This window comes from Lonchura striata, chromosome 4 (assembly GCF_046129695.1).
Source record: "Lonchura striata isolate bLonStr1 chromosome 4, bLonStr1.mat, whole genome shotgun sequence".
In the NCBI taxonomy this organism is placed as follows: domain Eukaryota; kingdom Metazoa; phylum Chordata; class Aves; order Passeriformes; family Estrildidae; genus Lonchura; species Lonchura striata.
The window spans coordinates 30,297,633-30,441,811 of NC_134606.1; positions in this window are offsets into that span (position 1 = coordinate 30,297,633).

Genomic DNA, 144,179 nt, shown 5'->3' on the forward strand with positions numbered 1-144,179 from the left:
TCAACAGACAAGTCTCCAGAAGCCCATTTGGAGACATGAGGCTCTGTGGAAGAGTCAAACCAATATATTCACTGTGCAGGAGTCTAGCAGTCAAGGATTGTTAGTAAAGGAAGAAAAGCCAGCCTTTACTTTCATTTTCTTGTTTTGACACATATCTTCTTCAGAAAACAGACAGAAAAAACAGGCTCGCTGCTTTCCAGTTGTGACAGTTAAAAATTCATCTCCTTATGATTCTGAAATTTCATTCAGAGAGTATAAAAACCCAACTGTGCATTTTAGGATTATGACAAGAAGATACTACAGCCATTGCTGACATGAAAGGGGCATGCATACTGATTATTAACTTCCTTTCCTCACTAGAATAGGGATTAGGGCTAGTCTGGCAATCCCTTGTGTGGTCAAGACCCCTAAATGTGAGGCTATGGGCAGATCTAGAAGTCAGACTTTTCTTCCCATGTTCACTGGATTTTGAAAATGCCACTGGAAGCTTTTTTTTCAAGGGCACATTGCTGGGAAAACAGAAGTTTCAGGACAAGCCCCAAAATGTTTGTTATCGGATTAATTTTATGCAAGGTTTTGATCATGTCTTGATTGTCTTAACCTTAAATCAGACCTTTGATTAATGCTAACTGAATATTTTTAATATCTAATGCAAGGTTGAGAGGTGGTAGCAAAGCATGTCTCCTAGTCATTCTTAGAGGAGATGTGATTTGAACTTTTCGACAATTGCCAGGCTACCTCTCCTAGATGTGGTAATTCATAGGTGTTCCCTTCTGCAACCCTGACAGAAACATTCCTGTCTGATTTGTGTGTGTCTGGGTACACTCAGATGCTACTTCTTTCTGGTATGTGATTTCCAGAGGGCATTCCTCAAGAATTCTTCTGAAAGGCTCAGAACCAGGCTGTCCTTATGTACCAAAGGATGAGTTAATGGGGAAGAAACCAGCCTGGCTGAAAAGAGAACTTTGGCTGGAACTCAGGGCAATAGGTGAGAATTTATCACCTTTTAAAAAGGGCCAGGTAACCCAGGAGGGTAACTCAAGGGTGTCATATGCTTGAGCAGAGAGAAAATAAGAAGGGCCAAAGGCCTCTTACAACCTTAATGATTCTGATTGTACTGAACATATAAAACTATTGTTATAGTTGTGCACAAAAAGGTAAACAGGATGCTTGCTGTCCTGAGGACCATAACTATGGAGAACATGCTGAGGACATCAAAGTTTCCTTTGCATTGGCACTGTAGATCCTGAACTGAGTGACAAGTATGGAGTTTTGTGTGTCAGATACAGATGGTATCACTGTGCAAGCAGCAGCTATCAGGTTTCTAGTAGAGGGTGGCAAGCTGAATGCTGCACCTGAGAGTAAATCCAGATGAATAAAATCATGATAGAGAGAACTGTCTCTGAAGAAAAATTAGGTAGAATTTGACCCCGAGTAATAAATGATTGACAAAAATATACAAATTTGAGTGGAAGATGCCATTTGAAACTGTCTCTTTAATTCACTGCAGTACTTATTATTCATATTTTCTAACATTCAAAATAGTAACTTAATTTATAGCCTAATCTGTATTAATAAAAACAGAATCTTTAAACAGTTCTTTTCTCTTCTCAGAAGAAAACCTTTATATGCCTTTATTATCAGTGATAGGAAATTTCATTTCCTGAGCTGGCCAGAAATCTCTGTTGAATTTTCTGCAGCTGATAACTTGAAACCATTCTTTTCACTGCAATAAGCTTCTTCTTCATGTCTGAGGATTTTTTTGGCCTGTGTTCACTTGTCTCCTGATTATTTTTTTGATAGAAGATCCCCTTTGTTTCCTGAACATATTTGGTACAATGCTCTTGCAGATTAGCTTTTACAAATGTGTATTTAAAAATTCATTTTCCACAGAAAATAAATCCAAAGCTTCCATATATGAAGCATATTAAAATAATCTCAATCTATGAAGTGTATTAAAATAATCTCCCTTCTCTCCTTCATCCAGAAAAATAGATTTTGTTTGAATCATTTAGTATTCAATATTTTTGCTTTTATGTTCCAGGGCCTGTGTTTTCAAAATGCAAGAAATTATTGATGATATTAAAAAAAAGTCTAATTTTATTGCCTTCCCTTTGTCAATATACTGTTATATCTCCTTATGTTTTGCATATTCATAATACTTTACAAACTGTGATGAGACAGTAATCTGAAATATATTCTTGCTATATACAAAAGCATTTAGTCATATGTCTTATGCAAACAAGAGAAGAGTTTGGGCAAAGTAGTAAGAAATTATCAGTTAGACTGATTATGAAAATTATTTATTGAAGGAAAACCAGCATACAAATATTTTCTCAGTGATAGTTCCATGCATGCTCTATGCTCTTTTCCAGGGAAACTCTATGAGCATATTCTCTTATATTTAGAGAAGATTTAGTCATCAAAGACTACAGCTTAATGACAATAAAAATCAAAATATGTTTTGAAATTGATTATTTGGTACTTAGGGCTGAAGGTATAAGACACACTGGAAATAACTAATATTATTGAAAATACTTGCATAATGAACATTTGGTGTTCTTCTTACCTATGGAAGAAGTTTCATAGAAAGGAATATTTTGATGGAGAACATGCATTTATTACTTCATATAGAGTTGAAGCCATCGATCATGAGAGTCTTTTCCAATGTAAATGACGCTATAAATCTGTTCTATGATTCTGTGTGCTTATGTCTTGGGTTTCAGACTCTCTTCATTTTAGCCTCCTCAAGGAATGAGAAAATTAGCCTGAGACCTCTGCCTTCAAATTGGAGCTGTTTAACTAGTTGTATACTAAAGAAATCATATTACAAATGATGCTTAAAAAAATCAGCTGTCACACTACAACATTAAATAACTCACACACGGATGCTAGATGCAAAAGAGGGAAGAAAAGAACCAAAAGAGAAATTTTATTTTCTGACTCCACTATATATAGAATTTCAAAAGTGACATTGGATTGGAGGGTGAAATTTCCACCCCTCCAACCACACTGGTCCAACCAACTGTCTATCAGTTCTCTCTATCTGCAAAGAAGAATGCAAGAGAATAATTGTTTATATGAACAGTGTGAGAAAGTTCCAGTAGAAATATGTAAACATCAGAAGGCACAAAAAAACTTTTAGAAGAACTTTAAATCTCTCAAAAGAACAGGGCAACAACCAGCTGCTTTAACAACAGAATTACCTATTTTTATGATATTGATGCACATCCTAGGAAATCTTGGATTTAACTCGCAGAAAGGACTATTTAACTATTGAAAAGTAACAATAGTCCAACCCATATGCTTTCCAGCACTGAAGAAAAGCAGCAAGAAAACCAGAATGAACTCTATCTTACACTAAGCAAATCTTCTAAAGATACCCTCCCATTTTGCCAAGGTGGGTGGGAGGGTGTTTGCACCAGTTGTAGATAAACTAAGGATTAGACTGTTTTGGGAGATCCTGGCCTCTCACATTAATTGAAGAGGGTGAAATAATCACTGCTTGGCAATGTACAGCTGTGGCATCAAGGCTATATGCATAAAGATGAGAAAGAATATATTTCCAAGTAAGATATTTGGATTACATTGAACATGACAAATACTTCATGTGGAGCTTTCAATTGGTTTTCTATTTTAAAGATCAGTCTTGCTTTAAAGCTTTGGACAGAAATTTTCCTTGTCCCCTTACATAAATCCTTTTACTGAACTGGAAATAAAAAGATCAATATTTAACCCTATAGCCCCTGCTTTCTTACAAACCATATTTTCAACTACAGAAAGAGAGCTGCAGCTCTATTTTAACTGGAAAAATGGCAAATTATATATAAAGGTGAGAAAAACTTTGTCATTTCTTGTTAGTATCCTAAGAGATCAGTGTGGGCAATTAGCTAAGTATCTGCTAGACATATTGTTAATCACATATAGGACATGATATTTATTTATGTCTTGTTTGTGAAATGACAGAGAAACCTGGCTTATCCAGGGCTTGAAGTGACAGTATTTTTCTTGTATCAAAAAAGAAATGCATTCTCCTCTCAGATTTTACAACCCAATTCTACAGGAAACAAAGACACATTCTCAAGTGAGCAGACTTTTAGCACAACAACAGCCTTTTACAAAGTATTACATTCTCACTTATAAAATGTGTCAAAATTTTCACTTTTTACCCAAACATTTTGTGAAAACACCTCATGAATGTGTAAAAGTTCCTTTTGGGCTAAAGAGAACTAAACAATTTCTTTTATAGTAAAGGATGCCTTTATTATAGAATACAGGGAACAGAACAGAAGGGTTTATGCAACAATAGAAGTAAAACAAAATGTATCTATTGTGCCATTAAACAAGGGCATTTGATGTCAGAACTGCTAAAAGCCTGAAATCACAATGAAACAACTAATTATTTTATGTTTCTGAGAAAGATTTCCAGAAAAAATGCAGAGCTTCATGAATAAAAATTTTCTGAGTGTTTATGTATTAGTATTTTATCCTTTATGTACTAATTTATTTTCATTCTCTTTAAATAAAATCATCTTAATAGTGATACCTCTTAAAATTTAGTTTAAAAAAATCACAATATTTCAATTGCCATTTAATTTCTCTCCCTCTTGAATAACTGAACAGAGTTCATACTAACTTTTATATAGATCTGCTATTTGATTATCTGTGCCTGAGTTTTGTGGATTACATGTGTAGTCCAGGCTGTGGTCCAGACATCCAAACTCAACCAACTGACATTTCTTTATATTTCCTGAAAATTACGGATTTCTGAAATCTCTAAAACCATTTGAGAATTATAGACCTATGTAGAAGCCCAAAAGTTATGACCTTCCCAAAACTCGTCCTATTTTCACTCTTACACAAGGAAGCTATGGAGCAATACATTGTGCAGCATCAAAAATTTGTGTCAACCTTCCTACCTTGCTACCTTCTGAGTTTGGTGCCTGGGCTTCCTGAAAAGGAAGGAAACTATCATTTAATATTGATACATTTATCAAAAATTGACCTATTTTGGTGTCCATTTCCCTTGTTCCCTTTCCTAGTATGAAGGACTTTCCTGAGAAATGATTCGTATGTGTAGACAGCTGTTACAAAGCTCATGCTTCTTTCACAGTGAAGGCATTTATATTGATCTATTTTTTTTATTATTATTAAGGATGAGGAGCAGAAAACAAATCCCTTTAAACGCCATTATTCTGCTGTGAAACATAACAAGGACCACATCCTGACTTGCACTGTGCACTAGAAACTCTCTCCACAGCGTGTGCAGCTGCCCTGCTTTGGCAGGGAGAATTGCTATTGACAGAGCTCCTGCAGCGCCGCGGCTCCTCTCCGTTACCGTGCGCTGTTATTAAGGAAGACAGCTCTGGAGAGGGTGAGCTGCACACTGAAACTGATGCAGAGCTAGGATGGAGCAGAGAGAGAGATCCCTGGCAGAACTCTAACTTCTGTATGAGCCCTAATGAGCCAGGCTGTCTGTCCTTCTGCTCACCCACAGAGACTCTTCTCACAGAAAACAAACTCAATTCTTACATCCAAGTGCTTAGGAATAATACACATACAAGTCAAACACTGACAGGCTTGTTTACTTTTTTCTTGTCTTCCACATAAAATATTGTGTTCTGAAGTTCTGCTTTTGTGGTAAATTCAATAGAACGTTTGGAGAAATGTGATTTTGGTTAAGTAACCAAAAGGGTGAAGTCATGAAGCACTTGATTGAAAGGGCTTCTTAAAGTGCCAAACTCCTTTAAAAAGTGTTAAAAGAAGAAAAGCACGCATGAGAGAAAAACAAAAAGGGTACATAGCATTGAATTGCTGAAAGGGCAGTATAAAATAATTTAAAATAATAATGTAAAATAATGACATGTGAATTAAACATTTAAATAATTTCTTTTCTGATATTATATGACTAGCAGAACATCTCACATAAATTGCCACATCTCAATGAGGATATCACTGAAAATGGCAATGGTGAAGAATACGTACAAAGATGTATGTACATATATATACACACAAATACATATATGTACATATATCTTTGTATGTGCAAAGAGATCACACACATTAATGACTTTCAAATGTTGTTACATGTTACAGTGTAACATATTTGCTCATTTTTGAACCTTTTCCACATTAACTCAGTCCTCAACTATGAATGTTAGAACAGCAATTTTATTCATCTTACATAAAACAATATGTAATTGTAGGACTGAAAAGCTTTTAAGGTTTTGCTTCTGCTGGTTCTTTTTGCAAAGATTATATTCAAAATTATAGCATTTCTTTGTAACATTCAGTAACAGTCAAAAAGTTGTTTTGTCTTTGGTTGCAAACTGTTTATCTCATTGTTCACAAATAGTTTTGGTTTTCTGAAACTGCTGAAAAATTTACATTTTTTTTTTTCCAGTTCTACTTGCAGCACATCAGAAAAGTTTATTAAGGATTATTGCAGGGGAATTTCATTAAAATTAACAAGGTCATAATAGATTTTGGCAAGTTTATATGTTAGCCCTCCATTTAATTTCATTTCATAACAAGTTAGAACATCTTTTGACTTTATTTTTTTCCTTTTTTCTTCACATATAAAAATATTTTGAACTGTATGAACACTTAATCTGTACATTTGGAATTTTTAATATTCTTTTAGTGAAGAAGTTCTTTGAGATTTGTCTCTTCTTTGCTTTCAATATAGACTTACTGTAACTCCATTTGTATGCTATCTACAACATATTGAATCAACTTTTTTTATGTTGCAATGATTTAAATTGAATATATGCAATAATAAAAATCAATAAAATGAGAACTCAGTCACTTTTTTCTTATTTAATATTTCTGCAAAAATAAAAATTTGTTTTCTTTTCCAATTTTTTTTTTTAATACTTCAAAACCACTTGCTTCTGTTCTTGCTTTTGCTCTCAGTCACTGCCATTGGTTTTTGTTCTCCTCTGGTTCCACCTTTGTTGTCTTCCTTTTCAGGTTTCTCTATGTTCCAGCCTGTGAGTGATTCACTGTATCTTTGTCCCTGGAAGAAAAATTGTAAGGAACATTGTGTAAAACAAGTCTTTTTAATGACCTATTTGCTTTCCTCTTTTCTATTGAAAGGATATAAAGGGGTGCTTTATTGAATTGAGTAACTTGGCTCAATTAGACTCTTTACTAGACAAATTAGGGTTTTTCTCATTGTCCCCTGCATTTTGCTGAGGATGTTTTTCTGAAAAACTTTTTTGAAGAACTTTCTGAAAAGTTCTGGGCTCAAGTTTGTTCTATTAAAGATTACTGCAGTCCATGCTTAAGAAGAATGTAATTACATCAGATTAGTACCTTTTCAGCTCACATTTCATTAGGACCAGTCCCAGTTTTTAAGTACATTCACCATATCTTTCCAGTTATTTAGTTTGTATTCCTTTTTAGCTTATAGTTTTTTGGGTTTTTTTTACAGGTATGAACATTGCCTAGTACATGGCTATTGCATATGTGCAAGACTGTTCAAATAATGAAGTTCTGGAGGTCTACTGATTAGCTGTATTGACTGTGCAGATAACTGCCTACATTTTGGGGGTTTTCTTTGAAAACTGAGATGTTTGGTGACCAAGAGATTTTTGATATGTTATATAAGCAAGAGGTGATTTTCTAAATAAAAGCTACAGCTGGTATTATATACTTGTAACATGGAAGAATGGGAATGCTTTATATGGTTCACTGTGATCCTCAGAGTAGTATATGACTCTATTATAATACAGAAAGCAGCTATTTTCCTCTAAAATTTGAATAGAATCATAGGAGTGAAGAATTTTCTGGTATCTTATTCTCTAACCTTTCTATAACACATTGGTTTGGATTAGAGGAAACACTCTCTGTTTTAGGTAACATTTACCAGAAGTTACTAAAACCTCATACACCTATGAAAAAAACCCCTTAGGAACAAACTAATGGAAAAGACATGTTGGTTGTAACTTTCCAGAAATGTAAGTGGCCATTTGTGCTGTTTGAGTACTCTGTTAGAAACATACTAAACAGGCCCTATCCCCAGAAAATCTGGATTTCTAGCAAACCTTAAAGCTGAACATTTGTGGGGCAGGTCACTAATGAATTGTGAAAATTGAAAACTTAGGAAACTATAACTCTATTCATTGTAGAAAAGTGCCTTTCCTTTCTTTCCTGAACACATTGATTTAGCATAAGGGTATGCAGTAAGAATATTCATATAGAAATAACATTAATATGATTATTTGAAAAGCAGGACTTGCCTTAAAAAATCTACCCAACTTGTGTCTTAGGAGTCCAACTGGAATATAGATGATATAAAATCTTAAAATGTTTGGAAAGATCTCCATCAAGTCCCCATTTATTCATATTGGGTGAAAGCCAGTACTAAAGGCAATGGAACTATTATTCCAGATTTGGCCCAGATGTCTGTCCTGTTTACACATGTGAAAACCTATTAAACTTATGGTGCTTGCAGTGATATAATTTGAGGGCAATTATTGTTCTTGTTGAGAAACTTAAATTGAACTTCATGTAAAATTTAGCCATTGTATTAATGCAGGGATAAATCCTATTTAGACAACATATAGTGTGTCAGTACATCTGAGCAGGAAATCTTATAAGTGCTTTACACTTTTATTATGTTCTGAGTTTGCAGTTGGATGGACTCATGCACAGGGCATAATGATTGGGTTAAAATCACAAACATGTCAGAGTTGTAAGATACTATTCTCTTATGTGTGAGTGTATGAGACAAGAGATAAGAAAGGATTTAGAGGAAAATGACAGGATGATGGAAAAAGATGATGCTAGCAAGACCTTTAATTTTGGCTTACTGAGGAAATCAGATTGCAAGAATGACAGTGATGTAGAATGAGTTTATGTTCATTCAGAGAGGTGAGGGTCAGAGCTTAGACAGGAAACTGGCAGTGCAGGCCATGGTGGAAATTCAGATCTTGGAGCTTGTTTGCTGAGTATTTGACATGCTGGATTATTGGTTAAAGAAGAAATCAAGTTTCTGATGTTCTGTTTTAGAAATGATAATGGAAACTGCATAATTACAATGACACATATAGGGAAAAAAATAATTTTAACCACTTCTATGTACTGGTATATACTGGTATATAACCACTTCTATGTACTGGGGGAAAATTCAATAGTTTCATTGTTCAAACTATGCTCATTGTGCAAACTTTTATTACACATAAAATAAGAATATATTATTCCTGTCTGCAGAGAATCTACCAAAGTTCTGTTTTATCTGAGCAGGTTAAACTTAAGTGCCACTTGATAAAGAAAACTTTGTGAAGCTTTCTCAGTTCAAACAAGACCAGGCAGGCTGTAAAGGTCTGAATCCACAAATAGTACAATATTTCTTTTCCTAACTTTCTGAATTTATACTTGAAAAAGATAATGGGTATCTGTGGTGAAATTTCTTTTGGTGGGAAGTGCTTCTCTGACATGATATGCTTTTGCTATAAACAGACTTCTGCAAAAAGCTTTTCATGACTTGTTGGAAATAAATCTCTGTTTTGTTCCTGGAGCTGGAACTGGCATGATATAAACAACTGTGGCACAAGTCCCTAAAAGGACACATCTTTCTGTAATGTAGACAAGACTGATGACCTCTGCTGACTTGTTGGTGGGAGCATCTGCTCTCACATCAGGGGCTCCTCATTACCTGTCCCCACACAGACCAGTAATGATTTTCAGAGGAAATGAAGCTGAGAACAAAAGTAATCTCCCAGAAATGAAACCATTAAGACTGGATAGTGGTTATAAGAGCAGATTTCAAGGAGATTAGACAGATAAAACTCATTTAAAAATGAGTTGATTTTCACTGAAAGTGGTATTAGGAGAGAAGGTACCTCAGATTGTTTTAATCTGAAACTGAAGTTTTCCCTTTCCTCTCTTTTACTCTCCTCTGCAGAAATAACCCTTTGGGCAAACAAATACTTTGGCCTGGGGAAAGTTTGGGCACTGTTGAATACTGTAAATAATCATGTTCCTGTCACTTTGGAATTGATTCTCCCAAAATGCTTTCATGCCTCCCTGCTATCCTGGTTTCCTCATCCTCTTAGTCCTGTTCTCCACTGTTACCTCACTAGGGGAACTGGCATGCAGCACAGAAACTCTTGCAGATGCAGATAATGGGAGCCATGATAAAAGAAATTTCAATTCTTTCTTCAGTACTTTTCTGCTAACATATTGCTTTCCAAAGCAATATTCAGCTAACGCATTTGTTTCATACGGTAGCTTTCTGAGCAGTGAGAGACTTGAACACATTTGTAAATGTTTGTTGAGTCAGAACAACATCTATATCTTCTAAGAGACCTATGCGAATTTTTTCCTATAATTTTAATTTTTATATATAGTATTAATTTCAGAAAAATCTTGGAAGATTGTAATTTGTGACATTTTCCTAGTTTAAAGTATTTTTGTAGATTGCTTCTCATTCTGCATATGTACAGTGAGAGTAGTGTCTTCTAACAAGATAAATCTACTGCAAGTCTTGAAATGTCAGTCCTTTGTGGAAAAAAAATTGCACCTGACAGTAGAGGTTATTTGTTCTTTGCAAAGAATTATACCTGACTCTGACTGATTAAATTATGTATGGTTCCTAATGTTTTTAATGATTTTATTGATTTTCAATAATTTAGGTGATAATCTTTAAGGTAATAAAATTACCTAAGAGGTGTTTACTTGAAAGAATGTAATGGTCTATTTTCTGAGTACAGTACCCTAGATGAAAGTATAATGTGACAAAATGAAACAGTGCTTATTTTTTCTCTGATTTTATAATTTTAATGGGATAGAAAGAACTGAAATAATGAGGTTAAATTGGTTTAAAATTTGAAGAACCTATTATTGAATTGAATAGTCATGTTTTCATATTATTAGAGAGAATCATTCTCTCCTTTCTTTAAATCAGTGCTAGTTTTTCATTAGATGTCTAAGAAATCATGTTGTATTTTGTAGTTGTCATCTATTAAACTTTCCTTCTTTTTGTAAAAAGGCCTTAAGTATATTTGAATTACTTAGAGGTTAAAAGCATGACTCATTGATGTGCATAGCAAGAAACACATTGAAATCAATAGGCCTTTTACCAGGTATACTGTACTGCTATATGAAATGAAACTTGGCTTCTGTCAAGATTTTTCAATAGAAAAAAAGTTATAAAAACATTTTATTTATTTAATCACAAAACCTGATTATTTTCTGCTCTATTCCTTAGCTTGCTACCTTTTTTCTACATTTTTTTCAATTTAATTTAAATGTTATACATTGATTTGTGGTGCAAAGGAATTTTAAAAATACAAACTGTGTGTTTGTTTTCTATTCACATTTCTTGTCTTTTTTCCTATTCTCTTTGTAGTTTTTTTTTCATTTTGTATTTTTTTCAAACCACAGCTGATGGCAAGTTAAGATATCAGGTATGGAGTATGTAAAATTTGAAATAATGTTTTAACAGTCACTTAAAAAAGACTTAAATTATGCATTCGATTTTGTTTTTTTTTTCTTCCTCTATTTTTCCATATTAAAATCACTAAGAATAAAAGAGGATAAGAAGTTTAGGTTTCATATAAACATTTTTGTACTGTGATATATCTCTCCTTGTCATAGGTATAAATGTGATTCTGGAGATCTTTTCCATGAAATGTCAGTTTGTATTAGAAAATAAATTACCTGTATGTTTTATTTTAACAAAAAAAAATCCTTCTCCCTGTTCTTATTTTATAACACAAACACTGATGTTGGGGTATTTTCATTTGAAGTTTTCGCAATGGATGGGGTGGTTTGCAACAGCCAACCCACCACCAGTGTGCATTGTTTAGAGTGGTTTCAGTTTAACAGGGGTTTCAATACTGCACTGGAGTTAGAAAGCAGATTGGCATGAGAATTACTGTGGTTTGAACACAGGTTTTAGTCTGAATGCCTGCAATTACAGAAGCTCCCTGGACTCACAATTGTCGAGGGAACACAATTCCACTGCAGACTGAATTAGTAGACATCAGGTATCAGGAACAGAATTGCAATTCCAAAATGGATTTTATTCAGAAGAACCATGAACACATTTATTTCAATTTAAGGAAAAAAAAACCCCAAAACATTCAAATAAATTTTGGTGTGTTGATAATATTTGTATGAAAAGCATAGACGTTATTGAAAAATTTTCTTTAGACAGATGCATATGTTGAGGCCTAAAAATACTAAAAAGCCCAAAATAACCAAGTGCATTGGTGTAATTTACCTCTGAGCATGTACGTGTATGTCTGTTCCTGTAAATGCATATATAGGTGTCGGGGGGTTTGGACTGGGCAATTTCCAGAGGTCCATCACACCACAACTCTTCTATCTATGTGAGTCCTTTTCTCTCACTACTATTTTTCCTAGTTTTTAGAGGAATGTTTCGCATGACAGGCCACTCTTACCAAGAATAATAGACAAAGGTATATGAAATAAATAATGTGTGCTAACAAATAATGTTATTTCCAGATTTTTCTACTTGCATATTTTCCTTAATTTTAACAAATTTAAACAATTCATCAGTCTTACATACTTCTAGGCTTGTTTCTCAATAGTAATTTGCTGTTGTCTATTGCTACATTTATTCAGTTTATATTAATATGAACATTTTCATTATTCAGTATAATGTGTATTCTAAAGCAACTTATTTAGAAAGCAACAGGGACCATAGAGAAATTCTGAAAAAATAAATATCGTGATTTGCTACCATTAAGAACAGTTCCCTTATGTTTTACAGGGTCCCGTTTTTAGAAATAAACTCTCTGCCTCTGGCATAAAAGACAACCAAATATCTCACATTTTGAATTCCTCTTTTGCTAATAGGTATAACAGAAATATAGGTATCAAAATTCTTTTGTGTTTGTTCAGTACTGTAAAAAAAGAAGAATGTAATATATCAGGGAATTATGCAAATTTTAAATGCAATATCTTTGGAAAGTTGACAATGAAATGTGTGTAACTTACAAAGGAAAAAAACCCCTATTATATAATTATTATAATTAATGAAGAAAATCATTCTAATTACACAGCCAGCTTGAAAAATCATTTTGAGAAAAATATGCAAAGTAGATTAACGTATTATGGGATATTACATATCCCAGCAACTATAGATGTAGAAAGCTATGAAGCATGACATGGTATGCTGACAAATTAAATGGCTTGTCAGTTTCAGAAAATCCATGTTGTAAAGTCTATGACTTCCAATCATTCATAAATCTTTCGGATGAAATGCTAATTGGCTGAATTTCTTCGGTAGTCCTGATAGACCTGGTAGTTAGTTCTGGAGATAGCTGTACACCATATTTCATGGACAGAGAATATGGGATTAAACAGTGGAGAGTACTAGTAATAAAAAAAACCCACTAACAACGTATAATACAGTTACAAAAATAATGCATAAAAGTAAGTAAATTTTCTTAGTATAATTTTTGGTTATTTGACATGAAAATAAAACAAAGAACTAATTTCCCTGTAAGATTAAAAGGAAATCTTTAAAGTTTTAAGTTAAATTTTTGTTATTCTGACACTCTATAGTTTTTGGGGAACTGGTGTGGATAATCCATAGATTTTCTTCTCATATTATATACTATTTTAATTAATAGTTAATCTAAAACCCACTGTAATTTATAGAAAGACAGTTGTTGTATCACTCTCTTGTGCCTGAAATTCTCATTTTCAAGTTAATTTTTGCTGCTACAGGTAGAAAAATTCAGAATTAGTTGTGGACTTCGAATTTCAGTTGTGCCACTTCTGCCCTGGACTGCTGTCTCTCCTCCTTCATGTGTCTTGTTTATTACAGGGCTAAGAGTACAGAGTGCAATGTTGTCATCCTCCATGAGGCAGGTGCAGGAAATCATTGAAAAGAACCACAATAAAGGTAGATGCCATTATTACTTACAAAGCTGGACTACACTCAGAATTTTAACTACTGCTCTACATTATTGTCCCATTAATCTGTATAAGTATTAAACAGCAGCTTGGCTCAAAAGCTGCAGTTTGCAGGAAGAAGCAGTTCTGTCTGAGGTTTCCACACTTTCAACATATGGCCCTGGCATTTTTCCTTTCATATATAGCCCAGTCCCTGGATTGAGCATCTCCCCTAATAATGTATTTCAAAGCTATTGAAAACTCTTCCTTAGCTTGTACACTTATATTCCCACTAGTCATGAGGCATGTGCTATGCATTTCAATAAAGCCAGAGGAGATCTAGCTTAATTTCTCTTGCGGTAACCCTAGTTTAAGTGTAACAGTGTAGCTGAGCAAAAAAGTAACTAAAAAGAAAGATTAGGCTTTTTTTTTTTTTTTTTTTTTAATCAAAAATTTGTATGATTCAGAGAGTGTATGTCATCCCATTCTATCTGACTGCTGGTGGAGGACACCAGTGTGTGGTAATGCATCTATGGCTGAAACATGAGCAGTACAATCAGTAGCTTTTTCAGAAGTAGTAGAATTAAGGCTTTCCTGTTAAACAGTTTGAGGTCCATTATGAGATTTAAAAATACCTTCAATTAGTTTTCAATACAAACAGTGATTCTTTTCAGCCTATTAGTTGGAATTTAACTGTGATGGTGGTTCAATCTTAAAGGCAAATCTTCTTGGGTTGAAGCTATTAGAAATGTAATAAGTTAAGGAAGGTCCATAGAACAGTGGAATATCATATAGTGGAGATTTCATGTTGATCACTTACATCAGACAAGCAAAAAATACAAATGAGAAAAGAATGAGATAGAACATTCAACATTCCTGGAGCAAATACATTTTCCTGCTGCTTGAATTATGCTTCCATGTCTTTATATTTCCCACTTCACTTGTTAGAGCTTTATTAGAACTATCTTCTTGTGATGTACTAAACACAGCAAAATACTCCAAAAGATATGAAATCTTACAGAATAGCTTTCTAATATAAGATACCAAAAGATTTGAGATTGTTATTTAAGTAGCTGGAAAATAGCTAATACTGCTTTGTCTTCCAAGAAGACTCCTCCAAAGGAATCTGTGCTTCCAAATCTGATACTATTTCTTGTGCAATTTTGGGGCAATTAGTTTCATCTGGTGGGAAAATACAAATACATTCCTGCCACTTAATTTCAAGGTATTTTTTATGTTGTGTAAGACCATGAGATCAGTTCAAAAATAAATTTGCATAAAGAAAAAAGAAAAGAAGGAAAAAGACAAAATCCATATTTGAATATATTTTTTAAAGATATTTTCAATCTGTAATTATAGTAAAATATTGACTTTTTTTTCAACAGCAAAAGTTTAGTTTACATGTGATGTGACTGCATCCTGCAGTCTGCTACTTCTTATCTTGTAGTATAACAACCACTGAAAAAAATTGTACCCTTACATGTCACAATATTGTAAAGAAGCTGAAATAAATACCATTATCATTGTTTTTGCAAGACTGCACCTCAAGTAGAAATTATCTTCTGAGTTCCAGTTGCATTACTGATATAACTAATTCTCAGTAAAACTCCCTAAACAGACTATGCAATTAAAATAGACAAACCTGATGGCTCTCAAGTTTTCTGTATTTTTAAAAAATTTATAATAGTCTCTGACAAGCAAATTAATAGCCTGCATAATCTGTCATTTATGTTTTTGTGAGCTTTATTTTCTTTTATATAACAAAACCCTAGAAAGAATATTAAATTAGCTTTTGTGGTGCCCTTAGACACTTCTTGAAGATTTTTGTTTACTTACTGAGTAGGAATAGTGATATAATATTGTAATAAAAACAAGACAAAACTTCCTCTCAAAACTGAATTGCATCAGGCTGCATAGTCTCCAAAAAAATCCTGTTCTGAACTATTTACAGCTCACAAGCCATCAAAGAAAAAATTACTTAGAGAATACCTTGCATTCCTGTTGGGCTGGACCATTGACTGTAGTGCTACCAGGAGAAACCTCTCTTACAGATTTTGGCCTTAAAAATAAACAGAGGTATAACAAGGTGTTAGAAACAATTTCCTCAACATAACTGTCATGCAGGCAATGGAATTAATGAAGGGTGCTATCTCTGTCCCCTTTTATCAGAAGATTCATTGAAAGTTCAGACTGATTTTGTTGTAGTTTTCTTTTGTACCCTCTTTGTTCTCAAACAAGACAAAAGTTCATGCTGTTACTTTCACAGCTTGGAGTGTATCTGGAAAAGGCACTCTCAAAATCTTTCTCTGAAACATCCTGCCACTCCTTTTCACTGCAGGAACCTAACTCCTGATCCCTATCTCTGTGTAAGGTTTGGCTGATACATGCCAATGGGCTCAAAAGCTGTGAGAAAGATTTCATTAAGCTCATTTCCATAGACAGCTAGGCTTGGAATGAATGCATCTTTTCACAAATCATTAGAAATGACATGCTTTCTTTGATATGCTTACAGTATACAACCAGATGGGAACAGGGAAAGAGTAAATGAAGAGAAAGCAAAACCCAAACCAGTGACAGTTACAGCTACCAAAGTTTGCCTGTATTTTGAGGTATTTTAAATATGAGGCAAGTAGATATTAGATAAATATTTCTATTTGTGAGCCACAATTTTTTCTTCAATATTGCATATTTAACCATGTTATCCTTTGCCATACTTACAGCCACATTTCATCAAGGAATCTCAGACTTTGCAATACACAGAAAATCTTTGAGAGTATCTTTATTTCAGTCACATGTATTGGTACATGGCTTTGCACAGATACCTAATAAAATGGGCAAACTAACTTCTGGAAATAAAAGCAATAAAGACATTTTGCTGTTCATTTATCTTTTTGTGGTCACACAAGATTGAAGAATTGCTTGCTGTAACATTTCTGTGCAAGCAAAATATGTCTGTAACTGACTTTGCACTTATCTTTTGCAAGACACATCAATAGTAAGAAATAGCTTTTGTATAGATTTGATGTATATAGACTCCCCCACCCTTGGCAACTGCATTTAAAAAGTGATAAATCACAATTCCTGAGTCACTATGGCATAAACCACTACTGTTAGTTGCTGTAAAAAGCAGTAGATGTAAAATGTTTTGAACAGTAACTGAATGTAATTTCACCCTGCAGTACATGTGGGTCTTTAGAGCTCTTAAATAAAATGCTTTGGGTGAGTTCATCAGAAGAAAACAGTATTGCCCATCAGGGTAATTAGGAGAAGACAGAAGGGGTTCATAAGGTTGCAAAAATGTTATTATTATCATGTTGCAAAGCAGCCCAGATGGTTTTTTCACTTGCTTTCAGTTATCTTAAAGGGCCTAGAAACAGAGAAGTCTAAGCTGTGCTGGGTTGTCCTATGTTCAGAAACAGGAAAGAATGTGACAAAAAGATCATCACATAAAACTCCTCCCCAAAAGTTTTTTTTTATTTTGAAACGTATTTCTTAGCATGTTTCTAATCAGATTTCTTTCAATGTGACCACAGTATATGGGAGAATCTGCCTCATAGTAGTTGTTTCAGTGCACTTAATATGATACTTCAGAAAAATGGCTTCAGAAAAATTACATCACTTGATAATGTCATTTATCTGCCTGCAGATACTATATGGTTTGCATGATGTAAACACTTCACGTGGCAAATTGTAATAGAAAGACTAAGATAGTGTGACTGGAAAAGGAAGAAGGTTTGAGTGTGGGAAGCAACAGAAGGGCACAGCCAGGACAACAGTCTCAGCACTCACTGCCTACCTCACATTAGCATCCAGATCCCACCCCATCCACCTGCAGTTTCACAGGACAGATGACACTGGAGACAAAGGACAATGAAAGATCCAGGGTTGGGACACAGTGGAGACACAGGTCACTCAAGAGGGTTCAAACAAGGCATACCTAAAACCTGCCATATGGCTGCCAGCCTAAGAATAGCATGAGAGGGTGAGGACTTGTCAGGTAGTTACTCTCATTCTCCAGGGCACTGCAAAAGACCTAACAGCAGGACACAAACATTGCAGAACCCTGTGACAAGTGGGGCACTTGAACACCCACCCCTGCCCTGGTGTGTGACAGATATGGGGACAGACGTGTGAACACCACACTTTTCTGGTGCTTGTGGCAGTGCAACTGTGAGAGAGCAATGAGCAAAATCCATTTTATTTAAGTTTTGTTTCAACATCCTTCCCTTCCATAAGTTCCCCTTCCCACACCGGTTCTGGCCACGCTGCTGATCTAACATTGGAGCAGGACATAGTACAAGCACACTTCCTTTACTTTTTATGAGATTATATGCAATTATGACCAGACAGGACAATTATAGTTATGTTGCACTTTGTGTAGTCTGGACCAAAGGCATTAGAAGTTACATTGTGACTATCATAGTGGGATGGGATTCAACTGGAAATGTGTCTTGTTTAGTGAAAAAAAAAAACTCATGAGAATTTATTTTGTATTTGTAGCGCTTTCTCTCAACTTGTTTATACACCAGCTTTATTTTAAGAAGGTTATTTGAGACTTACTGAATGAGATTATTTTCATAAATTGCTTGGTTTATATAAATTTATTTTATAATGGTCTTTTACATTGTTTTCTACCCGTATACAAAACAATGGCATATCTGAATTCTTTCTGGTAAAATTAAATAATTTTCTAGACTTTATTAGGCCTTGAAATTTTCAACTTTCAAGTTAATCTAAACTTATCAATCACCTACAAATTATGTCTTTATTGTTTGAAAACAAACAGTCTATTATTTGTTATTTATAATTAATATAAGCTATCATGAAAAGGCATTTTTTTAGCATTCTGGAAATTATCCCTCCAACTGGCAGTAAACCTCCATCCCTCAGTTAAAAACCCCGATTGTTATCTTTTGGCTTTGAATGAAACATTCAGGAAGTGCTTATTGTTCATGTTAATCCATGCAGTAGCTGACTTTGCTGTTTCTGTCATCAAACCCAGTTAACAAATAATGCCATTGTCTGAAAAAAATAAAGAAAAGATAAAACATCTCTTGTTATCTCATGTTGCTCTGTAATAAATGGCAATAAAATCATTGTGCCATGCAAAGCTATGAATCAGTTTAACAAGCAAGTTCTGTTGAAACTGCTGATTATGTTTGTTGTAAGGGCACTGGTCATCTGTTTTTTCTTGTAAACAAGTGTATAGCTCCAGCTACTTTGCCTGTAGACTTCCATGTTTTCACATTTTTTCCTGTCCTTTTTTTTGAAATAAAAAAGAGAAGTTTTAGTTTTGATATATGTGAAACAGAAATTTCTTTATCATTATTTTTATAAGGTAATGACATTCAGGATGATGGATAGTATGATATCGACTTTTGGTACTTTGGGATACAAAACTGGTGTGGAGGAGAATGCAAAGATGTAACAGTGAAATGGAAAAAATTTAAGTTCAGATTTTTCTATAAGCCCTCTGAGCATTCTGATTTACTCTGCTTAGATAGAACTCTAGTAAAGCCTACTGTTAAATGTTTTTGTCCTGTTTTCCTTACTGTGTCCTTCCCCTATGTTTCCTTCCCTGTGAAGTGAGCATATGGTCTTCTTCCTGTGGTTCCTTGGCAGTGCACCACATAGTGCAAGATGCGACACAGTGCTTGATTTCGTAGGGTCAAATTCCACACCCAAATTCTACATTCCACTCTCCAATTTTTGCAGTGGCTTTCCCAGATGCCTGCAGAGTTATTGTGCACACAAAGCAATATCACAGGCACTCTGCTGGTCTACATAACATCAGATTCCCCACATCACAGAGGAGTTTACTGCTCACTGCTGAGTGTTTGTCAAAGCATATGCCCATGATTTCCTTTCTCCTTTTCAATGCTAAGAATTTGGCAGTAAATAGACATGTATATTACATACAAATTTATAATTTTATGTCTAAAAATGCATTTCTGAATATTTTCTTGGTGTTGTTGAAACAGGAGTGGCTCTATATCCTTTTACACTGAAAGTCTGATAAGTTTGTAGCTCTTCCTTTTCCTGGAACATTTCAAACTGTGAGTGCTCAAGTGGTGGCAAGGAAAGAGAAGGGAAAGGAGGGCAGCAGATTGCTTCCTGAAAGCTGTGTCAGTGTACACACACTGAGGGTGCTCCATCCCAGTTACATTAACAGACGGTTCATACACTTGCTGGCCATCTCAAATAGAGGAAGTGCATGAGCTCTACCTGTGCAATGACAGTTCCAGCCTTCTGCTGACATACTGTGGGATTTATATTGTAATTCCAAGGCCTAGAATGGCTGCCAAGTTTCCAGCTCATCCATGCAAGATAGAAGTCCCTAATTAATAGCAATCCAAGCTACCAGATTTCCCAAGTTTATTCTGCATCCTGTGAAGTTATCTCTTTATACAATGGATTTTCAAGATAAAAATCATTGACTAGTACTCATGCCTGCAAAGTATTTTAAGTCCAGAGTAGAGCAATACATGAATAATAATTAAATTTTTCTCTTCTTAGTGCTTACAAAATGTACATTGGGAAATTAAGGAGAATAAAATTGGGATGGAAACTTCTGAAAATTATAACAAGGGAGCATTTTAGCATAAGATAATGTAATTCCAGAGTGGATGCGTAACAAATGCTGGGTTTTATGGGATTCACAGCAGAAGTAGTTCTTAAAGACAGATTTGAAGAAAGGTGAGCAAAAAATGATTTAAAGATTCTGTTGTAAACCCAGGCTTTAGAAAAATTGCATGTGGGAGAAATAGATACATAGAAATCCATGGTTATTACAGCTAAAATTCTTAGAGTACTCTAAGCATATTTGTGTGAAGGGTAACAGCTTAGTCACAGTGTAAGAGAATTGTATTGCTGTCTTATAGAAACAGTCCAAATCAAAGTATTTTGTTATTGGTTTATAAATCTACTCCAGTTAATAAAATCAGATTTGACATGTTTTATTTCTTGAAAACATGGCACTGCAAAAAGAAAGGCCAGTTTTGACACTCTTGTGTCCCCATCAGGGAGTCTACTTAAAGGAAATATTGTCATCATTCTAATGAGGCAAAAAATTTTAAGATACTGAAAAGTACTGAGATTTTAATGAATCAAAACAGATATTCTCTGATTTTGGAATATGATTTTTGTTTTCATCAATTAACAGGTTCTGCTGACTATAAAATTGAATCAAAATTATAAAGAATCTATGCTAGTATGTGAATATATTTATGTATATCTTATTCCTTCTCAGATCCATGAGGAATTTTCTAGTAATTGCGCCTCTAACTAGACAGGGTGACATAGAGCTGGCTAGAAGTACTTGATCCAATTCTAGCTGTGTAACCCACACATCTGTGATATGACAGCTGTGTTTGCAGAAGCTAAAAGGAACTGCTACTCAGCAAGGCTAATGAGGGTCATCCACCTGCCCTATTACCATGACTGCAATATTTTTTGGTGGTAGAGGTAGCTTGTACAGGTAATGCTATACATCGCTGCCCTGGGTCATGCAGACATAGCTCTTGAAAGTGCGACAGCCTCAATGACACTAAAGACTTGCACAGAGAAAAAGTCTGAATGACATGCTGTCTGGTCTCCTCTCATAGCCCCAGGGAGCAGCAGAATGTTTTTTTTTAACCTGCTTCCTCTTACTGGTTCACCTTTATTCATTTAACTGTCTTGGTCAGGCACGATAGATGTAATGGTGCTGCAAGATGGAGTAATGCAGGCTGGCTGCTTACAAATCTGCAGGAGATGGAGCAGAGCTCTGCAAGGACCAGCTGAGTCCTTGCCTTAGCACGTTGGCTGACGAGGCTGCAGAGCCAAGCACAGCTGCTAGAAAAGAGCTGTGCTGAGCAGTGTGGGCTTGTCCTGGGCTGGCAGAGCCCTTCCCAGAGCCTTTGTGCTGTGCCCTGCCAGCTGATCCAGGCATTGCCTCTGTGCCTCGTGCAACAACACAGCTCTGAACACAGTCCCTACTTCGATAATAATGAATGTAGTTATTATTCTTTCCTGTTACAACTGTGTTTCACTTTTTCTCTTCTGTTTGATAGGAATGAAAGCAGATGTGCTTAGGAGATTCCATAAACTTGACAAGGCAGGTAAAAAAGAGGAAAGCACAAAAAAAATGGAAGACCAGATGAAAGATTGCACAGTGAGGAATTAGAAGTTTCAGTGCTTAACATCTAGTTTCAGAACAGCTACTGCTTGTCACCATGTTCCTTCCTACACTATTAAACACTAAAGAGTAACATCACGTTTTCAGTCTATTCCACTGAGGTTTGAGTTGTGTAGCATTTGAAATCAAGTGGTTGAACACAGTGTGCTGCTGTAGTAAACAACCCAGAGCTCCAGTCATTTGTTCTACTGAGGAAGTTTCAAATTAAATACATTTGGATAGAATCTGCCTCAGCTTTGTGGGATGTCAGCATATAGAAAAGCTGACAGCTATCAGTTTATCATCTGGGGAGCACTCACCAAGAACTTTCCCATACTTTGATGCTATGGAGATTGGTCCATTTCATCAAATGAATTGTGGTTACTTGAATTATTTAGACAAAATATAGCTAAGTATTATTAACTGATTTAATGTGAAGGTAGACTAATCTGCTTTTGCAGATTAACGGAGTCAAGCCGATTTTATGCTGGTATAGCATCCACTACACAGAAGGTGACTGTGGAGTAAGGCAAAACACTGGTTTCAGGAGGAAAACCACAATAGTACCAAAATAGAATAGTTAATCTTCAATAATCCTCTGTATGAGGAAATGTGAATGCATGTGAATGGTTTATCTTGATTTTCTGACTGCCCTTAAAAATACAGCAGGACCAGAAAATGAAGATAAAGAACCTGACAAACTGGGTACACTTCAGTGTGTGTCTGGTAAAGCCCATCGTTTGCCACTGTCAATTAGCTAACCAGGATGACCAGGTATGTCTGGTTCTTGTGGTCCTGATTGTCCTGACCCACCCAGAGCATTCTGCAACTTCCTTGAGGGTCTTTTCTAGAGCTAGAGTGATGTGAAGGTGAAGTAGTGGGAGGATGATGGTGGCTGGTGGGGCCAGCTGAAAGGAGCTGAAATGCACACTACATCCAGATGATTTAGACCTAGAGTGTGTTGGCATAAAGGCACAAGTGCAGATAGGTGGAAATGTACAGTGTGTTGATGCAGAAGGATGTGATATGCCAGATATAGGAGAAAAATAATCTCCCACATAAGTTAGTCTTTAGTCCCAGATCTCTATTGTGTTTCTCCTCAGTGAATTTTATTAGCTTTCCAACATAGGAAAGCTGTGACAAATACATGTTTAATTATGTGACTGCATGATGTTTTTGGCTGGTGTAATTTGCTTTACTGAAAATTAGGTGATATGGCGTTGTGTTTTGGATTTGTGCTGTAACTGATGTTAAAAATGTAGGTATGTTTTCATTATTGCCAAGTAGTGCTCACGCAGTCAGGGACTTTTCTGCTTCTTCCACCACTTTATCAGGGCAGAGAGTGGGGATCCACAGGGAGGTGGGAGGAGACACAGCTGGGACAGCTGACCTCAATTGACCATAGAGATATTCCACACCATATGGCCATGCTCAGCACATAAAGCCAGTGGAAATTTCCTTTTGTATCTATTCTAAGTTATTGAAAATCTAGTCTTGAAGTAAAATGCCAGATAGTCTCTACAATTGCTAATGAATAACTAGTGATTGTACATATGTGCTTTAATTTGACTAGAGTGGCACATTCTCATTTTCAATTATTGCAATGTGTCTATTCTGCTTTAAAGGTTATTTTAAAAAGTGAAGTGTAATGATGCAAAAAAAAAAAAAAATATCAGCTTGACTTGATGTATTAAGAAAGGGTTGCATATGATCTTTAACCAAATGTTTCTCTATAAAACAGACCTGTCTTGTAGAAAAAAAATCTGATTTTTAAAGATGTTTTTAGACAGAAGTACATCTAACAAAGCCCCCAAAAAATCAATTTGAAAATTGAATTATTAATAGATGCATTTTAAAGCATTTATTTTACATAAAGGGAATTTATCTTTGCATTTAATACCACTTATTTAGCTATTTGGAAAACTTATCTATAAATTCATGGCTTCAACAATTCTATGTGTGTTGTGTACAGAAGCACTTGCTCTGTAGCAGCCTGCAGCTCTGAAAACAAGTGTTGTATAACCAGAATGTATTTGATGTGAGCTGGTCTCTTTGTTGCACCAGATATATTGGTGAGTAAGAGATAAATGTTCAAACTGTGATTGTAGCAGAGGCATTTTTTTAAAAGTTCCACGTTATCTGCAGTGCCCTTCCATGGGTAAACAAGTGTCTATCTACAAAAGCTCAGCTCTCTTTATTTGCTTTGTACAGCATAAGCCCATCTTAGATAGATATAAACCAAAGTAGTATGATTTGAAAAATACAAATTCATACATCCTGGTCCTGGCTCTCATACTATTCAAATCGCTAGTATTTTGAAGTGCAGATGCATTAGGCTTCAATGTGTATAATTCTCTTAGTGCTAAATTTTGATAGTTATAAGAATAAATGTCTCTATTTTATATGAGGTTGGAATAGAAATAAGATAAATTTTATTATGGAAGTGCAACATTTGTCACGGCCTGAGCAAAGACCCAACTGTTTAGCAGGAGTTTAATGCTATGTCTCCAATTGAGTAAAATTATTTGCAGAAATAATGCTAAATACAACTAGTTATTTCTAGATTCACCATTGAGCAGTATTTCATAATGTTAAAAAGATTTAATAATAACAGTAGAAGATGAATTTTTCTTCCTAGATGAAGGTCAGGAAAACTCTAATAGCATTTATGCAGAAATTATATTATTATTTATATTAATATATAAAAATATAAATATAATATTATATATATATAATTTATATAATTACATGCATATATAGTTAATATAAGTATGATAGAAATATGTCAATATAAAGTCAACAGAAATTTCAGTGTAAGATATATCTCATCTTTCTTTTTAACAGAGAGAGGAAATGTTAAATCACATTTGATAAATACGTGGCTTGTTCTCACATAATAGAACGGATCAATTTTTTTTCAATTTTGTACCTGCTTATATTGACATCTTTTGAGCCACAGTAATTAAACAATGCATATGAGTTTGACAGTATTAAGATTCAGTGGCAGAACCCATTGCCTATGCTGCTGACTAACAATGATTTACCCTTTCTTTGCATTATCCACCTCTGCTTAGCTTACATCTGCTATGCAAATTCATGTTCAATGTGTTTCGGACAGAATTCACATTAGTATTGATAAATACCTCTCTTAGTCTTTCAATGCTTGACAGAAGTAGGATAGCCACAGAGTCCAAGCAGCCTATCATTTATAGAATGTTATTTACATCACAGAATCACAGAATCACGAGGTTGGGAGAGACCATAATGATCATCAAGTCCAACCCATGCCCTAAACACCTCAACCAAACCATGGCATCGAGTGCCACATCCAGTCTTTTCTTAAACACATCTAGGGATGGTGACTCCACCACCTCCCCAGGCAGGCCATTCCAGACCTTTATCACCCTTTCTGTAAAAAAACCTTTTTTCTAATATCCAACCTATATTTCCCTTGGTGCAGCTTAAGACTGTGTCCTCTTATTCTGTCAGTTGTTGCCTGGAGAAAGAGACCGACCCCCCCCCCCCCCTGACTACAACCACCTTTCAGGGACTGTAGAGAGTGATAAGGTCACCTCTGAGTCTCCTTTTCTCCAGGCTAAACACCCCAGCTCCTTCAGCGGTTCCTCATAGGGCTTGTGTTCTTATCCCATCTTGAGAGAAAATCTCTTTATTTTTAGACCTGCTGAAGGTAAAGATGGGTTAGTAACCAGTAGTTGTAGAAAACACACAAAATGCAATCAAACATCAGAATATCGTAGTGCTAGGTATTATACAGATATATAAATACTGTCCCAGACATGAGGGCTTTATAACTAACTACAGCTGTGAATAACAGCAATCTAGTTGTAAAAAAATCTTTATGAGAAAAATGTAATTTTTTATATATTTTTTTCCCTCTCATTTTACGAGTCAATTTAGTTATGAGAATGTGCTATAAGTACATTGATAACATGGAATAAACTAGTTTATTCCTTCAATTATCAAGCTATATGTGTAACATAGAAAGACATAAATTAAAAACTTCAATGCTGAAATACCCCACAAAACCCCCACCACCATGGCTGTATTTCTGTATTTGTACTTTAGTGGGTTTTTTTAGCTACTTGGGTTCATATACACAAAGGAGATGATGTATGGTGATTTCAGTGTGTACACTGACCAGAACTGGCTTGTTCAGTTCCCTTGACACAAGGGGGAGGAAGTTAAAACTTATTAATGGATTCCCTAAAAGCCAAGGCAGCAGATCCATGTCACCAAGGAATAGTGCACAAGGGGATGCCTGAGGGAAGGCATGCCTGAAACCCACTTCCAACTGGACTTTGCCTCTTCTCTGTAGAATTGTTGGATGATGGCTTATCCCAGCATGAACAGCTTGTTTCTTCAGAGGCAAAAATTGCCTTTTCAGAATGCTACTTGTATTCAGGATGCAGTATTTCCCCCTTAGAATGTGCTGATTTAGTGCTGTTCAGTATTTAAATACACAGTGCTCCTCTATAAAGAGTGATATAGTGCTTAGGTAAGACTGAAGATAGAAGATATACATGATATTCTGCATTTCTTGCGTTGGTACCATGGTATTTGTCTGATTTTATTCTGTTAAAACATAATTGGAGAGGGAGGGCTTTGTTGTCTGTAAAAGGCAAACATTTGATGTTCAGATCCAAAAAGCTGGGCTGCTGACTTGAGCAGTTTCCTCAGCAAGATAATTAAATCCATTTCTCTGGCTTTCCAAGCTATAAAAAGAGAAAGGCAATTCCCACTGCATTGTTTTCTATGTAACTTTGAAGAGCAAGAAGAAAATAAATCAGGAAATATTTGTTACTCTCTTTTGAGCAAACTTCTGAGAAGGAAAGAGTTCTAGATTTTGGTCCATGTTCCTAGAAGCAGTTACATAAATTCAACAAATGAGTTAGCTAAAATAAAGGGTTTGGGAGGCTTATACTTTCCCTATTGGATTATGTATTTCTACTCCACCTCAAACTTTCTTAATGGATTACATTTAAGATTTCTGTTATACTGTTATCATGAGACATGCAAGAATGATTTTTCCAGCCTTAAGAAATCTTATAAACCTGAATCTTGGACCTTGTGGTCAGGAAGGCCAATGGAGGCATATTTCTTAATTGTGTACTATAAGAGAAGTGATGTAGTTTTCTGCTGTGCAATATCAGCAGTGAAATACTTTTAAATTTGAGGCTCACCTGGATCCTAAAGAAGACTTGAAAGACTAAAATTTCAGCAGACATTCCTTTTTGTGAGTATGTAATCTGATAGAGGTGATAGCACACAGCAAAAATAACTAATATTTTGTAGATTATCAACTGATCCAGATGGAAACCACACAGTTTGCATTTTAAGGGGGAGTTGGCTGTAAAATGAAACAAAAAAATCTCTGCTTATCTGCATGGTCAGAAAGCTGATGCCCAACCCATTGCTGCAGACATGTGAATCTAGAGCAACAGCTCCCTGGGGCTTACCAGGCAAACAAGCATTCTGTTTTAGCAGCATGCTTTGAGTGAGAAGCCAAGGGAAATAGAGACATGACATCTGTCTCTTGGTAACTGAGTTATACAGAGTGGAACTCCCTGTTCAACCACAAAGGTTGTTACAGTTTGTAGGCTACCAGGGTAAACCAACTGCTCCCTAAAAAAGATTGTGAGACAGCAGATTTAAAATTCCCTCTAGCTTTAAACTAACACATGAAACAGGAGGTACTTGTTAAAACCTAAGGTGCAGCTCCTGTATCAAAGTTACCAGCCAGTCTTGAAAAACTTTTCAATTTAATTGCTCACTGTATTATCTTCATTTATACTTGATGCAAAACCACTCTTACAGATTGCATTGAATCATAGAAATCAGTGTTGTGTCCAGCCTGGCAATGTTATTGTTTCTGTATAAAGAAAACAGCACAAACCTGCATGCCTTTCTGGGAAAAAAATAAAGATAAATTTTACAGCAATATTTCTGTACAAATAATGATTTTTCCATGCTCATTGTAGTCTTCAGCTCACCACTAAAGCATTTGCAGCAGGGCAACGAGTAGCTGAGCCTAATTCATAAGTACAGAAATTCCTGCTCTAGCAGAAAACACTATGCTGAATTAGTGTTCTTATTTTATATGTTTGCCTGGCTAATGTTTTCTAGATAATTAAAGAGTAGTCATATTGTTTCTGAAAATGAACATTAATGATCAACACTTCAACATCACCAAAATTTTTTTATACATGTTTTTATCCTTATTGTAGTTCCAGATATATAAATTTATTTGCTACTGGCTTCTATTCTCTGATTTAAAATTTCTCAAAGAACAGTATTGGGCAATTGACCAGCTAAGAAGCTACCACAAAGAGTCCACAGTCTGTTAAAACTATGAACTCTTTTTCACAAATTAGTAAATGTTTTACAGTTGAGAATAATTGCACATGGACTTGTGTAGGAAAAGAGAAACAACAATCAACAAATATTCACATGATTAGTTTAAACACACGATTAATCTGAGAAAGACATCAAACTTTTATTGGTATACAGCCTGTTAAATATCACAACCTCTCTTTGAGTGTATGGGCACTATTATTATGCTACTCAAACTGAGATTAAACTCAGAAAAGTAGAACATTTTACAGCAGATTAATTAGTTCTGTGCATCTCAAGCAGCTTTGGTAGCAATTTTTCCCTATATCTCAGTTTAGCCAAATATATGGAAAGAGAGCTGAGGGAAAATAAGCAAAAGTAAAGAAAATGGAAAGTAACTAAAAGTAAAGAAAATGATGCATGGAAACCAAATGTTTTTTGGTCTCAAATAACTAACTCTTTTAATGCTGATATGTGCAGCAAATTCATCAATAAAGCTGGAAAAAGTTTGGAGCAGAAAAAGTACAGCAAATGAATGATGGAAAAAGTAAGGTAACCTGTATACTTATAATTCTGGGAAAAAAGTCACCATCAAAAGATAAAAGAAAAAAAAGCTAAAAGAAGATTAACACATACATCCTATGGCTGTTGAATAGAGAACAGGGTGGTAATGTTTTAGCTTCAAGAAAAAATTACATTACAGTTAAATTTTGCTGTCTTATTATGACACATTTTAAGTCTGCAGGAAGTTCAGAATAAAAGTGATGGTATGTGTAATGGAATGTGTTGACTAATAGGGAAAGACTACAAAAGAAAATATGTACAGTTGTGATAGATAATGATTAGAGAAGGTAAAAGAGAAATAGCACCTGAAAGGTATAAAGAGCAAAAAAAGTAGTTTTATTTACATTGTGACATAGGAATAATGTTCACTGAAATAAAGAGGAATAATAAAATGTAACCTGACAGTTAGGAATCCCATTTTCAAAATAATAATATTTAAATGGGATAAAATCTTACTCATCAAGCTAAAATTATGTTAGTAATTATTACAGTCCAGAAGTAAAAGCCTGGCTTCCCTAAAACCACTGGCATAGAGCACACTGATTGACAGGTATCATTTACCCAAAGTTTTGCTGACAGCAGGGTGCTCTAGAGGTAGATCGTAGATCCTACTTTCTGTGCCCAAGATCTGTCCTGTAGATACTAGTAATTGCTGTGTCTGTAAAGATGCTAATTAAATTTTGGGCTTAGCCAAGAGAAGCCTAATGAAGTGAATAAAAAGATTCAGAAAGAATGTTCATGAAAATTACACTAAGACTTACCTCTCAGTTTCTAGTTCTCTTGTGTCAGCTTTAGAAAATTCTGTAGTGAGGCTAAATGGTGCCTTATAACTAAGAAAACTATAAAATCCAAAGGTTCCTGGAACATAAGTTCACAGTCAACATTTTTATTGGAGGCATCCAGCATATGGATAACAGCATGGAGCTTTCAGGAACAGCTTTGAGCAAGACTCATTTTGCTGGGTTAATGCTTGCTTGCTAACAAGTGTATACTTCCCATAGAAGACATTTTCCTGTCCTGATACATCACAAATTGCTTATGCTTGTAATTAGTGGGAAGCAATGTTCACTACGTGATTACTGTTCTCTTTCATATCTACACTTTGATCATATTTCATCCTACCGAGTGTTGGTAAGGGACAATGTGTCTAGAGAATACTCCTTTCCTCCAGCATTCTGCTGTTTCATTATTAATATCAATCTGAAGATCTCATTCTGTGTTTATGTGGACAGGGTGGCAGAAACAAGAAACCCACAGAATAAGATCAGTGTTACTACAACAAATCACTGAAGGTGTCATGCAGACATCTCCGGTGTGAAGAAATCAGAGCAAGATTTCTATTACAAGGCCAAGCTCTGCAATGCTAGGCAACATTGTAACTTTGCCATGTTGGTTCCAAAATACTTTAAATGAACCTAGAAGAGCCTCTAAGGGTAAGTCTAAACCCACAATATATAAATAAATATGGTCATTTGGAGTAGTACGATTTTGTGAGTAGTACCTGAGTATCTCTGCTTTTCAATTTATTTTATTCAAATTAGCTCAGAGTTATATCCACTATACTGCTGAATAAACTTAAATAGAGAATTTTTTGGGTCTTTTTCCATTTCAGTAGAAGCTTCAGTTATTCACTGTCCATCATTCAGTGAATAAAAAGTGGACAAAAGAAAACATGAAGTAGTTTGAAGGGGTCTTGCTAACCTCTGCAACAGATTGAATCTGTGAGGTACTAATAACCCACAAAGTGTGATGTGCCATAGCCTGAAGGAATGAAGAAGGTAACCTGTGCTGCTCTCATCTCAGGGTTAGGCAATGTTTAATTCAATCAATGCCTTTATGGTCTTCCTAGAGTCTGTTATGAGAAATGAAAAGTGTCTGGTAAAAAAGGGCAAAATTGTACTTACAGAATAATATTTTTTTTAGTTTAGCAAGATTATTTTTACACCCTGAAATGCAAAATTATATTCACTATTGTATTTGAGGGGCCAATAGGGGTGGGTTCTCTAAGAAGCTGCTAGAAGCTTCCTCTGTGTCTGGAGGAGTCAGTGTCAGACAGCTCCAAGACAAATCTACTGCTGGCCAAGGCCAAGCCAATCAGTTATGGCAGCAATGCCTCTATGATAACATAGAGGCAGCCTGTGGTTAACTCCATGGTGAAGCAGCTGTGCCCCTGCAGTCCATGGAAGCCCACAGAGGACAAAATATCCACCTGCGGCCCATGGAGGAGCAGGTGGATGCCCAGAAGAAGGTTATGACCCCATGAAGCAGAGTCCTGGCAGGGACCTGTGAACCTGTGGAAAGAGAAGCCCATGCTAAAGCAGGTTTGTTAGCAGGACTTGTGGTCCCATAGGGGATGCATTTTGAAGCTTTTTCTTGAAGGACTGCGTTCTGTGGAAGGTTCCCGTGCTGGTGCTATTTATGAAGAGCCACAGTCCATGAGAGGGACTCACATTGAGCAAGTTTTCATAGGACTGACCATATGCTGGAGTAGGGAGGAACTCTTATACCTGAGGCAGAAACAGTAGAAGAAACATGTGAAGAACTGATTATAGCCCCCATTCCCTGTCCTGTGTGTTGCTGTAAGGAGAGCAGGTAAAGAATCGGGAGCAAAATTAATCCAGGGAAGGAGAGAAGGGTGGAGGAAGACGTTTTCTGGGATTTTTTTTTCTTATTATTCTGTTCTGACTTTGATTGCTAGTAATTCAACTAATTTCCCTAAGCTGAGTCTGTTTTGCCCATAACAATAATTGGTGAGAGATGCCTCTGTGCCCTAGACTCAGCTCATGAACCTGTGTTGAGGAGTACATCTGGTGCAGGCAAGCTGCAGTTTGATCTCTGGGTGGGAGCTCAAGACAAGAGGCTATGAACTGCCAGTGTTTGGTTAACAAAAAGCATGAAGATGGGTGCTGCCAGCCAGGTGGATGGATGTAGGGCAATCCAGCAGGAGCTGTGAGCTGACAGCCTTGTGGGTAATAAAGGGGACAAAAACTGCTGGCACCAGTCAGGTCAATGGACACTGGGAGAAATGCAAGAACATAGGATTAGGAGGAAGAGTGAGACTTGGACGTGATTTAGATTGTGAGGAGACAAAAGCCTGGTAGTTCCTTTGTTGGGGGTCCCTGCTCAGAGGTACTGGCTCTGTTTCAATTTAGTCTGCAGAGTAAAGCTCATACAAATTTCTTAAGTTTTTCTAGCAGCCTAAATTGTAGACAGCCCTGGAGACCCCTGATTAGTTTCTCATATATTTCAATTTTTGTTTATGATAATAAACAGTAAATTATTTTACATTATGCACAAGGCAAGAAATTTTGAGATTTTTTACCTGTAGGAAAAAAACAACTACAATAACCTTGTATTTTAGAAGCTACTATGACTTTATATTTTTTAAGGATTAGACCATGAATATGAAAACTATGTCTCTGTCTTTGCTAGACCATTTTTATTTGAACTTGGACAGGTTACTTGATCTTTGTGAACTCTAACTCCTAGTAGACAAAGCAAGAATTATAGAATTCCTTTTCTTGCACCCTTTGACTGCTTTATTTATTTAGACTGCACTAGTTTGGGCTAAGGAATGTTACTTGTTTCTTGCAGAGTGCTTCAGTAATGAAGTATTAGTCACTTTTAAGTATTTTTAGGTTTTGCTTGCTAGATCTCCAAGTCACACATTTCTATCCTTGCCTTCCATTGCCACTACAAAATGAAAAACATTTGTTTGCTTTCTGCAAATTAATTCCTACACTGTCTGCCTTTCTGTGGGGTAACTTGGAAACCATCCAGAGCTCCCCTTAAAAATGACCTTTGCGGTCTGCTTGGGGCAGTCACCACAAGGACAATTGGAATTCATGCAAGTTACAAACCTAAAACCCAAACAGCTTGCAAAGTGTACTTAAAACAAAATTGTGGGTGTCTGAGCTTTTTTTCAGGGAGAACTCAGTATGGAAAAGTAGCTATTTTAGCACTGAAACTGCCATGGAAAGAGTTCCTTGCTACAGTGCAAATACTGATTTGAGTCTTCCAGCTATTAAGGTTCTGTTTTAAAACCTAAAGCTGTATGAAACTGCATTTTCTGTTTTGCTCTATAAAATCTCAAACAAACAAACCCAAAACCCTCCCTTGATATCCTAAAATGTGTTTTTTTGAAGTCAAAGATATGGTTCCTCAAACAATGATAAAATACATTATCCAAGCAGAGAAACAGTGGGTTTTAAAATATTTAGAAACCAAGTTGGACAAAATTAGTTTCCATCAGAAAAAACTTTACCTAGCTTATTTAGATATTCATGATGGCATGAAATACTCAGTTTGTGATTGGAAATATATTCCTCTCTTGCTGTTAAAATCTTTGACTGCATAATTGAAAGTACAATACCCATGCTTGGATTCTAAGCAAAGGATTGAGATTACTATCCTATTAAAGTGTATGATGGGAAATGGTCACATATCCTAGGAAAAGTCCCAGAAATTTCATTATTCTTACTAATAACAATTTTTTTTAATGTTTGGATGTTTTAATAGCCCTGCAGAATATTTATGCACTTCGATAGCTGAGTGGGTTTTCAGAAAATTCCTTGATGTGAGGCACAACATGATAATACTGGTGATTTGCAGGGAAAACAGGGTTGATTTAGGAATATAACCCAAGTTATAACACCAAGATATGTCTTGTTTACAGCTAGGTTTTCAGCAGAGATGAAGCACTCTGTGAATTTTTCTTCCTTTTAATTTTTTCATGAAAACAAAATGGTAAAAACAGCTATCGTGCTATTTGATTTCTTTGTTTATTTAACTGAAAGAAAGCTAAACTCATTTTGTTTACAACCTGCTCATTGATACATACTGGTAAAGAAAATATTTTTAAATTACCAAAAATAGCCTAAGGCTTTTCCTGCAGTACTTCTAATGGTAAATATTGAGTGTTAAGAATCAGACAGAAAAGCAAAATGCAGCTGCTCTTAAAATCCATAATTTCAGTGGTAATCTGCCAGTGAAAGAGATTAGCATTTTAACCCTGATGTCTTAAAATTAAATATAGCGTGCAAATGTAGAGGTCCTCTGGGTCCTAATGTCTAAAAATTCTGGAGGCAGTTTGTGTTTTCTTTATTAGTTCTTTCCTTAAGGTTCTATTTGGCTGCCCAGAATTGTCTCAAGTAAGTGGCCCAAGATTTGTGGCACCAGTTTTTCCTTCTCTGATATCCTGGCTCTTCTATAGCAGCTTGGAATTAGAGACAGAAGAAAAATTATGTCTTTTTACAGAGAATCAGTAAATCTTCTTCCATGAGTAGAATCCTCATGGAAGAGGGATGAGCAAAATCTCACATCATCTCATGCAAATGTGCACAAGTCTGTAAGGACTCTGAAACCCCATCTGTAGTGTAATATATATTTTAATTTAACCATTTACTTATGGAAGATAACACTAACTAATGTTTCTTGACACCAGCACTTTAATAAACATTGTATAAAAAAGATCTATTAATTCTTATAATTTACCTTTGAAGATAGTTACTTTTGAACAGCGAGCACTGGCTCCAATTACCTAAATGTCCTACTTGATATGGTAAATTTTAATCCTTTGATTTGAATTACCCTGAGCATTAGGGAAATGCATTTCATTAATGCAACTTTTTCAGCCAAAAATTAGGCCAGTTGGAATGGAGGTTTCATGTAGGCCAATTCTCTATGCACAAAGTTCAGTCTACATTTTTTCCATTTTTAGATTGGATTATACTGTTTTTGAAACAGTATTAGCATTCTCTAATGGTGTAACAGTCAAGCAGTTAAGGGGATTTTATTAATTCTGCAAGATTGTATGAGTGCACCTCAAAAAGAACATTTCTGTGTAACAAAAAAGAAGCATTTACTTGTGACTTTAAATTGGTTTTAAAATTGGAACTTTTCAGGGCAGTCAATATGAAGTTAGCTCATGTTTTACCATCTTTTCCCTTTCATTTTATTTTTTCTTCCCTTATGCTGACTTAGAAACATTAATATCTCTGTGACAAAGGAGTGAAGGACTTCAAAGCAACACTTCCATAAGTTATCGATGCAAACGGTTTTGAATTCTCAAATAATATATGGTTGTTTGAAAGCAATATGTATTTAAATAAAGGAGTAAATATGTGAGACTATGGGGTAACTTCTGAAAAGCCAAATTGAAGGTGAGTTAGAAAAGACAAAATGGAAAGCTGATAAAAACTTTAATCTAACACTGAAGGGCACCACATGGATGTTGTGTTGTTTTTATAGACATATTCATTTCTAATTTGTATTTATAATGTACGTTGAGTGTTAAGCCTCAACCCATATTTGATTTTAAGTTATTTTCAATTAACATATATTTTTAATTACTGATTTATGTATTGGGAAAGAGAAGGCAAAAAATTACAAAAAACCATTGAAGTAAACAACAAATAGCGGCAATTTAAGTGTGTAGATGTTCAGAGGGTTGTTACATTTTATCTTTTACAGTTTCCAGGGACTAGGGATGAAGTCTGTAAAAGAATAACCTTTCCAGGAGAAGAAAAGTATTCATGAACATATGCCCATGGTCCTACAATGTCAGTCATATTGTCTAGATGAAAATGCAAATTAGCACGCAAATCCATGTTTGCATGCTAAAGCTGTGCTGATGTTCAAAGACTTTGTAATGGATAAACATTCAGAGAGTGTTTTCAGAAGCAAGGTGTGAAATTTATTAGGCATGACTAGCAGGAGCTGGCCAGCAGTGAGCTGCCAGGTGCCCTGCGTGGGAGCACGTTATTTCCTCCTCTGTGCCACCATCAGCCATCTCTGACATGGATGGAGTGACCCATTGCATACCAAAAATACCATTAGCCAAAGAAGCATATTATACTTCTGCTCAAACAATTTTCAGACAGGGCAGAAGATGGCAGGGGTGCACAAAGGACACATGTGGAAGGAGACATTGTGGAGGTGCAATCATGGGGAAAAAAAATATCACTCTGCTGGAAGACTGAATCCCCTGAAGGTCCCATATCAGAGCAGGTGTTCAGTAAGAAGCAAGGATCAATGGAAGAAAATAAGTAAGAAGCAAGAAAAGGAAGGAAAAAAAATCATTACGTAATAATCCCAAATTTCTACGCTGCCCACCACCTCACCAAGGGAATTGGGAGGGATGAGGAGTAACTTTTGGTGGACAAGTGAAGCTGACACATAGAAGAGAGGAAAAAAATTGTCAGCAGGCTAGGTTATTTGGTTTAACTACAAAATTGTTGGACATCATATTAAAATTATCAGACCTTGTTGCAATCCAACTCACAGCCGAAAATATTACAGCAGTTTTAATATTCATTTATCACAAAGTAAAATATTCTATATCCACAAGGTTATCATCTCCTCTGCTGAAGAAGCAGGACTGGGCCATTGATTATTAAATCCCCTCATGGGCTGATCACAGAGCTCTCTTACCTTGCACAAGAGTAAAGTTTTCTTGAACTATCAGTTGTAACTTGGTGTCTCATGTTTCCCAGTGATCCACAGCCATTGTGGGGGTGTCTTTGGGCAGTGCCTGTTGGCAGCCTCCATTTAATTAACACCATCTGCAGTAAAGAATCACTGCATGACGCTTTGTACATGAGATTAAATTTCATAGGTGTCATATCACACTTTCTCTAAAAATGCCGGGTCGTAGAATTATTTTAGGTCCAGATATTTTTCTGTTTCCTACCAAAAACTAGGAAAAGAGGAAAGGAGAAGTATAATTTAAAAAAAAAAAAAGATTCAAATCCTGGGCTCTATTTAAAAAGAAAGATGTTAATTATGCTTTTAATTGTTTGGGTTATTTTAATACAAAGCTGATACTAGAAAGAGAGCTGTCAGTTTTAGCTTATCAGTGACTTTAACTGTAAAGCACAGAGTTGCATTCATCTATTAAAACCACTGCTTGAGATGAACATAACTGATGCTCTAATTGAAAAAAATAAAAACCTATAATGTAGAAAACAGAATGGCTAGTTGATATTAAAAAAAGAAGCCCCAGCTTCACATGCTCACATGATCTACCAGGTGCAAAATGAAAGTCTTGAAAAAATAGCACTGTTTTGCAAAGTTACCTATGGGTTTTGTGTTTTAATACAACTTTACAAAGCAGTAGCATTTAAGTGGTCTAGAAAGATACTTAGTTTTATTTACTCTCAGGCTGTACCTCATAGTTTACTCCAGAGTATGTGGTCTGCTAATAAAAGAGAAAATGGATGATGCCAGAGACTTCTGTTTCAATATTTAATAGATGCTTTAATGGAAGCTGATTATTGAGGAGGATGCTTGGAGAGTGCTTACAAAATATCTTACAACAACAAAAAAGCACAGTTGATGCTTCCAGAGTAAGAAAAGAAAAAACTTTTTGTCACCAAAAAAGCCATGTGAAATGTCATTAACTTGTCAGGTTCAGAAATCAGTTTGAAAATTACTTAGCTGTACTACGTTAAAGGCTATAAAACCACCTCTTTGGTGAATGTGGGAAATGAGCCTTACTTCACCTGTGCAGCTGAGCTGTGCTGCAAATATTGGATCATATAATATGTCACGGAAAATGAAACTGCTGGCTGTTCTTGCTTCCCCAATGTCACATACTATGGCATTTTCTTTAACATGAGCTCCAGCACTATACCTCACTCTGACGGAATTTTGTTTTGTAAACAGTTCAGAAATAAATTTAGCTCCCTTTGCACTTTGAAATCATATTCAGGAATTTCCTTCTGACAAGGTAGGTACGTTGCTGTGCTGGGACAAGAGAGGATGTTCACATATCAAGAACAACATTCATCCACCTAATATATTAAGAAAGACTTTTTAAATCCTTGTTATTTTTCTCTTTTGATGCAAACAAACAAATAATTTTATTTACCTCAGTTGCTTCCATGTACTAATTTTCTTGCCACTGCCAGTCAATGGACAGTATTGTAAAGATATGATAAATTGTAATAAATTATTCTATACTAATAGTGAAATAAAATTTGGAATGGTTAAAAGGGAGGAGCTGTACAAAAATATAAGAATATATCAGAAAGAAAAGGAATATTCTACTATACCAATTAAAACAAGGTCAAGGATACAGAAATTAATCTAACATGATCATTTTTTCAGTGACAGGAATAGGAAACAAGGAAGAAATAAGCATTTTACAGTGTCTGAATCTAAAAATAGGACAGTATGGCTTTATTAAATTTCAGGAGAATTTTTTTTCTTGAGGAAACATGCCTTATAGATTAACCTCTTAAAAACCACTATGGTTAGCTGAACTGATTTGGGTAAATAATCACTACTGAATGTAAGCTTAAATTTGGAAAATATTTGTGAAGCCACCTCTTTACTCACTGAACTCCAACTAACATTTCTCTTCTCTCTGTTGGAGTACCAAGCCCACATCACAGATTTGACAACTTGTGATGGTAGCTGGTCCTGAAAATTTACATGTTCAGGCACTTGCACTATATCATAAGTTTTGAATGTAGTCAGTGGACAGCCTTTTCTTACATGAAATATACCATAAAGAAAGCAAATGTAATGGCTTTGATCATAATAAAAGCAATATACACTGATTATCTTGATAATAAAAGGAAAAATTCAGCTTTTTACAAATTCTGACATCTTAATGATTTTTTTCTTTAAAATAGGCAGAAAAAATCAATGATTTCAAATAAAATAAAAGTTGATTATACTATATAATGACTACACATTATATTTTATTGACAAAAATATATTCTCTAGGCAGCATTTGTATATTGCACATTACCAAGGAACTTCATTTATATTAAGAAATATACTATTACATTCTTCTTCAATACATATATTTTACAAATATGATATTGATGCAGAAAGAGAAAGAAGGAAATCAACATTGTCAGCTGCAACATCTTATCCAGTATAACTCAGCGGAGATATATTGGACTGATACCACAAAATTACTGAATATCTGAAGATCCACAACCTAATCTTATGTTAATCTTGGGCTCCAGATGTTTAGCATGACAGGAATTTAAAAACATCCTAGGTTCATGCTCTAATTCAGAGGTTTCTTTTAACTACTTTTATTCCTGGATGATTTAATATTAGTGAAAAATATTATCCAAGGCAGAGTGATTTGATTTCCTGTGTGTTACATTCTATGTAGAAAGCACTAGTAGGTAAAAAAATCATCATTATGTGTTCATGATAAAAAAAAATATGAATTACTGCAAAATTCACAAGTTTCTTAAAGAGCTTCCTATAAAGACCCCCAACCCTATCCTTTGTAGCTGGTTAAAACTTTCTCTGACCCAGAATCTATGTTCTGATGAGATGGAAATATGTCTGTTAATAAAAATGACTAGCAAGTAGCATATAAGTAAAAGTGCAATGAAATTAACCTGTTAGAGCTAATTCACATGGTATAAACACATTTAACGCTGAGGCATGGAGAGAATATCTTTATCTTAGGGGTCTGAGTGACCTTAAAATATCATGACTGTGAAAAACCTCTTAGATGTGCTGAATGCAATTTTTTGTCTGCCTCTTTTCATATTTTGAATAAATCTTTCTTCAAAGTCCTAATAACTCTGTGCTCTCTTTTCTGGTCTTTGTTGTGAAAAGTAGCAGCTGCTGTATGAAAGATAAGCTGGTTCATATGGGTTTATTACAATGTAAATGAAATACTTTCAAAGAAGTACTAGGTAATTTTTCTTCTTGTATAACTTCACAAATTTCCTGCCAAAACTTAGTGCAAATTTGCAAGTAACATATTTTTATCTCCAATAAGATATTTGAAATTAAAAGAATGTGCTTTATTTGCTCTCACAGTGATATGGCAATGGTCATTTAGTAGATAGTGAAGAGTTAGGTGTGTCAAGTACAACAAAATAGCAGATCAGATGCTAATTATCAGCAAAAAAGTTCATGTCCACTAATAAGAAGACATAATCTTGTAACTCAGGTAACAAACTGTGCAGCTTGATTTTCCTAATTTGATGGTCTGGAGAATCTTAGCTTTAGCTTTTGCTTGCCTTGTCCCTAAAGTTTTGGGATCTCAATATTGCACCAAAATAAAATTCAGGTCATGAATCCAAGTATATTAGTGTCATATTAAACAGATTTCACTGAATGCAAGATATTTTGAATTATTCAATTAAAAGTCAATAAAACTATCATAAAAATATTAAAAGAGTTGAACTACAAGTAATTCAATTTATTAGGCAATATCTCAGTTTTAATAAATTTAATTGAGTGAACTTTTCTTGAACGTCCCTGACATTTGAATTACCATCAGAAATATTTCTGATGTAGATTTAAGCTGATTTTGATATCAGTATTCATTGTGGTTCTATATGTTCACTCTCTACGTTATAAATCACAGTCCATAAAAAAACCCACAATTAGCTGTAGTTTTTGTTTTTGAGTAGAAAGGCTTTAAGAATGGTTTTTATTTTTCATGATAGCTTTCAGGGCTAAAAGTTTATTTGGCTTGTTGGTTTATTTTCCTTCCTACATTTCTTTCTCTTTCTGACTTGGAGGCAACCTTGTGATTCACAAACCTTCCCCTCAAAATCTTAATTTATATGTATGCACTTTTTTGAAATATTTTGACTTTGCTGAAACAGGGAAATGGCTGATAAGCCCAACCCATTTCTGACTGCGAACTCCAACCTCAGAAAATAAACCTGCCTACCAAACTGAACTATGGTTATAATACTTAGGAGGATGTATAAATTTAAAAAAGTAGATTAATAATCAGTATTTTAAAAGCCTGTTTGCAATTGCCTTTCCTTTTTATTATTTTATTTTAAATTTTAATATTTTTCTGCATAGTGTTTCAGACAACTGTGACGTCAAAGACAATCTAGAATAAAAATAGTAAGGTTTATTAACAAATTGAGACCATAGTTCCATTAAAATGATAATGACTTTTACATCTTGTTAGCCCATGGTGGTGAGCCAAGTGAAACCACCAAACTGGGTTATTCCAGACTAAAAATAAAAGAGGCTTTATTGTTCCTAATATCCCACATACCTTGGCTCTGTTCAGATAACGTAATAAGGATGACACTAAAGAATAAGTTTATTTTTAGCAATCACTGTTTTTCACTTTAATATCAAGACCTTAATATTACACTAATAAAAATAATTATATAGTGGAAAATACTTAAATACATACGAATAATTATTTTATTGGTATGAGTAGTATAGAAATGTACTGGTATTTCCATAGTAATGCACTTTTACAAAGATAGTGACAGAATAGCTATTAAATTGTCTGTGTGAAAGGTTGAAATAAAATATTGTTTTTCCACATTCTGTGAACTGAGGTTTAAAATAAGAACTTATAAAAATTTTTTTCAGAATATTTTTCTTGCCTACATCATAGGAGTTTAGGGATCTTTAAAGGTAGTTATTATATATGACAGGAAGGGTTAATGTTCAAGTATTCCTAAGTCCATGGAAAGAAAAATGTTCTGAGATTCTGACAATGCCTACCTCAAAGCCCAGTGAACTTCATATAGTTATTTCAATTGGCTTTTCAGGATGTAAATCAATGAAGATGATCAAAATAAAGAAGAGAGATTTTGATTGTAGTTATTTTCAAAAATTACTCTAAAGCTGATCCTTTGAAAGAAGCAACCATAATTTACTTTGGGAATGGAGGACAGACAAAATTTTTCATGCCATTTGATTCTCAAACTAAAAAGGAAGTAAATTGTAATTTAGCCATTTTTTACTCTGAAAGAGTTTTTCTTGTTCTTCTGGATATTGTGACTACAAAATTCAGTCTTGTAAAGAGAACTGGAAATCAAAGGAGTCTGATTTGCCTCACAGCTTCCAGATCCAGTAAAAATTTTCTGTTTCAGAAATCCTGCAACAGTTTCTGCATTTGCTCATGGATATTGGATTTAAGGCAGCTATTTCAGTAATTTATCTACAGTAGAGCATCCTGGCATATCTCAGATCCATCATAAATCCTATAGTCTACTCTTGAAAACCCTAAATCTTGATTTCTCAGATTTGCATTTCTAACACGTCATTAGATACATTCTCTGAAAAGCAAATGCAAAGCCTGAATAAAAATACTACCATGCAGATAAATACCAAGAGGGACCAGATTTTAAGTATCTTGCTGCAGCTCTTGAGTTCCTCTTAGGCAAAAAGGAAACATGAGATATTTTGCAATTTTTTGTATGCCAACATTAATGCTGTCTTTGAAGTACCCGTTTCCAAAAATGTGCTGTGAAGATCCCAGTTCAAAAGTATTTCAGGTTTAAGAACTGCACTCCTTATTTCTTATCCAGATGTCTGTATCAGGGAACTGGCAAGACTTTCACAGTTCTTTTTCTGATGGGTGAATAACACCTATAACAATTTATTAGTACTTACTAAATTTCAATTTCTTTATTTCCTCCTCTGTTAAAAATAATTTTGTAATAATGATTTTTTCCTTCCCTAATTTCATTTCTTTTCATGGGTTTATTAGTGTGTAGCTTCAGAAGGCTTATCTGCCCTGAATTCTGACATCTCCTTAATATATCTTTAAGCTAGTTTAATGCTTTGCCTGCCGCTATTCTCAGTACACTTATTATCAATGATAGGTGTAATAGAAACAGTGTTACTTTTGAAAAATGGCCGGACATTTCATTACTGTCATTTTACTGAGAACTAGGAGGTTTTTTCATGCATATGAAAAATACTAGCAGAAATAAAAGATCAAAAGGGATAAAAAAATCAAAGCAGTTTTTCTTCTTTTCAGATGCCAGAGTGAGAGTTCTCAGTGTACTTTAAACAATGATTTATTAGCCTTTTGAGATTAGAGAAGTTTGTGTCTTCCTAAGCATGAAGTTTTCTTATCCTCAAAATAAAAGGGCAATAGCATAATGTACTAATTATTCATGGCATTTATATGTTAATATGTTTCTATATAGAATTTATTTTCATAGCTGTTAATATTTCCATGTATACTAATGAAATAGCTGTAATCCAAACAGCAGAGTAAACTCAATTATGAATATAGTAAAAAAAAAAAAAAATCTCATTTTTAATGAGAAGAAATGTATTTTTATCATAACAAAAATACTGTTTTACCATATAATATTCCATTTAATTCACTATTTCATTTTTTATCTGTACCCATCAGATTAGGGCTAGTTCTTGGGAAAGTGTCCTGCAAGACAAGATAATATCCACCACATAAGAAAAATGAAAAAAATTAACTGGTCTTTTTCCATACAGGCTACAGAGACCTCAGCCACCCCAGTTCAGTCATATAATTAATCCTGGATTGGCTCTTCCATGTTTTTGGGTTGTTTTTTTTAAGTTGGAGTAGGGTTTTTTTGTGGATTTTTTTTTCCCTATATCTTTTCTTGGTTATCTATTTCTCAGAGAGCTAAAGAGTGAGACAATACCTGAATTTTTTTAAATGGCAGAAAATGCTCATTAATATTTAGCTAGAAGACTGATTAGACAATGACTATTACAGGTCATTGAAGTCTGAAAATTGGTAGAACCAGAGGCTTCTTTTTGTTTGGATTTATCATCAAAGAAGAAATAAAAGAAAATTGAAGAATGAGAATACGGGCAAGAAAAAACCAGAACATTCCAGTCAATTAAATATCCTATGTTTAGTTTCCTAAACATACTTTTTACTTCACAAAATTTTCTATGTCTGTTTTAACAATGGTACCTTTTTTCTAACATTCCTTTGGAAGTCTTATTCTATTAAGACCTTTTCTGCTGGCTATTTCTGCCAGTAAAGAACAGAGACATTTGTTAGTGTATTTGTATTAGTTAAATTTTTGATATTATTGTTGTGAAATAGGAGACAGTCACAAATTTTTATGAATTTTGAATTGAAGTATTTTTCTGTGGATCATATATCAAGAACATTCTGACAATAAGAGATTTAAGTAAACTCTTGGAAAGCAGAATGTGATCTCTGCCTCTGCAGACTGAACATCAGTAATTATTGGAGAAAACATAAGGCCAGAACCTTAGCAGCTGTAAATCAGCAAAACTTCACTAAGCCCAACAGAACAACCTTAATTTACAGAAGCTGACTACAGCAATATAGTTTTAGAAGATTTCATTGCAAGGCAGGCTCTGCCTAACAGCAGGTGCAAAGTACTTTCTACTGTTTAAGCTATATGTGAGGAAAAACGACAGACTGACTAGGAGGAAAGGATTTAGTCCAGTTCATGTGAAAAATACGGTGATTCATTTAAAATGCACTTAAAAAATCTGCAGAGCACTTGAAAAGAACAATGACTTTTCAATTGCCAGTTGTGTGAGGGGCAGCTCATTATGCATTAGAAACAGAACTGCAATTTATATAAATGTTTCAGTGGTTCTACTTGTATAATGCTTGATCAGGTACTTTCATGCTTGTGCTCAGTATTGCATTACACTCCAAATTCTGCAACAGATACAGGAACATTATGTACTAACCCAAGCATACCACCAAGTAAGGATTTTGGAATCTTTGCATAAGCAATGATCCATGATATTTTGCTTGAATTTTCAGGCAATCCAGGCATAGAACCACAAAATAGTGCAGTTGAGATGCCTGTCTGCTAGCAGCCCCTAATATACCTCAAACTAAGATGCCATGTTGAACTTACAGCCTCATGTGAAAATAGAAAAGTAGCATTAAATAACATATACTCATCATATTGTTTCTTTCAATAGTAAAGCATTTCATGTGATATCAGAGTAACTATAAAGTATGTATATTTTAAACCAGATAATGATCCAAAAGCCCTTTAAAACGACAATATTATAGTTTTAAACTACCATCTGGTTTAGTAAATTATTTCTCTGTCGATGGTATTGTACCAAAAGGAGTAGCACTTCAACTAAGGTTCCCTATGTATAACAATCTGTGGGGAAATATTGTATAGAAGAGAAATTTGAGTTGGTACTATAAAAAAATATTAATTCCATAGCTGATGACACACATTAAAAAACCTCCACATTTTATTCTTATTTTAAACTGTTGTTGGCAATGACTGGATCTTCTTTAGAATTATTACAAATCCACTTTAGATTTAAGTCCCTTAAGCTCACTTTAGTAATCTAAAACAATGAGTGTTCTTTTTCTTCCTTAGGAAGAACTAAAACTTTTCTTCTTTTGTCTTCTCATGTAGCTTTTAGCTTGATACTGCAGATCTCATATTTTTAAATGGTTTTGAAAGTTTAAGTAAAGGTGTTGTCAACTGCATTTGACTACCTGGAGGTGTAAAAATTGAACTCTTTAGTCTGTTTATCAAATACATGAATTTTCAGGAAAGATATACATTATCATACATTAAGTGTAGCATATCTCTCTGAGAATATTTTTCAAACTTTTCAATCATTGCACTAAGTCTCTGGTTTCTACTAGTGTTTCTTCTTCATCACAATATTAGTTGGGTCCCTGGAATTATTACATAAAATAAAATTTAACACACTCATCTTGTAACATGAGTTAAAAAGAATGTTGCTTTTTTTCCCAGTTGTTCAGTTAGATACTTACCCATAAGGAAGGGTAAGTATTACATATTTTGTATTTCTGAGCCATAAAAATATCTTTGATAAGATTTTATAGATTCCATGTCCCATACAGGTTATGGAAAACAATATTCCACTGTAATAACATTATTTCACTTCTGCATTTGTCAGAATTGGATTCTGTTGCTTAAGAATGGAAAGCTATCTCTCTGAATACAATTTTAAATTACTTTTACTGCAATGGCTTTAGCTGTATAGCAGTAGAACCTTTTCTATTAAATATTTCACTTTGTTCCTTAGTTTTCTTTATTTCTTATGAAAAGTGTTGTGTTGTTACAAGCAATTTGCCATGTCTCATTTCTTTCTTGTAAGTGACCTCTTTTTAACCAGCATTGTAGACATAAAATGGCCACAGATAAATGAGTATGAAAAATCTCTTCTTACAGTAAATTCAAAGAGAACCATCTAGAGTGGTTTATCTAGAGTGAAAAACTTAGAAAAAGAATCAGAACACTTTTAAAATATTCCCCAGTTTTTAAAGATCCACTTTACTGACAATGATATTTTGTATGTCAGATTGGAAATATATAAAAAAAACCAAGCACTTAATTTTTTTCCTCAGAATGAATGAATTCTTTTACCACCAAGAAAAGAGTAAAACTACTATCTGAAGTTATTTCATTTACACCACAGTTTTTATGCATCCTTTCTTCAAATGGCTTCATAAAACAGAAAGTCATGATGAACAATTTTTTAATGATTAATAGTGGATAAAACGATCTATATAAAGATATGAACCATGTCTGAAAATACTGAACCTGCAGCTCTATTAATTTTCACCACTCTTATTCATTGAGACACAAGTGTCCCAAGTCTGGTAATAGATACCAGAAAAAATGTGTGTACTGTCTGATCTCACACCGTTTGGGTTTCCGTGCATACAACAGAAAACAGTTTTACCAAGGATACAGTAATTATCCAGAAACTTTTAGAAAACAAAATACTTTTGTATTTACAAGTGTGCCACAAACAGCGCCTCTTAATGTGAATTATTGCACTTTAGTCTTTCTCAAGGTGACCATAACATAAGTGTAACAGAAGAATGACTCCAGCTGAAGTAGCAAACTTTGACAGAGTCTCAAAGGGAAGGATAGGGTGATTGGGGACATGATGTGATTTATCTATGACTAAAAAAAGTCCTTTGAAACTCAAATCTTATTTAAAAGTTAATTATTACATTCAATTAATAATGATGTAGAATAATATTGCACTGATCAACCTTAATGAGATATATAAATGAAAAACATGGTTCAGATGTGATGTATTAAAAATCCTATGTTCGTTATAAATGGACCATTACCATTTTTGCAGTTTTATTCAATATATGTTGAAATGTTTAGAAAATATATGCCAGCTCATAGCACGGCAAACCTTCTGCAATTGTTGCTTTTCTTCAGTGAAGAAATATGGTCAACTCATGAATTGATTTTAGGGTGACTAGTAAGAAAAACCAACAAATAAGCAGAAGAAAAACGATCATGATTTTACTTCCATTGAACTATTGAACTTTCTTATTTACTAAATGACTAGGAATTAAATATATTAAATTCTGAAAAAAAAAATAAAAATGCAGGTGTTGGAGTAGTGGTTGCTGCTGCCTATTTCTTGTCCCCAGCCAACCTCTCCTGCAATAAAGCAGGTTGAGATAACCTTCAGGCAATGCAGTCAGACCCTCACTCAACACTCACCACAGTTGGCTCAGCGATAGAGGCAAGGAAGGCTCTTTTTGCAGGGTTTTATTCCAGCAAAGGATATTACGTGTGGCTGAAGGGAACCCAGTGAGGTAAAAAGAGGACTCACCATGTGGAGGAGACAGCTTAAGAAGGGGAAGCGGGGGATGGCAGAGCTAAGGGCTGTGCAGAGGGGTTTGGTCTCCAGGGAAAGGGGGGTGGGGGGAACCAGGGATACCAATCCAGTGAGGGGAAAGGGAAGGGAGAAACCAGGGGAAGTTACACAGGGGAAGTTGACACAGAGGTCCATCTGGGAGTCTGCTTTTTCCCCCAAGCGTACTCACTCTGTGGTAAGTAGTTACTGCTGTTGCCACAGCCAAGGGTTTGGGAATTACTGAGGTGGGAGACTTCATGGGATGCTACAAATTAAGTCTATCATTTATGGATCTTTATATCTTTACATGTTTACATGATCCTGATTCAGGGATATTCTCTTTAATGATCATCACGTGAAGAACATATATTCACAGAAATCAGAGGTGGAAAAGAAAGCCCATTGAGAATATTGCATTTATTCCCTTGCTAGTGCAGTAAAAAAGATTAGGAAAGCACCAGTAAATTATACGTGGAGAGTTTTCAGGCACATAGGATTTACCACTTATTAATAATTGAGTTTCCAGAGTGTTCCTGCTAGATGGCTCAGAAAACATTCCCTTTTGTTAAGGAAAAACTGTGTTCTCTGATCCAAATTTGTCTTTTTGACTAACTTGGGAAAAATAATCTTTAATTTACTTATTTGCTATTTCAGTGCCTTTTGATATTTTTAAGGTAGATTGTTTGCTTTTTTTTCATGGAAGTAGCTCAGATGGTTATCAGTCTTTCATACAGACAGTGACCTAAAGGACTGAGAAAAGGTTGCCTGAAAACCAGCACTGTTTACAGACCATCTGTCTTCACCTTTCACATTTTGTTTGGTTTCCTGTGAGTATATGCATGTTCTTAACACTTAGCTATTAATCAGATATTGTATCACCATACACCATAATAACTTAGAATACATTATTTCTTTAAAAATATTACTTTCAGTTACTTTCTGAGACGTACATGGTGCTTGTACTTATGTCTATAGAGAACAATGGATATTTTTTCTTAAACATTTTTCTTCAACAATAGATGTTAAAAAACATGTCCGAAAATTTACTTTGGCTTTGAGTTCAGCAAACAATATGTGTCTAAAAGTGCTGAGGGTTAGACACATTTTAGACACATCAGATTTACTGTGCATAAAGCATCTGTGTGCAACATGTACTCTCTTAGACATGATGGGTCATGAATGAACAAGTGAAGATGTTATTTGTTTGGGATTCCTTTAAATTCTGAACAAATCAGCCAAGGGACTATTTCCTGCATAGACAAATGGAAAAAAGACATGGATATACTGGAAGCTCTCCTCAAGATGTTTTTCGAAGAGACATGCCAAGAATGAATGGTTTTTTTCCTTGAAGTCACATTTCTGGCTGTCTGCCATTGATTGCGTATTTGCTGTAAAGTAGTTATAAGGAAAGATGAGAATAAAGTCACACTAAGAGGAGGAAACTCATAATCCTTCAGTTATCAGGACAGCCTTAAGTGTAAAGAAAACAGTAAGATGACAATCATGGTTCTTAATACCTCTTGCTCGATCTCAGTAATAATAGATGTTGAAAGTTGTGACCAAAAAAGACAAAAAATTCTAAATTTTATACAAATATTAAAAAAGTTGTAGTAATGACTTCTGCATTTATTATTTGATCATGAAGGATATTTAGTATTTAATAATAGACATGTTCAGAAAACAGGAAGGAATTTGGGGAGTAATATTTAAACTGTGAAAGGCAAAGCTGGGATCCACTTCTCCATAAAGCAGAAGCTCTGGAAGGCAATGTTTTGGTCTTCCTCTAATCCTTTCCTCTATGCTATTCCTTAAAAGAGTTATATAATAATAAATGGCTGTGATCTGAGAACTCTTCATAAAGTAAGTGAGAGGTCTATAACTACAAGGTAGAAATATATTGAGAGATGGCTACAGTCCCTTTAGAATCATATTTTTAAAAAAGAATGTAAAGATCCTTTACCCAAGACACCTGTTCAGAAAAATGATGATCATAAATTCCCTCACATGTGAATGCATAGTAATAGAACAATCAATAATAGAAACTAATCAAAAGATTTCTATTAAAGAAAAAAAAAATTAAAAGTGGCTTATTTTAAGTTGCAAAAAGAAGTACATGTTATCACAGCATATGGTAAGTCTAGTCACAAGGTACTTTGCAATTCAAAGGATTGTATTTTGCAAGCCAAATAAGGTCTTATAGACTTAGCAAATATTGGTTACATGCACTTCAAAATACTTTAAATTATATCTACTTCATATTTCCTTTCATTGGAGTTATCTTAGCCTTTGAAACGCCTGTGATTAAATACAAAACACCCTCAAGTTGTTTATGTTCAACACAGTGAAGTCATCTGATGCTACAGATGGTTTAAAAAGTATTGAGAAAAATTTGTGAGCATAGGATTTATATTAATTGATGAATTAACACATCTGGTAATTTAAGTATGAAAATTGAAAGAGACAATCAGAAGATAAAAGGTCAACAATATTTATAATAAATTCTGAAAATTAAATAATATTTTTAAAGAATTGTTCATATTTTAAAGTATTTTGGGGTGGCTTTAAAATACACCTATTAAAACCCAATAAACCAGGACTGTTGCCTTAAGAAACACACTGAACAAAAAAGAATAAAAAAAATTAGGTAGCAGTCAATTTAAAGATGCACTGAGAAATTCCAGTTAAAAGACTTAAAACAGACTTAAAAGACTTCAAACAGAAAAAAAAAAGACTTAAATTAGAGGTATGAGACAAGGCATTAAGTAGGATGAAATGAGTTGAAGATGTTATTATGACCAGTTGATAAAAGGTACTGGGAAAATAAAGGAAAAGCATCTTTTTTTTTTTTTTCATTAACACCTGTTAATGGAAAAGAGTTATAACAACTGTATAAACAATGTTTACTTTCAGCTCTTACTTCATATACCAAATATCACACTCACTCAGATTCACCTCTACACCAAAAATAGCAGAAAACCACTAGCACATTACAGCATAAAATAATAAGAAATGTTTCAATTCAACATTTGAATCTCACAGCAAATAGCTGCAAATATATAAACGAAGACAAAGTAAATGCTAAATCATTGTTAAAGAATTAAACATAATTTTTCAGTGGTTATTTGAATCTAGGATTACTTGAGTCTAGTAGGTTTACACTGTGATTTAAACAATGTAATCTTTTAGATCTGACAGAAAATGATGAAAGGTTTAATAAAAAAATGTGACAAGTGTATGCTCCATTTCAGGTTTCAGGGAAATGAATATCTGCCAAAAAATTTCTCTATGACTGACCATTTGGTCTCTAGTCCTCTACTAGCCCTCTGCTTAATTCCTCTGGTTAATCTCCTCCATCCAGAGTTACCTTCTAATTTTTTCACTCAATTTCTTCCCCATCCCATTTCATAATTCTCACATTACCATTGACTCCTGTCCCTCTTAAGGTGCTTCACTGCAGCCAGGCTCTTCATACTTGACGTGAAACAGGGGAGGGCAGGAGGTTCTCACCAAGTTTATTGTGTGGTTCTTGGTGCTTTCACTTCTTTCCTCTTCTCAATGGCAATAAAGTGAATACATCTCCTGTTATGTCATCAGAACTGTTAAACCTGTTTGTGGTTAAAGAAAAAATACTGACAAGTATTCTAAGAGAAAGCTTCTACCAAAACCGTCAGCTTTACAATATTATAGTTAACCAAAATGGTCTTGTAGTAGAAAGCCTCAAGCAACCTTAACTGTAGGTGGCACTACTGGCTGCGTCTATGGGGAAAAAAAAGTATGGGAAAGTTTCCAAAGGGCCTCACCCTGCAAACCTGGCAAATACAGTTCCAAATCTATAGAGCATTCTCAAGAGTAAGGATATACAGCTTTATATTTTTTAAAGTGCTTTAATTCTCATGCATACAAAAGCAAGTGAATTACCTTGTTGATTATCGAGGAAATAAAAGATATACAAAATAATGTGAGTTTATATCTATACAAAATGAGTTAGAATACAGCAGTTGATCAGATTTAGATGAACTCTTCATTATTTTTTTCCTAAAAACTTTGATCTTTCCCTCTAGGTTTAAATCATCAATTTCAGACAGAAATAAGTCTAAAAGTGTTCATAGTTAATGGTCTTATATTCAAGTGGGTTTTTTTTTTTCCCTTTTTATATACAATAGTTCCAGACAGAATGAAAAAGTGACAAAAAGAGATGAAAATATGAAGTTAAAATAGGTGCATTAAGCTCCTCCCAGTTTGTATTGGTATCTTAATCCTATTGTGTATTTGGTCTGGTTTTTCATCTAAGCTATTTCTAATCTAATGCAAAAAGGTACAGGAAAAACTTTATAAAATTTTGTATTGGATGTATATTTTCAGCAAGTACCAATATTACTATTTGTAGTGCTAAGATATTTATTAGATAATTCAGCTCTCTGCTCTACTTGCATCTGCTTCTGCTTTATGTATTGCTATAAAATAAACAATGTCTGGTATGGGAAAAGTAGCTTGCTGCCTGATTTTTAGCAACAAAGTAAGCAGATTGTTATTTTTTTCAACTTTTACTAGATGGAAAAAAGATCAGGCCAACCCAGGTCATACAACACTAAGATCTGTTCCAGATCAGCAAAATCATTTTTATTCAATTTAGTCCTATGTTAGAAATAGTCATTATGTTTTACATTATGCATTTCTAATTTCAAGGCTCATGCCATATACTTATTCTGTATAATCAAACCTAACTGCTGGTTTTCTACACCAAGCTAGTGAAGAATCTTCTGTTGGTGAAGCCAGTACTGAAGTATTTATTTGAGAAATGTTCAGACACATAATTTTAGAAATTTTATAAATCTGTAATTACAATGTGCAAGTGAATGTATATATCACTAGCATTTATGAGCAAGAGCAAAAGAAATAATACACATCAAGCAGCAAAAGGGAACCCTGAAAGAGAATGGCATGTTCTGACAAGTTACTGTTTAGTTTTGACCAGAATGCCAAGTCTAATCTACTTACAGACTGATTACAAATAAGATTATAAATCCATACTCACAGAATCTTCACTTCCCATGCTTTTATCTCATTTAATATTTTTTTATACTTTATTGTATTTTTCAAAATCAAGTAATACCCAGAAAGTCCTAAGTATTATTTGAACTCTCACAGTGGGATTTTCATAAGATTCCATATCTTCATTGCTTTATTTTTAACTACTATGACAGGAAATTATTTTAACTCCATCTATACTCTATTTTGAAACTGATATATAATAAGTTATTCTGTTTAAACATTTAGAAAATCAGCTCTGAAATACATATCACAAATATTTCTTAAGTATGTAATTTTTAAAATTTAGAAAATGATGCCATCATATATTACAGAATTTTCAAGAGACAGATAAGTAAATTTTTGTGCTAAAAATAGTGATCATAACCTTTTATTTCAAATGCCAGGATAAGGAGAATCTGTGGTTTTTAAAAATATTTTTAATTTTTTTTAATAATAACTATTAAACATTAAATGTATCTTGTCTGATTTTCTAAATGGCTTGAGAATTCTTAGCCAACATACAGATTTAAACACATTGCAAGGGAGATGTGAAAAAAGCTTAGAGATGATTTGGAAAGTTTTAACAAATTCAGTGGACATAATCATTTGCCAAAAGACATATGATGCTATTATTTTAATCTATATTAAAAAAAAGAAGTAAGTGAAAAAAGGTGAAAAAAAGTGAAAAAAGAAGTAAGAAAAAGAATTGGAAGCAAACTGTTAAGACCCCAAACCCTGGCTGCTGTTATGTTAATGTTTCATAGTCCAGCTTGGAACTTGACATGTTCTTTTTCTACAACAGGCATTTTCTACAAAAAATATTTTAGTTTTTCTAATTAAAATTCACATGGTACCAACATTGCTAATTAACAGTCAGACATGCCCTTTCTTTTCAATATATAAACATGGTTTTAATATTATTTTTAAAATGCAAACTTAATTTAAGAAAACTGGTGGTATTCCATCTTTCAAAAGGAAAGAAAAACAGTTAATATTAATTTTTCAAGAAAGCAGTATTTTGCTGTGGTCAGAGAACTAAATTCCTCTATATTTCTTCCACTAGTTTCAAAAATTAGAATTCTACTGGAAACCTTGATACAACCTAAGCATAGACATATGAGGCAGCTACTTTCTATCAATATTTTGAATACAGGGATATTGCAGAGCCCCTTCTATCCTGCAGATAATCTGTTCCTTGCTACAATACAGTGGAATGCTTGTGCTTGATTTCTCAAAGGGGCAGAGAGATGAAGAGGGGTGGGTGAATGGGCCTGAGGGACAAAATATCTGTTGGGAGCCAGGGCATGAGGTGCTGCAGTGCTTTGGGATCTGAGCCTCTTTGTAGGAGTCTTCCCCCTGTTCTCACTGAAATTTTTAATTTGCACCAGTGTGAAATGAGTATGTAATAGATACAGAATTTAGCTACAGAAATTTTCCAAAGGAATATTTGCTCCTTATCTTTTCCACATGGAGAATATGAATTACACTACTATAAATGAATAGGATGTTTATATACATTATCAATTTGAATCTCTACTTGGTAGTGCTGGTTTCATATTATGTAATTGCATTCTATTAACAGTCCTGCCACAAAGCAGGAACTAAACAGCCAAGTGCTGAATACCTTGCTAGGGTAGAACAGATTTAATTATGTTCAGCAGTGTCTTCTCTTGCACAGATACAACAGTGTTTAATATTTACTCTTTTTAGGAGCCAATGTGAGCTGCTGTCAGGCTATCAATTATTTATCAGTGGAATAAGAATTAAAGAACTGTCCTTTCTGCAAACAATGCAAACACATTATCTAGCTACCTTTAAACATCCTCATTTTCCTAATTTGTTTTATTAACACATAGCACAAAAAAGCATGCTGGATGATGGCATGGGCTGGCTCAGGAAAAAGGTAGACGAGTCAAAGTCTGTTACAGTAACCTACTCTGATTGGACCATTGGGGAAGTTTTAAAATATTTTTGTAAAGATCACCCAGAAATTAATTCACAGGAATGTCTTAGTTCAAGTTTATAATCTGTTTATATTAATATTGCAATATGTGAATTTGATGATATCTGTAGCATGTAGGAAAAGTTTGTAGAAAAATTATGCTGTGAGTATTATAAGGATAGATTTGTCTAAGCAAAGTATAATAAAAATTTATTTGAACCAATTATCCTAGAGTCTGTTTGAATATTCAAACACTTTTTACATCTATGGGATTATTTTTTTCTCAGAATCAACCCTTTGTCTTACCAAATAGCCTCTAAACGTTCTCCTCCATGCATATTTCTCTTCCTGCCTTTCATACGTCTCAGCTAGAGTTCTGAGGTGTGCTGAGCTTCCATGGTGTCAGGAAGAGCTTGAAGTACATTCATGTTGGCATATTTCGTAGGAAAGACAATAGTCACAGGCTCACTCTTCTGCTAAAATTTACATCACTTTGTCTGGCTTTGCAGTAAGGCATTCCTCATATTTTCCTGCATGAGTATTGCTATTATAAAATACCTTTTTTTCTTCCTGAAGCAAATAATACAAGTGGGGAAAATTAATCTGCTTTGTGCTGTTTTTGATTCAGGAGTATCAAACATGCTAGACAATATCTTCTCCCTTCTGTGTGCATAAGTGTGTGTATATATCTATATATCCTTTTCCTTTTTCTAAAAAGGACATCACAGAGCAGTTATGGAATATGAATCTGATACCATTTTTGCAAGAGATATTTTACAGAATATTGGAAGGTGTATAATTATGTGCAAGGGTATTCTCTGGCAAAGTGCTAAATTAGGGACCATCATGTTGAGCAACTTTATTCAGATACCATTGCAGGTGAGCAGAAACAAAATTGGGAAAGTAAAATGATGAAGTACAGGTGATGACTGAAATTTGTGAATCTGACTGCTTGTTAAGACTTGAATTTCAAGTGAATTTCAGAGAGTAACTTCTTAATTTTTTGTTGAATTTTAACACTGTCAATAAAGTATGTGTTTCTATGTGAACTCTACAGTTTAAAACCTATAAAACTGAGATTTATATTCAACATTTTGGATAATTCCTATCTTCCTAATCTGAATTGCTGGGGTAGTCATGCGCAATATTAAAACTTCAACTGATTTTCAGAAAGGAACAACAAAGAACTTTGTACCATCATATGAAAAAGGTTTTTATTTAAGTAAGATACCTCAAATTGTTATGTGCAAAAGATAAACTCTGACCACATACCAGGGTGGTCCACAGTCCCAGATAGGATCACAGCAGGAAGTTAGTGATTAATGATCTAGAGCCAAGTAATTTAGAGCCAAGTTTGTTACAAACTCAATAAATCTTAAAGCCAGGGACATCTTATCTAAGACTGATAAAATGGGGAAGAAACATTGGCAGATCAGTGGCAGGAAACTTTAAGACCACACCATGAATGAGGAAAGCTATGTGGAAATACTTAGATTATAATTCTGTAACAAAATAGCTTTGCAGAGCAGGAAATGCATATAGTCTGAGGGAACAACAGAAAACAATATTACACATATTGAGATGCTAGTGTGGATATTCAATGTTTTATTCAAAATTTAATTAATTTGTCATGTGTAGGAGAACTGTATAAAAAGCAAGAAAAGGCTAAACCAGTAGCCATGCAAACCCTTTTGACTTTGAGCAGCAATTATTTCCTTTCGTACTAGGAAATCCTTTCTATAGGTCACTTCTGGAAATTCACAGGGTGAGTTGAAGTCAAATCAAGAGTTGGAACATTGAATATCTTGGCTGTTGGACCTGTTGGAGCACTAAGCTATTAATTTTTCTGAGAGGTCACAGCATTAGGTTCTCTGAAGAAAACATACCATAACAGGGAATCAAACTGTTTAAATAAATTTTGCCAGGTTTTTTTTTTACAAAATAATTGCTTCATTTTAAAAACATGCTCTAATTATTTTTTTTCCTATTTAACTCATATCATTATAATGTTTGAAATGTGACATGGTGAGGTAGAGGATTTTACTATTACACAGTGGATTTTTTTTCTACACCAACAGACTTCCAAAATCATATTTCACTATATCATACACCTTCCACTTGTTCATTTGCACTTCAGTAGGAGTGCTTTCTCACCCCTCAACCTCTGCTTGGTTAAAGTAAAAACCTGGCTAAATTAAATGCCAATAAGCATGCTGGATGTTGAGTTTCATCTGCATCATGTATGGTATAATAGCCAAGCAAGAGTTTTGCATGCAATACAATCAAATGTTCACCATATTACCCACAAATCTTACAGCAATGGATTAGAGGTTATCCACTTATCTCTACTGGATCAAGCTTTTCTTACCTTATCAAGGTTAAGTGGGGAATGCAACGAAAAATGACTGAAAAATAACTATAAAGTGAAATACAAGTTAGAGTTTGTTATACACAAAATCTTTTACCTTCTTATCCTTTCATGTGTTTTTTTTATATAAAAGCTTCTATCTTGTTTCAAGTTTGCTCTGTTGATAAACCGATTGATAACCCAAGTAATACAGGTTTTCTTATGCAGATTCAAACCACATAGGGTCTTACATGGGATACTTGAAGTTAACCCAGGTTTTAGAGACAGAATAACCTCGCACAGTGCACTATCTTGGAAATGAATAGTGCCAGGATTGGAACCCAAAGCACCTGCAGACCAGTACTACATCTGTACTTCAGTACCCATTTTCTGTTCCGTAAACTGCTGCTTTGTGCATGTTTGAGTCTCAGTATCTGATGGAAACCTTCTTGCATCTAAGAGCAGGATGCAAGCATTGGGTCAGTTGGAGTACCATTCTGTCTTCATTTTACTGATGTATACTAAATGCTAATCTTTTTCTGCTGCAAGGAAAGGGTATGAAGGAGCAGCACTTGCTTGCCTATTAGGAGACAGTCTTGGCTAATGAAGCAACATATCTGAATATTTGATAGATAATTTATGAAACTCCTTAAAGCTTATTTGTGGAAATCACATTTTTCAGTCTGCACACTAAAACTCACTCAGCGTAACTGAGATATAGTCATACTGTCCTGCCTTTAGACGTGAAAGCATTCTTCTTTTTTCTTAAAATCTAATCAGTGTTGCTGTGGTATGAGAATGCCCTGCAGCTGACCACAGGTTCCTCACAGCTGCTGAAGTAGCAAAGCAGTTGTAATATGAAACTTTGCTATCTGTATCAGTAGAATAGGAAAACACCAATGCCCAAATTTAACAGTCGAGCTCCAGACACCATAAAGAAATTAAGAAAGTTCTTAGACTAATGCTTTTAAAGCATCAAGGGGAAATATACTCCTGTCGGCACTTCAAAACAAGTTCCTGTTTCTCTTCATCTCTCTTGAAAAATTTACTGTGGCTGAATCAGTTACCTGAAGACATGCCCAGACAATTAATGTTTTGTAAAATGTTGGTTTATAGCTTGCCAATGCAGCAGAAGATCAATATGCAAATTATCAGTTTAATTTCAACACAGCAGACATACAAAGCTACATAGAAATCCTGTACTGTTCAGAGATAAAGTTTCCTACATAATTAATCATGAAAGGATTTTTCTCTGTAGACAAGTCACTAATGTAAAAAGGAAGATTTGCCTGTCTTTTTATGCCTTTTTTCCCACATATTTTCTGTTTTTTTTTTCTTTTTTTAAACCTTGAATGGAAAAATAAAATTCAGGGTTAAGGAGAAAACCAGGATTATGGTAAAGAATGGCTCAGAACTAAAGTGTGTATCATGTATATATCCATACAAAATTAAAATAGTGTATAAACTTCATGTGTAAATGAAACCACTAAATACCCTAAGAGTGTAGATATTATAGTAGACCAAATTCTTCTGTGAATGGCACTGTAGAAAGGATAATGTCTATAACAAAAATATTTATGAAATATTGGTAGACCCTGGTTACAAGTCATCTGAATGAAAAAGAAGGCCTCTTCCAGTGAGTACCAAAAAGTTTTTAAGCTTATTCTGAATATTCTATATATATAGAATATATAATGCTATATATTCTGAATATAGCAAAGTACATATTTTCTGTTATTTTAAAAACAAATATGAGAGTTTGAGGACCAGTGTAAATTATTGATGCTGCCTAATAGCCCACAAAATGCTCCATAAAGCACTAAAGGAAGAGGAAAACAAAATAAAATGAATACTATTTTAATCATCAGCAACTTCTTTCAGTCCTTTTTCTTTTGTTGCAATCCAAGTCCTACTTCACTTAGGCTGCAGTTAACTCTATTTCCTTGCTTTTCCTGGTTCTTCTGATGAATTTGTGTCTCTGAGAATAGCATTAAAGATTATCTGCTGAATGACTTCTCTTCCTGAAGTATTGATTCAGCAGTTCTATTCTGTTCACCATGTTTAAATGATAGCATTTCCTGCAAAAGCAAGGAAGATAACTAAACAATGAAGATGGTTTTGCTATTCTTAGATAATCCTTATATTAATGTTATATGAATCTTTAAACAATAACTAGAGATACTGTCTGAAATGACAGGTAACCAGTTCAATTAAAAGTTGTCACACATTGAAAGATCATCTTGCTTGTTTATTTTTCTGTGGATTTTTAAATTTGTTTGGTTTTTTTTGTTGTTGTTTATTTGTTTTGTTTTGTTTTTAATTATTATTGCTACCTTTAAGGAAAAAGCTGCTCACCTTTAATTTTTTAGAAAGCAAAATTATTAATACAAGAATTTCCAATGTGGTAAATATTCAAAGAAGACAGCTTTTAACTAAAGAGCCCTAAGAAGAATATGGAGCAATACACACAGAATTGCAATTTATGAATAAGTTACTTTTACAATGTTGACAGAAAAATTTGATTTTTCACCTCAGAATCAAATTTGTGTTCTCCTTTGACTTTACAAAAGCAAAAGCTATTAGAAAGATTTTCTCTGATTAAGGAAAGAGGAAATTTGGCTACTGAATCTGAGAAATTCTATTAAGTGTAAAGTGATTATACAAATTTTATCAAAGTGAATAATCACATTCTTAGATGGATTATTTCTGAGTGTTTAGAAGAGTTCTGCCTTTATTCTTCTGTTTGCCCATGAAATTAAAAAGAAATTTAATGACATAGATTACTTTTACAGTAACAGAGTATGGAGGGATCTACATTTCAATAATTCCTGTTAAAAGGACTGCATTCACAGTATTAAAAGGAATTTTTTAAAATTGAATTCATACATTTATCAGTTTTTTAGTTGGATCCATCAATAGCTGATTTGGAGAAATGAGGTATGAAATTGTTCTCCACTGTTGTTTTTCAAGTGCCTTAAAATGATAAAACTAAGTTTTGAGGAAAGAGACTACTATTTGTTTGGGTTTTGCAAGAATATATTGACTATAAAATGATCTTTAAAGAGATTGTCTGGACGCATTGTTCTTAAGCTACTCATATGTCAAACTACTGACACTTAAACATAAATCTTCCACTACTTGATATAAATTTTTATACTGTAGCTTCACTTTCTTATCCGTATTGAAGTAGTTATTCAACAATACCTTCTCTGCTGAATATTCCCTAAAGAATATTAACTAATCTTTAGACACAAAAAATATTTTTATAAGGATGAATCTATTTTACTATTCAGAATTCTTGTGTGCTGTACGTAATTTGGAAAGTGATGCAGCTAATTCCCATTAATTGTGTATTTTTAAAATTACTCTTTCAAAAAACCAGAAATGAGATAAATATTCTGAGGATTGAGCAAATGCACTTCTGCTTGAAAAAAATTATTTCCCTGCTGTGGAAAAAATCTTTCTTTTTATTCATTGTCCCTACAATGCTTGCTGTGTTATAAAATATTTAAGGCCAAATAATTTGCTGAAGTATTTGAACAAAAAATTAATTTACCTTCTGCAGAGCTGTGTCTACTCAGATCAGTCTAAAATACAACTGAGTTCTGGATGCCATTTGTATCTAATTCACATAGATATTATCCACCCATCCATACGTTTCTTAGTGGAAAAGTTAACTCTTAAAATTAGTTTAATATAATTTTCCTAGAGCAATCTAAAAAGCAGTTTACAGTCAAAAATTATTTTACTTGAAGGAAATGTGTTTGAGGTCATATCAGACCCAGATGTTGGAACAGCATAAGAGCTATGTGAGGTTGCAATGAAATTAACTTTCTGGATATGATTCAATGCCAAGAGTGTACCCTGATACAGAAAAACCCCAGTTGGTACCATTTTATTCCCTTCACCTGTACCCACATTCTGTGGCAACACCAGATGCCCAATTTCACTGGTTCCATATATTCAAGATCAGAACATACTGTGCAAATGAGTCACAGTCACAAAGACTACAAAGACTGTGCTAAAACCAATAAGCAGTTCCTAATGCCTGTTGGAAAAGACGATGCCTGGTATCTCATCTACCAAGCCCTATCTTAAAGGGCTAGATTCTTAGTGCAAATTAGGAACCCCATTAATCCTATATGGCAATGATTAATGAATTAAATAAACTGTTCTTTTAGGGTGTTTAGAGTGATGAAAATTGGAAATAAAGAATTTAGTTAAGTCCTTCTTCATCTACAATATCACTTCTACAGATTTCTATAATATCCCTTATCCAGTGCCAATTCACTGTTAAGAATTATAGCATGCCACTGTCCTTCATCATTTAGCCTCATTGATGAGCATGTGATGGTTTGTGTATAGAATGTAAGGAATGATATTTAGTCCCACTGAAGCATAGGTGAAATGTTTTGAAGCTCTACACTGTCTTGCACATGAAAAAAGAAATAAAAAAATATAGTGACGATTTAATTTCTATACTACTACTCAAAGAAAGGGAATTTAAATTCATTATTTAAATATGTGTGTAGCTCTTGTTCCCTACATGCATATAACTCATTCCCTACACTCAGCAAAAATTAATACAGTCTGAAAAATATGTACAAAATGATTGACTAAAGGAACGGAGGGATTGAGAAAATTTCTAACTTTAATCTTAGTGATATTAAAACTGAAGTGATAACTAAAAAAATTACTCTCAGTAAACTCAATGCACTAGGAAGGAACCTAAAGAATATTGCTGGCATGATAAGTAATGAGTGTAAATGGCCACAACAAATTAAGGATACCAGTACACAGCTTAGATGTTTTTGGGGAGTGAATATGGTGTTGATGTCTCTACATAGTGTTTGGTGCACTTGATATATGAATAATTACCCAGAATATTAGGCAATTTCATTCAGTCATCCAGGTAACTTTTTAGTTCTATTATCTAATTTCCTATTAAAAATTATTTATCTACTGAAAGCTATAATTTTCTTGTGCTTTCTTTCCACTAGAAGAGTGTACATCAGCGATCTGAAACTGGACATTAGCACACCATTTGTATGTAAGCAGAGCATTGGTTTTGCATTAAAGAACGCATTAGAACACTTGAATATGAAGAAGGTCACCTTTCTAAGAGTTTAGAGAACACAATCAATTCTAATACACTAGGAAAATAAGTATGGTAAGTATGGTGTCTGACAGGATCATGTCCTTAATGTAATTTGATAATACTATATACAGACCAGTTGTTCCTTCTGATCCTATGACTTGAACTGGCATTGACTTGAACTGTGGCATTTACCCATTTAGTCGAAAGGAATTACAATTCACTTTGCCAGAGAAACCTCACTGATTTATAATATCATATACATACCAAACCTGTTATTTAAAAGAAAATTTCTTACCCTCCCTTCTGATAATTTCCAGTTAAATATTCTGAATTACATATCTGTGAATTCCTTAAATGCTGTGTCAGTCTGACAGTTATGCCTTTGGTAGAAAAATGGTAAGCTCAATTTTGCGATGATTTTGCATCCTCTGCATCACTAATAAAATGTCAATCCTGCAGATTTTTACATCTACTTGATTTGAAGGTAGTTATGTGTTTTCTCTCAGAATTCTCTACTGAGGACACATTTTCAGTTTTAAAAATCAGGAAATAAAGTTTATGGTTTGTGAAAATCCCTAGATTTCCTAACTTGATTCCACATTCTCCCATTCTCTTGACACTGGCTAAAAAAAAAAAAAAAACCAACAAAAAAACCCAAACAAACAAAACAAAAAAAAAAATGCTTTGTCTATTGTAGTTGCTTAAAAGAAGAAAAATCCCAAATATGTCAATCTAGTGAGGAAATGAGGAACAGAGGTGCTGTTATCTCAAATCTGCTAGTGTGCAGTGAAATCTTCAGAAGACACTTTTGGTCTATCTTGCTTTGTAAACAGGGTATCCCTGCAATGCTGCTGTTATAATACAGTAGTATCTGTTTTCAGTTGAACTTTGTAAAGTGAAAGCATACCAGCATGCTGCTTCTAGCACTGCTCTCTGCTCACAGACTGGATACATGTGGCTAATAAACCTTTTTCGTGAAGGTTGCAAATCTGGTACATTCTACAGTTCCTAATATTACCTTTGTAAAAATGCTACATTTTTGTGAGCTCATGAGCACAGTGCAATCATTTAGCTTTTGAAATTCTTAGTTATTCTTCTAATTCAGCTGAGATGTGGGATACAACAGCTAATTGTGCCTCTGCTTCTCTGCTTCTGGCCAAGGTTAAGTTACTTGTCAGTGCTCTATTTTTATGTCTTTCAGTTCACATTTTTTGCTGACATAATAACACTCTTCTTTTGGAAGCCTAAACAAGACTTCCTAATTTATTCTGAATGTTTGCACAAGACTTTACTTCTTACTTTACTGTAAAAATACAGAATTATTATTTCCATTCATATGCTTCCCTTATTTATGCTTATGTTTGTAGAACTTTCCCCTACTTTATTATACTGTAAAGTTATCTTGAATTGCTTTTTAAACCTTTATTCATTAGAATACAACTTATGAATAACATTTAATTTTAAAAAGTGGCTTGAAGATCTTTCAGAAATGAAGCTTGTTTAGAAAATGTCTTAAAAATTTCTTCTTGTTGCTACCTGCATAGTTTAGATGAGAAATTAGATCTGTATTGTGTTCATAAATGAGGATTTTTCAATTTAAATAATGTTCATTATGTGTGTTTGGGCTCCTATAAGAACAGGAAACTTTTTTACTTTATAAGCATATCAAAACCCTGAAGATCAACATAGCAGAAGGAAGAGGGTTAAGATAAGCCTCTCATGTGCACCTGATTTTACTGGCCAGTTACAGTGAAGTTGAAGCTAGAAAGGAAATTGTATGTTATGAAAATACTTTCGATTACTGAAGGTGTACTAATACTTAAGTTGTATTGAAGTGTTCCTCTTGCAGCTTCAGTGTTCTTTTATGAATGTGGGCATTCACAGAGGGGACATGCATGAACATTCTTCTCTTAGTATGGATGCTGTAAAATCAACTCTTCAGTAACTTGCCATTGAGGCAAAAAAGTTGATATGCAACTATCCCAAGTTATGGGTTTTCTGGAAAACCAATTTCATGCATGGTGGAGTTCTCATCCCAACACTTAGTTTTGAACCCTTTGCTTCTGTTTATATCAGGAGTAATCTTGCTTCTGATTTCTGTTGCAAGACTTGATGTTGCCTGACTAATTGGCAAAATTTTGGCGAAAAAAAAGTCAGATATATGCACTCTTTAGTTTAGTTCTTGATTAGTGTATTCTTTTACAAAGCTTTATTAAAAGTTAAACTCCATATTGTATTTTAAGGTTTGGATTTGGAAAATGTTGGGGTTTTTTTCAAGAGGCATATCGGAAATTAAACTTGACAGTAGCAAGAAAAAACAACAGCGCACTTACAATCATTTATGAAAGTAGCAATGTCAGGTTTCTGGCACGATGGGTATTAGAGCTGAATTGTTTCCATTTTCTCCAGAATTCCATTTGTGCGTCTTTTCCAGTTGGTCTCATTGAAGAAGGATGACCTAGATGGAGGTGACTTACTGTGTAATAGACAGAAGTCTGTAGAAGAGAATTGCTTTGAAAATTCCCATGCACTGCTAGGTTTTTAATTAACTGTATCTGAACAAAGTTTGAGTGAAACAAGTGATGCTCTAGTGATGTGCATTTTCATCTTTTCTGGAAAAAAGCACCAGATTCTCTTGTAGTGAAAAAGCTAACTTGATACTTGAACTGTGAAATATTTTATCTTCAGAAGTTTACTTTTCTTGTAACTTTAAATAGAGAAAATTCATATCCTAGGCTGTTAAAAATATTTAATACCTCTAATATTCTTGCAAGGTAATAAAGGTTTAAATCAAAGTTCTCTGTCTGCATTCTTTTCCTAGACTTAATCTGGATATTATTAAATATGTTGGGAAATCTGCCACTGCCTACCCACTGCCACATTAGCAGATATTTTCTTTTTCCCACTCTCTCATTAAAAAATGGACATTAATATTTTAATGAAGTGACACCCTGGCACAGACAGAATCTTTCATCAATGTTTTGTGTGTGTATAGGTGGGAGAGAGTTTTGATGCTGGAGAATGTTTCAACAGTTACTTCCTGGTGACTTACAAATGTTTTTAATTGATAAATCTTGTATGAAGAGTGTCAGGCAGCAGAATGTAAGAAGAATGAAAATTAAAAGTATTAAGCATTTTGCCTGAAACTTGTTGAACCCCTATATATATACCTATATATATTGGGATAGATATCTTATGATTTTCTTCTTGTTCTGTTGGTGAAGATGAGGTAAAAGATACAAATTCCATCATCTTAGTATTAGGTTTTATGCTAAGTAATTAGAAGTAGCAAGAAATACTTCTTTCCAGTTAGAGATCAACAAGACAGGAGAGATTATCAGTTTCTCTCACTCTCAGTAAATCTTTTCTCCTGAGCAAGACATGCCAATAAAGAATTTTTTGCAGGTGTTTTTTGGCTGCAGCCTCCACTGGTATAAGGGTTCAGCCTTCTTTTAAGGTAGACAGGCACTGAGACCCAGAGCAGAGCTTGACTTTTAACAGTCTGTGATTTTAATATGATAAATGACAAATTCGTTTGCCTGCACAAAGTCTCTATTATTATTGTATTTTGGCTTGAGTCAGCACATTAGAAACAATGTCCAAGAAAAGGAGTGTATGTTGTGTCTCTAAATATGGTACAGAAAATCACTATAGGTGCTTCTTCAGTGTGGGGTTTGTACATCAAAAATATTTCACTTGTCTATCCTAGATTAACTTCAGTCAGTTCTGTGTCAACCACAGAAAAAAGGAATGGCTGGGGTTGGGAGGGACTTCTGGAAATCATGTAGTCCAAGCCCCTGGTAATACAGATTCATCTACAGAAGGTTTGCACAGGGTCACATACAGGTGAGTTTTAAATATCTCCAGAGAATCAAATTCCATTACTTCTTTGGGCAGCCTGTCAATCCTTTGGGAACTATGAAAGCTTAAAATTTTCTGACCAGAAGACACAAGAACAGGAAAATACCTGTGAAATCTGGGAAAAACACTTTAGAAATAAGTTTCATATTTTAAAGTTGGAAGAGCTACTAGTGGGATTTTTATGGAGAAGTCAGTAGGCTCTCAAAGATGTTTTCTAATCTGTAGTTGACACAGCTACTGGGGCTGTTGAAATGTTCTTCACTCACTCAGTACTCTTATACAACCTTTGAGTACTCATACACCTTTTTGTGTGTGTTGTCAGGAAATTTGTTTTCATGACTTTCAAATTAGGGATTTGAGTTGCTGTGATAATTTGAAGCAGTTTTCTTGATATCTCTGTTAGAAATTATAAAAAAAAATAATTTTGCCATACTAACTTTGTCATACAGGCTTGAAAACATAATGAAAATAGAAAGGAATATATATATATTGAAGACATTTACACTTTGTAATGTTCTGATGCTGATTTCCATTGTCAAGGTGATAGCTCCTTGTATGACCCACATCCTGTTGTATCTGACTTTTTCTGGCTATTCTAGACTAACTCTAATTCCTGGTAAAGATATTTCTAAGCATCAAAGTGCTTAATTCTTTACATCTGATTTTTGAGAGCTACCTAATTCATGTTAGTCCTCAGCAATTACAAAGATAGGAATACTGTGTAATTCATTGCCACTGAAGACATTTAGCCAAATGTTCATAAAAAGTAGCTGTACATTTAAATAGGAAATGTAACACTTTATTGTATAATTCAGCTGAATCAGAAATTTTAAGATGATTTACAGCTCCAGGATATTTAGTTAGTCTCATCATTATCATATTTGAATGGCCATTTAAAGTAATGGGTGTTGTAATAGAGCAATTAATTGTTCCAGTGTAGCAAAATATGCATGAAAAAGTCACTGAATTTCTTTACTCATGCACGTTCTCTTTGAAATGGTTCTTTAAATTGTTTTTAATTTTCCAAATTACATTAAATGTACAGGTCTTTTTAAAATACAGAGACAATATTCTAGCTTATTTCACATGTATCTATAGCAACAGTACACTAATTAGTCTGAAGGTTACCAGAATTTAGATGCAATCCTATTGTTCCATATCGTTTTCCTGACTATGAAATGCACTTATTCTTAGTGAACCACTAGAGTCTCATACTGGTTTTGTTTCTTCTACTGTCAGAAATACTGTTAGTCCCATGTCAAAACAAGGAATTGTCAAAATAGGCTGTGATTTACATCTATATGGTGCAGCAGGAGCTGGATAACATTGAATTATCCTAGCTTTTACCTTCAGTCAGCACAGTATTTTTTGGGAATGAAAATTTTTGAAACTATAAAATTCAAGACCATTACAGATTAAACATTTTTTTCAGTATGGTGCATGATTTCAAAGGATTCACTTGGATCCTTTCTCTTTCAATGTCTCCATGCACAAATAATACTATGAAAGAAATAAAGCATAATGACAATCTTCTACCATGAATAGACATACACTTTGTTTCTACATTTAATTGAGTCAAATGTAAGTATTGTGTGATTCATTTGAAAAGAAAATGTCAGGTGCTTTAGATGGCCACTAGGAAAAACTATGGTTTTACTAGGAAAAACAATAAGTGAAAATTTGAAATCACTTCATTAATTTCTTGCCTTAAAAAAAAATCCCGAATGATTACATATGCTGAATGGATTAAAAAAAATCATAAATAGACAAAAATAGAATAATTTTTTTATTTATTTTTAATTTTAAGAAAAGTTTCCCAAGAAAAAAATAAAGTTTTTCAATACAAAGATATATATATGAGGTTAGGTTTTAGAAGCATCTGACAGAAGATTTCAGTGAAATAAAAGTGTCTGCTGGTGTCAAATGGGACCATATAAAAATTGACATAAAAATTGTGAAGGGACCAATATATTCTCTAAACCTGTATGGAACAAGAATCTCAACAGCAAATGGCAAAATTGTTGTTGATGTCCTGTGTGGGAAAAGACTTGATGAATGTTTCAGCTGGTGAATCAGAAAGTTTGCTCATAAATAAGCAAACAGGGAGGTAGGGGAAGACACAGTAGTTATGCCTGTGTTGTAAAAGGTGTGTGAAATATTTGTGGCCAAGGTAGAACATGGACTGAAACAAATCAGAGAAGAAGAGAAGATGCTTCTACAGTGAGGTTTTCCAGGTACCATCTGTGTGGCGCCAACAGATAAGTGGGAAAGTATCAAAGACAGTATTAGGTAGGAATGGCTATTAGCAGGTGATGGCTATGACGGCTGTATGCCACATCATTTATTTCTCTATAGGAAGAAGAAAGAAAGTAAACAGACTAAGTTTTTTTTAAGCTGAGTAAGAGAAAAGAAAAAAAAAAGCAACTCAAACCACTGAAGAAAACTAAAGAAAACAGTGTACCTCACTTGTTTTTGTTTTTGTGTTTTTTTTTTTTAAGAATCATTATAAGTACCCTATTTTATGTCATTTGCATGAAATTACAATGTTATTAATGAGAACATCTTTTGAATATTTTGGAAAAAAAAAAGTAGATTTTGAAAATTAAAACCACAAGATTTTCAGGAAAAGGAAAAACTATAGACTGGGTTTTCATGTCAGTAGAATCAAGGTGTTAAATCAGATCCATTTAAAAAACAGACAAATCTTGATCAAAGGACAAATGATGATACTAGGCAAAATTTGACTAGCTCCGAATAAGACAGACTAAGGCCTCTTTGTCACTATACTAATGAAAGTTTTTATAGCAATTTTCTTATGAGATGCTCAATGCACACACATACACACAAACCCCACTATGATAAAGGAAACAGAATTCAGATTAAATTAATGAGTCTCTGTTATTTTATAAAAATAGAAATAATCATACATGTTTCAAGGTTTTGCATAGGTTCAATTCCACTATAATGCTGACAACACAAGATATTAAGTGCCAATTTATATACTCAGATTACACTATTGTTATTTATCTATTTTTAGAGAAATTCAGTTTGATACCACAGCTAAAAAAAAAAGCAATAATTCAATCTCATCTTTAAGTACCTCATGCAAAGAACTTATAAGGAAAAAATCCTTTTGCAAACTAAATTGTCAGCTGCAGTATATAATTTATCTTTAATATTTTCTGTTGAAATGTTGACTTCAATTTTTCAAATCAAAGCCTCATTTTATATATTTTTTTTTGTTTTAAAACTGCTTTAAGTAACTTTATTCACATAAAGCTGTCCATTTACTCAGACACAAGTGAAGAACTGAACTGAAATATTCCTGCTGTGCTAATCAGAGCAATTTCCAGAAGACATTCAGGCCAAAAGAGACAAGTTTCTCACAGAAAGGACTTCCATTCCTAAGTGATTAAAGGGTACACACAATCTTCCTGATTTCACTTTTAATCAGCTACTGCTGTGATTGCTGTCAAAACAATTTTACAGCTGTAAAATGTTTTGAAAAACACTCACACATGAGAACATCAGCAGCATTCCACAATCCATATAAGCCTTTTGTATGGGGACTTGCTCGGGGGAGTGAGTTTTCCACCTGCAAACACTCAGAACTCGGAGTTTTCGTAGCACTGTGTAACAGAGAGAGATGCCCTGTGAGAGAAGGCTGTGCTGGAAGCTAAGGGGCAAGAGATGTGCTTTTGTGATGTAATGTTTGCTAGGGTCACAAATTCAGACTGATGTGCTTCAGTTTTATTGAAGCTTTGGTTAGATCCCTAAACGTGCTGCTGGAATTGGCTGTAATCACTTTAGTCCTACTCTGGACAATTTCCATATGCAAGTAGAGAGCTTTGAAGATGGGGTATCTTAGTACAAAAGATATCTTTGTTCCTTTTTGAAAAAAAAATGCTTTTCATATAAATAACACAAACAATATGGCTCAGACCATAAAAATCAGTGACAGCTGTGCAATTAGTAGACATATAGCAATGAATGAAAATGCTGCTGATACCAACCTACATGTATCATAGTAATTAACAAGAGTCCTTTGTTTGAGTCATAAATGCAACAAAAGTGAAAATTTACAAATGTATGAGTTACTTTTGTTTTGAAAATAACCACTTTTAATACACAGTTGTGTGTATTCAGACTTATAATGCTCATTCTACTACAGTTAATTTTCCAGTGCATACATATAATTAAGACATAATCTAATTGTGCCCACATTGTCAGGAGAACTTGAGGCTTCTTTCGCTGCTGCCTTGTATGGCCACAAAACAGGCCAATAGACTACCAAATATTTACGTTCATGAACACTAAATCTTTAAAATTACACATTAGAAATTACACGTATCAGATTGCTGAAAATATATAAAAAGCAGAAAATTAAAATGCACTACTGTTGACTTGAATTTATATAAAGGAAATTATTTGCTAATGCTATGTTGCGTTGTTATATGCCAAGATTTATTCCAGGATATACCAGAATATAATTTATTTGTGACATATTCTTATTCTATCTTTGATGTACAAAACAAGAATGAAAATATACATGAAGGACACCACATTGCTCATGCTTATTTTTGAATGAAATTCAACTTTTTGTTTTTCTGATTAAGTGACAATGTGAAGTAATTCAAATGGACTTCAGTATTATAAACTCTAAAATAACAGTAATCATACATATTAAAAATTTTGAGTTACTGTAAATTTAATGATGACCACTGTTCACCCTTGTGACACAGAAGTTAAAAAAAGCTGGAAAAAAAAATCAGAACCATGATTTTCAGTATCATCCCATGAGATAAAAAAAAGATGAGGGGAAATTTACAGAATTAAGCACTTAACAAATCTAATTCCCTATAAAATGCTTCTATATATTTATTAATAGTGAATTTGCATTTTCCAGCTGAGCTATTTTGAATATACTTAGTGTTAAAGGAAGGTGTTGAAGATAAACTAAATATAAAGACTTCCTTGAGTTTCTCTCAAAGTGCAAAGAACACTTGCAACCTTGAGCTGTATATTTTCATTTTAGAGCCTGTTAATGAAGAAGTTCATATGTTCCTCTGATGAAATGGTCATGGATTTCTGTTCCTTTGAAAATATTTCCATGCTGATCTTTTTGAAGAACACAACCAGCTTTGCATCTGCTTGATGAGCACTTGCTTATCAATGGGCATCATGTACAGCAAATTAATCCAGTTTCAAGTTTTAATTTAATATCACAGTCTTGGAGACAGACAACATGAGTTTAGTTTAGGTAATTCCCAGGACAAACTCAAACTACAATTACTGTCAGTGATAGCATATTTTAAGTGTCCCTGCTGGCACCAATAGCAAAAGGCATCCTCTGCTATACTGTGATTTGAGAATACATTGTGTTTAAATGGACAAAACCCCTTGGAAATTAGTGCTGATTTATGTAATTTTTAGACTTAGTTTCTCATCTGTATTAATTAGAATGTTTCTAACTGCTGTAAAACAAGTTATAACTTGCTACAGAAGTTTAAATTCTCAGGTAGACACATTTTATTCTATCACGGATTGCACTCATTAACTAGCAAGTGTCTGTCAGACTTGAGTAGGTCTTTTCCATCCACACACAACAGTTGTACTTTTAGTTACATGCTTTCAAGACAAAATATTTGTAAGGAATATTTGTTTTTCTTCTTCCTGCCCCTCAGCTAAAGGCTCTCAGAAGCTGTTAAAAAGTACTCTGACTTCATCCTAATCAACTTCAAATACAAATGACTGAGGCTGCAGAATTTCTGAAGCATAAAGCACAGAAAATTGCTACAAAACCCCCTTTTGCTCTTTCAGTAATGCCACTGAAAAAAAAAAAAAAGAATAAATTGCATGGATGTTAAATACACTTTGCAGAACACTTTGTTTATTTATATAGTACAGTACTCTCTAGACAATTTAGAGTTTTCATTTGTGTAATTAACCTATTGATCCACACAAAAAAAAAATTACACAAACAATAAATATCTCTTACCAGATAGCTATTTCAATGAATGTGAATATTGATTTAATTGTTTGAAATGCTGCACAAAAATTGTCTTAAAAAGAAATAATAAAAATATCTCTCAAGCATCCAGGAAATCCTTCTCTCTTATCCTTTTATTAACTCCCACCCTGCTTCAGTTTTTAATCAGACTTTTATTTTGACATATATTGGTGATCACACCAAAAGTCTAAGCCTTAGATACAGATCTGAAACATTTTAATTATGGAATGTTTCTCCAGTCTTCATCCCTTAGAAGTTTTTAGGTTTATCAGAAAATTAGTCTTTAAGATTACACAGGTTGTTTTAGCTGTTGTCATAATATCCTTAGAAATTGATTTTCGTGTTCTTTTTCAAGAAGGTAGAAAAATCAGAGAAACTTTGGCTACACATGCATTTTTGTGAAACATAGTTCATCATTTTCAATGCTGTTGCTAAAAATATACTTTTTGCATGATTCTGAAACAGCTCTTCTGACAATCAGAAAAACAAAGTTGCTGACAGCTTTAGCTTGTTGTCTCCTGGCTGTGGGCTAACTGCTAGCTGGCTCTGACATCTGCTCTTTAGTGCTTGTGCAATTTTCCATGCATCTCTTCTGGGGGACAGCTTGATTTATACTTTCAGACATGATAAAAACAATATTTCTGCCTCTGTAAAGGTGGAAATCCACCATCCAAGACAGTAATGACACATGAATATAAGACATGTATGCTTTTGCTGGCCCTCCTGTCCTATGAAATTGATGTATAATTTCTGAAATGACTGGTTATCTTGGACTGAGATAATTATAGCATTTATGACATGTATGTACTCTTAGATAGCCGTAATGCAAAAAGGTTAAATAAATGAAATTATGTGATGACAGATGCACTCTTGTTAATTGATCGACTACTTTGAGGAAATTTGCAGCACTAAGTTGCTAAAATTGTTCTGCATGTTGCAATCAGAACTACTAGCCCTTAACTAATAAAAGAGCTTAGCAAAATAAATGGCTCTCAATTCTTTTTTTTCTACGTGGACTGCAATTTACTAAAAACTACACTCTCAGAGATCCCCTGTTCTCTTGTTAATAACATTTCTCTAAATTGCTTGCAAAACCTGCTTACATAGGAGAAAAAAAATGGAAAGCAATTTTCTTCTTATTTCTTTTTGTTGCTGCTAATTCCCATGTAAAACCAAAGACTAAGACCTGGGAGGAATGAAACTTTTAATCCAGCTTTGAAGCAGAATTTTGTGCCCAAAGAGGCATGAACTTGCTTATCTCACTAGTCTTAGTAGTTTGAAGATGTTGTCATCAATGTTATGGGGTTTTAAAAGTTTTAAATAATATTATATTTTATAAATGTTTAAGTAATATTTGATCAATGTTGGAAATGAAGTATGAAACTTTCATACTGTTGTTGAAACCTTCATTCCTGTATTTTAATTGCCAGGCTGTAGTCATTCTAAGTGAGGTAAAAGCTGCTTTTGTACTCCCTGCAACAGCTATCAGAGAAATGTCACAGCACAGTGTTGCTTGTGGAAGTAGTGTATTCATAGATCCCTGTATACGCTCTTTCCATGAAGGGTGGGAATCACTGTGAATATAAAGGAAGCAGTGCTGTTCCTAGCCCGTGTCAGTCTTTCCTCAGCTCCAGGTATCTACTGACTGATGTGGCTGGGGAAGGAAGTGGCTGGCACATCTCTGCTCCTTTGCCATCACTTTCACCATCAGAGAGGTCAGAATGAATTGCAACATTTCTGGCCTGTGATATAGCCCTACAGATTGCTGGATTTGTTGCAAACACTTTGACAGAAAATTTTTTTTGTTAGAAATAAGAACTGAAATGGCCCAGTTTGATTCCCAGCTCATATATGAACTTCTTCCTAGATTTGGCAACCTATTGCCCTTTTTCAGCTGGGAAGTGAGGCTAGTACTCATACCAAGTGTAATAAAAATAGTTGCCTGTACTTGTGAAATTTCTTCATCCTCTCTAATAAAAGATCCAATAAAAATATATGCAAATTTACATATATATATATATATATCTAAACAGATTTCTGAAGAGGAAGTTACACAATGCTTGAACTTAGCGTGGCTTTTTAGGCTGTGTAATTGCTTTAAGTATGGCAGATTGTGCTTTTAAAACAGCTTTTAAATAACTAGACCTCTGGAAATTATCTTTCAGAGTATGTGAGGGCGAGATTATTTAAGTAACTGTGAAATGGCCAATAATTTCTAATGCAAGTTTTGACCCACCCTCTGGGGAAGACAGGTTGCCTTTTGGGGAAGTGATTTTACCTGCCAGTCATACAGATGTCATTCAAAAGTGATCCTCCTCTTCAACCCCTAGGATACCATGGGAATCATCATTTTCTTTCTGGTCAAAGCAGAAATATAAAACTCAAGCTGCCTCTACAAAAAGCTGACTCTGTGGTGGGGAAGGAGTTACTAGAATGTAAGGGAGGGAGTTGGTGCTTGAAAAGGCCTCAACATCTAAAGGATACAAAGAACAAAAAAAAACCAAAACCAAACAAAAACAAAAACCAAACCAAAACAAAACCCAAAAACAAAAACAAAAACAAACATAAACAAACAAACAAACAAAAAACCAAAAAAAACCCAAAACCACAAACTAGGAAAAAACTCCTATATTAAACCATTTATAAAGTTGTCAGTCTGCTATCTTCTTGAAACAGCAGCAAAAAAAGCACTATTTTTCCTTGGCTCTTCACAGCAGTAGAGTCCAAATTGGGCCCTTATCTAGTCTAGCAGAAGACAATTTTAGAGGATTATTTCAGCACACCCTAAAACCTACTTTGACTTTGCTTTTCCTCTGCTGGACATTGTAGAGGCTCTGATTATCTAAAATCTGATGAGGCTGATGAGACTATGTTATTCCAGGAAAAAAGAAGGCTCTCTGTGGGTATACATTTGTCTGAACTGTTAAGAAAAACTATGTGTACAAGGACTGGTGCTGATGCAAATGTGAGAACTAAATATGGAAAGCGACCTAGCCAAGGCAAACAGGATGGCACTGCCAGCTCATGCCCCTTCCTTATGTGGTGGATTTGTATCTTTTTAGCCTACAGATAGAAATTAACATTCAGTTGCACTCTTATATATTCACAATCATGTTCATCTACACATAATAAATGTCTCACCATTTTTAAATCCTAAGTGCATATGCTTTACCTTCTTTGGCCTTGACCAACATAATTTTTCTGTAAACAACTAAGAATATGTTAAATTATATTAATAGTATAAAGCTGTTTGTAAGCAAAAACAATACAATGAAACTCAAAGTATAAATAATAGAACTCATGGAATATATAGTATTAAAGTTGGGATATTAGAAATAATCTTGTTTTGTTTGTTCTGTAATGTCATGAAATTGAATAATATGTGCCATTTCATTAATGTTACCTAATACAAAAACTCATACAATTGTCAAAAGTAAAGATGGGCAAATTTCATTAGCATTTCAAAATTTCTATGAGTTATGATTCTATATTAAACCTCACTAGTGCTTTTTGTTTTCAGAATTGAAACTAGAATTATCTATAGATGTGAACTTAAACTATAAAATAATGAAGACTTGGATAAATTGTCCCAGGTCTTTTTCTACCTACACTGCTGTAATTTTTAATTTTTTTTTAGGAACAAATACTCTTTACTTAAATATGGTAACTCTGTGTAATTTTACAGTTAATTTTTTTTCTTTAATCTTTCCTGAGAGCATATTTATCTTTTCCACAGAAAAGCAAAAGCATATTTTCTCTATGTTACAAAACACAGAAAGAAACAAGTTGGAGAAAAATAAATCTCCTAAGAGCATAATTTTCAGACATGATTGTAGTTCATATTTAAAGACAACATCATATGGAGAAGTCTAATTTAAGGGAATGAAAGATAATTGTGAAGATGAACAACACACTAGACAGCACATTCAACCACAAAGGTTGACAGATTCAAAGGACTGATGTCTCCAGAGCCTTCTCCAAGGATGCAGAGCAAGACTGGTTGTCATTTGCTGTCACTGTGATGGAGGACTATCTTTTAAAGTAGAAGAAGAACACAACAAAAAAGGTTAAGACATAATTCTAATATAACTGTATCTTCCTTTCTTACACACATGATTCATGTTCCTAATTAATGCCAATTAGAGCTGAACTCAGTACCATACAGTGATTAATTCTTTTCTGGCATTGCATAGAGTGCACATAAGGACATGACTACTACTTATGAATAGCACTATGCTAAAAGGTAATTTTTTAATGTCAGTGTCAGCATTTCCTTCCCTTACTGAATTTTCAGAAGCAACACATCAGACTCTTTCTACATTCAAACTAGTTCAGATCTTATGCAAGAGGATTAATATTTTTACAAAACCTTGAATTATTTTTTTGTACCGTTATGTTCATCTTCATGTAGAGAAGCTTTGAAGACTTTTGACTCTTCATAATCTGCGAATCTTTACATGAAAGCCTTTATCAAAATTACTCATCTATGGGGCAAATTTAAGGTCACTTTCTGACCTTAAATCCATAGTTTAGACACCATATTTTAACATGACTGAACTTTCATTTTCAGGAAAGCACTTAGAACTAAAAAGAGGATGGAAGTTCTCTCTTCACAAGAAGCCATATGAAGAAGCAAGAGTCAATTGGTACAAGGTACAACATAAGAGGTTCAAAAGTAATTATGAGAAAGGAATCTTTTACAGAGAAAGCAGCCATTTATTTGAACAACCTTCCCACAGATGTGGCAGAATCCCCATCACTGGAGGCTTTAAAGATGTGATTGGACATAGTGCTAGATAGTTCTAGCTCTGGGCTATCTTTCCCATTAAAGGTTGGACCAAATGATCTTTCAAGGTCCCTTCCAACCTAGGCTATAATCTTATTAATACTTGCAGAGTAGGTTGCCTTCATCTTGGGCTGTTGTTGAAAGTCTTCCCAATTCTTTTCTCCTTAAGTGTTGTGTCCGGTGTACCATCACCATGCTAGTCTGGTTAAGACAACGTGGTGGTATTTGGTAGACAGGGGTGAGCAATGCCCTGAATAAGCCACAAGACATTAAGCTCAAGCTTGTAAATCTTGCTGGGCTGCTGCTACACATCCAGCTTTGATCAGCTCATATTTGACATATCTCAGTCATGTCAGTCTGCAAAAGACCACACTGACAAGTTCTCTGAGTGCTTGCAATATGCATGAGTGGAAGAGAGCTGTATTTTGTAGAGAAAATGATGCAAATGGAGATTTGAGGTGATAAATACCTAGATGAGAGATTTCACCATCTGGATGGCAATAAGGCAAAGATGATGATTTTGAAAATTTCTTGGCTATGATAACTCAGAAAGAATATTGAATTTCAGACTAAACTTTGGATATAACTTGTGTTATAGGTACAGATGGAAGATGTTACCTGTAAAAGTAAAACATGAGAAAATATGCATCAATTAGGAGTACATATATTGTTTTGTCCTCTGCAGAAAGCTGGCATAAGACATAATATTTATGTAAAAATAAAATTGGAGAGATAACATGTAAAAAGAAAACTGGTGAGATAACAATGCAACTGCTTAAAAGTTCTGAATGATGAGTAACAATACAGCTTAAAAGATAATGCCCAAAAATGAGAAAGGGTGTTCAAAAGGAATTAAGATCCACCAATTTCAGTGAGTGGATAATCAGATTTCAGGAAGAGAACCATTGCCAAAGGCAACTGACGTAGTGAGAAGTATGGTGCTGAGTTTTGGGCTGACAAAGGTTATTACAGACTGGATCAAGAACAGCCTGGTAAAGTACAAGGGATAAAACTATCCTGAAAATAGTCCAAATGGATTTAAAGTGAGAAAAACTATCCACTGCTACAACAGACTACTTTTTGTTTATGCAAGTAAGAAAAGTAGTAGGAGAAAAATAAAGATTAATGAGAAGGACAGAGTAGCCAGCAGCGTTCCTCCACACCTCTCCTGGAATCATAGAGTATTTCCCAATGGTGTAAATTATCATACTGCTACTAGCTTCAATCTTTTCTTCATTTTTCACGTTAAGGATTTCTAAACCCGTGAAGGGTTATGGTTGTATAGGAAGCTAACTTTATTTTTTATGTCTATTTTGGTCTTAGTTGAATGCCAGAAATCAAGGAATAAACATGAATGATCATCAATACTATAATTAGTATTCCTATATGTGGCATAACATTTTATTATATTCTGTGGGGGTTTATGTTTGGTTTTTTTGTTTTTATTTAGGGTTTCTTTTTTGTTTTTTTCTAGCATAATTAATAATTTACTTCAGTGAATTAAAGAAAAAAAAATCCATCAAAACACAAGCCATACAAAAATAAATCCTCCAAAGAAATGTATTTCTAGAAATCCAAGTGCATGGGATAAAGTCAATTTTCAGCACATACTGATTGCCAAAACCAAACAAGATAGTAAGACTTAATATGATTTAGATAACACATTGAGAAAATAATTTTATCGAGGATTCAGTAGCAAATTCGCATATGGAAAGAAAAGTAACAACCATTGTTCATATGCTGACAGTTAATGATGAAAAAGAGTTTGAGATGGGCAAGGTTTAGGAGTATACAGATACTCTGAGGGAAACCTCACAGTAATGTAGACGTTTCCTGAGTATTTTCCCTTATCCAAGAAGCCATTCCTCTTTTTTCTAAATCTATCACTTCCTCTTTTCTATATCCACCACTTCTTCCTCTACACAGAGATCTCTTTGCTGAAGAGATTTTTAGTTTTATGCTTATCCTGAATAAAGATTTTTCAGCTTTCTCTGTCACTTTGTAAGTATGCTAAAAGAGGGAAAAATAGCTTTGGTGAAATGAAAAACAATAGTCCTGCCACCATGCACCAGTGCATAGAACCTGATGTGGTCTTTCCAGTCCTGTGGGTGCCGAGGGGCTGGTTCTATATCCCCCATATATATAAGATATGGCTTATATCTTCTTTGGAAGATATCAACAACTTTTATCTTGTATATGCTGTACAATTTGTTTTAAGGATACACTCATTTAAAAGAAATTATGATAGGCTATTGATTTAACTAAACCATATTTTTATTTGAAAGATATAAGAAATACTTTATAGGAAAAAATTATCCCTAAAGATATATATATCCTGATTCTTCAGGTGAGAGGTGCTACTGCATGTATGTGAGGTCAGACTTTGGTGTCAGAGTGGTATTCTAATTTTTTGAAAGTTAAGTAAATGTATGTATATGCATATATGTGTGTGTGTGTGTGTGTGTGTGTGTGTGTGTGTGTGTGTGTGTGTGTGAGTGTGTGTGTGTGTGTAGACCTTTTATATTCATCACAGATTAAATCACTGACTTGTCACTTTGATTTATTTCTAAGTTCAATTTTTGTTAATTCAGATCCTTTAGGAAGAGAAGGAAGACAATGCTCTATATTGGATAGTCTGCTTATAAACAAAGACTCCAGAGATTTTCCATCAGAGATTATAAAATGAAGCAAGCTAGCAAATAAAACATCTTACAACAAAATGCATTTGAGGATATACAGGCAGCAGCTCAGGCATGAATGACCAGTGTATCTGCACAGATGCCCATCCTCAAAGGCAAATCAGCAGGGTGCCACCTTTGGTGGCAGTTTTCAAAAACACAGCTTCAGAACAATGACATGACCTATTTCACAGTCCATGACATGAGTCATTTATCCTTTTATGTTCATGGCATAGAGCTATATATACCTTATGTGTGACAAATAGAAATAAATTCCTTTTCTGAAAACAATTTCACAGTCAGTACAGTATGTGTTAAGAAACATGGCTTCTTGCAAGAGCTTGTTTGCACAGAATTTTTTCAAACAAGTCTTGCATCAGAGTGGAAAGAGATGAGATGAACTAAAACCAGAAAGATTCTGAGGAGTAGGAGCAGACAAAAAGAGAGATACAGGCAGAAATAATGTTTAAAGTATGGAAAAGAGTGAAAGAGATCTCTGAACTTTTTACAGAAAAAATAATAATAGAAGTGGCACACCAAAGAAAGTTGGTTATCTGAGTTTCTACAGATAATTAGCAAGGTAAAGAAGGCCTTCACAGTTAAGTCATAAGAAAACAAAGTCGTATTCTTCTGACAATCATGCTTTAGGACTATTTTTTTAGTTGTTGATTCTTTTCTCCTTATTTGTTAAATCTGCTAACACAAACCTAAACAAACTGTGTTATCAATGTTTCTTGCTTGAACAGAGGCATCTGAAAGCCAAAAAGTCTCTACTGCCTTATGCCTATAATAATATGCTGTTTTGTCCCCAGAATATGAAATCTGTGAAACATTTTATCTAGGCAATATTCTTTCTAGATATATGTGCTCTATGTTTCAAACAATTTGTTGTGTTACACACTGTGTCAGAAATCATGAAGAACTAATAAATGATACACACAAAAAGAAAACATTATTTAATGCAATTAAGATGTGTTAACTTGATCTTCTCATGTGTTTCACTTCACTGAGAGATGAAAATAAAAGGAAAAAGGACAATGTGCCTCTTACTGAAAATTACTTGATGATCCCTCTCATCTGGCTGATCCTTCTCATCTGGTTGATGTCATCAAAACATGCAGAGTTGGTCCTCGCTTAGAACATGAAAGATTGAAAAGGAGCTGCATAATATTATCCTAAAACTTTGCTACCACTGGAAAGTTATCTTTGGGAATGTTAAGTGAGGAAAACTCATCTCCAGGATTGAGAGTTTATTGCTGATTTTTCCTCTAAAGCTACCCAACAGATAGCAATCTGAAGCTGAATCACCTCAGCTGTTGAATAGATGGAGTGGTGCCTGGCTGGAAGCAACAACAGCTTGATAGTGTGAGACCGTGATTTAGGGAAGTAAAGAAAAATTAATCCCCTCCCTAACACTGACTTTTACAGTCTAACTTTCTCAGCCTGAATATTGGAAGTTATGTACATAAATCCAAGAAACCTTGGAGTAAGTGCCTCCTCCCACCTTCTTTTCCATTAAGATAGAAAGCTGTGTGGTGGCAGCACTTTATTGTCAAACAGTTCTTTCAGTTGACCTGATGTATCAGCTTATTGAGGGCATCTGCAAGGGCTCTTCTGTGAGCTTCTTGATGTTCCAATATGCACAGTAGGAGTCCTATCCATCTCTCTGACCTGACAGAAAGAATGATATAATTTGCAATGTAAGTTTTCTCCAAAAGAAAAGCTTTACTTTGTTGTTTTGTGAATTCAGATCTGCTCTAAAATAAATATTCAATAACATGAATCTCATGTAATGTAACATGTATTATTTAAATTTAGAAATATTGTACTTTCATGGATACTGAATTACTGACTGTGTAATTATGTGATAATGTTTCTCAAAATTACTTATAAAACAGCCATAAGGAAGAGTAAAGAAAAATAAAATCCCAAACTCTCAGTTACTTATCCTAACATCGGTTTGTTAGCTCTGCTCACAATGCAACATTTAGTACAGATCATCTTCTCAAAAGAGAGCTTTAGAAATAATGTGCTGAGACTTCATAGTGTGCCTCATCAACCCAATATATGGCAAGAGACTTAGAGATTTGCTGTGGTCTTTCTTCAGTGTATGTAAGCTATTGGCAGCATGCCCAGCCAATTTGAATCTGATTACTGGCATAAATTCACTTGGCTGGCAGAACCTTTTAATAAAGTAGTTCAGGTTCATTTAAGCCAAAAAGATGCTGATTTTTTTTTTTTTTTCACATTTCAAGGCACATAAGAAAAAGTGTATTTGAACAGAGTTTACCTGTGTGGGCAGTACACTGCTTGCATTGAACTGTTTTATTCACTGATAATCTCCTTCTGCCTGATACTCACTGCAGTGTGAAAGGATTGTCTAGTATTTTATTAAGAGGTGAACTCTGAACTGATCCTGGTTGCCTGTTTTATTGCTGGCCTAGAGAGGACAGGATCAGTATAAAAGTTAGTGCTTGCTGTATTGCCTTTCTCTATCTTCTGAGATCCCTCTTTTGGACTAAGAAAGATGTGTCTAGAGGTTAAAAGACATGAGACAGTGAACAAACTGAACTTCAGAATTGAAAGATAATTTCAAATGAATTTTCTATTTTCCCTGTGGTGGTCTGTTGCAAATAAATCTTGGTCTAATGGCTGCATTTGCAGTAGCCCTGGGTATAAGAGATTAATAGACTTTTAGGTAATCTGAAGCCAGAAGAGACCATTAGATCATATAGCCTGACTGTCTGTATATCTCAGGTCATTACATTTCACTAAGGAAATGTGCCTTTACATAGGATCTGATAAATTCTGTCAAAAAGTATTCCAAAAAGAAAGATAAATAATATTGAAAGACACCTGGATGTGCTGAATTTTATATTAATAATGTGTATCTAAAACTACACAGTGGAGGTAGGTGTGGCTTTTCTTCCTCATTAAATGACAGGTCTGATGACATTACAATTATTTGAGCTAAAGGGTTTATTTCAACCATAGTTTCTTTTGAGAAAAAAAAAAGGCATTTGCATTTTCAAAATGCAAAAAAGTTTTTCTCTTTCACTGTCATGAAATAAAGTATGAACTCAAATCATAGAATCATAGAATGGTTTGGGTTGGAATGGAACTTTAAACATCACTTAGTTTCAACAGAACTGGACATAATCCAGGTGGGGTCTCATGAGGCCAGAGGAGCAGAACCACCTCCCTCCATCTACTGGTCATGATATGATTGCCATGTCATAGCAAGGTTCTCATCCACCAACACTCCACAGTCTTTCTCCTCAGAGCTGTTCTTAGTCCATTTTTTTCTCTATATCTGTGTTGGGGTTTTCCTGACCCAGGTGCAGGACCTTGCATGTGGCCTTGTTGAACTTCATGATGCTGGCACAGGCCACCTCTCAAGTATATCGAGGCTGACATCCTTTCCCTCTGGCGTGCGAGCTGGACAACACACCTTGGTGTCAGCACTCTTGCTGTGAGTGAATTCAATCCCACCGTCCACGTCACCAACAAAGACATTAGACAATGGCAGTCTCAATACTTGACCTCCAAGGAATGTCACTTGTCACAGATTTCAACAAAAATTAGGCATGTCAAAAAAGCAACTCACAATTTTGATGGAGAGGAGAAATAATTCCAATTAAAAGTTATTGCTTAGTTTAGGCTCCATTAGAAATCAAATCAGTTTATTTTGGAAATTTTCATCATGAAACCTGCTTCCTATTAGGTTTTTTTTTTACTTAGCCAGATACTCTTGAAAAACAGGGGCCATGGTCAGGGGCAACTACCTCTAGGTGGTCTTTCTTGAACAAGGTATGACTGAGCAACATGACCTTCAGAAGTCCCTTCCAACCCTACCCATTCCATCATTTGCATTCAGATAGTAAACTGGGCTACTTTAATTCAGTGGTAATAAAACCACCTCATATCAGTCAAAATATGTTGTAAAGAAATACCTATGCATTAATTTAATTAGGCAAAATAATAGCTTAATTCTGAATTTCTGGGGATTAATTTAAAATGAACTGTAGGCCATAAAACTCTGGGGTAACCTCTTCTAAGGTATAAATATTCTTCAGATCTTTACAGATTAATGGATGAATATTTTGCTATCTAAATAATATTCTCATTCTTTTCTACCTTTTTCAGGTGCACGCCCCAAAGAGTTAATCTTGTCATTCCACTTTGTAAATATAGCTCAGAATATTTATTGAATGCTTCTGTTTGCATCACTCATCAATTTTATCAGATCTTTCTTTCTTAGGATAATGGTTACTGCTAAAAATCTTTAACTTCTAATTTACATACAAAAACTGCTTCTTTTCCTTAGCCTTATCCCAAGCAGAATTTCCTTTGACAGATTCAGCATCTCTAGTCATTTCAGTGCATGGCACAAAATTACATCAATTGCAATGCATTTCCCCATTACTACATGCAGCTGTTTTTCTTTCCCCCAGATAGCTGTCTTGAATTCATCTCAGAAATAGGATGGACATTTAATTTATGTCCTTTCTTAATTGTGAATCTGTACCTTTTCTGTTGTGAGCTTAATATCATACATTCCAAAACAAATAAAATATATCTTACCTCGTATTTAATTTCTCCTTACCGCATAGTAATAAATCAACTACAATAGGACAAATTGCACCTTTCATATTTGTTGCATTATAGAAAATGCACATTAATTTTTATATGAATCTTCCACTACAATATTAATGATAGGTTAAATATATTGGTAGTCTCAAATGAGTAACCTATAAACTTGCACTTTCCTAATCTAAGATGGGAATTACTTTGTTTACAAGGTAAACTGCCAGGGCTTTATTGGGAAATGGTTAGAACTCTGAAATATGAAATGTAGAAAGATCTTTAACAGCACAAATGACTCAATTGTATGGACAAGGATAATTATGTCCATTTTGTAACATCGAGAAGTAAGTTGACATCCTCATCATCAATAAAATCAATTATCATACCAATACTGCTTCCTGAAATACTGTCTACTTGTCTTCTGGGCTATTGTAGACTATAAAATTTTGAGAGTTATTGCCCAAAGAGAATATAAATTGAAAACCTTTCTAGGGACACTGTTTCCCATTGCTTATTCTCATATAGCTAATCAGACATAACCCAAGTAGTTTGAACTGTCATGACATAGAATACACATAATCTATCTCATATCAATTCATGGGAAAAATTCAGTATATGTTTTGGTAAGAAAAAACTTAAGATATAAATTATAACTACCTATGTAATTTAATTTGTTCTCAAGTCAAGGCATTACTAATTGTTTTCTTGGCTTATCCTCTACTGAATATTTTTTCCTTTTGCTGCCGTGTGTATCAATGAGATACCTCTCTTGGTTCTCAGTTACTGTAACAAATTTGTCTAATGTCTACTCTACTTATGCATATATTTGCATGTGAAATCCAAAGCAGAAATATAATTAAAAATAATCCAGATTCAAAAGTCTTGGTGTATAATTAAACACATATTAACAAATTTTTGAGAGATTATCTATTTTAGGGCAATAGGACATTTGCTAACTATACTCGATATACATTTTAGAAATCACACAATATAATTCCCCATATAAGTTGCTTTGCTATGACATGATTCAGTCATTTCTCATTCAAATCTGAACCTTTTCTTTTCCCATCCTTCCACTATCAGGAATTTTTAAATTCAGGAACAGAGAAAATGAAGGATGTGTGTAGACCTTTTCAAAAGCATATTGACAGTCATAATCTACTAGCAAAGACAGAGATGATATTTTTATTCAGAATATAAAAAAACATATGTTCCATGTTTCTTCTTGGAATCATTCACCTAGATACCCTCTGCAACACAGGAGTCCAGGATGTGCATTTGCAAATGGATTCTCAGGTACCAGCTGAACTGGGTTGATCCAGCTTGATGGGTTTCAGATCACCAATAGGCTACCCAGTACCCCAGAAATGCAACTGGACTCTGGTTCCTGTCTTGATGCAGTTTTGGTGTCCACTATGCCAGAATAGGGCATTACATTCAAAAGGAGGTAGAAGAAAACACAAGGGAAAGACAAAAGTTTATGCAAGAGATACAGGTTACCAGAACTATTTACAAATGAGTACAATATTTAAATGCAATTATAATTATGACAAGGATCAGGTTTAAAATATTATTACTTTACAAGGAATGACATGCAATTCCATGTAAATTCTCACAGCAGATTATAGCTCTCTGCATGGGAAATAATTTTGACTTTTCATAGAAAAAAATACTAGTTCTCTCTTTGACTGTGCATAAATATTAAGAACATCCAGTGCTGTTTTCCAATAAAATATGAATTCCCCCTGGAATTAGTTATGTCTCTAATCAGTGCTAATTATAAATTTTGTAAACAAAAATGTTGTTAGCTTTAATAACTGTTACATCATTTATTATACTAGAAGATTGACAGATAAAGGAAAGTACACATAGTTAATAAATGTTTCTGAAAAGTTTGAAAAGACTAAGTATGAAATTTCTGGTCTAAATAATAAGAATTTGTATTTTTAGGCACATATATATACTTAAATGCATTTATGGTTTACTAAACTGCATATTCAATATAAAAGTTATTTTAAAAGAAATATATAATTTATTGTATCCATTTAAAAAGTCTGAGATGCAGGAATTATGTCCCATCTGACACAAGTTAATTCAATAAAACAATCAGTTTTGCAAGTAACACTAGTATTACACAGTGCAAAATGTGCACCTCAAAACCTATATGAACTTCTTGTTTTTCAGAAAGAAAGCCCCATGATTAATCTAAGGTCTAAAAGTAAAAATTCATTTTTCATACTTTGTTTTGAATTGTATCTCATTGGTTTGTTAAACTATTATAAGTTTGTTTAATTTAAATGCAAATATAACTTAAATATTTTGAAAAATATGTTTTCTTTTACTAATGCATTGCTTACATAACATTTTTATAGAGATATAATATAAAAAATACTGAAAACGATGCTTTAATCTCTGCACATAACGTAAGTGAATCTGTCAGCTCCATTTCATCATGCAGTTAGAAAAGGTATATCTACTTAATAGGGTTAATATATAGACATCTTTGAGGGGCAATTACTATTATTTGCACTGGTTCATATATTATAGTAAGAGCTTTTTTGTTTGGCCAAGGAATGCAAGTCAAAAAAAACTATCATAACAGCCTCCATTCATTGGCAATGTTAGAGCTAATATCATGCTTGGTATGTGCTCATTAATTTCATCACTTTGAGTGGCACCTTGACGTTCACAGCCTCTGGAGGTGAGCTGGATGAGGTTATTTGCCCAAGACTGCAGTGTATACCAATGTAATTTTTTCTGTATCAAAGAAGCAAGCCTCAAGCAGTTGAACAGAAGGAAGCACCAGGGACAAAACTGTTGAAGAAAATTAATTTTGTCTGCATTTCAGTCTTCAGTGTGATAAAGGCAATGGAATGTTAAGAAGCTTAGTAACTAAGTCATTTGGTGATTTTCACATTAAAAAATTGACCTATAAAGATATACCGGGTACATGCTGGTTTCAGTCACTTAAATGTTTTAATCTGACAGCTAAATCTGTTTGCTGCAGTAAAGAGTGAGCTGAGGAATTTCAGAAGACTGTGCATTAAAGCATACAAAGCTATTCATAGTTGCACACAGACCACTTCTGATCTATCATTGATGATCTCTATTTGCATGACTGTATCTAACCGTTGAAGGCAAAACCATTTGAAAGACTTATTTATTCATTATTAATGATTGCCCAATTGAATAGGTCCTATATTTAAAACCTGTGTCAATATTTGGTTACTATTGCAAAGCAAAATGACAACAAAGAGTGCCCTTCTATAGTTTTTGCTTTACTATAGATTTTGTTGAAAAGGCAAATGTGAAGTTGTAGATAACATCTGCACTTTCCTTAAATCTTTCCTAATTTAGTGAGCTGTAGCTAAAAGAGAGTCTTCTAAGGGATTTTGATTACTTTAAAGTTAACTGTGGTTCCTTAGTACGTCCTCCATCACAACACGAATGAAATAAATTGGTCTCAAATTTCATGCAAACATCAAATTATTAAGAGAACACACATGCCCTTTTTGATCACTCGATACAACAGGGTCTCAATTACAGGTGGCCCCAGACCGAGTCCCGCAGGGCAGCCCGCTGCTGGCTGGTCTTCAGGTGCCTGGATAGCATAACAAAATCTCCACCAAAAGACAGGAGGACTCTTGAAGCACTGTAATCCACGTGGGTTTATTGAGGGTGGAATGAGGACAAAGGAGACAGGAGCGGGAGCAGGGAGATACCTGCATGCAGGGGGAGCGGGCTAGAGGAGTGAGCAGGGAAGGAGCAGCCAGAGTATATAACTGGGAAAGGGAAGGGGTGGCTAAGGTACAAAAGCTCCAATGGGAAGGGGTGTAAGGGAGGAGCAGGGATGGAGTGGCATAAACTGGGCCAATGAGGGAAGAAGGGAAGGAGTGGTTTACAGAGAGAACCATTGGGAATAATGAGAACAGAGAACTTTCTAGAACAGGGGAATAGGACAACCGATGACAGACATGAGCTGGGGAGGGTACAGTGTATGACAGACATACAGTCATCTGCACGGGGAAGGCAGGAATCCAGGGAAAATACTTTTCCTTATACCACTGTGGTTCCCCATGGCATTCCTGGAGAATCCTCCCCAGGGCTGCCTCCCACACTCAGTGGTCCCTCTGAGGCTGATTATGCTGAAGAAAAACATACACATGAACCATCCATGCCTATGAAATAACAGAATATGAACCTCTCTGTGCCACCAGGTGCTCACTTTCTGCTTTCTTTTAATTTCTTCTAATTGAAATTTCATTTATGTAAAATATTAAGAACCACAGGCTATTGTGATAGCATAAAAATACCCCAACCTGAAGCAGATCAGCAGACTGTATACTAAAGAACAACCTAGGTTTTTTTCTTTCTCCTCAAAAAATAATTTATTTTTTTTGTTTACAGGAATAATAATAAAAAAAAATCACTGGTTGTGTCTACCTTAATCTTTTTCATGGAACTAATTTTAGAGGATTGTGTGTTCTTAAGATACACATTCACATAATAAATGTCCTGGAAATCACTCTTTCTAATAATAATTACATGAATAATAATTTTTATTATTTAGAATTTGGTTATCAATATGTACGTTTCCAAAATTTTCTGCTTGATTTTGAGTTTTTATATACACAGAAATAAGCAAGCGAGGAAGGAGAGAAGAAATACCATTCCTGTCAGTCAGAATGTATTGTGGACACACACATTGCTAAGCATGAAAATCTCTGTTCTGGAATTGTAAGATCTGCCACATAGCAATTTTCTTGAAATACAACAATAAAAGGGACATTTACCCATTTTATCTGTGCAAAGGGCCGCCTAAAGTGCTGGGGTATTTTTTCCCGCTCATCATTTCCCATCATCTCCTCTCTTGCATGGACACATTGCCTGAGTTGCAGCACTTTCTTGGTAGCCAATACTAAATCATGGTCTTTAGAAGTGTTCCTTTATCTGATACCTCTCCATTTACATTAACACTTCTAGAAAGATCAAGAAATAATAGAGGTGTCAGAAAAAAAAAAAAAAAAGATTAAAAAAACCCCAATGGAAAATAACCAATAAAAGAAAAAAAAAATCTTTGCGAAAACTATAAACAACTTCTTTCTGTTTTCTTTTCTGCCCAAGTTCTTCCCTTAATGTTGTTCACTTATATAATTATACATTATTGCTGAAAGGGCCTTATGCTTTAAGGCACTTTCTCTCTGAAACCCATCTATTTGGTTTAGTTATAACTGCAAGAGTGTTACTCAGAAAAGAGCTAAATGGAAATCAGTATTACATTTTTTACTTAAATAACTTTTTCTCCTGGACAATCAGAAGTATTTAATTTTAAAAAAATCCTTTATGGTTTGAAAATTCACCAAAAGAAATGGATTGATTGCACACATATTTTGTATTCTGAGTAATTTTTGTTTAATTTACTGAAAAAAGAACAAGTTTTACTATTTCCAGTCCTTAGAGTCAACAAATCCATATATTATTTCACTTCATTCATCTTGATGAAAAGTAAGAACTAGAAGGTAAATTCTTACTCAATGACCAAATCCTCTTTGAAAGAATTTGTTCCCCTAAGAAATCAAGCAGTGTCTTTCTATTTGATTACTATACTACAGTATTTGTTCAGGGTATGTGGAGAATGTCATTTATTCACCCAATGTCAGCTTCTACCTCAAAGTGTGACATTATTTTGTTTGATGGCTATCAAGATGATATAGGATTTGGTTGGTGTATGTAGCAGACTTTATATTGCTTTAAATTTTTAAATGTGTTGACTATGAGCAAATGTTAGCCCAAGAATTTTATTGTGCAGAAAGAAAATGAAAGGTTCCTTGTGAAAGAAATGCAACTGCCTTGAGACTATGGTTTTTTTTTTTTCCTTTTTCTATATCCTCACACTGATCTTTGATAGATATTTTTTTTTTTTTTTTTTTGGCTCTTGAAGTTCCACATAAACAGTGTATGCTAAAAACACGATATGTATAAAATACAACATTCAGGAATTAGTATTTTCTCTGAGGCAGAGGTAGATTTTCAAATTTGTCACTACTGAGACTATTGAAACAAGCAGAACAGCACCAATGCTTTTAAGAGTATTTAACAAAGAGGGGGGCACAGACTTCTTGGTTCTTGCTGTTTGTTTCTTTTGTTTGTAAATAAAGAAGTCAGCTAATGTAAGAACCTGTTTCCCAGCCTTGCAAGAATAGAGCCATGCTGGTTTAATGTGCTGGTCAAGTTCAACACAGACCCAGTTACAGCTACCCCTCAAGTTTTTGAAAAGCCATTGTATAAGTGAGAACTTTAATAAACTGCTTAAATTATAATCCTCTATTCATCCATCGTAACTGATGGGAGGAAGGAGATAACTTTTTAGAAAGTTCACAGAAGCTGAAATTCTGTCTGATATCAAGTTAGGGCATAGAAGTTACCAAGAACATCCAAAATGGGGTTTTGTGCCAGTTGTATGAGTTTAGTAATTTCGCTAAATTGACAACCCCTCAGTAGGAATTGAATGGCTAACCTTATAGCTCAGAAAGGCTACTGCAGCAGAAATTTGCACTTATGTAAGGAATTACGTAATGGTACTCAGTTAGAAATATTATTACTATTTCATTTTTTTAATTTCAAAGAAATTTTCCACCATTTTCATATGACTTTATGCAGAATGATAGGAGTAAGTACAAACTCCCAAAAAATCCTAGAAAATCAGACCTTGATAAAAAATTTCAACATTATTATACTGTTATTTTTAATTTAACAATCTTCTAAAGAAAAAAATGGTTTGAAAGTCTTAGTAAAAGCTAACTGCTTGCTGGACAGAATTATCAAAAGTGTAGCTAGTGGGCTGTTGCAAATAATTACTTAATTCATATCAAGAGTACTGAGACCAGTTTTGTATTCCTGGGTATGAGATATTTCATCATATAGTGTGCATCTCGTTGTTTGGTGGTATTCATAGTACATATTTTTTGATGTGCACTCCTTTATGCTCTCCTATTTAGAAAGAATCCGTTTTTTACATTATTTTTTTGTGGACTTTAGTTTTATTTTGGATTTTTTTTTCAGATACTGTCTGTAGCAAATGACAAAAATTTGAGACATGTGAAGACAGAGGTAACATATACTGTAAATAACTTACAGTTATATAAAACATGCAGCTTATGGACTAACATCAAATTTGTTGCCCTACATTTAACATTACCATGCATATTTATGTCTGAAAAGTAGTTTCAACTATTTATCTGATTTCAACATAAAGCCCATTTAATTTGCAATGAAACAAGTGAATAACTTTTAGTTAGTTCTATGTGTTTGAAATATGCTTACCTGGACACAAAACCTTTCTCTGTATGTGCCATAGAAGATGAATGCATTGGCCTTTAAAACTGTACTGCCAGCATTAAATATTAGGGTCTAGGCACAAGAAAAAATATGTGAAGTATTTTAGTCTGTGCTCTTCATAATTTTAGTCCATGATCTGTGGTCAAGATCAGTTTTCTATACCAGTCTCTAATATTTTGTCTGGTTGAAGATATCTCATATGATGGTGTAACTATCGCTTCTACTCTGTACAGTAATAAAATAATTTGATGGGGTATTTTCCTTTTAACCATCTCCCATTTGCTTCACTGAGGCTGTTTTGAAAAGCTACAGGCTTGTAGCTTTTAAAAAATTAGATGATGTTTTCAGAATATGCTATAAAAAAAAAATCATGCATATTTATCAACATACCTATATTTTTGTTGCTGCTGTTCTTTCTTTCCTGTCTTTTTTTTCCTTCCCAAATGTATGCACATTGACCTGCTCATGAAGTGACTCTTCCTTCCTGAGAGAACAGTGGCCAGTTTTTAAGGGGGCTGAAGCATGGAAACACTACCAATTTTCCCTTTCTGTGCATGAGCAGATTAGATATATTAATTTTGTAGTTGCTTTTAGAGGTATCAATAGTCCTCCAAGCACATGAAATAATAGCTTTACCGCTTTTTTTTTTCCCTTGCCTTTTCTTTGGCTCATTGAGAAAAATCTGAGTCTATCCAATGAAGGCTTCAGCTACACAAATATTCTATTTGCATAATATCAATGAAAATATCAATGAAAATTTGCATAATATCAATGGAAATGTTTCTTACATTTATATGCAGGTTTCCCATTCTGGAAAAATTGTTTAGTCTTCTATTTGACTAGGAATTTGGGAGCTATGCTGCCATCAGTTTTATGTGGTTTTCCCTGAAAGCTTTATCTGCTATTTCCAATTTTAGCTATGGAAACTATATCTATATTGTCTGAGATATATTCTGAGTATTTTGTAGCTAATTCTGTAAATGAAATTCTTAATTTCTACCCTAGTTTTTATTTTGCCAAGCCTTATCATCAACGTATAAAATTCTAATTTTTTGTATTTCAAATAATTAATATTTCCTTTAAAAAAAGAAAACAGCCTATTGCTATGGAATTAGAACTCTTTAAGTCTTCTCCTTTTCTAATCAATCTGGTGTTTTTATGTCATCTTCCCTCACCCCTGTATCACTACTTTGTCACTGAAAAAAGTAGCTTTTTACTTGGCACTGGTGAGATTTTGGCTTGGACTACTGTGTCCAGTTTTCTTTGGAAGACACAACAAACAAGCAAACAAACAAACAAACAGTGGCAGAGATCCAGAATGGAACAAATTAGGAAGCTTAGAGTTTTAGAAACCATTATGTTGTATATTCAACTGAAAGAGGTAATTGTTCATACAAAAGGTCCTGAAGGAAGATATAATGATGTGCTACTACATAGACCAAACAGGACAGATCTGCTATTTTTACTGAAAAAAATCATTAAATGGATAAGAAAAAAAATACAGTATAAAGGATGAATTTGTCATGAAGAAGGCCTTCACTGGAAAACTAAAGTAGACTTTCTGTTTATAAAAAATTATATTTTTGTTTTGAGTATGTTAAATAAAAAAAAAATGTGGAAATTTTGTTCTGGGAGGTACTGAAAAACACTTGGAGGGCAGCTCAGTCATTGGTCACAGTCAGTGTGGCTTCATGATTGGAAGATTTTGTTTGTCAAGCCTTATTTCCTTCAACAACACAGTAACCCAGCTAGAAAAGCTAGTAGTTGTAATATTTTTTGACTTCTGCAAAGATTTTTATATGGTCTCACGCAGTGTTCTTCTGGACAAAATATCCAGCACACAACTGGGCAACGGTGTTACACGGTGGGTGAGGAACTGGCTCACAGGTGGAGCACAAAGGTTCACAGTGCATGGGTGACATCAGGCTGGAAACTGCCACTAGGGGTTCTGCAGGGATCCCTCTTAGGCCCAGCTCTCTTCAGCATCTTCATTAACACCTTGGACACAGGACACAAAGGAATATGAAGATTCCAGAGCACTGCGGAAAGGGACCAGAGGGTCCTGGTTGGTGGCGAGGTGAACATGGGTCAGCAGTGCCCTGGCAGGAGGGCCAGGCGTGTCCTGGGATGCATCAGGCACAGCATCACCATCAGGGCAAGGAGGTGAAATATGGTAGATAGGTATCTTTCTGTTTCAGGGACATGTTATTTTGCTATTTTATGGTCCATTAGAAGTAACCAAGATAGTAAACTCAAAGACTTTTACATGTGTATATTTAGAAGTAACCAAGATAGTAAAATCAAAGACTTTTACATGTCTATATTTAGTGCTCTGCTGAGGATATTTTGTAAACAGCTGAAGGCAGTTTTGCACTGAAGGGTCAAAGAAATAGGAAAAAAAAGTCTGTCAGATTTTAGGGTAGTAGAAAGCAAGAAATGTTATAGAATTACTGGACCATATACAAAAGGAATACCAGGCTAATATGAAAAGAAGAAATGAAACAAAAATAGTTGACCCAAAACAAGTTGACAAAAATAGTATGATATCTTGAAAGTCAGTATTGAATTCATTTACTTTAAATTATTTCTTTACTTTGAGCAACATTTTTTGGGAGGATTAAAAGTGAGGAAATCTATAATTTAGCATTTAGCAAATGCTATAGTTATCCTGAGACATAGACATTATATCAATCAATTTGACAAGTACTTGCAGTTTCCACTTCATCGCACAAAAATGATAAACAGTGAATTTACAAAGACGTTTCTTGATATTTTGTTATACTAAAAAGCTACAAACAAAACAAAAAATCTCTTAAAGCCTGATTGCTACTGCCACGCCTTGCTAGTAATTGTAATATTTGTGAGTACTACATACACATGCATGGACTACACACATATTAAATAAAATCACCTTTAACCATAATTTCAGATAGAATCAGTACATAAATGTTTGTACATTATTATTTAAATGAAATTTATTTTCTTAATAAAATGCAGGTTTTTGTAAAATCAAATAGCAACTCATGAAACTGAGGGCTATCACTAGCTTTAGATTTCCTCTGAAAATGTCTCTCTTTAATCTTCTTAAATATCTATTCACTGTCATGCTTTTGTTTTGCATCTACTGATTTGTTGGACTGACTTGTGAAGTGCTTTGAGATAAGTTTGTTCAATGCACTATACAAAAGAGTCTGAAAAATCATGTTCTTCCTTAATAGAGGCAGATAGGGCATAGAAAATTGGCAAATTGCTGAAATTTCCCCAGGCACATGGTTTGCAATGAAATGTTTTATGACTCTGTAAACATCAATCACTGACACAAGAAGCTGGGGCTTTCCCCCTCGTGCCCTGGATTTTTTAATTCTAAAGCTGTCTACCAAGAGTAAACACAACGTTATGTATTTCCTTCAGTTTTTCCACATTTTTGGTTTTCGTATTGTTCTATTTTTTTTTGTTGTTGTTTAAGAAGATGGTTTCTGGACTAGAGCACAGTCTTTGCTTCACACTAGATAAAAATGTAAGGGTTCTAAAGTTCAGCTGAAGTAAATCAATCAGAAAAACATTAGAGGAAAACAATAGTAAACCTAGGAATAATACATCACTTGTAAAAATGTAGGTTTTAATGACACTTTTAAAATTTATGCTTAAAATTAAAAGAAGTAGCAGATGATTAATGTAATTAAATAAGATTAAAAATGCTATTTAAAAAAAAAGTAATTGGCCAGATTCAGAATCAAAATAGGTTTCTTTGTATCCTTAAAATATAATTTGAACCTGCAGGTAAGCCCTTGTTTTGTTTTAAGCTTTTCTTTCTGACACCTGTGCCTGGTCTCAAAAGAGATTACTGGGCTTTGGTTTTCAACTAGATTGAAGCAAATATACATGTAGATGAAGTTTTCATCCAGAACACAAGGCCTAGAGGTTTCATTCTGCATAATGCAGGTGCATAAAGTGCCTGAAGCTTTGAAATTACATCATGCAAAGAGTAGAATGTGCTCTAAATCAGTCTTTACCTCATTACATTTACTGTAACAGAAGCAGAGGCTTCTAAAGCAGTCAGTGTGAGTACTTCACCCTAGGCTTAGATCTTTTCATTCTGGAGTTGTCTTCTTATGTAGAGGACTTCAGTGGTTAAGATTTACTCTTCTCTGCTTCCACAAGTATATGTATATAATATATACAGTTTTTTTGAGGTAGATTTAGACTTACCCATGTACAGTGTGTATCTGTTTTGGCTCAGAGAAGCTGTTTCTCCCAAACAATCTTCCACTTGTGCCTTTTATCTTCCAAGGAGGGGAAACTTTTCTGCTGCAATGACTTTCTTTCCTGAGCAAACACAGCTGGTCACTGTCCTGAGTCCTGGCATTTGTGCTGGGCTGGGTCTGCTTCCCTGGCTGCTCTGCCCACCCACTTGGCAGCCAGGTAGCACAATAAGGGGAGTAACTCTCTGCTGGTAATTGCTCCTCATGTGGGGAAATATCCGGGCAGACTTATACATAACAAGGGTTCTATAGACTCTTAGTACTAATTTCTATCCCCAAATAGAAGCCCAATACACATCAAAACATCTTTTAAATAATAGCTAAGTTACTTTCTAATTAGAAACATACCAGTATTACTGTTGTTTCTAACTCTCAAGTACTCAGTTTCTTCTCTGAGACTATTATTCTTATTTCTCCAAGATCTCCTTTTATCTTTCTGTATTTTGCCACCTAAAGAAATCTTGCTTCTCACTTCATGCCTTTAACACTTGCAGAGTTCAAAATCAAGTGTTATAAATGTGATATTATGCCTCCAGGACAGATGTAAAGGACAAGATTTATGCAATATAATGAAATGAAAGGATATTTCTTGTGTAACACATGAAAGAAAAGAGTTTTATCTATTCATGTATCTGTGAATAAATGTGTGTTTCTTCCATATATAATTATTACAGATTTCTACTATATATAATTATTACATTAATTACTATATAAAATTATTTTATTCATATATATATTTTTTTTTACTAAATATTTTTTTTACAATTTCATGACAAGATATTTTAATCATTCATTCTATGTAATTTTGATATTTAAGACTAAATTACTTTTTCTTTTGTAATATTCATTAATTTGCTTCCTCTGGATAAAAACAAAGATTTTTTTTTTTCAAAAAGGTGGAGATTAAAAGCCTTTATTCTTTTAGATTAATATATATTAGGCAGTAGATACTACAGACCTGAGAGATAAAGCAGCTGCTACTACTGGGAGGAATACAGAGTATGGAAGCAAACAGATGCTTAAATAAGGCGAGATGGAATTTAAAATAGGACCCATCTGAACTTTCAGTGGCACTGCTTGAAGCTGTGATGTAGTTCAGCTGTGATGGGAATGTGTGTGAGCACAAAGCAGCTTTCAAGACAAATTATTTTCTTTAGTGCTGAGAAAAAAAAAATCTCTGGTCCAGTGAGTCATGTGCATGTGTATCATCTATTACCTCCTTTAAAATCAAGTAACAATTTATCTCCCTTATTATTCGTTATTTGTTGTTAGGCTTTATTTTCACCTGATTGCTTAATTTTACTTCAAAGAGTTATGGAATATGAACATGAGTCATTCTAGAAAATAGGGCATGGTATACATTGTTATAACTAAGGAATGTATTTCTTTATGTGAGGTATACAGATTGTACACTACTCATTGTGTAGCTGACTAATAGTTTTTTGTAAATCAAACTTATTAGCTTATTGACATAGAGTCGTTCCTTCAGGAATTGTGTATGAATATAACTTCTTGGTATGCTTAAAAGCATGGCACCTTCCATCAGTTCACATTAATGAAAACCATATGCTTTACCTATGGTTTACTATTTCCAGATGGAGAGATGCTGTTTAGCATATTCTGAGTATCAGCCCTTCATGAATTTAAAAATTTCAATATTGAAAGAAATATAAAATATAAAATTTCTTTTTAAAAAAAAAAGTAAAAAGAGATTAAATAAACAAACTAACAAAACCCCCATATTAATCTGAAATAATATAGAAGATGGAAAGAAACAGGAAAAGAGAAAATTCACTTTTAATTGTGTAGTGTGGAAAGCTTGAGAAATAAAAAAATAGGTTCTTGATATATGTGAAATATTTTAAACAAAACATCTAAACTGATATTCATTTATTTATTTATAGCTCATATATTAAATCTGTATGGGCTATATCCTTACAAAGTCACTTGAGTACAGTCAAGAAAAATTTATTTCAGGAAATTTCATTCACTGAAAAATATGCTCTGAGATTTCCAAGTAAATACAATATTAATGATTGTACTCCAGCTTTTTTAGCAGAACACTTCAATTAAATCTTAAGGTTTAGTAATGACTGTGGCAGGGGGAAACCCCCAAAATACCATAAAAGACTTTTAATCATAGTCCCTTAAACTGCTGAAGAACCATGGCAAGAATAAAGGTAGATTAAAAAAAATAGAGTAGATAATACAGAATGAATGGCATTTACTAAACCCATTTTTCATTAGAAAATACCCTCTTTTATAAAATATTCTGTTAGCAGTTCAAGTTCTTGAAAATATTGTGTGTGGTGCTGCCTTATTGCTTTCCAAGATAATAACATTTTGAGTTTATGTGTTCTTAGAAGACATTAGAACTTAATGCTTAACACCCAGTCTTTGTCAAAAACCTTCTCTCTATATATATAAAAGATAAGTAATTTTTTTTTTAAAGCAAAACTCCAACAACCCAAACCAGCATGAAAACACAGGAACAATCCGTACTTTTTTATTTTTAAATAAATATTTTTTATATTTTTAAAAATTGTTCTTTTATATACCAGTTTCTATGCATTTACATTTTTATTGGGTCATGGTTTGAACTCTCAGTCCTTGAATGTTGTGGCTCACCTCATCTGTGGTCATTAATTTTATCCCATAATAATATGGAACAACAAATCAATTTAAGTTATAAGATTGTACAGATTATTATTTCCTTATAGTTTCTCCAAATGCCTTGTTTTCTCCATATATATTTTAGACTGCAAGTTCTGATATGTAGGTAATTAGTATTTCTTAGACACTTATCGTACAAGTCTGTAGAGCTTTAATGAAACAAAAGCAATATGAGAAAGCTCAGCAGAGATGGAGTTTACACAGATAATTTACACAGATGTATGCACATCTAACGTCCATACATAAGCATGGGCAGAGGATGCCTTCTGCCAAACAGGAGGTTGTTGTAGTCAGTCGTTCCTTCTTTTCTAGGTCCTCTTCTTGCTCTGCAGACTCGAAAAACTTGAGCTCTCAAGATTTTAAATAAGAGTAGTTTCTGTAAATATACAAGGAGTAAATATAATAGAAGCCTATTTCTTGTTGAGCATTTAACTGGACACTATTTTTTGAGTTTAAGTAACCATAAGAAGTGGAGAGACTTATGAAACTCTTGATTATATGTATAATTAAAATTTCTTAACCAGATGTTTAGCCCCAGAGATTTCATCTTGCACAAAAATATTAATTTCCTTTTAGATAATGTCACCAGAATTAATTTAAAAAAATTCTACCCGAAATGAAATTGTGCATTCACCTCATACTCTGAAGGGACATTTATGATAAAATATGAGCAGAAATAATAAGTGATATGAGACATGGAAAACTTGATTTATGCAGGGGAAAAGAATTCTCCAAGATGCTCCACTTTAAGGGTTTAGCTACAGACACCTGACCCAAGCCCTAGAAGAAAGAATCAGAAAAAGAAAACACTTTTTCGTAATAGGAAGAAAAAAAAACCAGTTACAATTCAGTGAAATGTTTTTGCCTAGAGTGTCAAAGAAAATTAATCACAGAAATAGAGGTGTCAGCATAGTGTGTAACTTAAGATATTGTGTACTGAATGACAGAACTACACTCAGGGTATAGCAAAGCTTTCAGGAAACACTGTTTTCACTGTAATGAGTATTTCTCTGTGTGTGTGTGCATGTACAAAGGGGAGAAGCAAGGCTAGACAGAGATGTAGAGAGTAAAAGGCTCTTCCATTGGAAACCTGAGAAGCAATAGGACTAAATAATGCAAGCAGCTCAAATTTATCATTTAGACTGATAGCACTTTAGTTTTCCTTTCAATACATAGATTATACATTATGTGTCTCCCAGAGAAAATACAGGAACTTCATGATGTGCACGAGTCAGCTGCCAATTTCTGAGTTTTCTGTGGTTGATTGACTTAGCCGTGTAACGGAGACAGAAACTGGCACTTTCAATAAAATGGAAATTGTCGAAATTTGGGTAGTTTTACCTCAGATGCTCACCAAATGAGGTTGAACACATTACTGATGATTCACCCAGATAGACAGTGGTATTTTTTTTCAGTGTGTCAGAGAGAAGTAGTGCTATCATCAATAGGGTATCAAAAATGCTTAAGGTGCATAAAATATACAAGTGTTTGGGTCAATTTAATCAAAATAATGACTTTTTGTCAAAAGATTTTAAAATCCAATTGTAAATATATATTTTTTAAAATTATGAATTCCTTTTTATTCAAAATAATCCAGATGTTATCTTCAGTGTTCATCGTTTTTTTTCTGATTTATATCTTAAATCAGATGACTTCATTACTGGTGATTTTAATTTGGACAAGAAAATAATTTTTATTCTTGAACAGTGTTCTACTACATTCTGCACCTAAATTGAGATCTCACCTCTAAATTTCTTTCTCTGTTTTATTATGATAAATTATTATTTCCTTTAATGTTTATAATTTCCTTTTTTAATTATCCAGATATATAGCTCTTATTTTTAAAATATAGATGCGTTGTCCTTGAACATATTTTCTCTCTTTTGGATATTTTCAAAGTCTTTTTTGACTGGTTAGTCTCATTATCGGATTAGTCACACAAATCACATGCTACTGGTACTTTATAGGTGTCCATGTAATACGTAGACTATAGCATGCTGTAGTGTTTGGTGTTAATAAAGCAGGGGACCATTGCATTTCACTACAGACATTACTTCTTTTTAATCAGGTCCAGAATGAGAAATGTTGTTAAATTTTTTACATGAATAATTTTATATTTTTCCAATTTGAGAAGATTAATGTCAACAGGTTATATCAATAAAGGTCTTTACATTGGAGTTTTAAGAGTAAGCCAGTGGCAATTGTTGTGTTGCCTTACTAGTGACCTCATAGCCTGTTTTAGGAGACAGAGCTTTTTAAAAAGACATAAGAATCTTTCCTCTTTTTTATTATTTCTTTTCCCCTGGGTTCATTTTATGTTAAACAGAAGTTCAAGTGTCTAGCTGTTTAGTCTTTTTTTGTCAAGCAGTGTTCTTTCAGGTACTTTAATGCTTTTTGCTTAGAGAGAGAGAGAGTGTGAAAGACTAAAAGAGAAGAGCTTAGTTAGAATTTCCCTTAATTTCTACTATCTGATAGACTTATGTCACAAATGTAGTGCTTAGACCAGCACTATTCATTTGCATTGTGCTTATTTATTTCTTCTACCACCTCAAACGATGTGTTTTGTGATGCATTAGTGGTGGGGCTATCACAGACACTATGTTAAGATGAGTTTAAAAAACTATTTCATCTGACTGATTGTGCTGGCAATACAGAGCCAATGTGCTTGTGTGACTGCAAAATACTAACAAAGCTTCTGTAATATCTTTCATGCAAACTCATGCTCTCTCTAACTTGTGAAGAAACGTCACGGGCAAAATCACTCTACCAGTCTGAGCTAGGGTTAATTAGAGGTAAAAAAAAAAAAAAGGGAAAAAAGAAAAGAAAGAACACGGAGTTCAGATTTTTGTTTTCCTAATTTCCAAGTTTATTGAACCAGCAATGAATGCTATCTCTGAATGAATTTCCAACTAGCATGGAAGTGAGACACAAATTAAAAGTAGATGTGCAATACCATTTTGTAGTATAGACTCTTTCCCTGGGAATAGGAAAATCTGGGGTCAATGAGTCATATAAACATGTTTCAGAGTATGCTGGAAGCTATTGCAATTATAAAATGTAATAAATGTTTGACAATAGGTATTGAACTGACTCCCCAAAGACTATCAGATTAAATTGAGGCTGCTTAGTGTGGCTTAAAATGCTTTCAACACCTTTTTGTGTTAGTAGGAACACAGCATAATAAAATAAAGCTTTCTGGTAGTCTAACCCAGAAGTCAAAAAGGGGTAGAATGAAGTTATCAGCATCAGTCCATAGAAGCCATGGCTGAATTGTACTTGCTGACTTCATGTATGAAGTTCCAGGAGTGGACAGAAAGCAGTACGTTGGGTCCTGAATAAAGGTAGAAAGTATTCTAAAGACAAATTTAAACACAAGTTCTTCCTGGATTTTTAGCCCAGAAAGCCTAGGCCTAAATTTCCAGAATAATAATCTTCTAGAAATGGCTATAAAATAATTTTGAAATTCATTAAGGTCTGTATCTATGATTATCTATCTATCTAATCTATCTATCGATCACTATTTCTTTGTCTTTATATATATATATCTGAACTATTGAAGAGGTTGTTTCAAACACACCTTAAATATTTCTTAAGATTCAAGAATCTGTAATAGTAACAGACCAACATTAAGCTTTTAACCGCTTCTCTGATTACCAATTCCAAATTGAAGTGGAGAGCACACTTTAAAACTATGTTAAAACTAGTTAGTATCACAGATGATGCACTTCCAGATGGTTATTGTCAGCTGTGAACTGAAAAAAGCTCATTTTCAGTTAAAATTGTGTTTTAGATATACTCCATACCACCTGTTACTTTAATGTTGTTTAGTCTAGGTACCATTTTAAGGGGTTTTGAGCTGATGTAGCTGATATAACTTCCTAAGCTTCCAGTTTATCTTCAGAAAGCTTGATTTGGACAAAATAGATGTCACTCTAAGTTTTAGATCTGTATATATTATTTAATTTTCCATGGAAAATGTGAAGATTTGAAACTGGATGAAGTAGTTTTATAAACAAAGTCTGATCTTCAGAAGTTTAGAGCTAAATCTTTTAAAACGATTCCTGTTTACCACTGTTGAAGATGGTGATGGAACTCTTGCTATTAAAAAAATTGGCCTCAGATTTTGGTTCAGATGTGAATTTATGTGCTTGAATATGCATTCCAAGTGAATTAAAACCTTCAAAATATCTTTTGTTTAAAAATAGAATGGAAATATTAAACTTTCCTCTTGAATTTCTGTTACAGCTTATTTTCAGAAAAAGGTCCAACTGCAGCCCCTTTTAGATTTAATATGTTGTGTCAGCTCTTTAGGGAATAATTGTTTTTCTCACTGACAAGTGTTCAGGGACATAATGACCCTTCTGTTATTGTTATCTATTTTTGTTTGTGCAACTCTTTTATAAATCTACCCAAAGTTTTAAGAATCCCCAAGATTTATCATTAAAATGTATAGAGGTGGTGTATTTTATGTTACTTAATTTATTTTCTTTTAATTTTAGTCTATGCTAGAGATGAGAATGTGGGTGTCTTAGAAGACAATAAAAAAACTGAATGCAAAGACTTCCTTACCTGGGTTTTCCTTCTTGTTTTAATTTCTGTGCATTTTATGTATTGCTCTATTCATTAATATTTACTGAAACATTGATTCTGTAAATTCAAGCCTAACTGTAGATATTAGCATACAGTACTCTTTTTCTCAGAGGATAAAATATGACCTCAAATGCAACTCAAACAGAGGCTAAATTATTAGCAGCATGGGAATTTACATTTGACTATTCATTTTAACAGTGATTTACCTCTCAAGCATTGCTAAGTGTATCAGCAAGTTCCAGTTATATGATTTATCATTTATTCAAAGCTAAAATGTGGTTCTGATATTGAATGGCTGCTTCAGGAAAAATGCAAGTGTCATATAATTTTCTGTTTGTGTCTGTGAAAGGAAAAACAGTTTTATCTGAAGGGGCATTGTCAAGTTTGCAAAGGAATGTGTCAACCCAAAATGCAGTTTTAAAAAACACCACTATAATAAAAGAAAATATTTATTAACCTTATCATCTCCTCATTAGCATCACTGATGCAAGATGGCAGCATTACTAAAATGTCTCATTTGCATTTTGCATATCAAACAAAAGCAGATTACTTTGTTTAAATTACAGCTAATATCATTGCAGTGGTGTTATATATTAGAAATTGATTACCTTGTTTCTTCTTCTGTAATGGTCTCATTATATTTGATTTTTATGCCTCATATTTTTTCTTTATTGAAATAATGAATGCACAACAGTGAGATTATTAATATTTTATACACATTATTTTTTTCCACCTAATATTTCAAATGAAACTCATGAACTAGTCTGACAACAAAGGGAATTTGACTCCAAGCATTGCCTGTCTGTGAATGAAATAAATCTGAGATTATGACAGCTTGGATTGGCTACAAGGAGAAAAAAATAATACCCTACATATATTTTCAAAGAACAGTAAACCTATTGTCTGTGTGTATAGAAGGGAACAATTCAGAGTAATGAGCAGGGTACATGATATTTGCAAAGAAACTATGAATTGGTATAAAACCAGAAAACTGGGTAAAGGAGAATCTGAGAGCAGGATATAGTACAAACTACAGAACCAGAACAGTGAAGTACACTGCTCTTCATTACAGAAAGGCTTCCTTTGGTCAGTTTCAAAGATATTTTTTTGAGTTGTGATATTTTGTTTTGGGTTGGTTGGTTTTTTTTTTTTCAAGTTAACTTGGATCATCAAAAGATTTTTTTTCTGTTCTGATGTCTAGTTTTTTTCATTTTTTTCTATGATGTATACAATTACAATTTTTTTATATGTGTTAAGATCAATTCTACCTCTGCTGCTTCCTATGAAATGTCTTTACTCTGAGAACAATATTGATCTGAGTGGCATGAACAAAGATTTCACCCTTTTCAAACAGTTATCAATCTTTATTCTTCTGGAGGAGCCTAGTAAGATTTATGTATGTAAATGTATAAGATATTAATACCACTATATTTACTGTGTATTGGTTCAAATACACTGTAAAGCTTTCTAGTCACTTAACCATTTCCTCCAATTTCTTGGCAAACTTCTTCTGTTGAGTTGCCCCAAAGTGTGCATCATATTGCAAATGTGTTTATTTAATGTTATACAAAAAGGAATCTTTATCTCCTTTTCAATGATGTTAAGCAACCATGTATTTCACTATCAGTATTTTTATATAGCAGGACAAAATATGCTGGTTTTGTTTGTACTATATAACCTTTCATGACCATATTTCTTTTTCTTGCCAAAATTGTGCCTGTTCTCTACAATTTAACCTCCTTTGAAGTATTTCCTTCTGTTAAGTATAAGAAAACATTTAGAATTCATAAATATATTAGATTTTTAGGAGGAATTTCTTTGTTTCCTTCTATTCCTATGCTGCTTTGTTGATGTTCCTCTGATGTCTGCAGCTTTTTCAACATGTAGTACTTCTTAAGGCTTCCATTAATTTAACTTATTCATTTGTTTATAACTTTGTGCATATTTTTTTTCAGTTTCATAGGAATCTGAAAAAACCCAATTGAGATTTATGATGATCCTTTGATTTAATTGGATTATATATAAAAGTATACTTTTCATTATATAAACCCAAGGTTACAATTATCATTTATACACCTTTCTTTATTTAGATAATCAAAAACACATTGGTCCTTTAATTTGCTTTAGTGACACTTCATATCCAAACCAACTGGAATTACTTGTACTACCTTGTGGGAACTCAAAATGTCTCTCAGACATTTTTAGAGGTTCCAGGCCTTGGTCAGAAGCATTCTAGACCCTGGCAGACAGCTGAAAAACAGCTGTGATTTTGAGTTTGAGCCATGGAATGAATTACCAACTTTGGAGGTGGAACAAGCAGTCACAAAGGGTTAGATAGTATAGTAAAAGTAATTACAAAGTAGAGGGGAATTTTTTTTAGTATTGTACAGGGGGGTTTTAACACATGTACAGGGGGGTTTTCACTTTGTACATGGGGGTCAGAAGTTCTAAGATGGAGGAAAGTGGGCTGATCCTGTTCTTCCTCCTTCTTCTTCCTTACCTCCATGTTCTTGGTGATGTTGGCACTCACAGATTGGTTTAGAGTAGAAAAACACTTGGCAACATAGGTAGTAGGTATTGGGGAATAATTGTAAACATGTTATACGTAATATATCATATAAAAGATAGCAGCAGCCCTGGGCGGGGGGAGAGAAGAAGAAGACACCAGACAGTCAGGGTGTCAGGGTGTGTGTGTGCCTCTACCCAGGCCACTGATCAAATAGCTGCAGTCCAAGAACATAATCTGTTAGATAACTAGCAATAAACTGCCTTGAGACCGAACAGCTAAGCCTGCGGAGTTTTTCTTTGGAAGCACGGGTTGGAAGAGGAATTTCACCACCACATGAGATCCCAGAGCAAGGCTGGGGTTCTCACACTACCTTATTTTCATGGTAGTGTGTATCACTTATTGAAATCAAAGGAACTTCAAAAGCCATTTGAAGTTGGAAAGTTCTGTCAAGGGAAGTATTGGGTTATCTATTGTGTAACATTTTCACATCAAGACAAAAAGCCACTCTTGAAAGAGGTAATACAATTAGTGGACTCTACACAATAGGAAAAAAATGCTCTGTAGCTAGAGAAGAACAGAAAATAGAACTATATAACTCTATATATTGGATTTGCCCCCAGATCTCCTTGTGGTTTTGAACAAAGGAAACTATAAAAGGTTGTCTTGAAACTGAAGTTTCAGTAGAATTGAGACCATACATATAGCACAAGTTTTTCTATGTTAGACAAACCATTTGGTAGTTCTTATCAAAAATTGATTTTAAAATGCTGTTAACTTAGATGAGACAGAATTTTCATTATTAGCATTTTGGTGAATCTTCAGTTCCTGAGAAATTGAAACAATTAAAAAATATAGATTCTGGTCAAATCTACTCGAATTCATACTTCAGTCACTTTTTAATTATGTTCAAAAATCTCTGCAATGATTGAAGTTTTCAGGAATTTTGCAAAAACACATTGCTTAATTCTTGATGCTACCAAACAGCCACAGTTAGGCAATTACAGTGAAATAGTTCCCAGACCTTTTTATACCTGTGACTGAGCTGAGAAAATTGTCAGTGCTGTTTTATACTAAGTTCATGTTCTCTGACTTTCCTCTGTAAGTACATAAACAGTAACTTGCAGTCTCTCTGAGGCTGGGCTTATGCACACCTGAGGCAGCCGTGGACAGTGGCAGGAAAAGGAAGGCTCAGCTGGACCCATTTCATGAAGGACCTGTGGGCATATCACAGACATGTCCTTATCTGATTAGGGTGAGCATAAGGGTAGAGGTTTTTAAAATTAAGATATATTTATACGTTTGTATGTATTGTGTGTATATTACATCTGTTATGTATCTACACATTTATTTATGCATATATAATGGACATGTAATACTGTCACATATGGGCCATGCCAAGTTCAAAAGTTAATTAATTTGATTCTTGTGCCAACCAAAACATTAACTCACAGATCATAAAGGTGGATATTCAGATACTGCTTAGACCTGAATCAAAACACTTAGAAGAATGAGGACTGCAATTTACTGTACCTCAAATATTAGAAATTACTGGATTTAGTCATCATGACAAACTCCTTTGGATGCTGAGGAAAAAAAAAATTCAAAATTGCCTTAACTGCATTTGATGTATTTGCTTTAAAATCAAACTAGAGAGGTCTTTGTCTTCTCTTCCCACACAGCTTGCTGGGAGTTCTCTGCCAGAGACTGCCTTTTTCCATAACTTACAGCTCAAGCTTTTTTCATTAGAAAGAACCACTTCATGAACATTTGCGTCATCTTTAATAAAGCCACATGTTCTCTGAAATCTCCCCCATAGTCCTGGCATTTATTCTCTCTTTCTGCAACTTATTTTCTTCTTGTCAAAGTAGTTTTATCCTATTAACTATGGCCAGCTAACCAAAAAGGTAGACTAATGCTGGTAGATGAATACAGAAGTGATGGAACCCATCTGTGAGGGCAAGCAAGGGGAAAGGAATGTAGGACCAGCCCAGTTGGCAGCAGACAGGTATTAGATCATCACAGCTAGCATAGCAAACAAGTCCTTGTCATTCATAGTCCTGTTACACAATCCTTTTTCTACTGAATCTGGGTTTTTACATCAGTGTGAACACTAATAAACTCTTTTCGTACATACTGTTAATTAGGATAAGAAAATAAACACATCTCACCATTAAAATATCACATTAATCACTTTGGGATGATAATGGATTTGATGAATTATTTTCAAAATATTTATTCTAAATATAATGCATGCATTACTAGTGCATGTACAAGTTTGCACATATGCATATATACATATGTAGTATGTAATGCAACCATAGCATGTACATATGTTTAGTATTCTACTAATATTTCCATATCATAATTATGAGTATTATTCTTTACTATTGGTCTGTTTACTTTCAGAATTTAAAAATTAGTTTCTGAAACCAGACTTTCTGGATAAATTTCTCTTTTTTTCTGTGAATCAATATTCATCAAAGTGTAGAGTATGTGTATGCAAATAAGTAAACATATTTTATGGTTTTTCTAAAATATGCAACTATAATTTATAGATAGATGGAATCACTGAAAGAATGGCAAACTATATTTTTTTTAACCTATACCTGTAGAGTATTTGTATTATTAATATTTCAGTGGCAGATAGAAAGAAGAGTTTGTTGGGTTTTTTCTGATTGACTGGGATGATTCACACTCGAGTCTGTTTTTGCAGATTTTCCCCATAGCATTGGAAAAGTTTTTCAGTAAAAAAAATATGCAGTAAAAAGCTGAAATAAGCAGAATGATGATGAGTGGTGGACTTAAGAGTTAAACATACATGTGGGGCTTTTTTCTTTTTTTTTTTCCTGTTTGTGTACCACACATGTTTGTCAGAGGAGTAAGGAAAATTTCCCTTTATCTGTAATTGCAGAAATTCCAAAATAACCAACAGGTAGGGAGTGTGGGCATGATTAACTGTTACAAAAAATTTCTGTAACTGAGAAATTTTCTTACAGCTAGTAAAAATGTAGGCCTTTAAGTAACATCTATTCTTTCACTAGAAGTTCTTTTTTACACTGAAATATTTATTTCAGAATTATTTATCAGGACTTTCATCCATAATGAAATTTATTTTTTTTTATATCCATTAATTTAGAACAGAAGCTATTTAATGTATACATACTGGGAGGAATCACAACAGTGATAATAAATATTCTCGATGCTGGTATTATGGTGATGTTGCACATAGTAGAAAAAAAAAAAGATTTCTGTTTTAAGACACAGAACTAGAGAACAAGAAAATGCCAAATGCATTTGTATACTTACAAGAGAGGGGCTAGAGGGAAAAGTATTTCCATAGATGTTTTTCTCTTTTAAAGCAAATCTTGTTTTATTAAGAAGACAACTCCTCCCTCCCCCTGCTGAGACTGCCACAGAGTGTGCCTTACTGAAGCCTGCTACTCCCAGGTTGCAGATCAACATTTATCTTTTGCACACAGACATCAAAGGGTCTTCAAATGCAGGCAGTAGATAAAGAGGGAGAAAGGTAAAATAGCTGCCAACTCAGGACATGTTTATTGAGAAGAAGAAAAAGCCAGGAGAGTGTACAGGTAGAAGAGACAACCAGAATAAAGTACACAAAACAGGCCTGAGTGTCTGCAGCTATTTTTTGCTTACACTGGAGTAACAACACCACAAAAATACACTGCATAACTGGGGCTCAGCTGGTCAGTCAAGTTCCAGGCAATTTACATTTCCAATTCCAGAGGAATAGGGGTTGAATTCTAAGCTGTTTGCCATGTAGTGGTTTGCACTGTTCAGTTTCTTTCCCTTTTGGGAGATTGAATACAGTCCTTTTCTGTGGCACTCAGGTCCAAAAGAAAATGAAATGTTTTCCTCACCCACTTTTTCATATGTGTATATATATATATATATATATATATATATCCATATATATATATCCACATATATATCCATCTATATATCCATATATATATATATATATATCCATCTATATATCCATATATATATATATATATATATCCATTAGTTTTACTCTCAAGAAAAAATCTGCCTAATTAATGAGAGGTGGACAGAGCTTCATTGAAATGAAGACACTGAGGGAAAACTGCAGGCATACTAAGATCTTTGACTGACTACAAGCAAATAACATTTGATATATACAGTAACTGTTCAAAACATTCAATGGTTTCCTCACCATTTATTTATTTTACATACTTTCAGGTTATTCTTTTACATGTAGAGATTAAAAAGCCCAAATTATTCAAAACTTCTACTTAAAGACTTTCAAAGAAACCTTCCTTCTTTCTTCTATTCTGACTCATTACTCCCATGTTTTTTCTGTTCAGTCAAACAGAAAGAACACGCAGTGGAAGAAAAGGGAAGAGAAGATGAAAAGTGAAAAGGAGTAATTGGATTTTCCTGCATGTGCATATCAGTAAAAACACAAAATAATGTAAAGAAATTATTTTCAAGTCCATAACTTCAATTGAAAATAAATTAGCACATTCCAGTTACTTGTAGATTGCTTATGCATGAGATAAATGCATGTTGCTTAACCAAATGTTAAAGCTCCTTCTGCTTTCTAAAGACTGGTTAGAATTTTATCTTACTGGACAAAATAACACTTTTATAGAACAAAATAGCATGTTCTAAATCTATGCAAAATCTAAGATTCAGTTTTATAGCACAAAGATATTGTTCATCCTTCACTGATAGTGATGTCTCCATTGTTTCTTGGTGATCTTTAAAAAGCTGGAGTCTTAATTTTCTTAGATTGCTTCATGTTATTTCAAGATTTTCTGAAAGAGCCCAACCCTATACTCATACTAACAGCACAGAAAGAAGAATCAATATAGATGCCAATATACAATAAAATGAGAGTTTTCTGTGGCAACAGAAATGAGTACTAGACTGTTAATATTTTGGGAGAATATTTATATAAAAATGCATTTTACAACAACAAAGTTCTCTAGAGGTTGCAAAAGTAAATTACTTGACTATCAAGAGTAAGAGAATTCAAGGGAAGTCTTGAATCCTTTAAAATTAATGAGTTTTACCTCAATTAACTCTTATAGAATGGTCTCTAAAACTGTTGCTTGCCAGTCTCCTTCCCAACCCACACAATCATGTAGTATTTATGCTTCATAAGAAGTTATATGTATTTCTCTACAGACTAAAAGGACAGAAGACAAAATATTCATTCTGTTTTTTTCTTCTTGGTAGGTCTTTTTTATTTTCCAAAAAGTCCTGTTTTATGCATAGATTTGAGAGAAGATGGTTGTTTACCTTTAGCTACCAATAAAGGATGTTGCAGATACCAACTAAGGGATTCAAATTGCAAGAAGAAATTTTATTAACATGATTGTACTTCATGCAGAATTAGCCATGTGCCAGTGTTCAGTAACATTTAATTCCAGCATTGCTGTAGGGCAGTTGGAGATACTGATTCTGTCTGTGATGTCAGTTCCTGCCTCATGGATGCCCATTAGTTTTTAGTGATATATCAGTGGCCTGCAAATCTATTTCCATACGATTCTTTTTTGAAACCTGGAGTTTAGCCATCACACAGCAATAGATGTGTAAGATTTATGTTATGTAAAAACTGTATGCCTTCTGTCTGTCTGCAACCCTGTACAAGCAGCAGAGGGCTAGCAGCCATATATTGAAATTCCTGAAGGGGGCTTGATTTGCTTTTCCTTTTTTTTCTTTTCCTTTCTCCCATTTTTCCTTAAAAGCAAAGCAAAACCTTGCTTACAGACACTACATCCAAGAATAAGAAATAAGGCCCATAACTTTAAGGATTCTGGACCTTCACTCAGTCCTGAAAAAGTGGAACATAATGAGATCATAGTGGTCATTGTATTTGAATTAAGGAATCATAAACCAGGAGCAGTCTTCATACTTTAAAAGTACTTTTGTGTTCTATTGATATTATACAAGTGATGAGTAGTTTTCACTTGAGCTATGAAACACATTTTGTCTCGCCAGTGTGGAATCCTTAGTTTTTCCTCTTTATGTATTTAATATTTTAGGCTGTGTAGTATAATTCACTACTTTGAGTGCTATGAAGCAAAATGCTTTATAGATTTCAGCTTGTGGAAGATGGAATCAGAAGCCATCATAAAGATTCAGAATTTTAACCTATTTCTTTTTATAGTAACAGTGCATTCAATTTTGTATTTTACACAAAGTAAGTAATTGGGCTAGTTTGATTTGGCAGTGCAGTTTTCTGATCTTTGTTGTTTTATGTAGTTGGCTACTTTATCTGAAACTCCCTAATAGATATAAGCTAAGGTTATGTAAACCAGAGTTCTTGCCCATATTTTTTTTGATTTTGTCTTTTAACTTAGAAGAAACAAGGACACCTCCACATTTCTGTGAAGTATATCTGCACATTTTCACAGACATTACTGGAAGAAATTACTTGGTAGATAAAAATATTTTGCTTGCAACTCATTTGCCTTATCAGTAATAAGAAGTTTTAAGTAGTTTTATTATGCTGCCCTAGATTGCTTTAACCTGGATTCATAATTGTGCATTCTCTCCCAACAAAAAAAGAGCTATGGAAAATGTATTCAGGTGTAATGGCAATTGATGCTGAAGGAAGGACCTGATTCCAAATCTTTGTAGAAGACTCAACACACAATGATAGCACAATTAGCACCAGGACACTCACTGACTCATATATTTTTTAATCTAGATATTTTCTTGTTAATAATGCAGATAAAAAATTCCATCATTTACTTCTCATTTCACAGTGGTGTGTACAGACTAAGATTTGGTGTTGTTGAACAGGCAGACAGTTTCTCTTTGCTTTCTTTGCACAGACTGTGGTAGAGCCTTATTTCCAAATCTGGCCCACAATTGCAGAAGAGTCACACAGGCTGTGGGGAAGGTTATGGAAGGGATGCCTTGCACATTCTCATCTGTCTGCTAGCAGAATGAATGCAATTTAGTCTCTGAAATGTATATACATTAGGTTCTTGGATGGATAAATTACAGATATCCTTGCCAGAGATACAATGATATCCTTGTACAGAAAGTACATTGCCTTAGTCAAAAATTGCCATGTAGGCAGGCAAAATGCATAATATGGGGCTGCTGAGAATGTGCCTAGGCAGGCCAAATGGAATTATAGAGCAAAACAGGAAGACCTGCCACAACTATACTTTTTAGAGTTATTTCTTTATTCTAAGATAAATTTCTTTATTCTTTATTCTAACTTCATTCTAAATAAAAGAACAGTAAGTCACTATAAGCAATGCAGTAACAACAAGGTCTTCACAACTGCTCTAAGAGAAAGTGCATTGTGAGTCTGCCCCCTGCCATGAAACCAAAATTATATATTTCTGTACGCATCCCTGATTTTTCAGAAGTAGGATTCTGATGAGATAAAAACATCAGTAGAAGTGACCTGTTTAGGTAGGATGACAGTGTGTTTTTAAATTCTTCTCAGTAAACAACTGCATATACAACCTGTGTTGTGTATGTAAAAAAACATACTCATGTCTAAGATATAAAGCAAGGCTTCTGTGGAAGCAGAAGCAGGCTAATCGAGGTTATATAATGATTTTTAAAAAGCTAAATTGTTTTTTTATTTACAAGGTGAGAGGGTAATAAGGGATCTTACAAACAGCTACTTTTTAAAGAACTTCAGGAATCAACTGGAATTGTTTTTTAAATTTATATTAATTCCAGATTGAAATCCCATATATCCAATTTTAGCCTACTGCACATTTTTACAGCTGACTGTACAGTTGGAACTTCTGGAAAGGAGAGCTTTTATTATGGAAATGCTGGCATAGTTTTAGCTGGGGTCGGCACACACAGCATACCATAATGTGCTTTAAAACTTGAGATGGAGACCAGAAGTCTGAGGCTCAACAGTAGCAAACCCTGTATGTATGAAACAAAAACCTCCCCAAAAAAAGTCACACAAGACTGCTTCTTCTGGGATAACTGTCATTGATTTAAAAGTCAAAATGAACCTGTGTTTGTTTAAAAAGAAGATGACAATGATGTGCTTTGCACACAAGCTGAAATAATTGGAATAATAAAAGATAGAGAAGAGAATGACAAAACTCTGATATATGTATGAAATAAAGTGATCAGTAAAAAAATAGTTTTAAAATAAATTAATTAGTATTTGAAACCATTTTAATATTTGTTTTGGTCACTGACAATCAGAAGTATATTCCTCAGCCAAAAAGTGAATACTGGAGTGTCAAATCACTTTAGTTTATTCATCTGTATAACTTATAGTAACAGGTGAGATAGAGGCAGTGCTATACCAGACTGATCAGTATGAAACAGTAGACTGATACTGCAGCAAATGATGTGAGAAAATTACTTCTCTTGGCAAGGTCCATAAGGCAAGGGTAAAACAGCCTGATTATCTCACTAATGTAGATTTAAAATGAGAGTTCTGGATTATGAGTATAAAAAGTGTTGATTATCAGATAAATGGAGTCAGATGGACAATGATGTCCTTCCTAATTTTTTATTGTGCCTAATGGCAAGTGACTTGGCACATGTTTAGTACACATGAATACAGTTCTTTCATTTTTTAGCCTTTCTTATTTCTCACTTTATTCCTTACCTTCCTATTTTTCATTCACCTTCTCCTATGCTTTTAAGCTCAATACAGCTATTCAATACATCTCACACTCCCAGACACGTCAGACGGGATAAATTCACACTCTAAGCTGTGCATTAACCTGCCATCTCCAGACATAAAAATGCTTGCCTAGCTGGAGCTAAGCAAAACACTAGAGCATGGACTAAATTTAGGAGGATAACCCTTGATCTCTCCTACAGCTGTTACTGATGGAGAGACATGTTTTCTTGTTATTTTGGTGATGTTTGTTGCAGCTGATTATTGCACAGAACCATAGAGTGTCTGCTTCCAAATTCAGAAAATGGCATTATGAAAATATGAAAAGAAATACAGAATAATTTTTGTGGAATACTCTCATGTATGCTAGGAGATATGTTCAGTCTGAGAAACCAGTTACTATCCACTTAATTAATTTATTTCTATCCTTATTCAACCCAAGTTTCATCCTGTTCTTAAGATGTTTATGATTGTCCATGTGGGGAAATTCAGGCTCTTAGGATTCTCCCAATGATGTCTGTCTTTCATGCCACCCTTTGTTCTTTCATTCATTCTTTTATTTGTCTGTTTGCTCCTTCCTTTCTTTCTTTGCTATGTAAACTGCTCATTCACCTTTCATGAACAAAATAAATTTGAAATGTAGTGGAATTCAGCATTTTCCATGATTTCTTGTTAAGACTATAACCACTGCCCTTTATTAGGAATGGAGTAAAGGGAATTTTTTAGAATATCTAAAGGATTTAAAAGTTCTATATATGGTGCTGATGATTTTTTTGTATTATGCCACATCTTAGAAAGTGATTTTTTTGGTACTTTCTTTAAACTAAATGTGATGTGGTCATAGTCAAAATCATGAATTAACACTCAAGCCATTTGTGTTGATCCAGCTTTTCTAAGAGGACATATGTATTTTAGGAGTTTATAAGTTTCCTAGGTAGATTAAAGCTCCTTGAAATTTTAATATCTGAAAAAGAATATTTAAATACTTTGAGAAGTAAAGCTCTTTGGACTGTTAAAGAAGAAGATTTAGAAATAATTTTGTATTACAGATTTTTGAATCACATATTCTAAAAGCATGAAAACTGAGGGCTGTCAACCACTTGTTCACTTAATACTGATGTCTCTTTTGGATGACCTCTTCAGAATATAAAATAAAATCAAACCCATTTTGAATGAACTCATGACGTGAAACATTCATAAGTTTTGGTCTAACAATTTGAATATTTTTCATGCTACTACACTATTTTTTGGAAACAAATCACCACTCAATAATTGGACATGACTTTGAGAAAGCTGGGTGACTGAAGATGTCCCTGATCATTACAGGAGGATTGGACTAAAGGATCTTTGGAGGTCCCTTCTACCCAAAAGTATTCTATGGTTCTATGATTATATGTTTCTGTGATTGTGTTAATCACTGTTTCATCAGTTTTGACTCTAATTTGGATTTCTTTCTACCAGCAATTGCAATATTGTCTTCTAATTCTTAATTACAGAATACATTTTAAAGTTCTATTAAGTTTTCTGAAAGTATTAAAAATACAAATCTCAAAGCATTCTTAAAGAAAAATAAGCTATCACCCAACAGTGTTGCTGTCTTTGTAAAATAAAGGTGTGTTCATGAGAGTGTTTTTCCCCTCTAAATTATAATTAGTGAGCAAATCACTAGAAGGCAGATGGATCCAAAAACTCAGCTGTTACCAGTAGACCTAACAACAGCCAAAACTGTCAAGGTTGGATGCACCACTGATAAGTTTGGGGTTCTCTGCACATGGCCATCCAATGGGGACACCAGTATTAACTGAACTGGTTCAGTATCAACTGAAAATAAAGGTTGATAACCTTTATTTTCCACGCTGCCAGAATCTGCGATGCAAAAACACTACAGTTTTAGTTTTACATTTTTATAGTCAACCTTATCTTTTTCCAAGTCCCCTCATCAGAGCAACAATTTTGGCTCTGAATTGAGCAGTTATTTCTTCAATGACATTAATCTCTTTGTTTGTTCAGAACATTTTATACCAACATATATGCTTGTGTGTGTTCTGCATTTCAAGTTCTACAATGTGTAATTTAGAACTCAGAAATTTATATAATATATTTCAGATATCATTTATGTTCAAATCTCAAAGTTCTCTAGACTTTCATAATATTTTTAAGTATGATTAATTATATGCTGAGTTTAATCTATTTTTCTACTGGTTTCAAAGTACAGCACCTGTGGAAGGTACCGTGTGGGCCTGGAACAGATACTATTTGGAATGATTTCTGCTGCAAATAAGCCTTTTTCATTGATTTTTACATTCCCTTTTTGATCAATCTTCCCAGAATCTCCCAGCAACTATAAAATGCCATTTTAAAAGAAATAATTAGAAAATACTGATGCTAAAATTAAGGTTATGTTTGTATAGAAATTACTAATACTGAAATGATTAAGTGCACCGATTTCTTGTTGCAGCTGAAAATCAGTACGAATCAGTATGAACAAAGAATGGAAATCCACTCTTGTACACTGCAGCATAAGTTCTTACTAGGAAATACTCTAACAGTAAAAAAAAAAACAACAACAAAAAAAACAACAACACTCCCTGTATCATCCTAAACCAGCAATTTTTTAAAATAAGTGTATAAAATTAGTACTATTTCTACAGATTTAAAAATAATGTGTACGGTATCTTTATCATATCTTTATCATATCTCAAGAGAGATGGACAGCAAAAAGTTCATGAAGAAATTGTCCCATAGGGAGGAATATTTTAAACAGTGCAGTTTTTACACAGGCAGAATGAAAATAAGGAAACGGATATGAAGCTGAATTTTAAATATAGTTTTATATAATACACCAGTAAAATCAAAAGTATTTGGCAAATGAATGCATGTGTGCATGTGATTGGCTTAATATATAGTCAGGTATTTGGGTGAAAAGTCTCATTTGTGCTTGCCAAAAGCTACACCAATCCCAGCTCAGGTAGGTGATGAAGATGGGGGAGCCAGATTTTCTAAGCCAGAAAAGTGGGGCTTATTTTAGCCTGGCATAATTTCAAAAGTGACACTACATCAGTGCAAAAAGTATGCTAAAGCAATATGGCTAGAGACAGCATCTCATCTTGGTTATTTCCAGTTGAAAAGTGCACTGATAGCAAGTAAAGGGGAAGTTACCAATGACTAAATTTTTGTGAGCTATCTAGTACACATATTTATAAGTGATCTTGTACCATGGTTTTTGAAGTCAGATTTCTTTTTTTCATGCTTTTGCAACATCTGGAAATATTACATATTTTCCAGTCTTTTTACTTATTTCATTCCCATGCATAAAAGGCATGTCTGCAGGATCTTCAGTTTGCTATCATGTACAGCTTCCACAAAATAAAAGGCAAGGAGATTTGACAATGAATGGATGAAATCTCAGAAGAATCCCTAGCACTGTAAAAAGCCTTCTTTGAATGCTTACTCCATGCACATGCATACAACTGGTAATTCCTGCAGGTTTGCAGGAAGGTGTTTAGACTCCCCAGTAAAGACTGTCCTAGGTTTTGGAAATCTGTTCATAGTATTAATCCAAGAGTTAGAAACTGCTCCCTGACTGCTTTGAAGACAGTGAGCCAGATACATAGCTGAATGTATGCAGTTCTACAGATCTTGAATGATTGCACTTCCTCTTTGAATCAATAATGTAAAATTAATGTTTTATGTTCCTCAAGAATTCAGAAAATCAGATAGAATTTTAAGTCCAGCTCTTATTTATTTAGAATCTCATTTATCATATCTGAAGTTAATTCCACTATTTTTTTCAGTCACTAAGGAAAAAAAAAAAATATTCACATAGGTAAGAAATGAGGCATATTAATTTATTTCCAAAATTTAAATGTAGTCAGTTTATCTTGAAATGTAAATATGTTTACATTATATAAAATATTTGTTAAACAGAAGAGATGGACTTGTTCTTACAGTTAATTGACAAGTGTTTATAATGCATTTTTAATAGATGCATAAGAACTCTGTTGAGTAATAAAATTGAAATGCTTCTACAATGTCAAGCTTCTGAGTAACTTTTAAATCATAATTTATTTAATGTACTACCTCCAAGTTCTACTTCACCAACTGGAATCCTGTGATCTCAGTTATCATGAACACAAAGGAGACTATATAGTCACAGGTTAATATTAACAGAAAGCTCAAGAACTGACATTTTGTCAACTATCAATGTTAAAAAATGGTTTGATGACATTGGGTATGAAGTTGTTCCTCTTGCCTTTAAGATTATTCAAATATCAGAGTATAAAATATCACAGTATAAATACTCTCTTATAGCCCCTTTGAACATCATGCTTACATGTGTGGTGTGTGTGTGAAAGGCATTTCATTTTATTTTACTTTTTTTAACTTCAGACCTCTTGTAGTCTGGTTCCAAGGAATGAATTTCTGCTTGCAGCTGGAGTGCATTATACGATTCCTGGAGTCCATCTTCTACTTGAGTTTTATTTTAAAAAATGTTGAAAATTCAGTTTCTAGTTTTTCAGATATCTTCATGATGCAGACTAGAGCACAGTAAATGGGAAACTTGCTTAAACTGCATTGAAACTTCTGTCTCTAAGACTGCTCAGATACACAGAATGCATATTTTCAGACAGTTCTTCCCCTTTGCAGAGTAAATCCATATTAAGTTTAATCTGTTATGAATATATTATTTGTTAGTCTGATTTATACATTAATGTGGGAGGGTTTTCTTCTAGGATATGAAAATTTTGAGTTTTGCGGCAGTGGTCTCTGGTTTCTGAGTTATCCATATTTCTATATATATATGTTCTTCACTATGATGTTATCTGGGTGTAGTGGGCTTACTCTGTTTGGGCACCAAAGCTGCTCTAACTCCTCTTCTTCAAATGGACAGGGAGAGAAAAAAAAGGTTCATGTGTTCAGATATGGAACAGGAGAGATCATTCACCAAATACCATCACAGGCAAAACAGGCTCTAATTAGAGATATTAATTTAATTTATTGCTGACAAAATCAAAGCAGGATGAGAAATAAGATAAAACCTTCAAAACAGTTTCCCCCAACCCATCCCTCCTTCCCAGCTCTACCTCCTTCCCCAGTGGCATAGGGAGTAAGGGAATAGGGGTTACGGTCAGTTCATCACACACTGTTTCTCCTGCTGTTCAGGGAGAGGAGTCCTTCCTGTTCTTCATCATGGGGTCCTCTCCCATGGGACATAGCTGTCCACAAACCTCTGTAAGGCAAGTCCATCTCATGAGCAATAGTTCTCTGTGAACTTCTCCAATGTGAGTCCATCCCATGGGCAGCAGCTCTCCCCAAACTGCTGCAGCGTGGGTCACCTTTCCATGCAGTGTAGGACCCTCTCTCCCCAGGTCTCCCATGGGGTCACAGCCTCCTCTCAGGCATTCACCTGCTCTGGCATGGATCTCTGCCTCCCCATGGACCTCCCTGGGCTGCGGGGGGCAGCTGCCTCACCTGGTCTGCTCCAGGGGCTGCAGGGGAATCTCAGCTCTGGCACCAGGAGCACCTCCTGCCCCTCCTTCTCCGCTGATCTCAGTGTCTGCAGAGCTGTTCCCCTCTTATTCTCACCTTGCTCTTCTCTGGCTGCAATTACATCTGTGCAATTCTGGTTTTTCTTCGTAAATATGTTCTCTGTGAGATCATTGACAAGTTCTCTCAATATGTTCTCTGTGAGAACATATTACCACTATTTCTAACTGGCCCAGCCTTGACCAGCACATCCAGCTTTGGAGCTGCCAGGAATTGGCTCTGCTGGACATGGAGGAAGCTTCTGGCTCCTTCTCACAGAAGCCACCTCTGTAGTCCCCCTGTTTAACAAAGCTTGGCCATGCAAAGCCAGTACACTGTGGCACTAAAGTTAATGATATGTATGCAACTGGAAAGGAGGGGTTTAGTGCTAAGGTTAAGTCCTAAAAGTGATTGGAAAGCATTGTGTCAATGACAGAATAGCCTCTCTACTAGAAACAGCATTTATTTTTTTGCCTTTATTATAGGCAGCATGAAAAATGTTTCGAGTTGTAGTTAAAAAGTAAAAAAATTCCTTGAATTAAATATTTTTTTTTGTTGATAGCATCCAAACTGGTATATGTCTGAAAGAAATATATACCAGAAAAAAGTTTAGCTACTTTTCAGGGGTAAAAAAGGTCAACCAAGATTATATTATTTTTTTCAATGGGCTTTGTTAGTGTTATGAGAGGAAAAGATCTGCAGCAAATAGCCAGTATCCCAGATTACAGATCAAATCTGATTAGTTCTGAGCAATTACTTTGTAGTCCTTCTTGGGTTTTATCCATTTGGAAAGAGTTTTCATTTGATTTTGACTATCTATTATTCATAAATAGGAACAAAAGGTGATTTTACAGGAAATTAACTACTGAAGAGTAGAAAGTAAACTAGAAGATCTACAGTTTCTCAGTAGTGCTTACTATAATGCTTTTGCAACTCTTACAGAATAATTATCAACATCACCTTTCTTCCTCCCTATTCCCATTATCTGCAAATGAATATTTGGAAATATTGTGTGCATTTCTTTTATTTACAATGACATAAAAATAAAAATTACTTAGATTTTCAGCATTTATCTTAAATGTTAAATGTTTCTCACCCTTTTGTCCTCAATTTGCACAGCTCTTAACTTTTGTGATGACACAAAACATCCCACAAACTACAAGGTGTCTAATTCAGACATCTGAATTTTCCACAAATATATGATCCAGTCCCTTAATCAGTCTTGAGCCTGATATTCCCAGGCATCTAAGATATTTTTGGATGCTAGTGGTGAGCAACTGAGTAAAATCCGTAGTGGTCAATGCAGATATGGTGGGCAGCAACTGTTAAATCCTCTACAGGTACAAGCAGAATATTTTTCTTAATCCACCAGACTACATAGAAAAATTGTCCTGTATAGGTTTGTAATTTGAACCTACAGCCTTTACTTGAGTAAAATCCTCATCAAATTTTGAATATAAATCTTCTTTATGTTCTTTACCCCATTTTATTGACATGGGCTATATCAAATCCCAGACAAACTGGTAGAACTCATTGTGAGCAGCCTTGCAGAGAAGGATTTAGGGATGAGAGGCTGGACATGAACCAGCAATGTGCACTTGCATCCCAAAAAGACAATCACACCCTGAATTGCATGGACAGAGGGAGGTGAATCTGACTCTCTGTGCTGCTCTCATAAGACTCCATCTATAGCACTGTGTCCAGCTTTGGAGTTCCCAGCACAAGAAAGGTGTGAGCCTGTTGGAGTGGGTCCAGAGGAGAGCTGTGGAGATGCTCAGAGAACTGGAACACCTCTCTCATGAGCACAGGCTGAGAGCTCTGGGGTTGTTCAATGTGGAAGAGAAGGCTCCAGGGAGACCTCACTGAGGCCTTCCAGTACTTTAAAAGGGCTTATAAAAATAGTGACTTTTTATGCAGGCAGTTAGTGATAGGACAAGAAGGAATAATTTAAAACTAGAAAAGAGAGATTTAAATTGAATGTTGAAAAGAAATTCTTTACTGTGAGGATGGTGAGGCACTGCAACAGGCTGCCCAGAGAAGTTATAGATGTTCTGTTCCTCTAGGTATTTAAAGACAGGTTGGATGGATTTGAGCAACCTGGATTAGTGAAAGGTGTGCTTTGCCCATGGAGTAGGGCAGTTGGAACGAGATTATCTTTAAGGTCTCTTCCAACCATTCTATAATTATGTATTTCTATTACATCAGTGGATACATTTGAGGTTATGACTCTATTCACAGAAGGAAAGTTTGGAACTTTCTACTGTGCAATAATATCTTGCCTTGTGCTTTTGGTTGCCACATATGAGCACTGCCTGGAAATTTTTGAAGTATATATGTCAAACATTTAGTGCAATATTAAGCAAATAGAATGCCTATTACTTTTTCAGAATAGTTTGATGTTTGCAAAGGGAAACTAATAGCCATGATAGTTTGATTCAATAAGTGATAAGCAACTGTACAAGTTGCAAAAAATTAATAAAAATTAATAGTAACTACAGAATCTTTTTCCTTTGCTTGGTAAACCCAAGTTCTGCAATTTTTAGGAAAAAATCTGCAGATTTTTAATTTTGGCTTCTGTGGGATGTAACAAAAAATGAATGAACATCATTATTAAATTCTTAAATTACTTTTTACTTTTGGTTAATTTAAATTCTATTTTATAATTAAATTAATATAAGGTAATAAAAAATAATATCAATGACTTCAAGAAAGGCAAGAAAGAGCTTCATAATTCTTGGAATATTTTTTTTAGAAATTTGCTTTTGAGAACTGCTTTAATAAATTTCTCAGCTCCTAATATAGCATCTTCAGAAGATATAAAAAAGAAATTAAAACAATTTTTCTCATAAGACAAAATCTCCTAGGAAAAAATATTGATAAAATGCATATTCACTTTTACTTTTTTTTCCAGCCAACAAAATGACATTTTGTGTTCTTTATTTAGAAATGCTCATATAGTTATTTTTTATGGAAATATATTTTGCCTGGTGAAAACTATGTGAGATAAGGCAGAGTATTATACTGTTAGCTTTCCAGACACGGTGATGTGTGCTTTTCACACAAATACTGAAGAGTATGTTCATTGGTTTCTGTTGGTGTAAATTTTCTTACACCTGATGATGCTGTTAGGATGCCAATTTCTACTTGTTGGGTCTTTGCACAGTATTCACCCATCTTTCAACACTGTATGAACAGGCATTAGCTCATGTGAGACTCAGTAGAATTCAATCTCAAGAGATGCAATCATTTGGAACAGTAAAACAGGTAAGAGGGCCACTGTGCTGTCTGGATAATCTGCTGAGGTGTTGTCTACCATTGCTAGTTAATTTCTTTGGTATTGATAATTTTTATTATGTTTTCTTTCTAGAATAAAGTTACATTTATTTTATGACCTTTTGGAAACGTGGCATTAATAATAGTTGAAATGGTGCCACCATAATATGGTAATAGTTTGACTGCTGCTGAAATTCCATTTATTTTTAGTTCCCTTCTTCCAGAACTATTAAAGTCTTATGTGCATAAACTTTGCATAAATGAAAATTAAGCTGATTGTCATCATATGGCTATAAATACCATCAGATACATTTTTTGTTTATTTATATATTTATTTTTTTAAAATAGTAAATGCACACTTTCCAAAACAAAGCTGTTAACATTAAGGTGTAAAGAATTCAAGTAACTGTGTGAGCAAAGCATATTTTGAAAATAAGTTAGACAATAAAGGCTTATAGTGGCTTGGTTTTCCTCACTTCCTACTTACATGCTATTCAGGAAATTATAGAATTTGCTTATTATCTAAGAGTTATTTTAACCCTCCTGTTATTGAAGTTCTATAAAATATTTTCAATTGGCTAGTATTGTAGTCACAATGAATATAATTTTAAATAAGCTGCCTTTTAAAGACATATTCTTTATGAAATTATTTAGCAGGAATCCTGAGGCTTAGCACACTTTCTGGACTCTTGAATGTTTATAAACTGTGACTTAAAACTGCAGTAACAAAAGAGAAAAAGACCCAAAAGCAAAGTAAACCAGACCAGTGATGTTCTAGTGAAGGTGGTGGCTTACACAGAAGTCATGGTCAGGTTATCTGTCTCACATCTCAAAGTGAATTCATTACAAAGAGAACTCAGGTCATAGAACATCCAGAACTGAATGGGACTAACAAGGATCATCGAAGTTCAGGGCAACCCCCAAGAGTCACACCATGTGCCTGGGAGCAGTACAAATCCTCTTTAATCTCTGGCAGGCTTGTGCTGTGATTGCTTTCTTGGGGAGCTCTGGAATCTCTTCTGCTGAACACCAAAGGGCCCAGTGACAGGGGAACACAACATGAATGAAAAAATGAAGATAGACACAGACATAGTCTGATAGTCTGATTTTCCCTGGAATCTGCCCACAGATAATGGCAAAATTGGACCAATCATGGTACAATCAAATCCTGAAATAAAATCTGGCTACATTTTAAGTCCTTGTAAATATTCTCTTCAGCCACAAACTAGAACAAAAGCCTACATGAAAATGCTGTGAAACTAGAATATTCAGAGGCAGTTCTGTACTTGAACTTTCCTGTCCATGTAATGAATATCAATTCATATCATGGAGTTCCTAAGAATTTTATTATCAAGTCCAGTTGAAAGCAATTTTTCTCACAAAAATTGTTTCATGAAAGTACTTTGGATGAATAAACACTGCAGTGTCAGACTCCTAAAATGTGAACTTTTGCATTACTGAACTCATTGAGAAAGATAAAATATTCCTTTGAAAACAATATTAACTGTTGTCCTTTTTTTCTCAACAATATAATGAAGTTCTTGTGTCTGTCATAATGTACCCAGTCTTTTAAGCACCCTTTTTGAGTAAAGGGCAGTGGCACTAACTCAGAACAGGGCAGGAATGCTTTACAGGATTTTTCCAGATAGTGGAAAATGATTGCAGTACAGCTAATAAGAATGCTAATTTAAAGAGAGAATCAAAAGATATACACACACTTGCTTTCTTCACATGATTCTTACTAGCTTCTCCATGCAAGAACAAATAGACCTATGGTGAATATTTATTTATCTTTCTTTTCCATATGAAATATTTGTCTGCCCTTGGCCTCGACTTCATCTTGGGGCAGAATTGTGTTAAGCAAAACAAGAAAGATAAGATAATATTCAACTCTGCTTGGCAACAGCAGAAAAGCTAGTAAAAAATGCATTCATCTTTGTCCATAGAGCAGTAGCAAGAACAAAATATATTTAAGTTACTTCCTATGTACATTCATAAGCCCAGGATAAAAAAAAAAAATTCTTTGTCCCTGATTCTACAGATGGCAAGGGAAAAATTACAGAAACGTCATTGATAAAGATTCAGATCTGTATAATATATATATATATATATATATATATATATATATATATATATATATATATAAATTATAATGAACAAAAGTTTTTGAAGGTTGAAAATTTTAGCATTTACTAGGTTTGGACATTTGATAATTTTTTTTGCTCTACTACCAAACTATTGAGAACACATTATTCCCTTGTCTAACATCATGATATTGGCTTGACAGGCTATAGATCTCCTGGAGATGATCCGAGGATATATTTTTCAAATTTAGTCTGAAGAGCCTTATTTGCCATGTCAGATGCAGTCAGATGCAAGGACTGACTAACTTACCACAGTTAATGAAAGAAATCTCTACTTTTCTTCTGATTCCTTTTACAGGCCTGTCTTAGACAAGAAGGCTGAAACCTACTGCCTATAAACAATACAGATTTTTTTACTTTCTGCGGTCATTTTGATTTTTCCTTGCAGCTGTACAAAACACCTGTACAGAGAATGCATGGGAAATCCAGTGCTTTCAGGAAGTGACACAATATGCCATTGGTGTGGCAGCAGCACAGTTACTTCAGTGTAGCTATAACTATTTCCAGGTTTCTGAAAATTACATGCTATTTTATAAATTTCTATAATTCTCCAAGACAAATTACATAAACACAAAGGCCACAGAAATTTTGCTCAGTGAAGACAATAAATCAATGGGGGAAGACAGCAAATATCAACAGTCCTAATTTTTTGTTCTGATTGTAAACCAGTATTCAATATGGATTCCATTAAATCTAAACTTGGAAATATAACTAGAATTTCTTTATTTTATGTTGTACCTTACTGTTTCTCTAGAGTGTACAAGTGATTGTGATTGTCTGTAATCTTCAATAAAATGAAGGCAAAATATAATTCTGATTGTGATCTATGTTACAAATATTTCAAACTTGCAAAATTGACTCTTTCTTTGTTTGGGTTTTTTTGTTTATTTGGTTATTTTTGGGGGTTTTTTTTGTTTTCAGTTGGAACAAACACTCACACTAGAGACCTATCCCTGTTTCTTGCTGACTGAAGTGAAAGAGTAGAAGTGGAGACAAACATAACTTATACAAAAAATTTAATAGTATATATTGTAATATTCTAATATTTTGTCCTAACATGATAGGTTAATACGAAGCATTCAAAAGGGTGCATAAGACTGGGTACATTATGACAGGTTACTGTGTTCTTGTTGCTTCAGATAGGTAAGCTGGTAGCATAATAAGTGAAATGATAATAAATTCAGAGAGGACAATGAGAAACTTTTAGTTGCTGAATTATGAATGTGAGAAGTCCCCACAGGGCAAAGTTGTGAACTCAGAAAACACTAAGGTCATTCAAATAATGATTGTATATGTCTTGGGAAAATAATATACAATAAAAGGATGAACCTCAATGTGCTGCATGGCCTTTTTCATTCTCAGTATTCAAGCATCACAGCTGTCATGCTGCAAGGTATATTAAAAAGGAGAGATTGCGTGCTGCTGGTTGTGATCTCTTCATCCAAACCCAGATCCACGTGTGTGTGGTTGAAGAGCTTCTGTTACGTGACACCCACTGGGCTTAGTTGGAATTTAGCCTTTCCAGGAACTTCATTACCTAGCTCATTATTTGCTTTTATTAAAATAGAAATAGCAACACATTGCACAAGAGATTCCAGTGTAAGTGCAGACCAAGTATCTTTAGGACAAAAGTGGCATGCTGTCACCAGTTCTGAATGGCTGTAAGCTGTAGGAAGGCAACATTACTAAAGCAGGAATGATCTGCATGATTTGCTGGCCTGAACAAAGTGGTGAAAAGAGCATGCTAGAAACCCTTCTGTGATTAACAATCTCATAAGCACACAAAGAACTTTTCACCTTATAGCCTGTGCCTGATGATTTACAAGATACTAGCTTTCAATGCTAAGACAGAATCTCAAACTCAGAAGTAGAAAAAGGTTATTTAGCCCACCTAAAAATTTAGAAACTCTTAAAGTACAGTTTATGGTGTGCTTTGTTGAAGCTACTTAATGGAATGTGGAAGAAAAGTAGTCTTTACATTACTGAAAATACACTTTTTAAAACCCCTTTCTCTTAGGATTTATCACTTAGGATTAAAATGGCTTTAAAACTAATGTCAGCTTTGTTCAAACTAAGACCAGAAATTAAAAACAACCCCAAAAACTCATCCTTGTTGAAGTTCTAATAATGTTCAAATACCTAGTGTAGAATATTTCCAGCATTTGTTTTGAAAGATTTCAGTTTTGAAATTGGTATCTATTTGTAGCATATTTATTTTCCCCACCACTGTGAGAATATTATAGTACTGTATTACCAAATAGAAATGATAAAACTGATTTATGACAGTTCATTGAAATTAAGATATTTTGCAAATTCATTGAGCTTTTACAAGCTGTCCTATTTCCATCCCAAAGGATGATTTCTCTTCTCTGCATTTAATTTCATCTGGTTTGGAAGAAGGATTTGGTTCTCTTCAATAGCAGTTAAATTGAAATAGTATTTTTTATTCATTTGTGCTAAGAAGCAGTGCATTTGAGGGTATAATTTGTGGAGAAAGGAATGCAAATCAATATGAAATTTTGATTTACTATAAATATATGTTAGCTACTTGAAGTGTTGGAACATCCCCTACAGAATATTCTGAGTTTAAAGGGACCCACAAGCATCCTCAATCCTAGCTCCCAAGAGAATGGCCTGTATAGGGATCAAACCCACAACATAGGCATTATTAGCCCTGAGCCCATCATTACCCAACTCTGATATCTTATTTCACTACATTAATAGAGTTCAAATACCAAAGTATTTGACATTGTATGTATGTATATTAGTATTTCATCATTATCCCTATGAGAAAGCTAATTCAGAGGTAAGTATTGTGACCACTTGGCAATGTGAGGCACAAAAATTTAGGTAACTTAATAACAAAATACAGTGTCTGTGAGAACTTGTTTAAAAATTCATTGGTGGTGCTGATCAAACATTTATTCATCCATTTTCATTTGTTTTGCAAATGCTTACAGGTTTATGTGCACTCAAATGTTTAGGAAATTATGGGGTTTTGTAGGTACACACACATTCATATACTAGCTGGCTGTTACAGAAATGACAGAACATGCTTGTATCTATTAAGGATTTTTCCATTAGGGAAAAACTGACTTATAGACTGGCAACATAAAAAGAGGTGAGTGTCTCTGTAACAAATCAGAAGTGGCAACATAAGACTTTCAAACAATGGTGAATGGTGTATAAGAATCAATCCAGTTTATGCAATATACAGCTAGCATGCTAATTGAGTATTGGAATAACTGGGTTAATCTTAGTTGACTATGATATTCAACACGTGGATGCCTGGCAAAGCTGGAATCAAGATGTTTTCTGAGGAATTTTTCTTTGTCTTCTTATTAGTTTTGGGCCTTCTACTACAGCCTAATATGATTTCAGATAAAAATTATGGTGGGGGTTATTTATTTTTCTTTTTTGAATACAGAATATTTTGGTAATAAAACCATGTGGGCAATAATAAATTATTTCACACTTGTCTTTGATTCAGGGATTTTTTTAACTAACATGCCATTCATGACAGAGCTAGTTGGAATACCAGTAAGCAGTAAATTGTCTGAAATACACTATTTTACAGGATGCAGTCATTGGGAAGTTTCTCAGAAACAAGAGACATTATCTCAGAAAGAACTGGAACCCAAAATCTGTCAGTCTAATAGCTGCAACATTCAGTCTATGAGAAGAATAACACAATTCCTCAGAAAAAAAATAGACTTTACTCTGAAAAAAATAGACCTGAAAAAATCAGACTTTTAAAAGATATGAAGATAAAATGAAGAGGTTTTGTGTTTACAGGTTGAAAGAAAGATTTTATTTATTTATATTTAAAGTACAAACCCTAATTGTCCTTTTGATATTCTGTTTGCTTCTGAGATAGCTTCTAAAGCACTTTTAAAAGCAGTAAGGGAATGGTCTGGAAATGCTGATATTTTAGTCTCACTATATATATTTTTTAGAACTTTGAAATATAACTGTCTACAAAATGTCTTCATTGCAAGTTATATGAAAAGCTGTTTGCATCATGAATTATCTGGTCAAATCAGACTAAATGGAACAGATTTTCAGCATTTTTATATGCCTGCTTTAATTTAGCTTTGCAGAGTGGGACTTCTGAGGGCTGTATAATTATTTGTCTGGTATGATCCGTGTAATGGTTGTTTTCTATATTACACTCATATATTAATATGTTTTTATTTCAAATTTTAAGAGGCTATTTTTAACTTGGTTGAACAGCTAGAATGCTTCTTCAGTTAATTATATATTCGGTCTCTGATTTGCTTTTTATATTGGATTCAGATTTTTGACTTGGTTACATTGCTTAGACTCTAGAGTAAACAGTTTTCTCATACAAGTCTAAATCAGCTAACTTTATGTGGGTTTTTCTTGTGGTTTAAGAAAAGGCAATACATTTAGCTCATCTTCAAAATATATATATTATATATATGCTTTGAAATATGTAGTACACTTTCATGTGTGTATTTTGGATAAATATTTGTATCACATCCTAGCCCTTCAGAAAAAAATATTTAGCTTACAGCCTTGTTTGCACCAACATTAAACATGTTTAGAAGAAAGATTTTAGGAGAGGACTTTTGCCTGCTCTCTAGGAAAGAGTTAATGTGTCTTGGCTTGATCTTTATAGCACTTCTTTGCTGTATCAGTAGTAGGTTCTAGGCACTGACAATTCTTTATTGATCTCATAGTATCATTTATTGCATGCATTTTTCTGACAGGCTGCTGCTCTGTCTATTTTTGTTCGCTAGAGATATTGATGATATATAGCCCTCAGTAGTCCCAAAGACACAAAACTTCCTTCTTTTCTCTCTGCTGCACTGATTTTCTTTTAGTTCTTAGTCCTAACATGCTGTCTTGAATAATCTACAAGCAATCCCCTACATCTTTACCTACACTTAATCCATAGCATTAAAGCTTCAAGTCTTGCTAAGTTTTGTTCTTTTTCGTTATGTGCATTTCAGAATATTTGGGTTAGAAGGCAAAGAAAGAAAAAAACGCTTGCATTCTCATGAATGAATGTTGCCTGATTTCCAGAAAAATATTTCACATCCAAAAAACACGTGTAGGCCAACCAAACTTTGAAAGACATCACCTGCAAGTGATGGTATTTAAACAAACTATCTCAAGGAAATAATTTATTTGATACTCAGTATTCAGCCAACTCTCATTGTTTCAGTGTTGAAGCAGGACATGTATTGCCCCGCCTTGGATCTGCAGTGAAGGAAGCTGGTAACATAACCTCGGATGAGATCAGGTAGCCCTAGTCAGGAGAACAGAAGCTTGTTATCTGTGTAGAAGCACAAAGATAAGGCACCTGCCCAGAAGATATTTTCCACAAAGTCAGAGAAAACCAACTGAAAAAAAATGCAGCTTACAGAATTGAATGTTGTACTGAATATTATGTGTACAGCCTGAAGTCCTTGAGATTTACTATGTTTTTATCCAGCTGTGTAAAATACTTTTCCAGGAACAACCAATGTTATTTAATTTATAAGCATATTAGTGGATTTTAATAATAGCTTTAATCTGGTATATCTATGGCACTGAAAAATACTAACCATTTTAAGGCTGTCAGCAACAGGATTTTTAGCAAAGTAGGTAGATTTCAAGTAATTTTCAGGTGTTTTGAGAAAATAAATGTGCTTCTGAAGTCCATTTTTCTCACTCCATTGCAATTTACATTCTATGTAGCCTGTAAGCACAAGAACTTCATTGTTCTGTTGAAAACCTGCTTGCCATATTATCTTTTATTTTCCTCTAAATGAGAGTAATTGACCATACTTAATCTAGCTTTTGGCCTCAAATATTGCCATAAATATACTTCACTTTTGCACTATAGGAGTATAACACACTTCATCTACTAGGTCCCACAAAAGAAAACAAATATAGCTATTGAGAAAAGAACATAAAATTTCTGTGCAGTAGCTGTGAGCACTATCTTTCTCTGTGGAACAGAGTTTCTCTTTAAAGTTCACAGTAGATTTGTATTTGTCATTTATTAGTATTTTCCTGCTACAGATTTCTAAAGATTTTTTTTTTCTCCAAAATAAATTCACGGTATCATCTAAGAATAGTCTTTGTTTTTAGACATCTTTAACAACAATTTATTAAATTTTCATTGTTGGACCCCTGTGTACTTTGGCTACATCAGTTATGTGGTGATTATTTTTATATTTGAAGGTTTGTTTATTTATTTTTTTCAAGCAATTTTTAGATCTTGCTATTTTTCTGGATCAAATTGCTCTACTCATCTTTCTAAAGGTCTTGGGTTTTGTAATTTGATTTATGTGGTAACCTTGAAACAAGGAGAGGCATTAATAAACTGTTCTGTTTTAATGAATGGCTTGTCAGGTGCTGCTTGACTACTTCAGTGGCCAGGAACTCTCTTCCTCCAGGCACTGTTTAGAAGGGCAAGGCTTCAGGCTCTCTGTCATGTCTGTGCCCAGCCTCATTTAATATTTAACAGCTGTCAAGAATAGCTTTGGTTTGAAGGGCTTACTTGATTACTAATGGCTTTGATATTTCTTTACTTTTCTTAAACTTGCTTTTAACTTTTTAGATTGAAGGAGGAAGACATGGCATAGCTTGGAAATACTGAAACTGTTGAGTGCATGCTGTCAGCTCTCTAGGTCAGAAATACATGATGTGCATGGAGGCACAAGAATAACATACTCAGGTCCTTCAAAGACAAATGTCTCCTTATCTGCTTCATAATTCCTGAAATAATTTTTTCTTTTATCCAGACTTTTAAATTATGATGCTTTTCTCCTTCTGACTTGTCTCCCAGAAGGTAGGTGGAACTTGTGAGTGGCATCTGCGTAGCTCACACTGCCTCCTGTTTTGTTGTAAGCCAGAAGACCCCACACACTGTTAGGAGAAACAAACCTGCCTAAAAAATCCAGTACCTCTACTTTCACCTCCTTCTGTGGATTGGATCACAAAGCAAGCTTAGAGTGTGTAACCTCATGTTACACATCTACAACAGCTGTGGAAAGCATCTCCCTAAAGCAGAATCATTCCCTGAGCACCCCTCCCCTCAAGTAATGCAGTAAGACTTTAAGTCACTCAAAAATCCAGATTGGAGTTGAGTGTCATCAATAATCATGGATTCATAGATTCATTTTCTTTAATTTTATGACTTTCTATCACTAGGTTTCTGCTGTTTTGTTTTTGGTTTTTTTTGTTTTGTTTGTTATCTGCACTAATGGGTTCCTTCTTAACCTTGTGGTCATTGATGCTTGAAATGTTTCTGATACACTTTTTGACAACTGTAATTTGTTTTCTCTTTTTCTGTTAATTTGAATATCCAATTTTTAGTCAACAATACTGTTTCCAAGGCCATGTGTCTGGTGGATTTGGTCTGGAAAGAAAATTGAAATTAATTGCAAGTCACATGTATTTGTCCATAATATCTGCTAGTGTTTTTCCAAAACATCCTGAAAAATATGAACTGCATGCATGCACAAATTATTAAATGAAGAGACAATTGAATATAGAGAGTTATCACTGAAATAAACATGAACTTTTACTCCTGAAGTAAGAAAAAGTGAGCTGAGTTTTAGTATCCTGAAACTGGGTCCCTATTAATGAGTTGTGCTTACTCTGCAGGTTTTCATTAATTGCTTTTAGAGTGTCATATAGTCAAAGGATCCTTATATTTTATTTTTATTATTATTGTAGTTTTTGCTGTTATTATTTTATTGTGGTTCTACTCTAACAGATTTCAAAGACATATACCTAGAATTAGTATATATTGGCGTTCTACTTTGTTTTAAAGTCAAGATTAAATTCAGTAAAATACACATTGGATGATAGTTGTGGAAGTGGAAGAAGACCTCAAATTACACAGAAATAGATTCTGAAATGGAGGAGTTGGATTTAATAAAATGGCCATTGCTTGAGGAATAAGCAGTAGTTATTTATATAGAAATTTCTCAGAGCCGTAGCTTTTTTTCAGATAATCTCAAAAAATTTATAAAAGAACATTTGCTGTGTGTGGTAAGAGTTTCTCATCAGGGCAGAGAGCAAGGAGGAGATGGAACAATCTCAGTGCAGCACATGTGACACAAACCTTCATAGAACTACCCTTCTTACTAGAGTCTATGGCCAAACCAAGATACCTAAATCTTAGTGATAGTACTCAACTATTAGTTGTACAGAATTATTTTGTGTTTGATATTGTATATTGCATCAGACACTGTAGTAAACAAACAAATTTCCAAAAATATTATCATCATTTCTGGAGAAAACTTCTAGCATTTCTGTGATTTGTTCAATATCTATATATTTTGACTTTGGTTATCTGGTATTTTCACAAACAAAGAATTAAAAGATGGGGGAAAAGATAACTTTTTTACAACAAAAAATATGTTTTCAAGACTAATGGCAGGCTGTTCCTCTCTTATATTTCTCTCCAGTGTGTTAGGTTTTACATTTTACTAACTGATACGCTTTTGGTGTTCCTCAGATTGTGTCTCCTATTCAGAATGTTCAATTAAGTAACTGATCTACTAATTTATATGGCCTATATGAAGCTGATCTTTTCTTAGAATACATTCAATATGAGCTGGTGTTCCTTTAGTGTAAAGAAAAATTATGCATATTTCTGTTAATCGTAGTTTTAAGACCACAACCCTTTTGCTTGGAAACCTCCTAAAATGTTTTGATTAAAATTTCTCTGCCATCAGCTACAAGATTTTCATACCACATGATTTTTCATTTTGATTAATTTTTAGGAGTCCAAATTATTAGAATTAGCAAGCAAATGTTAAATGTTTATAATATGTTTATGCTCAGCTCTTCTACCCTGAGCCTTGATTTTGCCTTTCTACCAGTATTTGATATCAAATTTGTTTTAGCATCTGTAATTCCACATGGAATAGGAAATACATATGGAAATACTGAGCAGTCTATCTTGCTATTGAATTTTGTTAACTGATCTAATAAAAAGCACCATCAGATCAAGAGAAAAATCTAATATGTGTGTCTCTCTGTATACACAGATTGATATATATCTATAGTTCAAAACAAGTAAAACTGGAGGGATATAGTGGTGTATTCATTCAAGCTGTCAGTAATAAGTGAACTGGGAGCAGACAGAGATTGTTAAGTACACTTTGGGAGACATTGCACTGAAGGAGATAAGAATAATTAGGAAAAAGGGAAGCTGGGGACAGTCTATTTTACAACCAAGTAGTATGGATCTGAAAAATAGGTGATGGTTGTCAGGTTGATAGTTCTGTGGGGATTTTTGGAGTGTATATATATAAATATATATCTTCTTACAGATCCATACAGAATAAGGTTTGATACAATGAGGGAGCCTTTGAGCAAAACTGCTGTGAAAACTGTAAATAGTAATAAACCAGTAAAATACCACGACATGGCTGAGATCAACATTGCTCAGCTCTTTTGTTGTTCTGCTGTGATTTTCAATATCCAGCGGAGTATGATTGATTCCTAGCTGGGTTTTGAAGTTTATACATACTACCAAAATAGCACCAACCTGAGTCAGTGAGCATTTGCGCCCTATTTCCATCCAAGTGCACCTTGAAAACACAACTGAGGTGGAAGGACACTACAACACACTGTCTCTCTTCTGGTATTCCTTCTTTCTACTCACATTAAAAAGAAGCTTTTCAGGAGAATGTCCAGAATTACTGTGGCAGAAGAAACTTGGTCTAGAGCCAGATGCTTTCCCTCTTTGCTTCTATGGACAGAGGGAAATAACTATGAGGTCTGAAAAATGAATGAAATGGGGAAGGAACATAGACTTTTGCAGCTTGATGTTTCATTTCATCCCTGTAATCTAGCAGGAAAAGAAAAAAAAAAACCACCAAAAAAACCCCCAAAGAACCAGTGCTCCAGAGACTTTTTTTTTTCAGATGAGCAAGGATTTGAGTTAAAAAATGGCCATCCACTGATCACAATAATTAAGACCTTTATATGAACCCCACATTTAGGTAAAAAGTATTCAATAACAATGAATCATGAAACAAATAAATTGATTAATTTTGTAGCTCATTTCATGCAACAGGAACCTTCATGACACACTGCAATATCTTGTGATTAAATATAAGTCAAGGAAAACCAAACAGGTGTGGAATCTTAAAATCTGGTTTTCCATATGAAGATAATATTGTTTCAGTTTTAGTTAAAACTTCTGCTTTTCTAGCTAGATTTCATATCTCTTCTTGAGTCTTAGTCAGTTAGATAAGGAGCAATCTAGGCTACATATCTATTCTTATTTAGCTTAATATTGTTTTATAGGGACTTCCACATTTTAACTACAGCAAAAAAAATTGACAATAAGCCATATCCATCCCCATATCAATTTCTACACATTTTTGAATATTTGCAGGGATGGTTATTCCTCCACTTCACAGGGAATCTTTTTCCAATACCTGACCCTTTCAGTGAAGACATTTTCCCTAATACCTAATCTGAAGCTTCCTTCCCTGTCACAACCTTCCCTAGCCTGTGAGGCCATTTCCTGTGTTCCTGTCATTTGTTATACAGGAAAAGAGACTGGCACCCAGTCTAATATCAGATAGTTGTCAAGAATGATAAGGTCCCCTCTGAGTCTTTTTTTCTTTAGGCAAAACACCCCCAGCTCTCTTAACCACACCTCATAATAACTAGCCATTTCACTAGGGCTAGACATTCACTAGCTATTTCACTATCTTTGTCACCCTTGGTAAATGTGTAGGATCACCTTAAGTGATCTCAAGTAATGAGATGTGACTTTAAGGACATCTGCAATGTGTCTAAGAGTAACTGTAGAAGGTTTTACTCAGGTAAATGCTAATTTTTCCTTCAATAGAAATTTTTATCTATGTGAAATCTTAAGAATTTGCTGAAAAAAGATTTGGCAGACATACCCCCGAAATATAACTGACATGTTACATGTAATTTTGATGATACATCATGAATAAAAAAGATAGAAATAAAATCATTATGAATAAATTTAATCTTCCATGCATGTGTCTGAGTTCCCAAGTCCAATGATTTATTTGCAATTCCACTAGGTTGATACAATGCTATTATATTATTTTTGTTAAAACGTGGTTTATAATGCTCTTACTGATATCTCCCTCTTTGCATTCAGCAGAAGGCATGTGCTCACTCAGAACTCCACTGGCATTGGGCATATTATGTAACTCTCTTCATGCACTCATTACACTTTATCAGCATAAAAGGAAGCACAGAGAATCAAAACAAAAGATTTCACACAGAGCAATAGAAAACAAGATGTGCTCTGTAGAATATTCATCAAAGGCTTGCAGTATAGCTGAGAGGTATCTGAAGGTGGAAGATTTCGTGATAGCATACACATTTCTCAGTCTTTAAAACTGCACAGGTCCCTGATACAATTATTCATAGCCTTGCACATCCTCATTCAGTAGTCTTGAAGCATTAAACATTTGTTTATAAAAGATAGAATTCCCTGGGCTTCACTGATTGTTCTTACGATGCCTTGAAGACAGTGTTAACCATTTACATTAGTAATACTTGGAACTCTCTGCAAGACAGCTGCATATTTTTTGTGACACACAGCTGTAGGAAACAAAATATCATTGATGAAAACAAGTTAGAAGAACAAAGAGTTATTGTAGCCCACATAATGGCTTCAGCTTTGATTCAACAGTGTTTGAGACACAGGAGAGCAATTTTATGAGCTTGAGCAGAGCCAAAGTGCAATGGTGGAAATTGATGTAGGAGTCTTTTATGTGTCTTATTTAATTGACATCAAAAGTAGCTAAAAATGAAAAAGGGAGGAGAAGGTTATAATGAAATGCACATGTTAATATTCACTTACTGAATTCTGCAAAAAGTCTTGTAATCTCAAAGCTAATTTAATCCAATTGCCTTTTAGCTACAATGTCTTGCTCCAAATTCCAAATATAATGACTTTTTAATATAACTTGCACTCTTCTGTATCCAAAGTTGGATCTAGTAATGCAATTTCTTCAATCAGAACAAACATATTTTGTAATTAGACCATACACCTGCACAATCTATATACTAATATATTAATAAATCTATCTTAGACCTAGAGGAAAGACAGTTTTAGATGCAACCCTAAACTGCATTTATAGTCTGTAAACCATCCTATAGATATGTCACACCACTGCATTCCATTATTTTGGTATTTCATAATAGGCTGGGCTGCTGGTTTTGTTTTTTATTCATATAGTGTTCTACTATCAAAGACAAAACTGAAAGCCAAAGGATGAAATAAAACTTATGGAAAATTACTGTGCATTATTTAGTATACATGGGAAATAAAAATTTAAAAATTACCTGAAGAACACATTGTGAAAACATGAAATACATAAAAGCAGAAAATATCACTTTTATCACTGGTTATATAATTGGTAAGTCTAACATATACATTTTAAACTCAAGATTTTTTCTATAATTAATGGTGATAGACCATTTCTATAATTAATTTTTGATAGACACTGTTTATAGAAACAAAATGGAACATTTCTGGATATTGAGAGAGCGAGAATTTACCCTTAAAAAATTAAGTAGGAGCTTAATTACTGTCTAAGTATTTAATTTTTCTAGCTCTCATTTTTAGATAACATTCTCCTGTCGACTGGACAATGGACTGCAGAAAGGCCTACTATAAAATTTCCTTCCTAACTGAAAGCATTTTCTCACTGCTTTACCACCCACTATAAAGTGATATGCATAGGAACTGCTGATTCTTAACCACATTTAATGCACATTGGTGTAAACATCCTATTTTTCATCTCTGTGGGCCGCTTTACAGACCAGAAATATTTTGGAATTTTCTGACAGCCAAAAAAGTAATGTAATGGTGTGGAAAATACTTTTAAATGCAGCCAACCAGTTAAATATATGGACTTTGTCTGATTTGAAAAAAAATATTCTAAACATTTGTGTGTACTTTTGCACACCAGTCATTTTGCCTGCTTGATTGCTCATTTGCTCTCCTTAATTTTACACTTCATTTTGATTTTTGAAATGTGGCTGTGTAGTAGGGGAGAATATTCATGTTTTCTGAAGCCGTTTGATAAGTCTGCAAGAACCTATGGAAGGCCAGGTTCTCACAATTTCTAAACTTGCCACTAATGAGACAAAGGTGGATCCCAATCAGCATATCACTGGAAATCAGAACAAAAAACACCTGATACACTTTCTCTTTGAAAACCACAATTTAAAACTTGAAACCTGGTTTGTGGTTGACTGTACTCATCCCTAAATGCCTGTGTGGTAAATGCCCCCTAGTAAAAATCACTGTGTGGCTTATATCGTAACTTGATATTTAATTAGGCCATGCAAAAAAATTTCTACAGTTCTGCTTTATGTCTGGGAAAGAAAATATATCTCTAATGATACTGAAATAATATCACAACTTTTAAGCATTAAGCCACTTCCTCTGTGTCCTTTTTAGCAGGATGAGAGAATTGGAAAAATCTTTCAGAGAATTTCATGCACAAATAAGCACTGTAGAAATTGTGTACTAAGAGAAAAGTAGAGACTAAAGGAATTCTGAAAGTCAGGGTTGAGTCAAAATGTAAACCAGGACTACTCTCTGTTGCATAAATTTTATGTTCTGAATTTATCTTACAACTGTGAAGGATTTGGGTTAAAACAAAATCATGAGGAAGGATAAAATGCTATAATACTGATAAGAGGAGAAAGGGAAAAGATTAAAGTGATCACGGGGAGACAGAAAGGGATTTTGACTGTGGAGAAACTAGGTGGGAGAGTAAGAAAGAGAGACCAAAGAGGTCTCAAAGAGAAAACCACAAATTCAAGAAATCAGGTGTTCTGATATGTTGTGTCCTAAGACAGCTTTCCAACAGTTTCCTATACTCCTCTAATTGCCTCCCGCTTCTGGCTTTCTCAGAAGTGGAAGGAAGCCTTTCTACCTTGACGGCTTCACCCTTTAAATATTTCCCTTCCTTATTATAAATTGATGGGAAGGTATGTAAACAGAATTTGATATCCCAAAAAAATATCCATGTCCTTCCCATGGTAAATTGTTTCCTCTGCTCCAGTTAGTGTGTAGGTTCACACTGTTTAAATATTTTTTTCTTAGAAGAAGGAACTCTTTCTTGAATGTGAAATTAAAAAAGTCCTCCAGAAAACTGAAACTATTATTCTTCAAGACTAAGATTCCTTTCACCTGTACAAGATAGGCTCATTTTATCTTAATACCTTTTGTTGAGAGGAAAGGGTTCAACTGGAAGATTTGGTGAGGAATAAACAGTTTTGCTCAAAGTGACCTTGCAACTGGGTATCCTAAGAATGTTGGTGTGGGGAAGCGCCATTTACTATGCCTACTGTTGCTCATCCTCTGTCTGTTTTGAGAAGCAGAATTCCTGTGTAGAGATAACACACTCACAGACATGCTGAACCTCCTGTTGTGGGAGAGAGAGAGAGAGATCACAAAAGCACAGCCTTGTCACAAACCGTATGTGCAATTAATCTCGGGGCAGCAGTGATAGGATGAACAAAGCTTGAGGAAACTTCTGTTCCCGCGTGTCCCTGCCACCCTGCATTGGAGGTAATGACATAAACCTACTCTGCAGTTCAGCTGGGGTTCGTGGTTGCCCTGCTCTCCTATATGTGTCAATTCAGACACTTGTATTTCTAAAACTTGGTCTCAAGGAGGAAAAGCAACCAGTGTGTGAACGCCTTTGTAAGGGCGTAAAAATGTTCATTTAGTTTTAGCATAAAATATTTGAGTGTTTTCAATTATTTTTCTTTAATATAGGTTCTTTAGGATACATAACACACAATGTAAAGGGGAGACTTACAAAAAACTATCACAAGGCTTGTAAATGCTTATTGATTATATATACAACCAATTGCAAATATACAACCAATTGTCTGTTGCAGAAGTAAAAGTTCAGCTACCTTGGATGATGTGCCCTGTATCCAGCTTGCTTATAAACTGCATTTTTTCTCCATGACCTTGAAATATCACTGGTTTTGTTATTGTAAATTCACAGCTAGGAAAAGCTCTTGTCATTTATGCATCTATCACACAAGATTGCTTTTCAGAACGAAAAATTTAATAATGCAAGATTCCTGCTACCCCACAGTATAAAAACTTCTCAACCTTTGCACAGAAAGGACTCAGTATTTACCTGTTCAGTGTTTTTAAGGATTTTACCTTAACAGGGAATAATCACAATAAAAGAAAACAGGGATCAAGGTAAGGTAATCAAAGTAAGGTAACAATACTTTAATTTGTGCTTGTTAATGCTATATTTTTATTCAAAATATTTAATGGGCTTAGACTTATTTTAGTAACACAAACTATGAAATGTGTTAGTTTTTGTGAATAATAAAATTATGTATGTTGTAGAATGGTTGTTCTCAAATGGTGATCATCAGGTGTCTGACAGTGACAAAGAGTTATGTCCCAAAACCATATCTCCCTACAGTATTATGGTTTAAAGTTTTTAAAATAAGGATGCATTTAGTCCCTCCCAAATGTTCATGGTAGTTATGTCTGAGAGGTTTGCATAACTTGGTATGGGATGAAATAATGACTTTACAGACTTCTAATGTCTATCAAAATTGTGACAAACACCCTGCTTTCAGGATATTTACAAATCTGATCTTCCATTTTTTAGGTTTTTTTCTTCAATAAAAAGATTTAGAGGTCTAAAATCAAAGTAGGAATTTTCTAGCAAACTGTATTGATTGACCTGCATTAAAATAGAGTGACATTATATATTTCTTGTACATCAAAAAATCTAGCTGTCTAATCTAGTGGGATCTCATATGCCAATTTCTACAAGATACAGGTACAATAAAATGTGGCTTAGGAATCAAAAGGCTGTCAATATAATTGACAACATGATTGAATTCCAGTTTGCCAAGCTGCTAAAATATAAAGTTATAGACTAATAAACTGAGGATGATACAGAAGATCTCATAGATCTTAACTTTAAAAGTGAAAAAAAAAAATAGACAAGGACTGCATGTGTATTCTTTATATAATTTTTTTCACCCAGAAATTGTGTCTTACTTTAAATATTTGTTACCAGTCAGAGACATTACATTAGCATTATTAACTTCAGTGTTTAATTTCTCTTTACTGTTAGATAGTCCTTGTTGAAACTGTTTACTTGTCTTCAGGGCTGAGGTGTTTTTTGGAATTTCATCAGAAAACCAAGTAAAAGACAGACATAAGTGATGTATGTATTTACAATAACTGTTGGTATATGTTATTGGAAGTAAAATATTCAGTTTATGTATTTGGCAAATTACACCTTTTGCAATGCTCTTTCCTTAATCCCTGAATGGCAGAAAATCTGACGTTATTTAAAAGTGAAGCTTTTGTGAGACAACACTGGTTTCATTGCTGTGGGCAGAGCATAGCGAATATAAAGATCCGAGGAAATCAGTGTTTGTTTCATCATGAGACTCGTGATGTTAATGAAGGTGAAGATGATGTCATTCTTTACTGGGAAGAAAGTATCAGAGAGGCCAGGAAAGGGTGGAATACAAGCAGGTGGTCTGATGTGTTTTCTTGTATTACTGTAGGATTATACTTTCATATTATACTATGAAAATGCACAGGGAAATAAAGCCTCAGATCAATGCTAAGCTGTATCATTTAATGGAACAAAGCAAAAATGTTTTCAGTGACCAAACTTAGGTACCTTGCTGAACTGAGAAATAAAACAGCTTCCAGAAAATGTGCTTTCACTGTTATCTTAGAGACCTGATTTTCAAAAAGCAATTTGATGCCTTCAGCCTGAACAAGTAATTCATTTTGCTGAAAACACTTAAAAAGATGATGCATAGGCTCTGTTTCAGAAACTTGTCACCTTGCTTTCTCCAGAACTCAGACTGTGTAAATAGTGCATCTTGGGTTTTGATGCTGTTGCTGGCAAGATACAGGTAGCAGGGGGACAACTTTCTAAAACAAAAGTAAAGTTTTAACCCCATCCATATGCAGTTCCAATGAGATTTTCATTCCCTGAATCATCCTTCAGGTTTTGCTCTTTTAAGCTCAGGACAGAATATTTGCATGCTAGGGAGAAGATGTGTTCTATCAAAGACTATGGAGAAATTACCAGGGAATGTGAGACCTTTATTACTGCAATTTTGTCCTTGTTTTTTTAATCTCAGACGTAATTCTTGGTTGAAAATACATGTTTTTCTCAAATGCCAGAATCTATATGTGATAAAAGCTTCTCCTATTGCATTTTTTTTTTGTGTGAACAGGACCACTATGTAGAAATAATCATTGGAGTACAATTTCTGATCTAGAAATAGACTGTGAACTTTTAATACACCTGGAGAGTCTAGTGAGCATCCTTTTAAGATTTTCAGTGTTAAAGTAGCTCATACACACCAGAAATTAGATCAAAGTAAAACAATAAATTACTAGGCACTCCTGAAAGGAACTAGAAAATCTGTGCAGGGCTTGTGCCAACATGTAGAAATCAGTAACACAAACAGAACACAATTTTCTGTGATTTTTCAATCTCACAGACAACAGATACTCTTCCTCACTTAGGAAGGTAGGAGGAATTTCTGAGAAAATCCGAAGGAGATTTGTGTCTCACCAGTTTTCTAATGAATGATAAAATTGCAAGTTTTTGCAAACTTCTCTTGAGTCTCTGCCAGTTTTCAGACCACAGCACTATAGTAATTGCACTGAGCACTGAAATTGATGTCAGGATTAAAGGTTATAAGCTATGAGGGCAGGCTGAGACTTTAGATCCATAATGTCTGAGAATGCAGGCTGTTGAAATGCTGTATTGAATGCTAACCTGAAGTTTTGGAAAGGGAACTAGGTTTTTTTTTCCAGCATAGCTGTACTAATTGGACACGTGGATGTGAATAGCTATTATAGGAAAAGCAATTTAAGGTAGGTACCAGAAATCATTTTTCCTTACAGATAACCTGTAGGTATGGACTGTTTCAAGGATGAACAAAAAATAGAAGTATTAAAAAAAACAATGCATGCAGAAAACTCATGCCATACAGAACTGGACTATTGCTTATTCATTAGTTCTGGATGTGGAGCCAATTTTTAGTCTAAGCCAAGTTGGCCATATATTACTTTAGCAGTTCTAAGCAGAATTAAACCTGTTCTGACTAACTGGGGATTTATCCCACATGGGAGAAATCTTTGAGCAGTGTAAAGCTGTCATTGCAGCATCTTGGCAGAGGAAATGCTTATTGGAAATGTACTGGGCAGGAAGGACTATACTTGGAGCATACCATGCTTCAGTCATCCCTGCCAATGTAATTGCCTCTAAGGGATTCTGCCATCTGGTGCAAGTTACAGACAGCCTGAGGCTATTTTAACTTGTACTGGGACTTAACCTATGAGCAGGAGAGTGCTTAACTGGCTTTAGGCCAATTTTACCTTCTTCTCTTCTGAATTAAGAAGAGTATTTCTATAATTATAAAACCTACTTAAAATCCATTGAAGTTCAATTAGTTAATACGGAATTGATTCTGACTTCAGGTGGGAAATAGATCTTGGAAACAAATGAACTTCTGTGTTCCATGTTTTTCATGCAGATACTCCTAATAAGAAGAAAAACAGGCAAATGTCAAATGCACAAGCAAACCGTTCTCAGAACAGTTTTTTTTTTTCAGAATGTTTCCATTAAGTCAATTAGAAACTTTAACTTGCTGAAACACGTCCAAGAGTAATAACGAAAATACCTAAATAAATAAAAGGTGCATATAAGCAATTCAATAGGAATGATGTATGGATCCAGACCTGTCATCACTCCCTCACTACATAATTTTGCCTATTCCACACCTGTGGCATATAGTAGCAGTGAAAGAGATAACCAGGTTTAATGTTACAGCTGTATATACTTGTGTCCTTTGGAATCTTTTTTGGAATTGCAATTATTATTCTTCAATCAATGCTCCTGCAAATTTGTAATGTTGTTAATTTGTCATTTGACTTATTACTTGTGTTTCTTATTTCAGTTGTGCTCCTCAGACAGTTTTTTTTTTTTTTATGGGTGGGTTTTATTTTGTTGTTTTGTTTTGGGGTGGCTTTTTTTCTTGTTTATTTGGGCTTCTTTTATTTTCTGGGGATGGATAAAAGAGATATGCAAATCTTTCTGGAGTAACTTATCTTCATGATCCCCTGTGACTGTGAGAATTTGATTCCCTTAGTGCTCCTTGATGTTACTATAAGCTGACCACTGCAGCTAACTGTACAACTGTCAAGAAATAGGTACTTGGACAATGATTTAAACTCTTCAAAATGTGTGGGTACCATTCTTATCTCACTAGCTGTAATTGGAATTTGTATTGTTAATGATCATGAGAGTAATTTTTTCCCCAGTAAGTTTTATTTATTAGAAGATAAAATCTGTGCATTGTGGAGTACCATTCCTTCAGACTTCTTTCCTTTGGAGAAAAAAGGTCTTTAGAGCTGCCTGTGTGATTTACACCTGCAGTACCTTTGGCAAAACTATTTTTCTTGGTTTATTTTAAACTATTGAAATCCTTTCTTACATGTACAGTTTTCCACAAGAAGCACTGACTATATATGAACATAAAAAGAGTAAACTAACAGTGGATATACTGAGAAAAGGCTCAGGTTTAACTAATTGA